Genomic DNA, 144,179 nt, shown 5'->3' with positions numbered 1-144,179 from the left:
GCGTCGTGTCTGGTGTCGGGGCTGGGGCGATTGAATGGCGGCGGCAGGGGAGCTGACATCTAACATGAAGGTTAAGTGACAGGCGGGGCACAATAAGGTCAGCATCGGCGTGTCACCCTTCCAGACCTCTCAGGAACAAGCGGCAGGAAAAGGCCCAGTCAACTGCTTACAGATGTGTCTGGACGCATGTTTCACTGACAAACACGAGGCAGGCGCCGCTCTCTGATGGTACCACTGGTCACTTCTAATCTGCATCTCGCAGGGCCAGAGAGCTGCAACACTCCAGTCAGAGCCGGTGTCTGTAATCACAGACACCCTAACACAACTGACTTTGGCCCTGGACAGAATTATTTTCACCAATCTCCTGATAGCTTACATATTTATTTATATAAGCGTTGTTGTACATGCAATGCGGCACTTTTAATTTCTGTCTTATTTTTGGCTGATATTTCCAGATTTTGTATGTAAATTGCAAATCCCGTCAAGAAAAGATGCTTTGCAGTACGTGCTCTTTTCAAAGCACCGCTGCATCTCTGACAGCTGTTTTTAATGGATTTTTACACCAGGAACCTGGAGCATGACAGAGCGAAGGCTAAAGAACAGACAGTTCTTCTCGCTTGATTCAGGCATTTCGTCAAGTTATACAATAAAAACAATATGTTGTAAGGACAATTCAGCTGCACCATTTCACTGGAAGGGACAAATACTTTTACTTAATGTGACTTAGACCTCCATAAAAATGATCCAGTAATATTCAATGTATATTTGTGTGACAAAAGGATACTTTTTTTTTACTTTTTTGTTACTTAAAGGCTTCTCGGAGCGTTAATATAGCAGCAGACAGCTGTGAACAATATAAAGATGCAGTGGAGTTATGTCTCCCTGTTTGTGTGTTGCAATCTGAGATTCTCTTGCTTTGCTCTGTGCTTTGATGACACAGCCAGACCGGCCTTTAAGCAACCTTCCTCACTTCAATAGATATGGTCTCAATTTTGTGTTAAGCACCTTTAAAGCCCCAGTCGGCAACATTTTTTTGATCATATTCACCGAAGCCGACACGATGCTCCGATAGAACAACATAAATCATCCAGTTTTAGAAAAAAAGCACACCTCTACGTGCACTTGCCTGTTTTTTTGCAAAGGTAGACAGAGCCCGGATCATCCTGTCCAATCAGCACGCAGGGCTGTGTTCGTGCACACAGAGCCCCTCCCCCCTCGGGTCGTACCACTATCACAGGGGGGAGGCGGAGGGAAGTAACAACAAGCTTCCAATTCCTCGGTTAAAAACCGAAACGAGGAGGTCCAAAACAACCAAGGAAAAGAAAACACCGGTGGAAAATAAGGAAAAAAAGAAAGATTGCGACGGTGCCCGTGATAAAACGAGTCAACATCGGACCCGAGTTTCAAAGGTGGCGTGATCTAAGGGATTTCAAAGGGCAGGAAGTCGAGGGGTGCTGGTCGTGGATGAGGAGCGTGAGAGTTCAAAATCTGACAGAGTGTGCTCGATCCGCCGAACTTGCCGACTGGGACTTTAAGTATTGTCTGCCAAAGGTACTTCTCTACTATTTCTCAAGAAAACAATTGGAGAACCTCTTCCATCAATCCGTAGACCAACATAATAGCTTCTCATAACAGTCATCTTCTCACTGGTGAGAAGTCCCTAGTTTTACCAGAATTGCTTTTAATTTGAGATTAGCAACCTTAAGCGCCCCTATAGTACTGGGCCTATGTGGTGTCAAGGTTCTGGTAAAACAATAAATAAATTCCTGAACTCAACCTCAGGAGACAGAAGCACTTGGCAATGAGACAAAAAGTAGACAGACATTGGGAATGATTGCATAACTTGAGTAGAAACCAACATGGCGGGAAGGCTAAATAAGCAAAAGTCACTAATGATCTCTCCGCTGGGTGATCACTTAATCGAAGGGAGACACCACACTGCTTGTGGCGGACTCACCGAGGGCATCTGGTGGACAGGTGGGACAACACACCTATCGGAACAAAACAGCACCGGGGGGGAGGCACATAGGAGCCAACCACAGACAACCTTGACACGTGGTATTAGGTCATTTGCTGCGTTATCACGCTCTGTCATTCCATACAGACAGGTCCTGGCTTTCAAGCGCGGCATCATCAAACCCGCTGCTATCCCCCTCAGATGTCTGCGAGGTGTCAGAGGAGGGCAGAGAAAAGGAGACAGGTCCTTTCCTTCCTGACAAAATGATGCAAGTGTTTGTGAAAGGGGGGGAGGGGGGGGAGAGCACAGTTCTGCTGCAGTTGCTGTCTCTGGTATGAACACACACACACACACTGTGACACACACAATAACACACACACAACAACAGTAGCCTAGAATGGTGAAAGCATTACATCGTGTATTGATGAACCCCCTGCGTACACACACAGCGCCTCCACCCCACCCCTTCTCGAGGCACTTTAGACAATGAAGACTTCAGACTGTAGGCAGCAACCTTGTCTTGAAAGGAGTAGCAGTGTAGGGGTGTGCTTGTGCCTGTGTGTGTGTGTGTGTGTGTGTGTGTGTGTGTGTGTGTGTGTGTGTGTGTGTGTGTGTGTGTGTGTGTGTGTGTGTGTGTGTGTGAGTGAAAAGACCCAAAGGTGATTCTTAAGATTGCCTGAGGAGGAAAAAAAAAATATCTGTCAATATTTTCTGTCCTCTGTCATCGTCTCATTTTTTCGCCCCCTCCAACGTTCCAAGTCTTGTTTTTGCCTGATTGTGTGCACCTATTGATTGACAACTGGCTCCAGAGCCACTCAGGCCTCTTAAAATACCAGGCCGGGGCTTCAGGTTTCAGGCCCCGGCCTCGGGCCCTGCCATTGTCTGCGTCTGGAAGGCTGGCTCCATTAGAGCCCAGCCCAGCCAGGTCCCATTCAGCCTGCCTGCTTTGTGTACCTCCACCTCAGCCGCCCGCCTGCTACCCACAGGGCCCCAGCTAGGTGGGGCCCGACAGGGTGTCAACACTGACAAGAACATGGCAGTTAGGAAGAGAGACAGGTAGACAGCACACAGGCCCAGGCGCCTATCGTGGCAGAAACTCTCAAGAGTCTTCCCTTTGTGATGCTGCGGCTCACTCATCTTTTGTCCCCCATGGTGTTGGCATTCTGATCTGCTTGTTACAGCTTCACAAGTTTCTGATGTGGGTTGTTTGCAGAGCGTACGATGGCTATCACTCCCAGTGTGTGAACGGCAGGAGCTCACGTTACCCTAATTTCCCACAAGACGACTGGGAATTTGGCAGATGCGACTGAACCTGTAGTTAGAAAGCGAATCAGTTTTCTTGCTAATTGAAATTCCGAACAATGTTTGTTTTTCTCGTCTCGACGACACACACATGCTTTTTATTTCGCACGAGTTGAACATGTCATCTCTTCCGTCTGTCCTACCTGACGTTTTAATCAGGCTGAGTTGTTGCAGTGCCACATCCCCTTAGCCAACGGTCTCATCCGGAGAATGCATGTAATGAAATTTGCCCTAAATCACGGACACCAGGCCGGAGGTCCACAAGGTTAAGAGGAGCGCAGGGTCAGGTCCCATATAACACTCCCTGGGCAGAATTAAAAGGGAAAGGCTTCCTTTGTCCAAGCTGCCCCGCAGGTCAAGGAGGTCAGGAGGTCAGTGTCAGGGGGAAGGCCCGGCTCCTCCACCCTCGAATGCTACAACCTCCCCCCCCCCCTAAAAAAAAACACCGATACCTCCCCAGAATTAGTATTGTTTTTGGCGGTCAGGGTTCAGCCGGGGCCACGCTGACATGATTCGGTGTGCCTTAATCGGGAGAAGAGGAAGTCCATTTCTCTGAATACACACACACGTCCGAGGTCAGAGGACAGCACAAGCACCTGTGACATTATGGTCAGTGACTGCGCGCGTTTGCGTATGAATGTGGATGACATAGGGACAAGAGGTTTTCGAGGAGCAAATTGGATTCACGTCAGACCTTCTGCTTATTGATAAAGATGACAGATGCTCGCATAGGCACGGCGGGCCAGATTCAGACGTTAACACAGTTAACTGCTATTTGCTCACAGTGCTATTATTCTAAATGGCATTATGGTGGGATGTGTGGCTGCAAGACATGCTGCTGCTGCTGCTGCTGGTGTGTGTGTGTGTGTGTGTGTGTGTGTGTGTGTGTGTGTGTGTGTGTGTGTGTGTGTGTGTGTGTGTGTGTACAAGTTTTAATGTCCGAACTAGGAGCTGCTGGTTTCAGTATTGAATGGGCATACAGAGCAAATGGAAACAGTGGCAGCTGATTGAGACAAATGGTGTTGAGGCCTGATGTCTCAACCGGGAGGGAGAAAGAGAGCAAAAGATGGACACACTCCGTGTAATGATATCACGCTTGATAAATGCCACATTAGTGCTTTTGTTGCGAGCAAGGGCATACTGAAACACACTTTAAATAGATAGCTTATAGAGTGCCGTAGAGTGGAATTCATTTGAAAAATGTTACGTATAAAACTTGCGCGCTCACTGATAGAAATCCTCAGACAAACAGCACGATCAGATAAAATAGTTTGGCGTCTGGTCTTGTGTCTTCGAGGCAGATCGAGAGATGTCTGACCATGTTTACGTGGAGTGACCCTCATTCTTCTCGTCCATCCCAAGGGCTCTCTCTCTCTCCGGCTCCCTCTTTGTGTCTCTGCCTCGCTCGCTCTTATCTGGCTGTCTGAGCTTGTTGACCCTACCTGCGTCGGTTAGTCATCCTCTCCAGGCGTCACTAAGGCAATTTCATGGATGACCATAAATCAGCCGACAGCCTCCGCTATCAGTGAGTGACACATTCAACATCTAAGCAAAGTTTAATGGTGAGCCATAAACATTTATGAGTATACCATTTGTGTGCATTTCTCTGCTCAAGTATCTCTTTGGACCTATATCAGGGCCTCCTTATCATGCACACGGTGTCACAGATACAGTGAGTGGAGACAAAACGGGCTATTTGCTCACCTGAATGCTTGGACCCGCGTAACCTGTTGGTTAAGATCAGCATATTTAGGATCAGGGAGAATTGATTCTTGTCTGTCTTTGTGATTGAATTGTGGAGCCGTTGCGGGTCGAAAAAGGCACTGATAAGGGAGCAGAAAGGTGTGAAGAAGCTGCTTGGAAAACAGAGACACGTGGACGCATTTGTTCTGAGTAAGAGAAATATAAAGCAATCACGGAAATCTATTTTTACAACACTCCCACTTTGTAAACACTGTAATCGGATAAGGGCCGAGTAAAAAAAAAAAGTGGAGTGGAGCGGACTCCCCCTCCCCTCACGGCTGTTATCCAGAACTGTCAGAGGCACTTCTTATTCTAATATGGTTGCTGACCAGCTTTAACAAAAGTTTAGTGAAAGAACAAATTTAATTGCACGTAACAGCATAACAAATATTTATTTCAAAAGGTCACATATAAATGCATAATGTCTCGTTTCATTTTCAGCATGTCTCCAAATATCAAATACAGTTCTAAAAAAAAAAAAAAAATCTAAAAACAAATTACATCAGCTCAAACTGATCCAAGAATAACAAATACAAGAATAACAAATGTCCAATTCATTACGAACGTTTGACAGAAGGCGGGGGCGAGCTAAAAACCTGCTGACAAACGTATCAACTTATTCACACCTCGGGCCAATGGACTGTCAGAGCAAAAGCTCCAAACTGATAGGACACTTGCTGTTGTGAGACACTGAGCTAATGGCTGATCTGAGAGCAGCAACCCCTGATTAACCTCGCCGTGTCTCTTCTTCCATTTCTCAAACCTGTTCAAACAACGACTGCGCATATGTCTTGTTGTTTTCCTTCGATTTTAATTAAATGCTATTATGGTATGTCTGTCTTTTGTGATTTATTTCCTTTCCCTATAGAGTGACGTTTCTTTTTTTTTCTTTACAGTGCAGTACACCGAATAGTATGCAATTACATTGATATGCTGCAATTTTATGTTATCACTAAGGAAAATATTTCCCTGTGCAGTTTAGTGGAGAACTTGATGGAGTTTTAGTGCATGGGGGGGGCAGGTGCGACTGCGTGGGTTTAATTAGAGCGTCAACACCACCACGCTGCACCGGCAAGCTGATAAGGAGAGCAGACAGATGACAGGAGGTGTGCAAGGCCGGTTGGAGACAGTCTTATCTCGAGGCGGAGAAAGACTGCAGCCGCCCTGGCTTCCTCACGCAACAGAGGGAGGGGTGGAGGAGGAAGATGGGGGAGAGGTTGCAATAGGCCAATTACCTGTGAGTCACCGGGCTCTTCTTCCCATGCTTCGCAAGATAGACGAGGCAAACTGGCACACGTCGTGTCGGTGTCAAAGGTTTAACTCAGTCACCTACGAGGTCTCAGTGCCACCTTGTGTTGTGGGAATGTCTCTTTATTGAGCTGATTGAGGATCAGCTTGAACACTCCGAAGTGTAAAGTCACCTTGAATTTAGCCCGCACACTGGCAACGAGGTGCCCCACCACTTTATACAAGGTTAAGAATAGAAACTGGATCAATGAGCTTGCCGCTCTCTTGGCGAGGAATACTTTGTATTAGAATTATACACATTTACAGAACTAATTACAGGTTTTCAGCCTAATATCAGAAGGATGGAAGGGTCACCCTGGGAGTTTAGGGTGGGGAATACGTGAAAAGAAAAAGGTGAGACAGATGTTCAATCTGGTTTTTATCTATCCTGGAAGAAAGGCATCGGATGAAGTGTGGTTGAATGGATGACCATCTATTTCTGTTTGTGTATGCTAACATTTATGAGGATATTAAGTCTGTGAGTGAGATGTCCATAAAAGAGGAAAAAAAAAATCCATATAGCGCCGCTGCTATTGCTGTGTGTGTGTGTGTGTGTGTTTGTGTGTGTGTGTATGTGTGTGTGAGACGCTCTGGCTCCTAGCTGTCTGCGCCTTGCTCCCCGCCGCTCACTGCACACCACATTATTTTTAACCCACTGCCTCCAAGAGGAAGCAGGAGAGGCTTGGGCCTCTGAAGTCCAGCACAATGAGGAATAAGCACACGCACGCACACACACACACACACACACACACACAGGCACACACGCACACACACACACATTCACCGAGTTGCACACGTGTGCTCAAGCACCTAGACGCACACACCGCCTTTTGTCATCTGCCGACAGACGCTGCTAAACACACACCGGTACCTGCACACACGCGCACACACACACACACACACACACACACACACACACACACACACACACACACACACACACACACACACACACACACACACACACAGGCATTTACACGTTTTTCCTTCAGCACCAGACATCCATCCATCTGCCTCGTCGCAGACACGCGACAGTACACTCTCAGGCGGACCTTACCTTGCGCCCCGCCCGTCTCCACTGTGGCGCTGGCTGTCCCTGTTGACCCAGATCTGGGAGGTCACCCTGGGTCAGCGGGCTGTAAATGAACTGATACTAATTACAGTAAACAGCGCCACATCAGAGGCGTGTGTTCCCCCGCATGTGTGTGTTTGTGGGGCACGAGAGCAGTGAAACTGGATGGGCTTAATTCACGGAAAAGGGAAGGTCCACACTTTAAGCCTCGAGCGGCAATCAAGAGTGTTTAATTGTTCATGTTGGTCTTCTTGGTTCGGGGCTGAGGCCTCGCATCTATTTTTTCCCCTCACTTCCTCCCCTGAACACTTAATCATCAGTGTAGTGATTGGTGTTTGGATTTGGGTGGCGGAGAGCTGAGGTACCGGTACGTTGGATATATAAACTGGATACAGTTTCAACGCCGCGGTCCGTCCGCGTGCACGTGTCACTTGCGGATGAGGTCAGCTGAAATATTTTTTTTTCCCGATGAAAGCCGTTAGCCGCAAGTTGATTTGGCCTGTGATTGCACGGCTCCTTCTCTTCTTCACGCACTTCGTCTCACATGACTCCACACTGTCTAATTGACTCCACTCTCTGTAACTCACCCAATCAAACGCTCCCATGATGCCTCGCTGGGAACACGACTGACTGACTGAGTGGAGCCGTGTAAGTATTTAACCTCCTGCAGGGGCGACGCACACACACACACACACACACACACACTTAAACGTACACACACATCCACCCAGTCACTCAGTCAAGGCAGAAAATCAGATTGACTCAACCTTTAAAGGCAGTGCCATTGAAATCAGATTACAGATGAGGGAGCCCACAATTTCCAGAGCACCGCATCCACCACAAACGCTTTAGCCTTGAAAACGTACACCTCTTCCTCTCTCTCTAGCACACACACACACACACACACACACACACACACACGCATAAATACACATTCACTTGAAGGGAAAAGTGATCAACGGGGAAAGTGATGGCTGGGGGAAAATTGAAGGTAATTAAGTCCAGCCCTCCTTGTCTGAATCGATGAGATGAGGGGTCGCAGGCCCATCTCACATTGCACTTTCCTGTTAGACCCTTTCCGACCCCCCCCCCCCCCCCCTTCTTTTCTACCTTTTCTATAAACTTCCACACACATGCATTTTGTTTGTGTGTCTATACACGGGCTCCTTAAGTGTGTCCATCATGGTTTGTATGACCATCATTCTAAGAATAGAGCGGATTACTCCTCCGCTCCTGCTTTACATGCGTTATTGTAGCAGCCCTCAGTTCTCTCCATGAGGGCTGATGTTGACATCCTGCTTCACAGCCTGTCCAGCCGCCACAGTGTGTAGCCAAACGCCCTGAAAGTGTCTGCCACATTGTTCTCCCACTTGAAAGTCAGCAAAGCTTTGTCAGCGTCCTCGAGTGTAGTCCTTTATCGTATTCACACGCTGCGCTGTATTTTTAGCCCATCCAAGTCCGTTCCCTTTGTTCCGGCAATTCTTGAGCAATCTTTCGGACCCCCCTCCACCTCCTCCTCCTCTCCGCCTCCTCCATTGTATTTATAGACAAAGGTGAAAAATGGCAGACCTGACGGAGAATTATGAAGGACCTTTCCCTTGATGAGGGTTTGGTCTGTCTGCGGAGAGGGGAGGAGGGGGGACTAGACAAGTCGTGTCAAAGCTGGGTCTGGCTCGACTGGAGATCTTGGATCCAAATATTGCACAATATGATATCAGATTGTTTCATTTAAAAATAATTCAGAATTACATCACTTTATAAATGCAAAAGTATGACATATAGTATCATATAAATATAATACATATACTTGCAGGGTTTTTCTTCTGTGCAAAGTATCACGGCAAAAGATTTATACATTAAATTCAATCTACAGAACCTGTAGTTTCAAGGGGAAAAAAATCAAAGACTGAAGCAGAAAATCTGTAGTCTAAGGTTCATCCACTGCAAAGTGTGCCTGCAATTCTACATCTAACACGAAATCTGATGAAAAGACATTGACATACATGGAACAATATTTCTTCAACAAGTAGTTAGCAGTCAGTAACTAGCATTACCCTCTGTCACAAAGTCAACACAACCTGCAGTTACTAAGCCGTCTAATGCTGAACATATGCTGAAAAAAAGGCTCCTTGTCTCTAGTTGCTTGTGTGATCACATGTTGAGCCCATCAGTTATATAGCCTATATACTATATATATATAAATATATACCTTACAAGTAGGCTACTACATTTTCTGCCAGCCCTGATGGAAGACATTTTTAGACTTTTTTTCAAGTGGGATGTGTTTTATATCACACTAACTGTAAAAGTGCATAAAAGATTTAGGAACTCTCATATTCACATCATTGCTGAGGCTTGATTTAAAGCATGTCCATGCATACATGTAGAGTGACAAAAAAAATGCCATTGTAAAAATGGCACCCAATGATGTGTCAAATCATTAAGGGGCCAATGGGGCTTGGCCTATGAACAGGTAGCCTGCCCAATTAGAGAATATGTATGTGCTGTTTGGAAGCCGTCACGGTATTTGTCCATGTGGACCTGACTGCACCGGTTTAATTCTTAGGTACATGGTCATGTGCGTGCATGAGTTTGGGTCTCAGAGTAACAGATACAGCCAGATACATTCCATAGAGAGCATTTTACTCCAGGCTTAATTAGTTTTTTTTCTTGTTAGCCATGGTCCTGACTTGAGCTAAAGAAAGAGAAGGGGGTGTGGAGTCGGGGAATGGGGGGGGGGGGGGGGAGTCAAGCCACTACTTCAACAATCTATGTTAAGGCGGCCGTGTTTCATTTCCTGGTGCCTGCCTTAGTTCCCTTTAAATAGCATTACCTGTTGAAGCCAGTTAAATCACCCACAGCATGATTAGAAGGCCACTGAGGACCCAGCGTCTGGGCAACAAAGCACGGACTAGCCTTTAATTCAATTTATCTTTATAAACATACACATCTGCCTCTGATTTACCACAAATTTTCGAGATGTCTTTTACTGCTTTGACAGGAAAGTTTGGGGCTCAATTTACCTTCAAACTGAAAAACACTCCTTCTTTCCCGAACCACCTATATCTGGATATTGATCATTTTTCTCATAATAAGGTCTGAGGCAGTGAGTGCTGCATAAAACAGTACATAAAATATAGCCCTAATGGTGCATTAATGACTAAGATCAAAAGACGGCCGTATTAGCTGGGATGATATAAATTTCCTGGGTCACTTCATGGTTAATGAGGATATATGTGTGCTGAATGTATCAGAGCAGATATAATCAAATATAATTGTGATGAATGAGTGCATATGTGATCTTTGTTAGTTCATGATATTTTGCAGAAAATCACATGAGCAATGGATTTTTACATCATCGTGGACAAAGGTTATTTCGAGCCAGGCTTTTTTCCTCCACATGCATGAACACAACACAACTAATAATATTTGAAATTCACACATATCTTTAAAATTGTCATTTGAAGGATTATCCAAATGTGAATTTCCTCTTTTGATGATTCCTTCTCTACAAAAAATAACAAACCCTTACAGATAAAGAGCATCAATGGAGCCTATATATAATTTATTATATAAATAATAGCTACATTCTGGCCTTGGTGCTCCTTTCAAACATCTTCCCCACATGGGATTGGTGAAGGTGAAAGCGGCAGATGGGCGCTGGAGGACATCAGCTGTGGCCCGTTAGCCGGGTCACCACGCTAGCCATTGTCACAAGCAGACTCAAGCCTCATGTCTACATTCCCAGGTCATGTTCTGGAAGTGCGGGGTCGTGCCCCTTCACCTCCACCCCTACCAACGAATTAGGAGCCAAACACGATGTAATTACACCCATTTGGCTATAGGGACCAGTCGCAGGGCTGCCAAGTGGTCTGCAGTCTCCTGTGTCTCCCCAGACAAGGGCTATGACCTACCTTTGTCAAGCACAGGCCTCTGAGGTCATTGGGTGATCAGCGGACATTTAGAGACACCAGCATCCGTTTATGTCATACAAATAGGATTTATTTACTTTCTGTATTCTGAAAATAAGTCTTGAGCATCGGCTAAAGATACATCATTAGGGGTGACATATTTGTGGCGTTTCCTGATACAACGCCACGTTTCACCAACGCATGGTGAGCCACAACAATGCCACAGATCATTAGGGTGTTATCGGTGGCTGCATCAAAGGATGGGCAGAGGGAGAAGTGTAACAAATCCTCGGTGCTTTGAGTATGATAAGTATCATTTATCACTGAGAGTGCTGCTGGCCCATTAACAACCAATGCTCCATTAGCACTATCTGCAAGGCTTTTATAATGCCTTGTCTGCCCACATCTTTACGTTTGTATGAGGAAATCATTAAACATTGTTTGTGTGTGACGGATGCAGCTTTTAGGCTATCTAACAGAGAGCCACGTTCTCTGGGGGTCCCGGTCGGAGCGATGGAAACTGTTGTAATTTTCACTCCTGACAACACTGAAATAAGTTTTGAAATCAGGCCAATTCCCTTTTTGCTTTACTTGCCGCAGGCCGGAGTCAGATGGTCCCTAACTGAGACTGAATCAGCCTGTCTGTGTGTCGCTTATGTATTGAAGAGGAGGAAATATACGGATACATATTATTCCTGATAATTCTGCCTAAACTTTGTCATCAAGATAGCTGTGCACAGAAACAACACCATAAGCAAGTTAATATCATCCTCTTTTCAAGTGAGCTACCTGAAGCCATAAAGACCCTCAGTCGTTCGTTATTTCGGTGGATGAGCCCTGTGCTCTGTAATCAGGTCCTGTCCGTGTCCTGAAGGAGTTGAATAGGTTTTAAAGGGAAGGGCTGAACAATAATTACCATCTGACCCCTGCTCTGGCTAATGGGGTAGCAGGGGGGTGGGCTTTATAAGTAATGGGTGAAGGCTGGGGATTAAGGACAGGGGAGGGGAGGCCTCTCGCCCAGATAGAAGATGAAGACAGTTATGTTTGTATGAACAGACACTGGAGTTCATTGTCCTCCACGCTTCCTGCATCCGCCCCCCCCCCCCTTTTCTCCTCTCCACCAACATAAAATGACCCCCATACTCAATCTGGTGAGGTATCTTCACCCACGAATATGTGCACACACACACACACACACACACACACAAATGGCCTTCTGAACATACACATACTCGCACACATCCTCTCCTCCTGATCAGATGACATCATTAACAATCATTACTGGGACACCAGGAAGTGCAGAGATCTCCGGCTCAGCGTCTGGCTGCACGGGATCAGGTTAGCCTGCTCGAGATGAGAGATTTGAAAAGAAAAGCACCCACCAAAGCTATTTTACCTTGGATCAGAGCAGAAGCCTCACAGGCAAGAGATATTCAGTCAGTTTCCGTGTGTGTGTCTACCAGGATTTCCTATATAGTCGTTAAAATTCTTCCCGAATGTTTAAAGAAAAAAAAAACGACCTTGTTTTTTGTGTGAAAATCAAAAACATGCCCAAAGCTGTTTGTTTCTGATGATTTCAAACATGCAAGAGAGCCATCCAGATGGCGCCTTGATCATATATTAAAGCATGTTTTTAGTATTACATAAGCATATAGTTTATATATATTATGTTTAGAGTTCCTCTGATGTTGAATATCTCGGAGTTGGGTGATCAGTGTTTTCTTATCCTGTCAATTTAAACTGGATACAGGGCTTTGTGGTTTCTGTGGCCAGGTTAGTGATTTGGGCTGGGGCTGGCGTTTGGTGTGTGCTGGAGCCACGGTTCCTCCGGAGTGAAAGGCCTTCCCTTCAAGCCCGGGGAAAGCTGACACGCCAGGCCTGGGTTAGTCAGTGACAGGCCCCTGGCAGGAAGTTTGTCTGAGTCCGCGGACGTCTCAGTAGCTGCTCTTGTATGACACTAACCACAGCTACCACAAGACAAGCAATACTGCTGTTTCTGTCGGAGGCTATGTTACTGTGATCCGACGCATGCAGACCTTTCTGTGGTGGGACAGGGGGGTGTATATTTGAATTTATGGCTGAGTGCATGCATGCATGCATATGTGCGTGCAATGCTGCAAACACATGTACATGCACGTGTGTGTGTGTGATTGAATCTTAGCCTGAGTGTGTGTGTGTGTGTGTGTGTGTGTGTATCAGGACTCGAAATGCTCCACGAGGGAGGAGAGAAGAGTGACCCCTACTGTTAAAGAAACTACACACCAGGTCCACACTGTGTGGGTCCAGGATAGCACCATACTGAGACCAACTACCCTAAAAATAATCTATTGAATTAAAGGTCATCATGATTTCAGATTTTTATGTATATATTTATACACACACATACTTGCAGTATTCATGTGTTATAACTGTGTGCACGTTGAATCCGTGTTCACAAAGGACACCGAATGTGGGTAGTCCTCCCTAGCCTTCACCTCAGACAACAATCATCAGTAAAAATCACAGCCAGAGGAGTTCTTTTATATGTTCCATCACCATCCACTTGAGCTTTCAGGGTTTTTTTTCCTCCATAGGGGCCATGATTGGAGCAGGGAGTGCTGGAAATCCTTTGAAAAGGGAAAACAAAAGTACCTCTCAAGAGACCGGACCTGGGCCTGACTCAACCTTTCACACAATCGCCGGCCGACAATACAACAAACCCTGCCCTCGCCAAACCCTACTATTGTACCGGAGCACGCCACAGCTGTGGAGAATCACATTTAGGTGTCAGAGGCAACAAATGTTTCTTTAATTGGAATAGTGGTATTAGCTCATGTTTCCTCCCCGTGCTTTATGAATCCCCTGTGCCTATTGTTTGGAAGTTCGCGTTGACGTCGCCTTGGCGGCCCCGGCTAATTGAGAGAGTGTGTGTTTGGACCAGGTTCAAGAGGAACTAACGTCTCTTGGTTGTGTGCGTGCATGTGTGTGTGTTGTTGTTTTTTTTTGTTGTTGTTATATCCAAGGTGGTTCCTGTGTGTAAGGCTACGTGCAGGATCCTGGCGCTGTGTCTGGCTTTGTGTCGTCTCAGTGACAGTAAGCGTTATGCATTTAGTCTATTCTAAATGAGCCTACGCACACTGTGACTCTGACCCTGAGCAAAGTCATTTAAGGAATCCCCCCTCCCCCTTTTCACCACTGTCACCTAATCTGATTTTCAGACAGATTAAATCAACAGTCAAACACAAACCGTGTTGTTTTGAGAAGAAAAAATGGATAAATAACCCGAGACAAGATTAAAAAGATTGCCATTTTCATATGCTTAATATCCAAAATAAATATTTGAGCTGATTCTTAATAAACAAACATATCACTGATCTTATCACTAAGCTTTGGGGAGTACAATCGTTTATTTGATTCACAATATGGAGGAAAAACAAAGAGTAGAGTTAAATATTCCTATAGGGACACAATTTATACATTCTTGCCAAATCTGACAAGAAATGTTTATTATTTGACTTGAGTTTAATGTCAGGAGCGATTGCCTATTGGCTTGATAAGTAACCGATTTTTTGCACTCTCCTGATCTTTCTGAATCTGAGGAGATACGATTACTGGTAATCTAGGGCATCAAAGACACACCAATCCTCTTCCTAATGTGGGATCTTAACACTGGATAAAGACAATTTGCCACAATCCAGGTCACAAGCACGGATAAGAGAGATTAAGAAAAGGAAGGACTCTTGATTTTACAACTTTCAATTATTCAGTAAATGCGTTACGTTAAAAGTTTCACATATAGAGAACATATAACCAAATATTATTCTGATATCCATCATTATAATATGAGATATATTGTTAAACCGGTATTAATGCAGGACATCATTCAATTAAGTTACACAGAAAGGGCTGTTTGAATTCCCCCAATATTCAGCCTAAATTTAAACACTTGTTTTGATATTAGGAGCCAGAAATAATATACACAGCAAAAACAACGTCGCTGTTGAAAACATTGTATCGTTTGATGAAGTTACTTGTCTTATTTAAAGGTATCAGACAAATCACATAATCCACATCCATATTTCCAGCAATGCAATTACAGCATGGCTCTTTAATCCAGTGTTGCAGATGAATAACAAATAATAAAAAAAAAAATCATCATCACAAGAAAATCAGTGTGTTTTTTCTCTCATCTTGAGAAGGAACAGGTGCTGCAGGCCAAGATTGGTGTCAGCCGGGGATTACAGCATGTGTCGCCGAGGGACTGCAAACGCAACTCTACAACTACTGTCATAGGGACCGAGATTACAAATGTGGATTAGGAGAAGAATAAGACGCAGATAGTGCTAAATTCATGAGATAATCTGTCAGCGTGCCTTGACGAAAATATTCCTTATGTGAAAACAGAATTAAGACGGCTTTGGGGGCGCGCGTGCACGAGGACCTTCCCGCATGTTAAGGTGTGTGTTGGGCGAGGAGCGGTTGGGATTATTGCAGAAGCAGATGCACTTGATGGCCGCGCTTGACGTGAATCCCTATTGTTAAATCACAATATCAAAAGAATGAGTGAAATATGCGTTTATGTAATAGCAGGGAATTAATCTTTGGATTTAACCTTTAGTCTGTGGTTCATAACCTACTAATTATTGATATAGATATGTGTGTGTTTGCTTGTCTCACACATTCTTTCGACTGTGAGCAGCTAGCATGAGGCTTGTTTGCCATAATGTGATCAGAGCACGGAGAGAGTGTGGACTGGGGAGTATGTGTGCATGCACTCAGAAGTGAGTGGTTTGGAGAGAATTCATTAGCGCGTAGACAGGTGGCTAGTATTACACTCCACTAGTGAAAGTCAGCAGCCCGAGCTGTCCTGTGCTCCCCGCTCTGTCTCTCGCCCTCTCTAATTCCCTCTCTCTCCGCGAGCAGTAAAGCTACACCGGCCTGGATGACATTTCCAAAGACAGCAGGCCACAGATTAGAAAATGGTCTGCACTGAAACAACAGCCTCTGATCTTTATCAAAGTTTAACATGCCCCCCCTCCTCTCTCTCTCTCTCTCTCTCTCTCTCTCTCTCTCTCTCTCTCTCTCTCTCTCTCTCTCTCTCTCTCTCCCCAACCTTGCTATCTATCCGTCTCCAAGGCCTGTCTCTCTTGGGAGCCAACTATAAGTACTCCATCAGGCAAACCGCATTAGTGTAATTTCGTCCCAGGAAATTAGCAGAGCAGAGCGGCGCCAATTAGAAGTCAATAGCTGGCTTTATTAATCGAGCTAGCCATCGCACTTGATTAGATTAAGCTGGGGCTGAGCTCTGTGTGTGTGTGCGTGTGTGTGTGTGCACGTGAGTGTCTTTGTGTGTTTATTCATCTGTGTTTATGGCTGTCAGTGTACTGCCTGTGCATCCTCGGCCCTGCGTGTGTGGCCTCATGCAGAGAGCGGCAGGTGCTGCTGACTTGCTGATCCTGTCTCATTGTGACTGTCTGCGGCTCTGTCACAGCTCACTAATATGTTGATATTGACCCTCTTCGACTGCCGGCTCTTAGAAGACACAGTGCAGAGGGGGGGTCGAAGCTGGAGGCATCACTTAATGCCTCACAGAAGCAAGCCAGCCAATCGGATGCATTTTTATCCGATATTTATCCCAACGTTATTGTATTAACTGCCCTAATCACATAGCAGCAATTAGCACATAAGTAGCATAATATCATACTATGACAGCGTAAACCAGAGCAAACACATGGACGTTGTCATAAAATAAAGTGGTTTCACGACTTGGCTCCGTCCTACATTCGTATCCGGGTCGGCGGTGTCTATGAGTCTGGTCTTGGGATGACGTGAGAAGCAGTTTACAGTTCTACAGATCAACATAGATCAGTGGATTTGACAGTTTAGGTCGCATTATTCACTGATACGCCACGAACAAACAGAAATATCTTGAAAATATGGATATATCCGGCTAGTATATCCTCTCGGTAGATCCTCTACATGCGGATTAAAGTGGGAATTTCCTGTATTATCACTGCCCCTGCCCATATGTGTAATCTCAAAATCTCAGGCCTTACTGACAATCCTTCACAAACTTGCCCTAATCCGTCTAGCATATCTGCTGGCTAACACCTGTTCCTGAAGGAGCACAGAGTGGAGGAGAGGCTGAAGAGAAAGGACGGGATGTGGGAAACTGCACATTATTGATATATTTCGTAAAAAAAAAGAAGAAAATAAGCATAAGCCTGCCGTGTCATTTTTTGCGCTCCGTGTCGGTTTTGAGTTGTACTTGTGTGTTTTTTTTCTGTCAGTCTGTTTACGTATCCGTCAGCCTTTTGTCAGTTTGCCACTTTCTCACTCACTCCTAAAATAACGCTTTACAATCCGCATCCTGGAAAAACACCGGACGAAAGCCGAGCGCTAAGCAAACACACTTCAGACGTGTGCGGTGCAGTAGCCTGTATACAAATGACACATTCAGGAATGGAACGGAAATATACATTAGAGGGAAAACGTTGTAATTTTCTTTTTAAAACACAAGTCTCTTTACGGAGGTGGGAGATCTAATCACAGTCCGCTGCTGCCGCTGAGTAGAGGGCTTCGGGGTGTTACATTTCCAGCTGAAAACACTTCGAAATCCAACGCCCCTGTGTGTCTTTAAAACCTGGATTTAGGGAACCGCAAACTGGTCAACACAACCACACCACAGAAACCCCACTCCCTGTACACACATACACATGCCCTCACACAGCAACACTGGCACCAGTATCACCACCAGCCAGAGCGGCGGTGGTGAAGCCAAAGATCAAGGCACGTTTCCAACGCAGCTGGCGCTCTTCGGTTAGAATTCATCTCAATCTGTGCTAAAAGAAGGTGAAATGCGTCTTACACCGACGCAGCCCGTCGCTCCATCCGGCTACAGATAATGCTAGCATAGCCGAGGCCCCAAAACAACATCAGGCTTCACTGGCCCAGAAAGGACAGCTCCCCCTGGGCCACGTCTGAGAGGCTGGTGGCTAAGTTGCTCTGACAGCTACATGCTTTAACAGATGCAGTTCCCGTCCAATGAAACGGCCTCTTTGGGAGCAGATAAGCTAAAAGGGTCGGTGTGGCTGTAGTCGCATGGGTTTGGGGGGCGTGCAAGATGTGATTGAGGCAAGCTAGTTGCTAACTGGAGCCTGTAGCTGCTGGACAGAGCTTGTCCGCTGTGATTGAGCTCATGAATATTATGGCCAGTGACCTCGGAGATAGTGTCACAGGGGGGGATGTGGGCAAAGAGAGGGATGCTTACCATTGTATCAGTGTATTGCTACTAAAGTATTGTGTATTGTTCCAGGGTATGAACTACCATGGTTTCAATTATTAACGTATTAAGTTGGGGCCATTACATTATTATTATCTCATCGCAACCACATCAAGCCCGTCTCTATAGCCTATCTCTTTTTGCTAAAATGGCCCAGTCAGTATAAATGCCTGCTGGACAACACATGCCAGGAGCTATAAACTCTCCTGCAACAGCAATCAATTGTGCATCATGCCAAGGTACTTTCTAAAGGGTGGCAGTCTTACACCCCACCTACGGATCGGCTTACGGGGCACTTCAATCCCAAATCTAATCACAGAGGCTACAATAGCTGTGAAGGGAAACAAAGCAAGAGGCATTTCATATTCATCTCCCTTGTGTCAGGTGGACTAAGTGCCAGCTGGACTGAAAGGGCTGGCAAGGATGCAGGTAATGTTGCTGACTGCAAAACAGTCTTGGGTTACCGAGCAAAACTAAAATCATCGATCAGCGCCGCCTCGGGGGAATTGTAACTGTTCCGTCTGAAGACATCGAATTTAAATGTTTCTGACAAGGGAAAGTGAAAGAATGCGAAAGGATTTTCAAAAAGGTCTGCGATGAATAATTGAAATGCTGAATCATTACAGGAGAGAAACAACCCTGAAAAGATTTTTTTTTTATATAAGTATACTCTAAAAGCTGCTAATAGAGCCAGCTGTGGAGGTTTATACTTTAAGTGTAAAATACAAATTGAATACATACAATTTAATAAAATCCTTCAACTATTTTTGATCGCTTTTAAGAAAATATTACAAGTTTTCCTCCCAAAATACTCAAATTATGGCAAAAATTCCCATTTGTGGCCTCTCATAAAAATCCCCCAATCCGACAAAGGGCCCATTCCTTACCCATCCCCAACAAACAGCACCATTCACGTTGGCTAAATCATGTGAAGCATTGCAGACGTGACCAGCTGCTAACCTCTTCTCAGCTCAAATGTGCCCCAGGAAAACAATGTGAATGAATAAAAGACCCGGCATAAACAAACACAGCCATAATCCGGGGCTTTTTAACACGATACTCAGAGTTGTTGATATTCCCGATTCTTTCCCTTTCATTTATGAGGCTCGACGAGGACATGTAAATATGAAAATCAAAGAGTGGAATCAGACAAAATAGGAATCTGTCAGTGGCGCTGACTGTTTAAAAGATCATGCAAACAAAAATGAGGAAAGCCAAAACTATTCCCGTGCTACTAAAACATTACAATCTGGAGGCTCGAGGCAGAGAAAAACTTTCTGGCGCTTTCATTAACTTTTCCTCTCTTGCCACCAAAAAAACTCTCCTTTCTTTTATTATTTTGAGAGCCGTTTGAGGGCCCCACACCCATGAGTGAGCGAGCGTGCGTGTGTGTGTTTCTGGGAGAAAAACACCACTTATTAGGTGTCACGTCGCGTTAGAAGCTGTGACCTGTCGGGGCTCGTTTCGCTACTTATCTGTCACCACGAGCCTGTTCAGTGTCTGCGGGTGGCTCGTGGAACGCTGCACCTCAATACACATATTTGCTGCTCATGCGAGACCCGAACAAACAGAGAGGTCGGCCATCAAGATGACCCTGATTGTCAAACGCCAGGAAAACAAAGACGTTTCTGGTAGCGTTTCTACCCCTCGGGCTCGATGGCCAGACAACTATTACCAGCCGAAGAGACGCAGAGACTTTGTGAGTTTAGCAAATTGTGCTAACTTCAGGAGCGTGTCAGTACAGTATGAGGTTTGCCTGTGAAGTAAAAAAAAAAAAAAGAAGTGGAGCCCACGTTCTGAAGCGTTGCCCCGGTGTTCACCGTTCTCCGAGCTATAAATCACGCCGGCGATGGGGCCTTGAGAAACTGGAATGTGAGAGCGTGACAGTGATGGAGGTGAGCTGCCAGACAGGGCGTCAGGTAGCTGCCACACAGAGTTGATCAGCTCCGTGACACACCGAGAGGCCCGGGCCCGTGACATGCTGTGCTGTCCAACAGGTTATGAAGGCAGGCGGGGATGGCGTTGGGGTGACAAGAACCAGGGGCTGTCAGGAGGGGAAAAAACACGAGGAAGAGATGTCTGGTCGCCGTGTCGACCGGCCGCCACCATCTTTGATTTTGCTCGACTGAGACAGCTGTGAATATGTTGTGTGCACGGCGCTGAAGGATGTGTGTGTGCTCTAATCTCAAGGATGAGGAGTCTCTGTGTGTGTGTGTAACCTTTAAAAATTGTTAGCAGACAGAAAAGTACATTTTTGCAAGACAGTAGCTTCGCTGTTCCGTCCTGACGGACAGACATGTTTCTTGTGAAGGGTTCTCATGATGTTGAGAAACTGAAAAAGATGCCTTTGTTTTGTGCCTTGCCATTCAAAGGAAGCATTCAGAGAGTTTGTTTTCAACATCACTAGGGGGTTACCATAAACCAGTGCAATTGAAAGAGAGTTACGGCACTCCCCGCTTTCGCCGCCAGGCGGTCACGTGGTTCGTTTAGCTCTTTTTAGTTCCCGGACAATCCGCCGCTGTCAGTCAGTTTGAATGGTTTCAGGCGGGACAGACAGCAGCGATTATATTTCTGGGGAATATTTACTCATAATGCACATTGGTTCTATTTTTTTGTCTGGGTAATGGCAGAGAGGTCATTTTAATCTGTATTTCTTTTGAATGTAATTTTGAACTGGGGACAGTTAGCATAACATTTACATAAACATGTACAACAAGTGAAAGTTAGATTCATCTTTATTGTCATTGCAGGGTGCAGGTAGTGACGCAATTAAATGCAGACGTGCAAAAAAGTAGAGTATGCTATATGCTATATACTGTATACTAGAGGTTTTTAAAGTGTGAGGAAAATGTGAGAAAACTTTCAGGAGAGGCTCAATGAACGGAAGTAAATTAATTATTTAGTTATTAAAAGAAGATCACATTGAATAGCCTATATCTATATGCTTTGGTTAGAAATAGAGTTCAGAGATACCATTTCCTCCCTTTACCCAGAATCAGGAACTTATAAATACCGTGGAACAGATATCTTTCTGTATTTGGTCCAGTCTGAAGTTATGTCAAACAGCAATATTGGGCTCGACACTGTTTGGGTTAAATTGTTGAGTGTCTATGGGATCCAATGACATAATCATGATCTCATCCACAAATTGAGCGAAACTAAGCAGTCTCAGACTGTGAAAACCCACAGTGTATACAGTATGAACAGTGTGTGATAAATATGCTAAGGTATATGACAAGTATGTTATGAAGTATGCAGGGCAGGTAAAAGAAGCTATAACTAAATATATATTGCAATAGTAAGAAATTATACACATGATTAGAATTAGAATACAAATCTGGTGTGTACACTATATATCAAATATGTCCAGTAAATTGCTATTTCACATATCTTAAATGGATTGTTTGAACAGAAACTGCAATTAATTTGAGCTACATAGGATGATTAATATCTGGTAAATGTAGCGAGCAAAGTGTTGCTTGTGTTAATTAATTTAAAATAAGAATCCAACTTTCATTAGCTGTTATCCTATGATAACTATCAAATAAACCTGGCTAATGTTTGATAACAGAGTTATGAAAGATCAGCTCAAGTCTTGCAATGGAGGATTCATCTTTGCACAAATTATTTTTTAAGGTGAGAATGGTAGTATTTATACTTTTCTGCATGTACATGTCTCTTCTGGTCTTCCATACTTCAAAAGCAATATTTTTTTAATTTAACATAATAAACAAACATATGAATATATGCAACACTCAAAATGTCATTTAGAAGAGGTCTGAAGCATGTGATATATAAGCTAATGTGCAAGGTATTAAGATGTATCCTGTGTTGTGTATTTGGGTATTCTTACAGAGTAAAAACAAATTAGTTTAAAGCCCATTTTTTTCCCTTTGATTCCGTCCCCAAAACATATCATGTTTGTGTTTCAAACCTGTTTCTGTCGGATAATTCACGGGCCAGGATGACTTTGCACATTCACACTGTCAAAAAGTCATGTTAGGCGTGATCCAGCTACCCCAGGCCTTCAACAAGACAACCCAATGCAATCCTTGGCGAAAGACAAGTGGTGTTATCAGGACCATCTGTTGGACATACTCCAGACACGGCAGAAGTAAAGTCATCAAGGGCCCTGATCGCAGCACCTTAGGGCCACGTTTAAGGCGCCGTTGGAACTCAAGGATGACAGCGGCCCATTCCTGACATGTTTTCTTTGAAGCATGCGCTGGCAAAGACCTGGCACAATTAATCTCAGAGGGATCAATACTGTACCGCGCAACCGCGCACAAAGAGACAATACACACTGAGATTTAGGGACAAAATCAGACAGAACACCACCCTCTCCCCCAGCTTTCATACTCTCGCATAAAAACCCATCCCTTGTTAAATCACAACCTGCTGTTGACTGGAAAGTTTAATGATAGCTGCAGGGGCCTTATGCATTAGTATCTGCTATTGGCAGCCATTCATTCCTCTCCTCGCTCTTTCCTCATCCTGTCTCTAAAGGATAAGGGTTGAAGTCGCGGTCAGGACCTCTAAGTGGGGCTGCCGTTCCTGTCTTTCCACCAATCACAAGACCTGCTTTCCAGAAGTGTTGGTGCAAGGTCAGATGACGTACAGCCGAGGCATGACAGTGCTCAGTGCCCACGCACACACACACACACACACACACACACACACACACACACACTGTGCTCTACATGATTGCTTATATTCAAGTAACAGCATCCTGTCATGTGCGTCACCGTATCATATTTCACATTCATCTACTCACTGACAGCTCCTAGTATCCAAACCCCAACACAAACACCAGTTCGGCAAATTAATCCACGAAACTGTCTCAATAATTTCATTGATTACTAAAACATGCAGGCAAGAAGTATTCAAGAGCGTTATTTAAGGACACTTGTGACACAGCCTGGTGTGTTTTTTATATTATTTCACTGTCCCTTGTTCCTATAAAGGCCTATAGCTCTCACACAAGGCTCTGTATACTGTAAGTCTCATCGTGTCATATCTGAACTGTTGTCTCCGTGTCAAACAGGCTGATGAATAGAAGAGGAGATGAACAGAGAAAAGGCTAGGGGGTAAATCAGTCTCCGGCAGAGTGCTCCGTGCAGCACAGGAGATCAATATTTACCGACACTCCCCTGCTTTAGACAGCATTCATGTCAGAATGAACAAACAGTCCTCGCTGCAAAGGTAACGTTCAGCCCACACACACTACACTCTCTCTCTTTCCTCACCCCCCCCCCTCCTTCTCCCCTCCACACAGAGACACTCTGCCCTGAGACAAAAGCATAGGTACGGGGTGACAAAAGGTGCCTGTGGAGTCACACACAGCAACCGCCGTCTACATTCAACCTGCAATTATCTCCTTGCAGACCTGATCCCGGCAGTTAAGTGTCTCGGGCTAAAAGCATGTGTACACAGAACGGGGCCGAAGAGCAAGGTGGTGCATGCCGTTTATCTGCAGGCTCCATCAGGCACCTGATGTACGGCCATCGGCGGGTCTGACAGGAAGCCACTCGCTCTGACCTCACGGGAGTTAAACCACATAATGCATGCTTACATGCTCACAAAAACAAACAAGATCAATACATGTTAAACTGCTAAATGTGTGTGTGAGTGTGTGTGGGTGGGGGGGTTCACAGCATGTTGTGATTTTGTATTAATCCCCTTATTTGATCGCTGCTTGCTCCTCGCTTGACCTGTATAAGATTTTGATTTGACGATTGATTCGCAGGAAGTTGGCAAAAATGGCTCCACAGTGTCCAGCCTTCTCTGTGCGTGAGCCAGGGGCCGGTCACTTTACCCTTCGCTAAAATGAGCAAAACCAGCTCTGGAGGGAAGGGTGAGAGAGGTAACATGAGCCAGTGTGAATGGACTCATTGTTGCTTCGGCTTAATTAGGCGTGACAAGCGAGGCGTGAACAGATTCCCATCATTAGGCTCTCTAAAAAGCCCATTAGAATCAATGGGCCACACTCCGGTCAGACTTTCTGTCTACCAGCCAGCCTGCCTCCTGCCCCTTTAGCAGGACGCTGGATACAGTTACAACCACCCAGCCACGGCTAACTCAAACAAGGCAATTCTATAGCTGTGGCCCTAACACCCGAGGTAATGCAATTGACGCCACATTCGAGGGAAACGCGGAGGCTGATGAGAGAGGTAGGTGTGTGTGTGTGTGTGTGTGTGTGTGTGTGTGTGTGTGTGTGTGTGTGTGTGTGTGTGTGTGTCTGTGTGTGTGTGTTTGGGGTAAAGTGTGTGGAGGTGTGTGCATATGTGTGTGGGAGAGAGAGAGAGAGGGAGAGAGAGAGTATGGATCCACAAGCATAAGCCAGAGAACCGTACCGGGCAACAGATCCCAGCAGCCAACGTGGCCGATAAACTGCAAGGATTAGCAGGCACTTCTGGAGCCCAAGTGGCCCTATCAATACAGGACCGGGCCCATTGATCTGTTGTCTGGACGGGTGCTGGGGCTAATTCCTGGACCTTGGCTCTGAGTGCTCCCCGCCAGGGAGGTGGGAGGAGGGCAGAGGTGGGGGAGAGACTGGCTGGCTACGAGTGGCGCCATCCACAGACCCTGCTGGATTTGAGGCTCAGTGTTGACCATATACCAACTCAACAGCCCCGTAACCACAGCACGGCTGAGTGGAGCTCATCACAAGGAAGCAACACACATCATTTTCTAAAAGTCACTATTTATTTATTTTCGATAAACATGCCATACATGCACATGTACATGCATTACAGTCAGGCAGCGCAATCCCATACAAAAGTTAAAGTTGAGGCGAAAGTAATGCCTATCTCAGATGAAGTCTGGGCCATAGAATGTGGGTTCCACACGTCATGTGATCTGCATTGTGTGCAATCAGAACAGCGATTTATGAATGAATACCTTTTTAGAGATGAATAATTTCCCTATTTGGGGTTTGTTTACTGAGAGTTGAAAGATAGGAGCTTTATCCTAAATGTCCCTAAACAGGTAATATGTTATCATACTTTAATTAGATTCCACCGTAAACAAATTGCTCATTCAAACATGTGTCAGTGTTTGGTATGGAAATTGCAGTGTGTTGACAAATGGAGCTTATCCAAAGTAGAGTAGCCCACATTAGCACCTCCATGTAATCCCTGTCTGTCAAAGCTAGAGCCAGTGGAGGAAGGGTGGAAAGACTTGAGGAAGGGATAATATGATAAGAATGGGGAGGTAGAAAAGGGTGAGGTAGCATACCTGTTGCAGAAAGGGAGAGTGTGAAAAAGGATGGATATTGGAAGGAAAGGGAAGTTATGGAATTTCTGAAAACAAGGAAAGAGAAAGAGTTATGCAAAAAGGCACATCATGCTGCCGCTGATATCGTCGTTCATAAATCTGTGAGCCAAGTAAAACTGTTAGAGGTGAACTTTAGGAAAAGAAACAGCGGACGGATGCATGATGTGCGTGGAAAACGAGAAAGGGAGAAGAGGAAGGAGGAGACGGGGAGAAGAATGAACGATAGACGGGCTTAAAGCGGAGCCGAAACTGCATTTCAAGAGTATCTAGCTTCCGTGCTGTGGCATATTTCTGAGTGAAACAGGATCGGCGAGTGGGATGAACGTTGGGAGGAATGTGATTTGATGGTTGAAAAGATTAGCTGCCGACCTTCTCCGTCTCTGTGCAGTGCCGAAGTTGCAGATTGATTGATTGACGGATGGATTTCATGATATTGTTGGTTGAAGTTGGTTGGTCCTGGCTAAGCACGCGTCATATTTTGTTTCCCAGGAAGAAAAACGTATTGGATTTTTCTATATAAATACGCGGAAATTGAAACTGAGCACAGTCATTCAAATCTAATGAGGGATGTCATGAAACACTTGGAAGTAGAGAAAATGTAATTCTCCCTGAAAAACAGGAAGAGAACTTTTAATTTTATTGACTATTTTGACAGCATCACATTTGCAGATAAGAGGATCCTTGGACGAGGGGAACAAAGTCCTGAGGCATCCATCACCTTCAAAAATTGTATTTATAATATAATTATTTATTAATTCTTCCCTTTATTATCTTGATATATATAGTAAATATTATCTAATATTATTGTTGTACTCTGTCTGTACATGTGTGCGTTTAAATATAAGCAAGACTCTGCATGTAATGTGAGTTAAGTTCAAATCCATAAAAAACATACTTTGTCATTTCATTTGGCATGTATTGTTAAATAGGTTTAAAATATGACCGGTGATGTGACCTAAAAGGGTGAAAGCTCAACTTCAATACTTCATACAAGCACCTACTGCTGAATATTTAATGGCATAACTGTCCGACTGGCTGCCTGTCTGTTGAGGAGCGTGGCATCCTGTACGGCACCCTGAGCCACTGGAGCACTCCCACATACGAGGATGGATTGTATTGATTAATACCCACAACACAGAGATTTTGAACACGTGCATGAACAGAAGTAAAGGGGAGTTTTATAAACGGACAAGATGACAACGTGCTCTTTGTCTCCACACATCTGCAGCTGGTTGGACAGACGATCAAAAACGATTTGACTCTTGAATGACGGATTCAGCATCTGACAAAGAAGACTAAAGCCTTGATACAAAACCATTACGCACGAATTAGGCACAATATTGGAAAGGCACTGTGAGACTGAACTTAGGCACAGTGCCTTTGGCTAAAGGCTAATAAAACCATGGTCACAATTGCAATGTTAACATCCTGATACATCTTAGTTTAGCATTTTAGCATGCTACTTTGCCACTTAGTACAGCTGAGGCTGATGGAATTGTCCTTAATTCTGCAAGTATTTAGTCATAAATTATTGGACAAATTAAAATTCTGACCTGATGATGGCACTAGATTAACGGTTAAATGGTTGCCAAGGTCCATCCGATGGTTGTCAAGAGGAATCAGGCGATACTCAAAGTCTGTAAGATTCATCCTCTGGGGACCATGACTCTGTACAAACTGTCATAACCCATTAAATAGTTGTAAAGTGATTTCTGGACAAAACATTGTGATTTGTTCATAAACATAATTAAAAAATTAAAAAATAACTATTAAAAAAATAACCATTAATATCTCAAAAATGGTACAGGCCATTGATACTTTAACAAATAAGTCTGAGAATTTATACTGTCATATGGACCTGTAATTGCTAAAGATTTGTTCCTAATGTGGAAAGGAAACACAAGGGAAACATCTGTATTAGGCCTGACTAATATATATTTCCTCATTAGTAGAACTGAGTGCTATAAAGCACTACATATACCTCAAATACATTTTGTTGAAATATTTATTCAGCACAGAGAAAGACAATTAACGGCGAATGCTTTCTTGACGCATGATGCCTTATGTGTTGCTGTGAGTTGTGATATCTTTACCGATATTTACAGAATAAACAAGGAAATCATTGGTAACACGTGACGAGTGAATTTGAAAGTAAAATTCTTGAAGTATGTCAACAGGTGGGGGCTGTGATATAGAGTCTTAAATATACCGCTGAATGTTCCTATATGAATAGCCTATAGTCAGAAGTTAAGTATGTGTTCTCCTCCTATTTCAGCCCCCATTCCTCCTTGTCACCACTTTCCCTCATTTCCCCCGCTCTGCCCTTACTGGGTCATCTCCGTCTCTCCATCGACTCTCATCTTTCAGTAGAACCATCTCCCAAAAATCAACTCAAAAATAACGTTTCACCTCAAAATTCCTTCCAGAGACGTCCGTTACCTCCCAGCCGCCCTTCAGAGAGAAAAGCCATTCATATTTGATTCATGTCTGAGCAGAAATGGCAGTAATGTCTCCTGTAATCGTGAGAGTGTAATCAGGCAGGCTTTTGATGGGCTAACGGTCGGACGCCCGCTCCACTACTGTGTCAAGAGGGATATTATATTTGGCAGCTGTGTCACATTTTTCTAAAAAGCTTTTCTTTGATTTCCAGACAAAAAGCTCTTGAGATTCTTCTGACTTTTAGATCAATTTTCTTTTGTTTCCCTACTTTTTTGTCAGAGAAGACAAAGGCCCAGTCTTTTTGAAAAAGGGGGTTTCCTATAGTCTTGAAAATGTTTGTTTTTATATACAGGATGTATTTTCTTGGGATGAGAATAAATGAAAATAATTTTTTTGAGGATGTATTTTATAAGGAAGAAGCATAATTTATATATTCATGTGGATGTGGATATTTAAACATATTCAGACAAGCATGCATAAAATAATAGTTTGCAGACCTATTTTGGGTTCATGGTGAGGTGTGTCCGGGTTGTTTAAATGATAAATTTAAACTGTTCAAATGAATCTTTGTCATTTTTTCTAATTTTTGATTCCTTCTCAGTCTATATTTCCAGATTTTCACTGAAAATAATGTGGAAAAAAAGTGCGCCTATAATGCCCTACACTCTATAGAAGTGAAATGAAAGAATCATTGAATTGGGTCAACAAAGTTGTAATGCCTAAAATACAGAAAGTAGCAGCTTCACGCCACATGTACAGACTGCTGCATTGACGCCCTTTTTTCCCACTATTTATTACCATTTTTATTGCCTAACATTTAGTGGGTTTCTTGTTACTTTACCCTCCCTTGGCCTAGCTGCGCTGGATTGAGCCATACCTTAGTTTGTCTCACGCGACTGCATATTATCCAAAAGGAAACATTCTTACAGGTGAACATCTGCGATGACTGGAGGGGGGGAAAGGAGGAGGGAGAAGAAAAACGCTGAAATGGCTTTAATGTGTCATGTAATGGCGACAAGTGTGAGATCAAGCGGCTTTTTGATGGGCTAACTGTTGAAGTGCTCTCCACTCACATGTCAGGAGTGATATTACATTTGGCAGCCTTGTCACGTTTTCGCGTAAAAGCTTTTCTCTGATTTGCCGACAAAAAGGTGCTCTTGAGATCCCGACGACATTTACCCCCCATTTCCTTTTCCCCTCCTCTGTTCGGGGAGGGGAGCCTTCGCAGCATTCACCCAGAGCAAATCTTCAGACATCAACCTGCATTGATCTGGGAAAGCGGATCAATGGTAAATCCATGAGAATTCCCTCTTTCCTTCTATAGGCGTCATCTTCCTTTGGGCCAAACCCATCCAGAAGAATGGCCAAGAACTGCGCTGGGATGAGCTGATTCTACAGATTGTTCCTCCATGAGGCCCTTGGCACGATGTCCCGGGCACACATGTGTGCATTTGGCTGTTCACGCACATGTGTACGTTTTCGGTTGCACGCTGGTTGCAGTGTGTCAGGGGCCCGGGATCCTCCTAATCAGGGCTGACACCATACCAGAGGCCCCCTCGTGCTACCCCTCACTAATTTCAACCTCACCAGCAACCTCTCTCCGCTATCCCTCCACCAGGCTGACAGGGGCCAGACCGTGGCTCCAATCAATCCAACGCTGATGGCAAATAGCTTCCAGAGCTGTGCCAAGCCTATTATTTCCCACCCAGAACCCGGCGCAGGCTCAGGTGAAATTAGGCGAGCTGAACAAGAAGGACGGGGGTCATCCTGGGGCTGACATATTTTACAACCAAACACTTTAACACACACACACACACACACACACACACACATCAGAGCAATCACCCGAGCATTCGCTAGGATTCTGACAGCATAAGTGCAGTCCTAACCGTGCACGTTAATGCTATCGTATGTATTTAGATTTACACAGGAGAAGGAAGTGAGGGCTCTGGCCTAAACAAACTCAGGATGCCAGGGAGTGTGGGTCTTAAAGCACACTTCCTCAAGGGATCAGGTGACTTCTGATGAGCGCTGGTTATAGTCTTGGATATCCTCCCCAAGTGCATCCACATTGCCCAGATAATCACGCGGGGAAGTCGACCAAGACTCCGAGGGAACTATTACGTCAGTTTTCTGTTATTAATATCAGTAAATTGACGTAGAAATGTGGTTACATTTTCTTGGCCACAAGTGATGGATTAAACATCGCAGGAATGTCGTATGAAGTGACACAGTGAGATCAGTCATCGTCGGGACACGTGACCGGCTCTGCTCAGAAACTTTTAGCTTCCGAAATTCGAAAGACCCCAGAGCCAAAACCGTGCGATGATTGACTATTCTGTGTTGAGGCTTCTGTTTTTTTTACAGCATCCGTCAAAAAAAAAACGTTCAGACACACCGCGTGCCTGTGAGCAACACTCGGATTGACCCTGCTGTGTCTTTTTTCCCTAAATCATCATCTCAAAAGCTGCTCCCATGTCAGAATAGAATGACATGTTTACACAAAGAGAGAATGAACTTGTTTTTAAGCTGCTTGTATGCCCCCCCCCCCCCCCCCCCCCCTCCTCCGCAGGCCCACGATTCCAAACAGGTTTTATGTTCTCCTGCGAGCCACTCTGCTGTCTCTTCGTTCCTTCTTCCTGCTCGTTGAAGATGATGCTGATAAAGAATTATGCTTTGTTGGTTTTAGTTGGAAGTGAGAACATATTTCACGGTGTTAAGGTCATAAGGCAAGTTGAATTCTATGTGGCGAGGGGAGGAAATATGAGCCTTTTAAAACTCTTTAAGTGATTCCTTCACTGTCTCGGCCTCGGGGCGAGGTTGGACTTGTTTCAACACAGCCAAACCCAACGAGGCCCGGAGCTATACATAGACAGGCACTGATTTGTTAAGGGGTTGTTGGGGCAACATATGGTCACAAACCGAAGGAGGGCATGAAATCATCGTGGGCTCGAATGGTGGGAGATCAAACGACGATCAAGAGACTCTACGGAGTCTTTTCGTTGGCACCTTCTCCTCTTTTCATAATATTGTGAAGCACAAACATGGTAACGCATCGCATTTACGATTCTCTTCTGGTATCTCGCTCATGCTCACACACCTACAGTCGCCCGATCGTATCCGGGGTACGAGCACTGCCCATGTGGCTTCGTCTACAGATGTTGGCTTCCGAGTACAGGATGATCTGTACCAGAATCGGCTGAATGCTCCTCTGTCTTTCGCCACCAATGCAGAGTTCATTTTAGGGACACGACCTTCCGAGTGATAAACCACCACTATTATCACACTAAGGAAGGAGGGAGGAGGGAGGGGGGGGATAGAAACACGTCTGGGAAAGCAAAGTCGGGGCTTTTTTATGCCGCAGCAGTCAGACTCTCACAAAAAAAAACTGCTTCTGATTGGCCGGATTAGTCGAAAGACAAGAAAATTATCCAGGGACATGATAAAGGCCGAATAAATGATGCAGTGTGTGTGCGTGCAGAATCCCTTGTGCCCATCTTGGCGCCCCTCCAGTTCAACTCAGCTGAGTTCTCGGACAAGTAGGAGATAATTGCTCCAGTGATCACTGTATGAGAGAGATTTAGTGTTGCTAAGAACCAACAAACGTCAAAACAACCCCCGGATCCTTACAACCCGTCAGTTGTTCCTGCTCTGCTCTCAACTGAGGGCCTTGTGGTCAGCTCATTAAGGCTTTCACACATGTGATTATACAATATGCTGTATGTATGAGTGTTTCGGGGCCATGCGAGGGAATCTTTTTTTTTTTCTTCTGAGTATGAGAAGTACAATCGCTCTCTCTGTTGCTCTCTTTTCCCTGCCGTCTCCTGCTCTGCTCTCTGTCTCCTTCACCTCATCACCTCTCAGTGTCTCACCACTCGGAGGGAAGGAAGCCACGGAGAGCATCGCAGCCTGATTTGTTTAACGTACCGACTCCTTCCACGCAGTGTGTGCGTGTGTGTGTGTGTGTGTGTGTGTGTGTGTTTGTGCACATGTGGGAGACAATGAATCAGTCAGAGGAGAAAAGAGAAGAGACATGAGACTAGATGTCTTTAATAGCACAGTGTTATTTGACAGGAGGTCCGGGTGAAGAGGCGTAAAGGCTGGATGAGGTCCACATAAGACATATTGCGAGCACACAAACACACACACACACACACACACACTCATCCCTGGAGTGTGCCCCTCCTTGTCAGCCAAGTGTTGCTACGCTTTGATCTTGACACAGCGGGTCAAACCCGAGCCCCCATCTCTTTCGCTCTTTTTTTTTTTTTTTTGTCTCCCTTACACTTTCTCTTTCTCTCGCTCACTCGCTCTCTCTCTCCCGGCTCTGTCTCCCTCCCTGCAGCCGTCTGGATGGCTGGCCCGACAGCCTTGGGGTGTTTAGGTTCTGGAGGGATCCCAATTTCCTCTTCTAATCATGACATCATCCTGCCTCAATAGGTTAAAGATGTGGCCAGGATATTCCCTGCTTCCTTGTTCTGCAGCCTCCCATAAAATTACACACATTTCACATTGCCAGCCGTGCCAATATGAGTCTCTGAAAAAAAAAAAAAAAAAAAAAAAAAACCCAGCAGGAGCTGGTACAAACGTCGGAAGGAAAGCATGCAAATGTTTGGAGGGATTGAAATCATGCGTAGCTGTATGTGAACATATTTGTGCATTTTTTGTTAATGATGCGGAGTGCATTGCGTTTCAGCGCGAGCCCACATCCAGGTCACGCGGTAATCCAATAGTGCCGTTCATCAGTAGTTTGGAGATTGTGTCCAAGGGTCGGACTTGATTAAAGGCTAAGGCTGATTGGAGGTGAAGAGTAGCCGTGGCCCGCCTGGCCTGTCAATAGCTGTTAGCGTCACCTCCGCCAGCTCGACCAATCACACGGAGAGTGGCTCATCTGGCCCGCTCTCTGCTGAACCGTGAACTCTTCTCTTCTCTTCTCTTCTCTTCTCTTCTCTTCTCTTCTCTTCTCTCCTTCTTCTCTTCTCTTCTCTCCTTCTTCTCTTCGCTACAACACTTTACTGCATTAAGTGAGTAATGACAGAAGCCAAGATTACAATCAAACTCTCCACTTCCTGCCAGGCCGACAGCTGTGTTCAGCCATCAGCTACATAATGAAACAATGTTGCTGGAACAATTCAGGTCAATATCTGCATCGCCATCGGGGGTGTGGCTCTAGTCGCAGCAGTTGTTCAAACTGACGTAAAACTTTTGGAAAAACTACTTTATGTCTGTCTCAAAGTTTGTAGCAAAAATATAACTTAATTTTATTTTTTTTGTAACGTGATATAGAAGATAGCAAAGCATAGGTCAGTAAAAGTTTTACAGATGTTATAGCAGTGAAAGAGTCGGTCGTAAAAAAGAAGTTACGTAAGGAATTCACAAGACCCCAAATGCTCTTTGTATGCGTTTATGGCCTTTACCTGCCTTCCAATGAAGGATCAATACAGCTCTTATGATAACTATTATCAGACAAATCTGTCTGTACTGCAGCTTTGGACTCCCCTATGACTAAAAATGCGCATGTTTTACACACTTTATTAGATTCTTGGCATTCGTATGCTTTTAAATGCAAATACAGAATCTATTCATGCAAACAAACAGACCCAGACTTTTGACCAGAGGGTCAGTGGTATGAATAATGTTATTATTAAAAAGGAACTGCTGTTAGGGAAGGTAAAGTGAATGTTATTCCTTATCTAAACAAACCTCAAACTGCTGCCCCCACTGTACTTTTATATTTCTCTTGCACCAGCCAGTCCAAAAAAGGTACTGTTGTGTCTTTGCCAACTCTTACAAGCTGCAAAACGTTGAAATGAAAGTTTATGACAGTGTCTCTGCCACCTGCTGCTGTTTGATTGTCAGCTCATAGAAAGTCAACGTCATACCTGCTGCCTCAAATGCCCCGAGCACGGCATTAATCCAAGTTTCCATGCCTCAACTGTATGCAAAAAAAATGGAGCAGCAGCAGGTGTTTTCTATGGTGCGCTGCCATACAAAACACCTGCATTGACGCAACATATCCTCAACGGCTCATATGATATCTTACGTAAGTTATTTCCCATTTTTTGTGTGTTCTTCTAAGAATGCCAGGGAACACATGCCATCAGTGCACATGCGTAAGCCCCTGCAATACAATGTTTTTTCAGCAAAACAAGGTGGTTAGGTTCAGGAAAATACTGTGGTTTGGATTAGAATAAGTAAGTTTGTATGTAAAATACATGTGTTATTAAATATAATGTTAAGCCCGTAGCGTTGACTTGTGGTTTTTACTAGTGCTGTCAATCGATTAACAAAATTAACCAATTAATCGCTTTCTTTCTTCTTAAGAATAAAGTATGTTATAATGGATATTTAAATGTAAAATGATGGAATTTATGTAGAATTAACACAAAGGAAGTTTTTTAATTCAAATACTTTTGTTAAATAGCAGCTTTTTTTTAACTTTAAGTACAGATTCTCTCATGTGATCTACAGATTTCCAAAGAAAAACAAATTACATATTTCATAATTAACGCGCGTTAATTTTGACAGCACTAGTTTTTACACAAGACATGAACGGCGGTCTGTTGGGTGAAAGTCCTGTGTTCGACCCAGCAATGTGGGCAGCACGGTGGTATAGGGGGGTCGGGAACCGGGGGTTCGATTCCGAGTTCTGTGTGGATTATGCATGTTCTCCCCATTTCAGCCTTTTTCCGTGTACTTCGACTTCCTCCCAGTCCAAAGACATGCAAAAAGTAAAAAGCTAACATTATACTGTAAACAAATGAAAATAAATTAACCATGGACACGTGAGTGTGAGCAAACACAATGAGGCTGTATTCATGGACTAGCTGGCGCAATTACATTTTGTCATCATTCACCTTTCTAAAGACACGTAAATGCTTCAAAATTCACAAGTAGTAGAAGTAGAAGTATTTTATATCCTAGAACAAAACATTAAAATGTCTTATGCGTGTGTTAACCATAGACCGTATTTCAGGTATTTAACAAAAAACCTATTAAAAAAACCCAATGACTTCAAGGCGAGGGAACAGGAAGTGCAAAAATGCTGACTCATTTCTTGGTTTTAGGTCTAATTCACGAATAACTGTAATAGTATAACAGTTGACCTAAATTGCTATGAATGTGTTCTGTAATGGGCGGTATGCATCAACCAAGTATAAAGAAAATATGTGCTGACTAATTTCACATCTGCTTTACAATATTGTTAGAAGTCAATCCTAAATCTCCTATTTACTATGATATTTTACTCTTTTGTGGTTTTGTCCACTTTATCCAAGTTTATGCTGACTTTATCCCTGTAAACCTATAGTGGCTCTGTTGAGGTTCTCTGGTTTCAATGGGAACTCCACCCAGATTTCAATGAAATGAAGGGGGCGAATGTCTGGGAGCTGCTGACACAGTAGTCTACCCCCCCGGTTGCCGTTTTGGTATGAATCAAAAGAGTGCTGGGATTTGGCGTCACATTTCAATTCTATATCAAATTAAAGAGAATAAACAGCAGCTTGTCTCCTCACTGCAGCTGCAAACCACGCTGTCTTCATACGAAGCAGTGAAGGCTGCCTGTGCCCTCTAACTAACCATCCAATGGAATGGCTCCATTCTTGTCACCATTCCCATCCACCTGTTACTGCATCAGCTAATCACAAGGTCCCATGGGCTCGACTTAGGGAAAAGGTTCATTCCGCTCCCCTACTCTGGAAACACGAGCCCTGAATTTTAATTCCACAGAGGGAGGCTTTCAACCCCAAAGCGGGCCAAAAAGGATCTACAGCTCTTAAACTGATTTCAAGCTCTGAGGACGACCCCACCATCCTTGCCAGCCCTCAACACTTCCACTTGCCACTGGCGTATCACGCCCGACTGTTCAGTGTATATATCTATATACATATATACGGTGATTGGTAAATCATAGAGCATTCAAATTGCAACAAAATGCAAGCTGGCCACTAACAGAAAAACAGAAAGAGAGTATTGTTCAGAGGGTATTTATCATAGCCTATCAGTTCCATTGGAGCTGATTTCAACGTCCTCAAATTGAATTCAATGACATTACTCTTCATTAGTGCTTTAGTGTACATGGTTTCATTCGGCGATTTATCATTTACACTTTGCGTTGTAATTTTCCTTGTTATTGTTATATCTCTTCACGGGACATAATTCAATATTTCAATTGGCTGTGGAGATTTGCAGCCAAGGCTCTCAAAAAATATACATGCACTTTTATTTACATAGTAGCAATAAAGATGACCACATTGCCGCCATTATCCATAACGTTAATCTAATTAGTTTGGCTCCAGTGGTGACCGCTGTGTGAGTGCTGCACTTGAATGACTTAATTATTTGTCAGTATTGTTTTAAATTAACACCTGTTAGATTTATAACTGTGAAAATCAGCCACCTGGAAAGGTTGAGAGGAAACTGAAGCTCGGGACAGGTTTGAAGATGCCCGCAGAAAGCCTTTCCGTGGACGGTAAGCATTGTCACGTTTAGTAGGCCAGCCAGCCAGCACACAGCCAGAGTGTGTTTTACATTAGGGAATAAGAGTGTGATACTGTGCTTGAACCTGGCAAGTAGTAACCTTTATGGTGGTATGGGAGGCGGTTGAAGTCAAACTCACACAGCCGTTTTTCATTTTTTTTTTTTTTTTACTTTTTCATCTTTCAGTCGAGCTCGGCCTCTGGAGAGGACGTTTTTCTCACCGTTGCGATGGAGTTAAACCTCTACCGCCTGACATTCGTGAAGGAGACATTATACTGTGGGTTCCAAGAAAAAAACATTCCAGTCCAACAAACAACATACCTCGCATTTGATGAGCGGTTAGCATGTGTACTCACACGCTTACGAGCGTATCTCCTCTTTTATTTGCAAAATGAGAAAGGTGGGAGAGGTGGGGAATTGGATTCCTCCGACCCTGCTGTTCCTAGTCAGTGTGGCTGTAGACAGCTGGGCGCCCACTACAGTTAAGATCAGAGGCCTTGATAACCTGGGTCCTGATTTATGGAGAGCAAGCGGCCTCTGCAATCACCTAATGAGGTAGAGAACGCAGAGTGTTTACATGTTTATTAGATAGCCAGAACCAGCTGGGGACACTATTTTCCTCCACCTCTCTTTCTCCCTCTCTCTTTCTTTCTCAGCTTTCAAAATGATCTCTCCATCTATCTATCTATCCATCTATCCATCTATCTATCTATCCATCTATCCATCTATCCATCTATCCATCTATCCATCTATCTATCTATCTATCTATCTAGCAAAAAGTGATCAAATTGATCAATAAATTGACTCACCCTGTAGTCAAAGAAACGTTCACCTGTTCCTTTTGCACCTCAAAGCAATGTGCATATCAAAATATAAGTGTTATAAAACCAGAGCATATGGGATATTATTTCTGTGTATTTGCATGTCATTAGAAATGTATGTCTGTGGTAAAAACCAAAAGTATGCCTTTGCGAAGTGTTTGCAGGCAAAAAAATGTTATGAAAAACATACTACTACCAAACAATGAGTGTTTCATGATATTTTTATGATACACTGTATAATGACTTTTTATGACTTTGTGGAAAAATAAAGATATTTTATGACATTTCTATTACTTTGTCTTGACCTTGACATTTTTGATGAATTTCGTTTTATACTTGGTTATGGCATACCATACCGTGCAATTATGTATGGCTAAACCATGCTATTTTATGATATTTAATGGTATTTGTATTACCTTTTTGCTATGCTATATTATGTCATTTTTGTGATATTTTTATGACATACTACATTGTGACTTTTTAGGACTTGCTTTTTTGTTTTGCGATGCTATACAATGAATTTTTATGACATCATTAAAATATACTTCAAAGGCATAGTAGCCTATAATATGCCATGAAAATCATAGGACAGTATGTTATAAATTACAACAAATGTTACAGCCAGAACAAAACAAAAGTCATCAAAATGTCATAGTATAGTATATGATATACTAATGATGTCAAAGTTTGGTATATGATTAAAAAAAAGATTTTATAGTATGGCAAAACAAAGGAATCATAAAATGTTATGAAAGAGTATAGAATGCCAAACATAATATCATTGTATAATAATAAAAACAATGGATATGGTATAGTATGGTAATAAAATGTCATAATAAAAAGCATTAGAACAACATAATAGTATGGCATAAAAATGAATACAATATTGTGCCAAAATAAGACATAGTATAAATGTCATTAAATGGCGATTGTATGATATGTTATTTAAAAAAATTAAATAATAAAGAATGTCTTAAACATGGCATGACACAAAAAAAGTCATAACATGTCATAAATAGTCATAGTAAAATATGCATACAAAATGTTGTGATACCGTACATTATAAAAATGGAATAGAATAGTGCAATGAAATAAAAAGAAATCATAACATGGTGCATAATAAAAGTAAAATAAAAAAGTATAAAAGTATAAAAAATATAGTATACAATAAAAATGTGTAATAAATGATTTCCTAAAATATCATTAAGTATCATAGTATAGCATGTCAACCACAATATCATAGGATAGTATGTCATAAAAAGTCACACTATAGTAGCCTATATTATAAAATGTCAGTGTATGGCATAAAAATGTATATAAAAATATCATGTTATAATATGCCATAAAAGAGTCATGATATAGTATGTTATAAAACATCGTATGCATGCCAAAAATGATATAGTATGACATAAAAATCTGATTGTAAAATATGCCACAACAAGTCTTAGTATAGTATACCATACAAAAATATATGTTAAAGGCCATAGCCATAAAAATGTCACAAAATTTTCATAGTATAGTATGCCATAAACATTTAATAGTAGAGTGTGCCATAAGACTATCATACAAAATCCATTGCATAGTATAGTATGCCAAAAAAGGTAATAATATGGCATGTCACAAAAATGCATATTATTGTATGTCTGTCATGCATCATACTTTAGTATGGGGTTCTTTGAGAACTGCTGTTGTAGTAATTGTAGTTATCCTCATTATAGTTGCTGTTGTTGTTGTAGTATAAGAAGACGAGCATGTGTGAATGTGCTGAACATTCTTATGTCTTCTTTTTAACCAGATAGAGTTAATGACCAAAACAGATGATGACAGGGTTTCTTCACTTCATCCCACATCTTCTTCTGCATGAACTCCGAGGTCTTAATGACCCCGTGTCGGCTCGGCCCCCAGAATATGATGCCACAGTCGGGCAAAACTGAGATTTATTCTTCTCAGTCACAATGTAAGGGCAGAAGTCCAGTTTGTTGTTCACTGGTTAAAATAAAACTATGAAAACATGCAATTTATCCTCTGAATGACAACTTGCATTTGTTGTTACCACTGGACCGATATATCTGTATCTATATACAAATAAGTGACAAATAAATGCTATATTACTGTAAGTTGCTGGATTGGTCCAAAATAAAGTCAAGTCAACTGAATAACATTTTAATTCATCCAGCAAGCTCAACTTCTAATTGAAGCTTTAGTTCACTTTGAAGTTCTCTGATTGGTTGTTTCTGAAAGCAATGCTCTCTGGGACTTGTAGTTGGCTCCTACATTAATTTATTTAACTTTCAAAAGAAAAGGTGTCTGATCTTATGTAACTCTCAGAGTTTTGTTTTCATCTAAGTGAACAAAGTCTATAAACTACCCTTTTCAACTGAAAAACAACAAAATAAATCTGATTTAAATAAAAACTGAAATCTTTTTCTTTTTTGAGTGTAACTGTTCCTTTTATTTCATGTCATAAGACTCCTGTTGTGATCCATTGCTCATATGAATAAAACATATAAAGAAGAATTGGACATCTGTATTTTTGTATGATTGAATTGAAAGTTCTTTCATCAAGCAAATTCTGAAAAAGATATTAACATTATATTGCATTCATATGAGCTGACGCTTTTATCATATAATAGTCAACAATATCAAAACAACACACAAATGGGAAGAATCACTAACTTAACTGAAATATGGTAAACTTCTAGCAATGGCTATGATAATGAACTTTATATGTATTGCACAGTTTCTGAACAAGGTTACAAAGTGCTTTTCAGAAGAAAAAAACAGCTGTTTTGGATAAAATAACAATAAAATAAAATGCACACTTCAGTCTGATCTCAGAAGGTAGAGCATACCACAGTCTGGAGGCTCTTACAATAGAAAGGGAAAGTAAAAGTAAAAGGATGAAAGTCGTCCCTCTGCCTAGCTAGTTGATCTTCTTGGCTTCTGGATTACAGTTTGGAAGTCTTGAGTTTGGCATTTTGCCTGTTGTCATCTTGTAACAGAAGTGCCCATATTTGGGCTGCGGAGGAGCGACGGGTGGACCTGACAAATACAAGCAGCAAAGCAGCAACCTTTCTGGATCTGGCTCCATCTGGATTCTGGTGTGAAGCTTCATAATTCAAGGTAAACTTCATCATTTGATTAATCACCTAAACAAACCATATTTGAGGAAGGTATAGAAAATAAAATATATCAACATAACCATGTATAAAGTCAGTGAAGTAACTTATTATCACACAACCAGGGAAAAAAACTATGAACATTAGCGACAAACATTAGCCATTTACTGCAAACAGCTTTTGTATTTAGATAAATATGTTCCTTAAACTCTACATAAAATGTGAGTATTGTGTTTATTATGTGCAAATATAATGTAATGTGTACAAATACACATTACTGTATGTCCATGGTAAAAGCAAAGGTATGTCTTTGTGAAACATGTATGTTTCTTGTTACAAACATAACAAAGACATACCTTTGCTATTGCAATTATGCAGTTATGTGTATTTGAACTTCATTACTGAGTGATCCAAATAAACTAGCAGTGAACTGTAAACTGGGCGATGCAGCTTTAACAGTCTGCACGCGCTCCTGCTAATGGCAATCACTTTTTGGCAGATGATAACCTTTTGGCACGACAGAGACAGCTGTTCCTGTTGAGTTACAGACGCAATAATTATTTCCCCCAAAAAATTTCATGAATGTGTTGAGTGAAAAGGCACAGTGGTGGACTGTGAAAAACCATGTAAAAAACAGCAATTCACCGACGCCAATTTCTATGCTAACTTGAAGGCGTTTGTGAAGTGATATCGGTTTTCCAACATAATCTCACTGTGAATATTTGTAACGTTACATTAGCTAACTTACTACAGATTGTGTCTGAAGACATCGCTCACATTCTTCTTTTGATAAGAGTGTCTTCTGTAGAGTGTTGGACATTGCTAACGTAACGTTTCTGCTGCACGACCGGCTGGCTGTTTGAATTAGTTTGAAGGACACCATGAGAGGAGAGGGGAGGGGAGGGGATGCATGCAGTTTCTTTTTACGGTCCAAAATGTTCCAAAGTGGAGGGGTCCTACACTGCCTTCTGGAACAATGTGTGTGTGTGTGTGTGTGTGTGTGTGTGTGTGTGTGTGTGTGTGTGTGTGTGTGTGTGTGTTGGGAGGGTGGTCTTGTCTCCTGTGGCCCCTGTTGGAGAGCATCTGTGCCGCGGTTCTGATCCTAATTTACTTTTTATTATATAACACTGATCCAGAAAACAAGAAATATCAACTGATGCCGAAATTGCAGGTGGAAAACTCCCCTTTTTATACTCTTACCAGTAAATAGTGGAAAATTAATAGAGATACACCCTCCTTTTATCCCCAGCAGACCCTATTGTCTGCTTCCACAACCTGATTGCACTGTGTACTTTTCAAAGTACACAGAGTACTGTACTGTGTGCCATTCCCGTTACAGAAGGTCATAGAAGGTGTCCTCAGTAGGGGCTCGTCTACCTCGGTGCCTTTTCTCAGTTTCAGCAGACTGGAACTTAAATGGCACCGCAGCTTCTTAGCTTCATCCACTTCTACAGTTTATAACCACAAACAAACAACATACAGTATCTTGACCTATCCTATGCTGGTAATTCAGTTGTAGTCTTGGCTACAGTGATAAATGACTGAATAACACGTGTATGCACACACACACACACACACACACACACACACACACACACACACACACACAGACAAAAGCACAAAGCGATACACTCAGCATCTCTGGAATCCTTCAGCACCTGGAAAAAAACTCTTTGCTGTCCAAAAAAAGTTAATGCACAACAGGCTGCCTCTCTCTCTCTCTCTCTCTCTCTCTCTCTCTCTCTCTCTCTCTCTCTCTCTCTCTCTCTCTCTCTCTCTCTCTCTCTCTCTCTCTCTCGCAACCTCTCTTTCTCCATTTGGCCTTGTAAAACCTTTGCAAATCAACTCCACTTTCCATCAGGGTTTTGTAATGGTTGTTTTTGTTAGAGGAACACTGGTTCGGAGGCCTTTCGGAGCCTGTCTTTCAACTTTACAAAAGTCTTTGCGGCTGCTTGGTTCTTGTTATCCTCCGCTGTGTGCTGGTGGTGAGCACATTGTGTCAGAATCCCTGCTCTTCTAAACAAGGTTTATAGCTCTTCTGACTGTTCTTGAGAGATGGCTGACCTCACCTGCAAAAGTAAGTTCCTTGCTGCTTCGGCTTTTGTCAAACCAGAACTTGTTGTCGGGTTTCTCTGGACATGCTGCAGGAAGAAAGCACCAGCTCAAAGATGCACAAAGATACACACCTTGCACAAGCATGGGCACATGTATAGTTGGGTGGGCTCGAATCGTGAACCGTCGACCGATATCCAAGCAGAACAGCTGAATTCCTTTTCATGAACATGCTTTAAACAGCAACAGATTTTACACACCTACAGGTTTTACACAGCTAAAGCAACACTCTAGTGCTGCAGGAGCCTGATCGCAAGAGTCTGTCATCCCAAATTCTATCTCCCCTTCTCCTCCTTCGCCCTCAGTTGCCGACCGGCCGGCGCTCCAAACCTGCCCCCACCCCAACAAATCACTCATTTTCATACAATTACCTCCCGCTCCCTTCCTGCGCATGGCTGGGCGCAAGTGTCGCCCGTCTGCCTGCCATTGTGTGCTAATTTTAGTCCCATTATTTGCTGTAACAAATGTGCAATGGGCAGAGTCACTTTCACATTAATAGTTTGCACCCAGAGGGGAAGTCTTCCCCCTCATCATGGATCAAAGGTCTCCTCTATTGTATCTGACTTCCTGTTTCCCGTTTTAGCCACTGTGTGTTGTTTTTTCTCACTCTCTCAACCTGGGCTGAACCTACATGAGCAATTCGGGGCTTCAAAATTGGACACTGCTGTGAGTGACAAGCATGAGGAGGTGCCCTATGACCCTCTCGGTGATTGCGGGGGAGAGACGACAGGTGATTTGTGGAACCGTGGGGCGAGATGAGAGGAGATGCGTGAAGTAAAAGCTCACGCTCTTGATATCGTGTGTCCACAGTTGTGAGGCGAAATCTGGATTCCATTGTTGCAATGTCAGCAGAGGTGTCCGAATTTGATAAAATGCCTCATCACCTTACTGCGGTTTAACTCCCACAGATGGTAAATGATGGAGTGTGAGCAGCTGAGATTACCGTGACCTCGGTCTTCAAAAAGTAAGAGTTATCCAGAGCAGAATGGGCAGTTGTGCGCTCGGATAATCTCACCCCCGTCGTGATACGAAGGCAGTGCCACGCGAAAAAAAAATATTTTTTTTGCTTTTATCTATATCACCTCCAGCAAGTCACCAGGATGAATGACTGATGCAGTGCACAGGAACAGGAAGCTGTACAGTGTAGCACCCTGGGAAGACCCTCGTGTCACGTAGCTAAACAAATCACATCTCGCCATTGTGCTGTGAACAACTGACCCAACACATGTCTGCTATGAATCACATGGACACGTTTGTAGTGGAGATAAAAGGCAATAAATAACGAGGCAGGAAAAGGTCAACACTGGTGCAGGAGTCACAGGGAGAGACGCTTAGATGTAAAAGGGTAATTCCAGTTTATGCGTAATAACAGGACAGGACGTGAAATATAGGTGTAGACATATAGGCATATAAGTTTTAACCAAAGTTTTAGATCTATCTAGACCTATCTGCATTCAACAAGGTCTCAAACCTTCACACTTACAGTAACAAGACAACTTCTTTGTGATTTGTTCACGGCATGCTCCTTTTTTTGGTCTGATGAGTTAGTACGTATAGATACTGCAAGCATGACTAATGGATGGTATCAAGAAGGCCTCGGCTCTTCCAAGGACCCACGAGTGGTTTATCCTCTCAAAGAAGCCCCGTAATGAATGGAAACGGATGCACACACTCTGCAAACATGTTTTTTAACACGCGGCCACCACCAGATGTGTTCTGCACAACACACAGCAGAGCGGCCGTGCTTTCTGATTTAGTCCTAAACAAAACTCAGAATGAGAGCGGGACTGAGAAGCCTGAACGTGGCTCAGTGAGGAGGCACTTCTGCGAGCCCAGTGATCATGTAATTAGGGCCACACAGAAGGTGAAAGGATCACTGATTGCTGAGGGGGGTGACCTCTTGGGTGGATGGGGGATGGAGGGATATAGTAGCCGCAGCCAGCTCTACGGCTATGGGAGTGTGTCATCCTCCGCCATATGACGTGTCCATGTTAATGCAGAATGTCCCCCGTGGGACGGCAAAGGGACGGAGCCCTGCAGTCTTACAGAATGAGCAGTTTGCTCATGATGCCTCAGGTCAGATATTCTCCTCGCAGCAGTCGAGGCTGATGATCACAGAAAACATTTAGACTGTAGACCAGTGGAGATGTAAAGAACATTACAAAACAAAGAAATATGAATTGATATAATTAGCGTTACATTAAAGGTCTGAAAGTAGCAAATAAATGTTTGTCATCATCATTTTCATGAACCCTATTGCTTTAAATGATTTAAACCATTTCCTGTGCCTGCTCCAGTACGTATGAAGGGAGCAAAGGTGCATGAGCAAATAGTGATGGTATATATATCTCTTCAGGACAACACAGGCCAGTTCTTTGAAACAGATGTAAATTGCTTGGGCACATGTTGTTTTTAGGATGTTTCCACGCCTTCGTCATGCCATGAGAACTATGAATGAACTTGGTAGAAAATACAATACACTACATACCATGAAATAAGTGAAAATACAAAATTGGCTTGGAACATGAAACAAAGGGGCTTTTACAGGTTCTACAAAATACCTCGTTGGCCACTTGCCATGAAAAGAGGTTCTTGAGTCCATGAAAGTCCATCGAAAGTCCCTCTGACTGTCTGCTTTGGCTTCAGACGTCATAACTTTCAATATAACTTTGAATAGCATACAGCAGAGGCCTGTGCAAGACATCCGCTTCTCCGCTTATGTTGGATTGTATACAGTCCCTCAACAAATCGTCGTAGTTGTGCCGCATACGGAGAACATTAGTTCCGGGACAGACCATTCAACAGAAACAATGGACTAATGCACTGTTGTCTACAACCCTGTTATACATTGTGTATACACTGTAGGAGAAATCAGTTCAGTCAAATCCGATTATAATTTAAATGTTACATCCCATCAATTATTTATTGCATGAGCTTATATTATATTATCAATTATGCATCATGAAAATATTCATGCACCAGCACTCACACTATCACCAAATCCCTCGTTAACTCAGAATGTGTGATTTTCTTTTGAATAAAGATCCAGTAAAATGAATGTGACCTATGCATGTGACTTGATAGCCCTTAAGTGCTTTGTGAATAGGCCTCTCACGGTAAACCCGATGTAGCATGTGGTTTTACCTTAAGTGCGGTATATGGCAAGGAGCTTCGGCTTTCGCACCGTGCCATCTCCACTAGGGGGAGCTTCTACAACCCTGGCGAGCTTCCATCCATTTCCCATTAGCTGTGATTAAAGTTGTAATTATTGCCAAGCCGATCCACCCTGTTTCACTTATTGCTCTGAGATACGACCATGCACCAATCCTTTGAAACTCTCATCCAAAAATGTTGTGTAGCTCGTATTGCATGACCTCGCCAATGGGAAATAATCCTTCACATTGAGTTTGTGGACAGTGTCTTTGCTTGAAAGGTTTGTCTTCATTGACACTTTGGTTTCTTGCTTCCCACACATGCGCCTGCATTGAGGTTACGGGATTACAAGCAGGATATTTCTCCTTTGAGAGGAAGTCCCTGAAGGACTTCCCAATTATGACTGGTTGTCCAAAAGATTTTTCCAAATACTGCCAGGCTGAGTTGCATGTCGCTGTGGTCCCTTGAAGAAATAATCCTTCAACTGCTTTCTTTGCAGTGCCACCTATGGACTTTCTTAGGTAATACAGATTGTCACATTGACCAAATCAGAACTGTTCTTTTCGGGAGCTCGGAGAGTGATCAGAGATTGAGGAATGACTGACTGACCCTTCGGTGTTAAGGCCCCCACACACCGCCCAGACGTCCAACTGCCTTATCCGACCACTCTCCGCCCACTCTGTTGCCTCTCGTCTGACCCGTTCGGCAGAAAAGTTGCGTTGTACACACCGCTTCGACGTGCTTCCGACAACACAGCAGCGTGTACGTTCTGCGCTTGCGCGAGATGCAATAAGCCTCCTTAACAGCGGGTGGCGCTAGTCTCGTGCCAGTACTCCAAAACAGGAAAACAGGAAATGACGGAACGGAGTGCACACACAGTCTTGGTTCAGTATTCGTTCGACTCGAGAAGACCTCTTCCGTCTCTTGCTCCACGTAGCCATTGCTTCGATAAATGTGCAGAAATAACCAAAAGTGCGATGCAACGACGAAGTAAAATCTGTACTCTGCGCCATCTCTGTTTATGTGGTTTGTTGTTTACCATCGTCACTTCCGCCCCGCCCACACACCGCCATTGGATACTCTGATTCGCTAGCCCACCGCCAATCAGAGTATCCAATGGCTCAGACGTCCAACAGCCCACCTCCTCAGACTTCGTATGCTCAGTCTGATCAGACAACGTCCGCGCGGCTCCGAAAGCTTCCGACGCAGCTGTACACACCAAACATATGTGTTCCCGACCTCGTCCGAGCCTCTCCAAACGCTTCAGACGTCCAACGGTTGGGCCGGTGTGTTCCTGCCTTTAGGGTTCAGGTTCTTTCACTTCTTCATAGCCTTTGCACTTATTCTGCAGGGGTGCCAATGGCTTATACTATAAATGTTGACTACTTTATCGATTAGTTGATTAATCTAACCAATTCATTTTCCTAAAAAAAAAAGACTTTTTAATCAAGTTTTAGTTTGTCAGACTGTAGGCTTTGTCATTTTTAAATATAGCACAATAAATAATGAAATGCAGTTTTCCCTGGATAAAAAAGGTCAAAATATGCCTCCCACACTCTTAAGGTGCATTTACACCAAAAGCGACATGAATGAAATTGCATATAAAGTCAAAGTAAAGACGTAAATTTGTGCTGGACGGCTTGGGTGGTGTGAAAGCGGCACGCAAATGTCGCAGCGCGAATGTGTCTCAGCGCGAATGACGCAAATGAGGTGTTTATGGAGCAGCTACAGTGTTAGCATAGCTTACCTCCGATTCGAACACCATTCAGAAAAGAAGTGTTTTAAAAGTTGTTTGCTTGTCTTCTTGCAGACAGACCTACCAAATTGTGAATTCAGACTTTTTCAAATTATCCTCATTATGTAGTTACAAAATTGTTTTTGATTTGGGCTTATACCATTGTAGTAAACCAGCCGATGTGTGGCTTGCTAGTCACAGTGAATATAGCTCAGTGAAATTACCATTTGATTACCCAGCGTATCTGGGACCACAACATGCACGAAGCAGCCACAATTAACACAAATGATCCTGCTAGTCAAACTCAAGCGAGTAACAAATATTCACTTTTTGTGTGAATGAACATTTCCAGTACACTTACACCTGTTAGTCATCAAAATCCACAGATGATTTTGCATTTTTCGACAAGGCGGTATAAATTGTCAGAACACAGCGGCTGTGTCACTGCAGCCAATCACCAACTGAGAACCCTCAGGTCACCTTTGCTGCTGCTGTGACTTGATTTTCAACATTATAGTAGGTTACATAGCTTAAAGTAATGAAAATACAACATCGGCGTGAAAATGACACAAATGGATTTGAACAACTAGTTAGATGAAAATACCTTGTTGGCCACAAAAGTGCTCCTGAATCCATGGAAGGCCCACAATGCACCATTGGCGACAACGCTTCTACCTGTTTTACATTCCTGCATGAGACAAATCAGTTTAATCACATCAGATTTCAATTTTAACTTTTCATCAGATGAATTATTTATTTATTCAATCTATTTTGCACCATGAACACATTTATGCAACAGCAATTAAAATGATTTAAAACAACTAAACTGTATAATGGAGGCTTAGTTAAAAAATATGTCAAATAGTCACAACAGCTTGAACATGACATAATAATAATAATTCACACGTTTTCTCACCAAATTAAATCAAATATCTTAAATGACATAATAAGCTGCGTATCTTAATAAGCTAAATTGAATCTGACTGAACCTGAATTTCCTGGACCCGTTCATGCTCTATAGTTGTCCGTGCGCTGGTCACTGCCTGTTTCTTCAGACTCGGTGCCAAAGCCAGCATGTCGTTCGCTGTTACCCCCACATGATAAGTTGTTACAGCCACACTGGGCTTTTAGCCTGGAACGAGCACAAATTGACTTTATCCTCTTTTGTAAAGTTCAGGGGTCTGACAGACGGACGGGCACACACAGATGGGGAAGAATATCTCTGTGCGTCTGTAGGCTATGTCAAGGAGTCATGAGGCATTTCGTGGGGCACGTTTGGAGAGTTGAGTGGGGTTGAGGGGCAGTGGGGGAGTGCTCTGCGGAATGGAGCAGACTGAAGGGGAGGGGGGGGGCAAGGTCACTGTGCCTTCAGGCAGGTGGGGGTGGGCTCAGGAGTTAATTGGTAGTTTGGGGTTTGATGGTGAACGGCGCTGACAAGTCTGTGTGGCCAGACCCAGTGAGCCCTGCTTCATATTCACTGTGTCGTAGGGTATCGCGGCAACTGTCACAGCTCGACAAGCCGGGGAGATAGAAATAGAGAGAGAGAGAGAGAGAGAGAGAGAGAGAGAGACAGAGAGAGATCAGGAAACAGGAACATCTTCCTTCTTACCATATGCTACTGAATGTGTCCATCGCTGGCACTTGATTTATATCATAAGTATGAACTATTCACTTGCCTGGTGAGAAGGGGGGAGCTGCGACTGTTTCATAGCTAGTTATGGTAAGTGGGAGAAGGGGGGAGGGGGAGAGCCGGGGCCAGAACGAGAATCCATGGAAGCATGACGCTGGGGTGACTCAGTGAAGCCCTTGTCCTAATTGTGGCCCAGGGAAACTATTGTAGCCGGGGTGCAGGTCACCCCGGGCCCCAAGAAGGTTACACTGGCCCTCTTAAACCTGTTGTTGCCTGGCGCTCACATAAAAATTACACCTCGTAAATATGTACAGCTAGGGAGTGTGTGAGGCAGGACGGGGTCAGTTACTTTTCTGAACCCTGCCCTTTAAACTCGCAGTCACCTTGGTCCTCTTGCCGACTGCCTGTTAGGTTGTTCTCTCGCAGCCTGCGTGGCAGAACGGGAGGCGAGCGGCTGTGTATTTACCGGCTTGTCTTTTTTTTTGCTCGTTTTTTTTGGCACCTCGTGTTGCTCTTTGGCTGAATTATGTCGTGCATATCGGCTTCCTGTGCTTTGATGTGTTTCTGTACTAAGCAAAAACTCACAGCTATTCATTTTGTCCAATTCTCTCTCATACATTCTTATGGCGCAAAAATACAGCGATGCCTCTGATACTCTTCATATTGTCACATCGGTGAATTTACTCCAGTTGTGATGCTGTTCTAACAAATACGTGCAAAGTTATTAATTAAATTGCCAGCGATTATAAACTACTTTAATTATGTCCTACAAGTCAGTATTCCTGAGGCAATACAAATATTCAAGGATACTGTCCAAGTCAAGCAACAGGACAGCATCAGTTGTGTCAGCAAAAGGCCCAGAAGCGACATTTGTTTACCTTCAACGGACAAAGACCTCTAGTGGTCATTGTAATTTATTTATTTATTTATTTGTTTATTTCGGGCATGTCCGTTAAATCATCATCACACATCTTTGTTCACATAGTAAAATACACAATTACTGTAGATGACTTATCTGTTGGGAGCACAGGAGGAGGTTGAGGTGGATCGGTCTAAAATGTGGAACATTGCCACAGGAGACAGCTGTTTCTTTCCTATTTCCTACCGTCAGTCAACTTTGGGGTTTTTCTTAACCACATTTCATCCTGAACCCATAATCAAGTTGTTATTATCATAACCATAATGACGAAGGTCGTTAATTAAGTTGTAATTTTAACCTGACCCAAGATTTTCATTATCTTTTTGATGTTTGTAACCCTAACCGTGCTGATATATTCTTCAGGTGAATAAGATATATTGTGGTTTTTTTTGTTGTTTCTACATGCCACCATTACCAGACCATCACCCACAACATCTGTTCATCTGTGTAAATTATTGCAGGCAGCTTAAGCTTTCTGGTTTTCCTATTTTGCAATGCGTCCTGTCTGGTCTTCAGGCGTATATCGATCTGTTGTAGCAGGAATGTTTGGACCACATTCAGCCCGAGTGCAACTTCCAACTAACAGCAGCTCTTTGTGGTTTTGTCATGAGTGACGACTCTGCACCGTCAGTGTAATTACACTGACGACCAAAGTAGACAACAGTCGTTAATTACGCTGTTTTCGTACTCGTCATATGATGGGGTTCAGATGTGATTTACAGTGTTGCGAAATGAAAGTCTTTGTACAAAAGCGTGATTTACTGTAACTACAGTGCTATGATTTTTTATTGGATACGTTAGAAATGCGTTGCATGCAAACGATTAAGAGAATCCCCCCCCCCCCCCCCCCCCCCCTCCAAAAAACATGACAGGATTATGATGACTCAACAGCTTCTCACACATTTCCTTCCAACTATATTTGATGTTCCTGGATGATATTCAAGATCAATGTTATGGTCAGGTAAGGGGAAATCAGACGGCTGTCCATGAAGTTTCCTGTAGTTAAGGGACCGACTACTGTATGACCAGAACCGGCCTGTTTCTGTATTAAAGGTTAGTAATCAGGATATCAAAACCTTTCTCAGTCTGATATTGTTTTAGAACATATTTATCCAGCATGAGCTTAATTACTCTCTCTCTCTCTCTCTCTCTCTCTCTCTCTCTCTCTCTCTCTCTCTCTCTCTCTCCCTCTCCCCTCCCCCCCCCCCCCCCCCTCTCTCTCCTTTCTCTGCCAATTTTCCCCTTCTTTGGTTCCCAGGGACCTATGTGGGAACAATAGATGCACAATTAACGTGGGCCAGGCACGGGAGAGCAAGCGTTTGATGTTCCTGTTGAGTGGCCTCCTTGCTGAGGGTAGGAAAGCAATGTTTGGCTGCGCTCGGCCTGCGCTGTGTGTTTACCTTCTTTTTGAAGCATATTAGCTCCCAGATTATTAATTCAGGCCATAAATAAGCTGATGGCAGCTGCAATATGCCAGAAATAATGTTTACAAAGCCAAGGCCGTCATTATCTTCCCGAGGCCTAAAGTAGGAAGACGAGGAGTTGTGTGTGGGGGGGGGGGGGGAGAAAAATATGCTTTTAGCCTCCTTTATGCTCACGCTTATTCTGCTCTTCTTCACTCATTTCCTATGTGTTGCTTCCTCTCTCCTTTGGTCTGACGGGTAACATATAGTCGTGCTGATACCCGACTAATGATAACAGTAGCAATGGAAATGAACCAAACTATTTCCTGGTTATCAGTCAAATAGATCTGTTTGACTGTGTTGCCAGACCTCATAATAACAGTGTTGTGACATCACAGAGATCAGACTGATTAATGACATTGAGGGCACCAATAGGAGGTGACGGACCGATCCGTGTGGCGTCAAAGACAACAGTCTACCTGTTGCACAAACACAAGAGATAATTGTTGATTTTAGGAAGTCCCAAACTGTTCAGCTTCACCAGTTTGTTCTGCTCTGTACTGGCCAATAATTATGTCACGTTGGACGGATTCTCCATCAGGGTGAGAAAAAGCAATATTTATAGCTGCCAGTGTTGCCGTAGAAACCACGCCAACACCGGGAGAGCATGCAAGGTTCTGGTAGGAAACCCATGAAATTTTGGCAATAAGTGCAACCACTGAGCACTAGTGTACAAAATCAGTCACTGTCTGTAAAAATAAGAGATACAACATGACAAAGAGATTAACAGTGTTACTGTTATCCCCCTAATAAAAACTAATATTAAAAAGAAAGAAAGTGTATTCCCATTTTATTTTGGATAATAACCTACTTGCCTTCTACCTGTCCTCAGCTTCCCTCAGCAGACTCCGTCTCTAGCGGCCATTCCTAACAATGCGAAGGTGCAATTTGGGCCCCACAGACAACACAATACCTATACATTATGTGTGTGTATAATAATAATCACAAAGACACACACAGACACACACAAACTAGCACCGAATACACAAATCAAGAAACAGACATACACCATGTCGGCTACATTCAACACGGTGGAAGGTGCTTTAAAAATACAGCAAGGTCTGTGTCTTTGATCAGCGGGACGACTGATGGAGGCTGGCGAAGGTTTTTTCATGAAAGATGTGAAGAGAAGACCAGCGGTGTGTCACATAAAAGATGCTTTCTTTGTTGGGGAAAAAGATGGGAGGGAGTGAAAGCTGAAGTGTGAAGTAATAAGGACGGTGTTGAATCTTGTCGGGCAAAGTGACCGTGAATCCGCATTGAAGCTCACACACACACACACACACACACACACACACACACACACACACACACACACACACACACACACACACACAGGACAGCTATTTTTTTTCCAATCCAGAAGTTCAACAAAGCTATACTGCCGAGAAGACATTGCAGGGAGGTCAGAGGTCAATTATCCAAAGCGTAGGACTGGCGACCAAGACGACTTTTCTTTTCCAAACCCTAAACAGATGCGATGAGTTCCTCGAGCTTAACCGTGAACCGTTAGCCGTGCGTCATCAGAGGCAGATAGAATATAAAAAACGTTGCTAGATACAACACTTCAGTTTGCAGATTCAGGATATGAATTAAAAACTGTGATCCGAATCATAAAGAGCCCCTATAAAACATTTGGATACTAATGTCATCGTTGAGCTTGGTGGCTGCAGCGAGATACGGTCTCCATTGTTCACCCAGAAATCCGCTTCACGATATTAAACAGCAATGACAAAGAGGAGAGGGATTCATTTGAAATATATGATTTTGGGGAAAAAAAGAAAAAAAACCTCACCAAAGCACACAAAGAGTGGAATTTCATGGGTTGACATTGAAGGAGTTTTTTTCTCCCCTCTTTCTTTTCTTCTTCTGTGGTCCGTGTCTTTAAGTGTGTCTAAGACTTTCCATTTGCCTGTCACTTAAGATCTGCTTCTTATCTTCTAAGAACTCATCTACTCCGCTTGACAGCTAATGGAAGTGGTGCGGAGGTGTGGCACTAAGATGGCATATAGGCCGGGTGGCCATAATGTCAGCATGGAGGAATACCTCCCAGTGATGGCTCTCAGTATCACGGGGATGTCAGGGTGCTGAAAAACAACGTTATATATAACTGCATGGAGTGACAACTGTACAGAGGTTTAGTTCCTCAAGAAGGTTTTCTTACTTATGTCCGTATATTATGAAGCTAAAGTATGAGCAGAGGTTCGAGTGATAAATCTCATGTGCTCCTGTGAAACAAACAAACTCAACGAGCATGTTTCTGATAGGACGACACAACGGGGTCACAGCAGAGTGGTGAAACGTATCGGCGGTGCCTAAACAAATTGCCAAGGTGGAAAAACTTCAATGTACTCTGCATAGGATTTAATGAAACGGAGACTACTCATGGAATTGCTGCCAGCTGCAGAGCACCATTTGCAGCTGAGAGAGAGCGAGCGAGAGAGAGAGACAGAGAGAGAGAGAGGGGGAGAGGGGGAGAGAGAGAGAGAGAGAGAGAGGATAAATCAGAAGTCAAATGCCAATACGCCATCGGCCAATTCTCTCAACCTGATGAAACACAAGAATAATCAGATTTGCAGACGCTTTTTGGGAGTTGGAGTTCTGGGGGAGTGGGAGTGTTGGGTGATGATATGAGCAGAACAGACAGAACAAGGAGTGCTTTTTTCCTGACTGATTGACAGTCCTAAACAAGGCTGTTCTCTTGAGGCGGTGGGGGTGGCAGGCTTTTTTTTTAAGGGGAAGGGGAGGATAAAATGTTCTTTGTGGAAGGCTGAGGATGCTTTGGTTTGATCTGCAGGTCAGATGAGGGGAGAGAAATCGAGAAGCTGACAGATGAATTAGCCTCGTGGATAATGTTTGTTTGCTTTCTGTCCACAAGTTCAACTGAATGTGTCGTTTGTGCACTTTTACATACATGCAGGATTCCAGTTATTACCACAGGGGGGGTAAACGTGTGTTATTCTGCGTTGCCTGTTGCAGGTATTTCATCACCTTGTTCAGTTAACAGAAGAAAACACAAGAACACGAGACACCTCGGCCGTGGTTACATTTCTTTACTCCTATCGCACACCTGCTGTCACTCGGTCAGCCGTCGACCGTTTGCATTCTACAATGACACGGGTTTATCTGCAAGAGACTTAATGAAACGTGAGATTCCTCCTGAACGAGATACGTCGTCGTCCGAGACGTGATTCACCCATCAAAGGCAGAGCATGTTTGGACAGGAGAGTTTGTTGCACCAGTCATAATATTCTCCGAATGCAATAAAGCCATTCAAATAAATGAAATCTGATATGATGAACTAACATATATTTTCTAGCTCAAACAAAAAACAGCAGTAAAAAACAAAACAAAAGCCAACTCACAGAAAGGTTTGAGCTGTATACAGAGGGTTATGTATATCATATACTTGTTGTATGCAATTGTATCTCCATAATATCAGATATTATCATCGTTCTACCAAACATTCTAGTATTTGCAGGAATAAACTGGTTTAGCTGCTCAGTTTCACTGGCAGGAACAAGACCTGTGGTAAAAAAAAATACATTAATCTACATTTACAAAATGAATAATGATTTTTCTACATGAAGTGTCTGCACATGCATGACTTTGTACAAATCAAACATCTGTCCTTTACTCATGAACTTTAGTACACAGTGCCAAAATAGTTTCCCACTTTTCTCCAAAATAATTATTTCCAATAAAACATTTAAAACCTGGCCCACCTCTGGGTATTACGAGTTTATTTGTTCAAAACCATCATATATTTTATGGGTTCATTATAAATTACAGGCTATTCTTGACCACGTGAGGACATCAAGGCTCCAACTTTTGTTTTTATTGTTCTGAAATATGAATACTCTTTATTATTTTTCTTGTTGCAAATCATTTCTTTTTTTGCTGAAGTTGAGGGGAAGCCGGTGACACCTCTCGTCTTCTAGCTCCTCACTGTGATTGTTACACTTGTGATTGGCCTTCTGTTATTTTTGCTGGAAACGAGCCCCCGTTTAAAGCTCTGACGATGTCAAACTGTGGAGGGGGGCTTTGCAGATGATGTTTGTGTGACTCTTACTGATCCATAGTGTTCGCCTCTGGTAGGGAGAGGGGGGAGGGGGATGGGAGGGAGGGAGGGAGAGGGCGGGGGACAGCAGGCTACTGTAAAGTGGAAAACACCGGAGTTACCCAAAAAAAAGGGACGTCAGTGTGCTGGGATGATTTCCTTGTCTTTCGCTGTAGATGTGTGTGAGGACCGTGCAGTCCGTCTGCTAGCAGCGCACACACACACACACACCTCCGTGTCGCGGCAGAGAGACAGCAGGCCCCAAGCCGACAGAGTAAGAACCTTTAAACTGACCCACGACCACCACAACAGGCGCGTGCTCCTTGTGTCTCTTTTAATACTTTTAAAAATATTTATCAAAAATAACTTATGCAATTGCTCAGAGTATTCGGAAGTTGTTGTTGCATGCATACGAGGGCAAACGGGCCGAGATCTTTGTTGTTTTGTTTCGTTTGTGACGCGTTATTCACTAACAATTCAATTTTAAACGCATTCCAAAATACGACAAATGCATTTTATATTTAGAGCATTTTTGAACTGCACGTGCGGCTTGTAATAATGGTAACACAACGTTTTTGTTCACACACAATTTCAAGTGAAAACAATTCAAGACAACGACATTTACATATACTTTTCCTAATTATGTTATGGCAAAAATGTTGCATGTAAAGGAAGTTCAGTGCTGAATATAAACAATATATTCAAATTAAAATCAAATGAGAATGCATTAACGGCGTTTTTCTTAATTATCTATTTAGATTTTACTTTATATCTCGTATACGTACATTTAGTTTAATTTTAGTTTGTTTACAATAATTAATATTATAATATATATTATTATTATTTTATTTTTTTATTATACAGTATCCTGTCAAAATATGAGTGCCATGTGTCCTGCAGTTCCCTAGCGCCATGCAGTGGCGGGGAAATATTTTCAATAACGTTTCCTTTTGACCGCTACGCTGCCAGAACCAGGAGCGCGAGCTCACTTTGAGATCCTTTTAAAGAAGCTGAGCACGGGTCCATGTTTAAGTCCAGCGATAACTCAAAAATATGAATCCATCCAATTCTATAGCACACACGTTTATATATATTGTAGCCTATATACTGGAATATAATTGTACAATTCTGAAATTTAGCTCTTATCCTTCGACTTTAAATGAGATATTGTCAAAAGCGGAAATAAACTTTTGTTTGAGCAAACTTTGATGTCAAGAATCAAAAGCGTTTTAGCACAAAATCCGTTTGAGGAGGAAAAGCCTAACAGCCTAATTGGGTCTATCAAGTAGCCTAAAATTGATACAATAACATCCCCTTGCGCGGTTCAAAGAATGCCCAAAGAAAACTGTGACACACTTTTTTTCTTTCTTTTTTTTTTTTTGGTCTAATGACCCCTGCAATTTTCTTCCAGCCGGACTCATTTGCCGACGAGGGGAGGAAATATTACATGGGACCATGTGAGGATGGTTTTTCTTCTGCTCGCTCCTGAGGAGAGTTTGAAAACACGTCAGGCCTAATTAGCACTTCAGACATCACACACGAGTCCAGGGGTTGGTCCAGTCTGACGACATAATATTATGATCAATGGGAAATAAATCCGTTATTAACACTGAACCATTTCTGAACACGATGTCTAATGTCGTCTATTTTAGTGTTTTTTCCTTTGTTTCACTTTATCTTGGTTTACAAAGTACATTTTGAATTGTTGTTGAATAACTTTTAGTAGCTTAGGCTATATTTGAAATATTACAATGTCTACTTCTTAAAATTATTTCAATATATTTTGAATCGTGTTTAAAAAGTTTAACGTGGTAAAAACAAGATTATAAAATAAGGGAATTACGTTGAATTAAATATTTAAAGAGACACCATCGCTTTTTATTTCTGCCTTAATGGAAGATATTTTCACACGTTTCCACGTTTTTGTTTTACTTATAATAATAATTATTTCACAACACAAATTTAGCCCACATTAGAACCATCCTCAAAGTGATTTTTGATATTAGCCTATTGATCAAAATGAATCTCAAGTGAAACTCTTTTAAAAGCAAGTCTGATGCCTGTATTCAAATGTTTTCTGATTTATATGGAGGCAGATTTAATATCAATAATTCTCAATATTTCAAGACGTCGTTGCCAGCCCTATATCTGCTTAGACTAAGTAAATCCACGAGTTCGGCACTACTTTGCACTTCTTGTTCACCTCCACACAAAATTACATAAGAAAAAATGGAATATGGCCGTGCTTCATGGCCATTTCAATCACATTACATCAGTGATGATACTAGTATCATAGCAATCATTTACCCCAGTTGCCTATTAATCACCTTCCATTAGTGTCTTTTACTGGGCTTTCAGAGGGCCTCCGGTCCGTGTTTCATGATGAATGAGTCATCAAGCCAACCGCAAAAAAAAAAAAAAAAAAAAAACATACAATAACTAACTGCCTTTTGTCTCCGTGTGTCACTCCGGCCTACTTTCTCACGTGGGTCCTGGACGCAGGCATCGATTCAAATATGTTCTCCCACCATCGGGATTGGACACGGGACGGTGTCCCGCGGGACCCCGATGGTTGGTGGTGGGCAGAGGGGGAAAGGAAATAAGGGAAGGGAGACTCATGCTCAACACTTTAAAAAAAAAAAAGAAAAGAAAAGAAAAAAGAGGAGGGTTCTCCATCTTGCTTTGTCAGGGGGCCTGCTGACATGGGGAAACATCTGCTGCGTAGAAATAGAGACTGATGACTCAAATTATATGCTGTCAGAGGGTCTGCCAGTTTAGATGGGGAATGTAATGCCGGAGAATATGGATAGACCGCATCCGTTCGACCCCGCGGCCCCCAAAAAAGGTACGGGCTCGAAAACACGCAACCTGTAACCTTTCCTCGTTCATAAGCTGGTAAAAAAACATATATAATATATATCTGGCAACATCGGGGTGTTCGTGCGTAATGGTGAATGTTCAGAGGAGAAACGTGATCCACACGTGTCAAAGTGTAGCTCACCTCGCGCGTTCGCCGGGACGACCACCACAACACACAAATCAGGGGGGCTTGTTTGTTGTCTGTCTCCAATAATCAGCCTCTCTGCCATCTGATCGGTCTCTGACTGCTCGCGCGCTCCTCGTTCCGTCGGTCCACTTCACTGAAAATGGGATTTTTTAAACATTTTTTATTTCATTTCATTTTTTTTTAGGGGGGCACGTTTCACCTCTTGGTTTCCTCTACAACAGCAGCTCGCCGATGCTTTTATGATTATGAGCAAATTAGAAGCAGAGACCAGGATTGTCAGAAACTGGTGGAGCGGCCAAGCGGTGATCGCTGCTGCCTTTTTTCTCGTATTGATACACGGAGCCAATAAAGCCCTGCTTTAAAAAAAAAAAAAAAATAGGGTGGGTGGTTGTCATTCCTATTGTAATCATAATGTCCGCGCGCTCCGTGGCACGAGGACGCACGCCGGGGACGGCCAGTCACTTGTTACGCTCATCAAGGCAGACAGGCAGCAGCAGCAGCGTTGGGCCTGCGAAGGTTTCATCACGTTTCTCCGCCATAATAGTGTTGATTTACATGCAATTGTGGCTCCTCCGTAGCAATAACAAAAGGGGAACTGGGAGGCAAGAGGCGAGGGCAACGTGCGCTTATGTTCTCCGTTTCAGTCATGCCAGCGAGGTGATTTATCTCCCACAAGAGGCAGATCGAGACAATATGCAAGGGGAGCAAGCAAATGGATGATTATTATGTGTTCCCCACTCCCCCATCTCTCTGATGCCCACAGGGCCGCTGCGATTCTGGCCCATGCTCCAATGTGACTTGAGTGGACTAGCTGAGCTAAGACACAATTTTCAGTAGATTGCAAAGTAAGTGCCTCTGGCAAGACCTTTTTATTTATATGGCTCATGACTTTCTCTGCCTCCCTCGCTCTCTACCATTGGGGAGAAAGAGAGCAAGAAGGGGAGAGAGAGAGTTTTTCCTAGCTGTTATTGATTGGGTTTTAAAGGATGGAAACCACTAAGGGATGCAGGTCGAAAAAACAAATATTAATAGTGAAAGCAGTTTGCACGTCTTAAGAAGAAAGTGTACGGTTGGTGTGGTGTTTATATCAGCATAATGACAAGTGCAAACTTGTCATTATGCTGATTTTAATGATGCTGAAACTGTTATTATATGCACAGCCAAAGGACATGTGAGGATACATTCTTATCCTCTAACATATTCATATTGACTCTTTTTCCAGAAATGAAATTAAAAATTTCAAGAGGTGAGGGAAAAAAGGTGTCGACAAACAGAATTCTATCTCTTTCGTTTTGTCTTTTGTTTGACCGTCGCTGAGTTTTTCATGAGGACACTGACCTAAATTGCATTTGGATGCATTTGTGTGTGTTTGTCCCAAAACACTCGGGGGTCAGGAGTTTTATTTCTACACACACACACTTTCGGCTTGAATTATGGCGTATTGTCTCCATTATATTTCATAAATGCTGCTCTCATAACCATCATCTCCTGTACCTACTTCAGTGTGTGCCCACGTCTTAGTGCCGTCAGCGTGTGTGTCTCCTAAATACCTCCTTATGACATTGTGCATTCAAAGATTATTAATTAATTTTAATGGCTGCCAAGTCCATTAAAATGAGAGTGGGCAAAGTGGTCAAATGAATGTTACACTGAAGCTACACTCATAAGTAGCATGTGAACTATAACAATATGCAAATGGTTCATCTGTTGACTAACAACTCTCCCTTGTGGGCAGGGAGGACATTGCATGAGTTGGAAAAAGTGAAGGTTGAAAATCACCTTCACTATATTATCGTTCAAACAGCTTGCCTTCTCTCCAGCTCAGCTTTTCCTTTTTTTTTTAAATTAATTTTCATTCACAAAACTGCTATTTCTCCTTTATATCTTCCCCCGTGTGCGTAATGTAATTCAGACACAGTAAGGCCGACCTCAGCAGGATTTTGTCACAAAGTACAAACACAGCATCACGACATATTGATTTAATGTGTTTTTTCCAAGACGTTCCCTATTGAGATGTGAATGCAGATAGTGAGCACTTTACTGGGGCAGAGGTGGGAAAAAAGCTGTGTGAACATCTGTAAAACACACCATGAGAAGATCAGTGAACATTACGCAATTATACTTTTGTACTTTATGAAATAACGATTAAAAGCAATTATAAGCTGTGAAACAAGCACAAACATTGGGACAATAGGCTGTTGCTTGACAAAACACTGCAGTCGCTAGGCAACAAGCAGGAGTGTATAATTACCTGCGTGAGTGGCCATCAGCGTGCGCCGCATTGAAATACACCGTAATTCAGTCATAGGTGTGCCGTTGGTAGGTGTTTTTACAACCACAAACATGTCTCGGCCAATCACAGGGGCCGACAGGAACCTCCTCTCAACAAACAGGCCAAGTAATTAATGCAATAATGCAACAATGAGCCTGGAGAGGCTGTGTTTTACATCCCAGAGGCGTTGATAGGCCTCATCACGATGCCAAAGCGGGGCTTGAAGTGTGCGATGGCTTATTGGTTTTAAGAATCAGAGACACGCTCACACTTTCGTATTAAAAACATCTGATGAAAGCCTAAATAGTAAGCCTGGGAAGAGATTTTCTTACAGCATACGTCGGTTTCCTGTCTTAAATATTAGGGCTGCTAATGATGATCAATGATGAGCCGCTGTTACAAGCACACAGTTGAGCGTCTACTACTTCAAACAGACTTATGTGGAAAATATGACTAAGCCAACTCACACGGCTAAACATGCTGAAGCCACACCCACCCGTTGTTGTTCCCCTGCCATCTAAGGACAAGCTTACTGCTCAATTAGTTTGAATATAGTAATCAATATCTGAGAGACAACCACCACTTTGTTTCAAAGGGTGAACAGTCCACACCTGCACGGCGTCTGTGCCTCAAGAGTAATTGTGAAGGTCACCGCAAAAATATTTAAGTACTGCCTCCTCAGCAGAAGGATGTACCGCACAAATCATCTTGCGGTGAGCAAAACTGAATTTTAAAACTGAAATTTCCTACTAACTAGACACAATATAACGTCTACAGAAGATGGTTCCTCTTTGACCAAACATTCCAAAGTAGGACTACGTAAAATTTTCCCATATTTAAGTTGTTATTGCCCATTAGCGGAGGCACACATTTATTAAATACGATAATGACATGGTGAAGAATCTGCAGGGAGCTGCTCTGTGTGAAACAAAAGGAAAAGTGAATTCACAACAGAGTCAAATGGGTCCAACTGCTATGTGACAGGGATATTATTAGACGGCTGAGTTAATCCGGCACACGTTAGACTCCTTGTTGCATACCTGTGTTGCCGATTTCAATTCAATAACCCATTCATAAATAATGAGTATGAAGCGCGTGTTTTCCTACATTGAGAAATATAGTCCTTTGGTTTTTCTTCCAGGTCTGCGTTCCCCACTCAGCCCTCCTGGACTGCTTGTGGCATTACAGTCATCAAGGGGATTAATGTCCTTCAAACTTTTATATCCGACATAAATGACAGATTTTTTCTCTCTCCCGTGTTTCTTGATGTGTGGACGAGAGGGCCCGCGTGGGGACGGCTTTGAAGTGCAGAGCTTTTATCGTCCTCTATTTACATTGGCTAAAGTGTTAAGTGGCGTTCTTGTTTGGCTTGAAGGATGTAATACCCTGCAACGAGAGATTTACAGGAAGGGGAATCGCAAAAACTCTGCGGGCTCCTCTCGGCGGGCCCCCTTCTAACAAAAACTATTTATGCAAATGCCGGGGCCGCGGATGGAAAGTACTCCCAGACAAAATCGGATGTTTCCGAACAGGCTGCCGTGCTGAGTTGGCAGATGTTCTGTCGTTTCAGCGGGGACCCTTTAAACAAAAAGCTGTTGATGGCTCTCAGCGTTGAGTGTGAGCCGCGCCGAGAGCTGCATTTCCTTGGAGCCATCTGGAAGATGGCGGAGGATTTGTTTGACTGGAGCTGGCCTCGCACGGAGCACTGGGAAAGTGAGGGCACCGATTGAAACAATAATGACCTAATAATAGCAACTGGATGCTGTATTGATCCGAGGGATGAAGAGATGTTGATATTTGTACATTTTCATAAAAACAGAAAGTTGGACCAAATTGAAGATGGGGAGATGAGTGTGTTTTTGAAGGGCCTCAATCCAAGATTCACCCATTAATGCAATTTATCCTCAGTAAGTAGTTTTTTTCCCGGAACATATCTGTTGGGTTTTATGCTTTCCCCCTTATTGGAGCTGTGGGGAAAAAAATCTATAGGCGACCAAGATATAGTCCGCCCATTAAACAGCACTAATAATGGAGTAGTTATATTTGGGAGTACACAGTTTTAATTGCATGGGTGTCAATGTATTATTTCCCAAGCGGTGTGTACCTAAGGATGCAGTCATGTGGAGCACGGCTGGAATAACTGTCGTTTTATGCAGGAACAATAAAAGAAGTGCAGGTTTATCACAACGATCTATGCAAACTTGAAGATTCAACTACAAAACTTAATGTCATCACCATAAAGAGCATGTTAGCAAAAAATAATGAGTCCTTAAAAAAAAAAGAACACGCTTAAAAAATAGAATAAAACATTAACACGCAAAAAAAAACCTGTAACTTTGCCAAAGGAAATGGAAAGCTTGCGGTGCAAATATAATGTTTATATCCATTTCATATGAGATGATTATGTCGAGTCGAGCAGTTAAACCTTCTGACTCACACCCCGCAGACACCTCCCAACCCAGTTTGCATAGTTCTCCGTGTGGTTGCTGCATGCATCTGCCCCAATGACCCATTTAGCATTCCAGACCTGGGGAGAAAGCGATTAAACAAACTAGTCGCATTTGAAGTCACATCAAAACTTCACGTTAGACGGCGATGACCCTGACCTGAACCACCCACGGCCTCGGCATGGCTCTGAACCCTCACTGACCTGGCTGGCATATCAGGGGTCAGGCAGACAGAGGACCTACCACGTCGCCCCCCCAACCCCCCCCCCCCCCTATATGACCGCTGGCATGACAGACGCCAGACAGTGTGTGCTGTATGTCCCTTTCCCTTTCTCTTTGAAGTGCAGCAGAATTAGCAGCGCTCACCACCATCAACAGAGCGGTGTGAAGCTACAGCCCCCAGCTGCCTCCACTTCAGAGGGAGAGGGCACGTCAAAACAGCACACGGCTCGGCACTGCCAGAGTCACGCCTGCAAGAGGAGCGCTCTCACGGGTCGTCAGGAGCGGCAGAACGGGCTTCTGTTCTGGGGCCGAGCAGACACGGTCACTTCTGTACCGCATTTTAATGACTGTTTCTGTGTTTTGTGAAGTAACTGAAGAATTCCTAACGATCAGGAACGACACCACTCCCTCCTACACTGGGTATATTTTTGCAGATTACTTTAAATTGCTGACATTTTTGTTAAAAATAAACAGAAATGCTAAAAAGGCTTCACATCCCAATCCCAATTTAGTGCTCCTCATCTTTTAAAAAAAATATATATCTTATTTTTACATTTTGGACATCATAAATCTTTTTTTTTTTACCATTTTGAATATGAATGTTTTGAAGCTTCTTCTCCACCTGTTTGTATTAATTGTGTTTACTTTATGTCATATATTGTACATTCTTTAAATAAAGGAAGGGAAATAATTCGTAATGATTAGCCATTTTCAATTCCAATGTTGTTTTTGTTTCTCTGGACCTTACGTTGCTTTAGATTCTGCTGTTTTATGCATCTATTTCACTCTTGTATCAGCTCTACAAACACAATTGTGACTTACAGTATTTCCTGTAAACTAAAGCTGTGGGCATTATCCTGTAGAGTCTGTGTATCTGGTATAGTATAGTATAGTATAATACATTTCCTTTACATGTCACTATTCAGTTTATTTTTTATTATGTTTCACAACAATAAGACGGAATTTTAGTGTTAAGTCAACCTTTTCACTGCCTTAAGAGGGCTTTTTTTTTTATTAACAACCTTGTCGTCTCGCACTGTGCACTCTTGGGGGGGATGGGGGGGGGGGGGCATAAATAAAACGTCATTGACTTCTAATTGTGTTTGCACTAATGCTACGTCAAGCCAGACGCTGGCCCTCTTTTGTCCAGTCTGTAGTCCATTTGGCTGCAGGAATGCACTTGGCAAGCAAGATAACAGGTGAATGGCCATGGCCTAATAGGCCATCTGTGGAAAACACATTGCAGTCAATTTAGAGTCCACTGCCTCCAGTTGTGACGCCCATTAGACAGCACCACCACCACAAGTGACTCTTCAGCGACCCGCTCCTTTTCATTCACGGTGTCCTCGAGCTGCCCAGTCCCCCAAAGGCCGCCTCATTTTCTTGTGCACTAGGCTTTTTCCAGGTTCAATTAAAATGCAGTTTTCCACTCAAGGATTTTACGTGACCCTGATGGTCGATTCCAACTTCCTTCTCTGCCTCTTCATCTCCGTTGTCCTCACATGTTCCAACCACGCCACACGAACGCAGCGGCGCTCCTACTTTCCCTCAAGAGGACGCCCTTTAGAATGAATACAAACGCACAGAACATTTAGTCCATAACATTTCTTTGGCAAGTGCATTAATGCATTTCATATGTAGGATATGTATATTTACAATACCCAACCCTTTAACACACACACACACACACACACACACACACACACACACACACACACACACACACACACACACACACACACACACACACACACACACACACACACACACACACACACACACACACACAGGCGGTTGACTCTCCTATATTTGAGGTTGTCCCTAATTGAACTAATTTCTAAATCGTGCGACAGACATGCCAGCGAGCCTACGGCATGACGTGTGTGAAGTCTGACTTCAAACGCGCCGCTGCGGCGTGGAGTTCCCAGCAGCCTTCAGTCCTGGTGGTGGCTTCATTTTGAATACAGTGCAACACTAATGTGGCACTCCTTGTTTTGTTTTGCGTCACATTACCACTTTCCTCAGTTTGTTGCCTTTTTGTTTTTGTTTTTAAACCTATGGCACCTGACAGGTGTTTGCACGAGTGAACCGGACCGATCCAATCAAACTAGACGGTCTTGTTGAACAGGACGGCTGGGTGATACAGTAGTCACTCAACACTTTCATTCACTGTTTTCATTAGCTTCAAAGAGTCAGTTGCTTTCCTTCAAAGTTCAGGGTATCATCACATCTTTACATTGGGTATTATTTACGATGGCAGAAGCAGTGCTTATTGTTGCGGCGAAGCCTCCGATGTAATCTCTCTGGATGTTGTGATATGGAAGAAGACGCATGAAAACAATGATTCACACCTCTCGACAGCGCCGTGCAATGCAGGGCTTATCTCCCTCTTCACGTGGCTTGTTAGATTAACATCTCACCTGCTGCACACTGGATTCACAGCATTTCATCTGCGTACTGTCATGCGCCAACATTTACTGTTTCTGAAAAGAGATAATTGCTCACAACTCAATATAAATACTCAACTTTCATCTGATTGTTGTGTCTGTCTCTGTGTGTGTTTCCTTTAATATAATGTACTTTGTGAGTTGATTATCAGCAGTGGAGGACGAAGTATTCAGATCTTTTCCTTAAGTAATAGTAGCAATACCTTACTGTACAAATACTCGTTTACAGGTAGAGGCCCTGAAATAACAATGTAAAAGTACAGAAGTATTGTCAGCAATCAAACTAATGATAGTTTCCCTCAGATCTATAGGAATGCATCATATTTCATAAGATCATTTTAAGGGAGAGTGCTGCAGTAAAAAAAGTGTATTTGTACTTTAGTGCATTGCTTGAGAAAATATATTTTGTTTCATTTCACCATTGATTTTCAGACTTGGATTACATAAATGAAATAATAATAAAGCAGTGTTTTGGATTAAAATAGAACAGCGAGCACAACATCATTTTCAAGAGTTTTAATAATTTACTAAAAAAGAGTGTAAAAGTAACAGATCTCTCCCACTAAAGCGGGTCTGTTTGATATTCAAAGTGATGACAGATGTAACTTTGTTTTTTTTTTTTGTGTTTTTTTTTGCAAACTTGCCCTCGTCTGTACATTTGCGTACACTTACTTGGCAATTCAACCTCTCGGCTGTAATTAAATGAGTTTTTGTACTGTATACTGTATATCAAAAAAGCTCACAGCAAAAAAATACTTTGATATGAATCACTTGAAAGTAAACCAACCAGCATGAAATGTACAGCTTTAAGAAAGTTCCAGAAAAAACACGGCTGAAAAGTGTATATACAAACATGCTAGGAATCTAACAAAGAGCAGACGGAGTGAAGCTGAAGAGACAGGCCTTTCTAATGGTTTGCTTGACATCATTTAGGAGAGCCAATGAAATAAAGCATTGTTCTTAAATATTTCATAACCTTGCAATGTTCAAATACCACGGTCTTCTATTGCCTATTCAAGTTTTTTTTAGCAGAAGAGGAACACTTTATAAATATAGAGTATACTGTATCTCCTGCATCAATTCGTTTAATTTAAACTCATTAAATAAAAAGGTAAAATGTTCAGTATCTGTAGAAAGTAAAAAAAGAAGAAGAAGATAAATGTTCATACGGTGTCCACTTCTAAAGAGACGGTTGTGTCCATCGTCCTCATCATTAAGTGCCTGCTTGGAAGAGGTAATATATATTTATGTATATACACATATATATTTATTTATATATATATATGTATATAAATCAAATTCTATGACATGATATAATTTGTATAAATATGGCATCTTTACAATTGCAATAAAATGACAATTTTAATTTTGGATCCCAAGACAATTAACAGTCTATTTGGGAAAAAAAGGCCTTGTTTTAAGTTTCTCATTTTCTTGTTTTAAATATTAAAAAATAAGTCTCAATTCTTTGCAAATGTATGTCTTACATTATAAACAACACTTCTGTCTTGACTGGTTAAACGTGTTCCGTTGTGTTCATATCTACAACACTTTGGAAGGTGAGGAAAAAAAGTGCCATTATCAAATACTCCCCTCCGGAGTAACTGAGGGCCGTTTGCCCCCTTTCAGAGTAAAAGCACGTCTCACTGACTGACTGCAAGTCCCGAGAAGCTCAACAGTGCAGTTCTATACAAAAAAAAAAATGGAAAAGCATTATTGATGGAACGAAGCCATGTGTTTTGTGTTGCCATGCCACTTTGCTGGTTGTCCTACACGGAGTTGTGTGGCCCTGCACGGGTGTCCCATTTTCACAGGTGAAGGTGGAAATGGAATCGTAAAAAGCGTCTCTGTAAATGTCAGATGCTTCTTCAAATGCCACTGAGAGGTGTAGCCCCGGGTGGGATATAATGCTATTTCCACCAAGGAGAAAGTTACCGCTGTGATATGTCAGTAAAACGGGGGCAGAGTCGGATAGATCCATCTGTCGTCTCCTCGGAAAGCACCATGAACTGACACAGGACCAGTCGCGAAGGTACACACTGTACCGGGCTTGCAGGGGCTGTCGTGGTTAAGGAGTCGCGTTATTGTTCGGAGCGCTTCACTCTTCTTATTAATTACATTCCAGGCATGGGAGAGTTTGACTTGCCCTGTCCTTTATTTAGCCATTAAATCCATGTCCACCCCGAAACAACAGAAGAGCTCTGGTGCTCTCTGGTGCCCAGAGGGAGGAAGCGTAGGCACAGAGGAAATGAAGGTAACCGTCGGCCCCCTAGAGTCGTCTCTGATGTCCCCCACGCAGCTAAAGCATGTTCAGGATGGCGTTGTACATTTGGACGAGTACAGCCAGGTGGACCGGCAGGCAGGACTGGCGGTCTTGGGTGGCGGGCGTACACGTCAGCCAGGAGAGAGCGTTGTACTGCTCCAACACAAACCTGCGTTTGGAAAAATAAGACAACTTCAGCTCATTTTTTTTACCTTTGAAAAAAAATATTTGAATTGTTATTTTCTAAGCGTTAATTAAGTTAATCCACCTTGTTTGCCTATGTCATACAAGTATGCAATAAAACTCTCAATATTGATTTGAATATTTTTTTTGAAGGTTCTCTTTTTAAGGTTCTCTCCCTCGGGTTCCCCCTCAGGTTGTTGGCTCTGTCAGCACTGCTGCTGATTTGACTGTTAACGCTGAGGATCGTTGGGAGACAATCAAAGCACCTTTATGTGCCAGTTAAAAATCAAACACAATTGTGTAGCTTACAGCGACACATGAATAAATAATAGATTTTAACATGATAAAGGAGCAACTTAAACACACAAACCTGAGCACACATTGCAATGAAAAGAAAATAATTTGAAAAAAACATTGGTTAATAATAGTAATTATTTGAAGGCTTCAGTCCGTTTTTCTTACTCACCCTCCAGGATCTGCTTTCTATACAGCAGATGATAAAGAAACGCTACGGGTCAACATGTGTTATGTATTTTACCTGAGCACGTCAGAGGTGGTCTTTGAGTCTAAGGGGTGAGGGGTCCTCTTGGTCTTGTCTGACACCAGCTCATCTGCTTGGGCTATTGAGATGTGGTGGTGGAGGGAAGCCTGGAGTAAAGGAACAAAGGGCACGCTGTCAAAAGTACTCCTCGCTATACTGGATAGAGAAGTTATGTGCATCTTTCATATGGAATCACGGGATTATGAGTATTTCTGCACAAATTCCTGTTTTCAGTACCTTGAGGAAGAGTGGACACTGGCTCTCAGCCTGCGGGCAGGACGCCCAGAACCAATGAGGAAGTCCATTTGCTTGTGCAGTGGAGACGTAGTAGCCCAGAGCCAGCGGCTGCTGCTTCAGCTCCTCTGGTGGACTGTCCCTGGACAGCAAGCGCTCCCCCTGGTTCTATGCACACACAGGAGAAGGCCCAGGTTCTCAAGGTTCTTTTATATATTCATCCACATCAATACAATTCTCAGCCTTTGCTCCGGCATGAGTGTGTTTTTTCATGGTTATGCATGAAAGCATTAAAAAAAGCAAAGACAAAACTGATTTTTATGTCATATTAAAAAAGGGGATCTCTGTTATAGCCATATGAGATCGGCTTATTATTTGGTTTCCCGTGTTTGGAGCTGTGCTTAAAACACAAAATTACTTCATATCAAGTAATAGCATGAAATTCTTGCAGGTCAAAAATAGTATAATACAGTATAGTTTAAGTTACACATGCAGATCCACCATTTAAGGAGGATAATTATTGATTTTAACGCACACATATTTTATTTGCTGATATTTATTTTTTCCTATTGAGTCAAGTTCATTTTTTTGGACTTGACTTTGAACACGTTTGCATATTTTTCCCCGGAGGTTGATAATGACACACACAGCTCGCATAATTATGCAAAACGGTTACTTTACCCTATAACATATTATTGTACAGCTACACGCTGTTCCCACAGTTTGTCAGCCCTGAATGAAATGTTCTGTAATATAGGTTGTCAACATGTCTCGTCTCCTGTGCCTCCGAGACAAATTCCTATGCATCTATTATACTTGGCAAAACTATAATTCTGATTCTGGTTTGATAACGTCAAGGAGTTGATTGTCAGTCAGCGAGGACGGCAGGAAACGAGCTCCCATGTTTCAAAGTACAAAATCAAATCCGAACCTGAAGAGGTATGCATTATAGTTTCCAATAAAACATTTCTGTAATAAACACTTGTACATAGCAATCAAAATCCTTATTGTATTGTATATGATCTCCTCTGTAGGCCATATAGGACAACAGTTGATTAAGTATTTAGTTGAATAGGTATTTCTAGGTCGCCCAGCTACTTATATTTGGAAGTATATATATATATATATATATATATATATATATATATTATTTTCTTAATTTTTTTTAAGTAACTTAATCAGAGGAGTATAAAAAAAACATGTCCAGGTAGTAATGTGTGAATAAAGCACCATGCTTTTTGCCCTACGGGTGTCCTTTGCTGCTCCCCTCTTTCCCATGGCGACTCACCTTGGTGTGCTGGAAATGTGACCCCATTCCCATCCCAGACGGAGAGCCCGGCGAGGGCACGGGAGAGGTGTTGGGGGACGGGTGGAGGTTTCCTGTGATCAGCATCATGTCGTGGCCAATGTCGTTCTCCAGTTCATCAGGAAAGGGCAGATCGAACATGTCGTCTGAGGGGGAAAAACAAGAAAAGACACGGGGTCAGCACAGCACATTCATTTTAAATGTGCTAACCAATAATGGCACATCTCCAGTTGGGGATAATTTCCAATCAACACAAATAATATTCAAACAAAGGGGCACGTCTTTGTTCAATCTTTTGCACGAGCCATTTGGGACTAAATCTAGAGATGTTTCAGCACAAAGACGCCATCTGTTGGTCCAAAATGATACATCTAAACCATGTTTGAACAAGAGTTTGGTTGTATCCATATCCCAATACACAATAAGCCATCTCTTAACTTCAGCGAGACTGTTGTCCTGCCTGTCCTTACCGTTATTGTCCTCGGTAGGGTAGGAGCTGGGGGCCAGCTGGGTGGTGGCGGACGTTGGGAAGACTAGGATGTGTGTACAGGAAGCATCCTGAGGTGTGTTCAGCTGCGAGGTCTGCAGGTTCAGAGCAGTGCTGCGGCCAAACACCGAGCCCATGGTGACGGCATCTAGACACACAGAGACACACAGCACAGGACACTTGACTACGTACACTAGGCCTGGCAAAAAAATATGTTTAAATCGTCTACATATATAAAAGCATAATTTTTTATTTCATGCTGTAGCTCATTTACTGTTTTTCTTATCGGCACAAATGTCAATTTTTCAGTAACCTAAAGAAATAGTAAATATTATGTTCACCATAACCATAAACATCCCCATTCATTATGTCACAGTATCTCAAAGTGGGCCGGCTACTAACCAGGCATGATCACAAAGGAGCCCTGCGGCTCCATGGCTACCAGACAGGCACTGAGGATACTGGGGGAGTCGGCGGCGGAGATCCCACACATACGACAAGCCTCCTTCAGCTGGCGCCCTATTGAATGGAGGGAATGCTCCCCGAGGAGGGAGCTCCAGTCTGGGTGAGAGAGAGAGAGGGGCAAGAGGATATTTAGAGATACGAAGAGTTTCCAAATGAACATTGACTCATTTATATTTGTCTGTAGATGCATTCTGGGAAACCTTCAACACAGTCCAGTTCCTTCTGAACTCACCTTTCAGCTCCCCGTGCCCGAGCCTGCCTAATCGACCAATTACAATCCTCCATGGCAGTGAGGTCATCTGGATGATGCCAATACACCATTCCCACAACTTCTGTAAGCCCATCTTCCTGGCCGAAACCTTGGGACGTCGTGCTCTGAATTAATAAAAAGAAAAATATACGTTTATACGAGCTTTATCTCACACACAAAAAAAAAGCAGAATGATTAAAAATGGAAAACTGTGTACAGAATTAGGATCATTAACCGCGTTTCCTCACCTGTTGGGTACATCAATGTTGATGATGCTGGTCTCCAGGAGCTCCCCCTGCTGGTCGGTGCAGGACACCAGAATCCAGCGCTGGTCGTGTGATAGGCAGTATCCAACAAAGAGCACGTTGTATTTGGCGGGGATCTCAGCCCATATCTCGCCCTGTTCCGGCTGCTTGGGTCGCATCGGGCCGAGGATGAAGGGGGGCGTGTACAGCTGCAGTGGGCTGGGGTGCTGGAGGAGGAAAAGACGATTAATATAGGCATGTGCAAGTATATTACTCTACACAAGCTGCTCAATTTTTCAAGCTTACATCTGGACCCTTAAGGACAGAACTGACAGTGGACACGGGACCGAAGCCAGTCAGGGACTTGATGTGCGTTTGTTGGGGCAGCAGACGTCTGCACTGGGAGTAACAGGAGAACGACAGGGAACGCAGATGCTGCAGGTAGAAATGGCTCTCACCGCTGGTCGGCTGGAGGAGGTACTGGCACGGCACCACCTAAGTAAGACACGTTGAAATGTAAAGAAACCAGCATGATCACAAGAGTAAGAGTGAACTCTGTCTACATCTGTCTGGTGTCTAACCTACCTGGAGCACCAGCGCTGGTCTCATCGTCTCAGGCAAAGTCTGCAGCATCTCCGTGTAGCAGCGAAGTAGCCCTAGTAGCCAAATGCTACTGGCCTCCACTTCATTACCCTCCTCTTCCTCCCCCCCATCGTTTCTCGCTCCACCTGAGCTCAGAAAAGCATCCACTATGTAAATGACAATAGCTGGTGGGTTGGCGAGGCTGTCCGTTGAGTCGGGCTCAGTGGGGATGCCGATCCTGGCCTGCTCGGCGGTGCTGAAAGAGAGGACGGGAAGAAAGAATGTATGCTTGAATTCGTTTGGAACAGAACTTGAGTTGAATTAATGTCCTTAATAACGGGGCTCTTACAGTTCAGGGTTCTCTGCTGGTGTGTTGGCTGGTGGTGTGGCACTGGAAGGCCCTTTAGCGTCACCGGGTGCTCCCTGGCTCGCCTCCCCCGTCGGGTTTGAGGTTGTCGGAGTCGAAGCGTTTCCTGAACTAACGGCTCCGGGGGCTTGTTCAGCACCAGGGCCCCAAGCCTGAGGCTGCCCCGAAGAGGCAGGATGGGCCGAGGGTGTGGGGTTTAAGGGAGGCTGGACTTTGGGAGGCAGCAGAAGACTGCTATCCAAAGGCAGGGCTGACAGCTGGGGACCTGCAAGAAGGGGCAGAAAACAGATTTTTAAAATATAGACAAGAGCCCAATAGAAGTGCCTATATGATTAGTCCATTCAAATAGTCCCACCAAGCTGCTGCTTGCAGGCGTAAGCGTAGAGTTTGAGTTTGCTGAGGTTGTCAGTGTGCTGCTGTCCAGTCCAGGGTCCAGTCACCCACTGGTCCACGTCCAGCTCCTCCAGCTTTTCTGGCTCCACTTCTTCCCCCACGCGCACCAGGCCGTCCCTGGACACCTGGGCCAGAGGACGGTGCTTCCCGAGGCGGCACGTCTGGAAGCGGAGTTGAGGTTCCCATTCATTATCTCATTACAAACGCTTATCTCACCTTTTATTACAACATGTGATGTAGTTCTGCAACGTGTCCAATCTCTTACCTCGTAAACAGCACTGAGCTCCTGGAAGAAGGCCCGGGCTGCAGCCAACAGAGAGGGGCTATTGGGACACAGCACCACATAGGCCACATCCCGCTGGCCCCCGTAAGGCTCCAGCAGCAACTTCTCCCAGAAAGGTAACGCCAAGGGGGACAATGCCATGAAGTCCCTCTCCCGGTCGTAGCCCAGTAACACTGTAGGGATAGGCAGGGGCTCTGGTGACTCCTCCGAACCTGAGACAAATAGAAATAGAAACATTTTTAGTGAACTACAGTCTAATGACTACCTTTCTTTGCATTCCACACTACATCTTTAGAGATAAAAACAATAAAAACAAACGTATAGACCCACCGTAGGAGCCTCTCCCAGCCATCTTGTGGAACTGCTGCCAGGTTAGTGGACCCTGAACATGCTGGATGTTTTCCCAAGTCCGTCCCGATCTCTTCTTCTGGATTGCGTCCTGCAGGAAAGGCTGCAGGGACAGCAGCATACGGACCATGTCCTGGGACGACAGCATGTTCATGTCCACCACTGTGGAGAGACAAAAGTAACGTGATTTTATACAAAAAACAAAGAAATAACTGCACGTAACACACATTAATACGACCTTCAGATACAGAAAGACAGCTAGACATACATAGAAATAATATATTAGCTCTAAAGTAGGCCTTTATTCACGGGAATTGATCACACCCAAGGATGCTTTGTTATTTGTTTCAAACCTTTCCTTACCGTTTGTGTGCGGCCAGGAGTGAAGAGCTGTACTTCTGACAACAGCCGGATCTACTTTCCCTCCTGTGTGGTTGTCCACGTACTGCAACCCCTGCTCCAAAGCGTTGTAACAGTCCACGCAGGCATCACTCCCGTCTGCCCACTGCTTTTCAGACATCCAGCTTTGGAGCAGCGCCCCCTTGCGGCCGTGGCAGGAACAGCTGAGGGGGAGATGCAGCGATGCCAGGGAGGAAATGGGCTGAGAGCAGTGCTCCTGCAGAAGGATCATGACCAACGGAGAGGCGGGGGCCGCGTCCTGCGGACGCTTGGCCCGGGGGTCGCCCATAGTCGGGTCCCGCCGGCAAAGAGCCAGCCTCCTCTCGGCTGCACGGCCGACCTCAGAAGTCCGCCCATAAATATCCAGCTCATCCTCCAGGAAGAGGCCTGTGCCGTGGGCCAGCCGCCGGTTCACAATGGCACTGAAGCCACACATACAGCGGTACTGATCTTCACACGTGGAATCGGGGATGTACACCCCCACATCCGCTCCTTTGACATTCATATTGCAGGCACAGATACAGCAGCTGTCAAAGTTGCGATCCTTGAAGACGTTGAGGACGGAGTCTGAGAGCAGGAGCATGGCGTACAGGCTGTGGGCCTCGGGCAGGGAGGGTCCCTGACGAGCCAGGGGGTCTACGGAGCTGAGGGGCAGGCTGGTGGAGGGCGTGGAGGCCGGCGAGCTGAGCTCAGTACCATCCTGCTTCACCGAACCCTGCCCGGAGCTCGCGGCGTTTATACCTCGCGGCGTACGAGGGGTTCGCGGAGTCGGCACGGAGAAGCGGGGAGTGGCGGGGGATGGGAGGATGCCGCCGGTGGTGCCCACGGAGGCGGTGGTGCCGCTCATCTGGCCGTACTCCTGGTCCGTGAGGGTGTTGACACTGGGCATGTTTCTGGAAACCACACACATGGAAGGAAGTTAAAACTCATTCAGAGAGAGTAAAAAGATCCTTCAACCAACGGCACTCTTTCTAGGGAGGAAGACGCTAACTTCACAAACCAAATACTCCAACACAACATTGTTCTTAGATAAAACATCATTTTATGGACACTTCTTGGTGACAAAAGCTGACTACTCACGTGTATCCGTCTCGGATGAAACTGTTGTTCTGGGGAAGCATGACTGGGAAATGCTCCATTTTGGGCATGAGGGCCCACGACGGCCGATAGTAGCATTGGTCGGGGAACTTAAGTTGTGGTAGAGTTTGGCTGGGCAGGCAGGAGAGTGGGGCGAACATGGAGGAGCCTATTTGTGGCTGCAGGAGATATGAGCGGAAAATATAAGTTCATTATTCAGCAGCATAGACAAAAAAAGTATATCATCTGGTGATCATTTTCCCTGGAATTACAAAATGTGGTAGGCATATGTAAATACACTCAGTGGTTCTAGGTAACAGACCATTTTGCTTATATATTCAAGGTAATTTTAATAAACTAAAGTCACTGAAATGGCCTTTAAGGATACAATATATGATGTATTTTAATGGTTCTCAGATACTGTTATACTTGTCAGTAGTATAAAATCCTGGTCTGGTTTTGTATTTCCTGTCAGGGTGCTTAAAATATTCTGTGTTCAAATCATAAACCGGTGAAATAAAGGAGCCCGACATGTTCCAAAGAGATATTCATCACATCCACAACAACATTTATAGACTCTTCAAGTGTCCAATTTTGGTAATCATGTGCCCGCTCTGGCATCTCTACATTTTATGGCCAGGTAATCACAATTAAATCTTTTATTCCTGTTAGCTCGAGCAAGTCTGGCAAGTCTGGCAAGTCCCCCGCCTCCCATTTACAAGGTGATATTTCCTGCACCAACCGGGGCTGAATGCATGTTGACTGTATACCACATCACACCCTATAAACGATATAAGCGCCGGTCCAATAGGATGAGATTCTACGACATCTGGAGCAAAAGAAAAGAACCACGCGGTTGTCATTAATTTACTTAGATCCAATCAATTTGAACACTAAGCCGATCCTTTCGATCCTGTTTGCGTGTTTTATGTATCGAGCACTGACGCTAACAATACTTGTTGTTTGTGTTGACAAGCAGATGCAGCTAATAGTGGCCACTAATGTGCATTCCACTATAATTAGCATTTCCCAGCTGCGGTCTGTACAAATGTCTGTCTCACAACACAGAGATAGATAATTAGTGAGCTCCAGGTATCAGTGAGCCTGGCCAGCTGCTCAGCCCTTATACTGTCTTCCCCTTGATGAGAGTTTTAAAAAGGATGAAAGTCATTTATGAAAGTCATTTACGAGGCCGAGTCCCTATTCTCATTCTTTAGTGTAATTTCCTCAGTTCACACTTAAAACGCGTGACGCACAAAGCTAACATCTTGCTATGTGTTAACCGGGGATCGGTTCCGCCTCCTCACCTTGATGTCCTCCTGCCTGGGACTGGCCACGCCCTCCTCGATCTCCATCCTGTACTCGGTGAAGTGGGCGGAGGCTAAGGGCAGCAGATGGTCGGCCACTCCGCTGGGCGCCGGGGGCTCCTGGCTCGGGGTGTCGCGGTACGTCATGATGGGAGAGAAGGCCGGGTGCTGCTCTAAAGACGGCGGCGTGGGAAACATCCTCTGGAGGTCTGCTACTGCTGGAAGGAGGGAGATGGAGGACACAGAGATAATGGGGCTATGCGTAAAAAAAACTGGAGTCAGATAGAAACCTATTTCACTAATTACTCTGTGAAGTGACTCACTTGATGGATAAGGAACGGCCACTCTGCCTTCTTTCCCCGGAGGACGATCCTCTGTCGAGACGGGCAGCTTGGTTGAGTGCTGGATGGGGTAAACAGTCTACAAATTATTACACAGAAGATTAGAGGATCAGTTTGAATTAAAACAATATGTTCAGCTTCAAATTCCTGAAGCATAAAATATAAGGGATGAGAGAATTAGACATCAGCGTCTGCATTTCCACTAAACCTGCCAATTAGAGGATGTTAGAACTGCCGATTAGACAGACAGTACATCTTACAAGCGGTTTGTTAAGGGCCAAAATAAATGTGTGCCAGAATAAAGTACGTTAACCACGACGCCTCACCCCCAGCTCTTCCTCGTCTTCATCAAATATGTTGTCCAGATCGGAGATGTTGACCACCAGATCCTTTTCTCTGGTGAGAGACGGGTTGGCTTTGGCAGCTGCGTCGTCCTGACCCGATTCATCTGGAGCAACAACACAAACACCTTTAGCTCCAACACATGAATAACTGCACTCGGCATGCTGTGGAATGTGTACATGATGTTGAATGTGGCGGCGGCGGCGGCAATGTCCCACCGGATTTTGGAGCCGAGTTGAATATGGACATAGCGTCTTTCCCATCAGGCACTGCTCCGTTGCTGGTGATTTCGTCTCCCTGGTGAATGAATGAGAAGAAAGTAAGTCCAGCTGTAGGTTTTCTGAATCGTAACCATCACCTATATGTTTCTAAACTGTGTCCTACCTTGGCCTTCTTGCTGGGTTCTCGTCCTTGACCCTTTAACCTCTTGGAGGAGGAGAACGTGTACTCGATGTCTCCCTCCTTGAAGTCGTAGGGATCGTCCCCGGGTTCCCGCAGGGCCTCCACGCCCGGCTGCTGAAACAGGCCCAACGTGTGGATGTGGTCCCTCACCCTCTCCTCGGAGATCTTAAATCTCTTGTGAGTCTGTGTGTATAGTCTGGAGGAGACAAGAGGGAGAGACAAAGGCAATCAAATTGAGTGTAGGCGTAGTTAATTCTTTCTGTCTTTCTGGCTTTATTTGCAGCCCCCATATCTTATCTCATCTCTCATAAATAACTCTTATCTCGTTAATGCTTTCATTGGATGTGTCACACACAGTAGCTGGAGCGCTACCTGACAACGGCGTTTAATCCTGCGGTTTTTATTGCCAATGCTTGCACTGTCCAAAATCTCCAGAGGCCTAGAATCATTGAATCTGTATTCTTAACAACTACTAAGATTTTTAGGAAACACTGCTGTGGCGTCTCTCTCCTACCTCTTTAGTAGAGCTCCCTCAGTGGCCGTCTCTGTCTTCACTTCCTCTAATTTATCAGTGGGGAGTTCACAGGTTCTGTAGTCAGTCTTATCGGTCCTGGGAGTCCTGAATCCTCTCCACCAGCCGGCCTCGTTCTCCCTCTGCCTCAGCAGAGCCGTGTACAGAGCCGTCTCGCTGCTCATCAACCCCAGCCCCGAAGCCCCATCCTGACATATGGGCATATCCACAGGCCCGTCCAGGACCTCGGGGTCCTGCACTCGGGGGTGGGGGCTGAGTGTGGGCGGAAGCGGAGACATCGGGGAATGGAGAAGGGACTCGGGGCCTTTCCTGCCGTTGGAGAGGGGTTTGGGATACTTGCAGCTTGGCATAGCAGCCAGAGGCTCCAAGGACGGCTCCAGAGACACGAGACCGCCGAGCGGCGGCCCTCCTTGCGAGTCCTGTTCCAGAGGGGTCTCCTGTGTGACGGACAGACGGTGGTGGAAGGGGATCATGGCTGGCCTCTTGGACTGTTTGTCAGCCTTGTCTGTCTTGTCACTTGTCTTGTGTTTGGGCAGCGAGGGAGGGTATAATGACGGGCCGGAGGACTGAGCGGGGTTGGCACTACTCTGGGGGTTGGCAGTCGACGTGGTGGTTAGATTCAACTTCTGCTGCTTCAACCTACGACAACAGCAAGGTGGAGATTAAAAAAGACACTTAGAATCGCATTAATTACAGTATTTTACTAGCATTTAAATGTAGTATTTTGTGGTTGCTTTTTGTCTGCATATTACAAAAATTCCCTAAACTAAATCACAATTGGAGAATCCATTTAGCAAGAAGATTTTAATAGAAATATGTCTTTTGCAATACACATGAACACATTGCTCAGATAGTGCACGTATGAATATGATGCTGATGTTGAACAGCTCGGGTGCAGCTCTGTGGTACCTGGAGCAGCTGCACGAAGCTCTCGCTCCCAGATCATTGAAGTCCCACGTGGCGACTCCATTTGGCACTTCCTTCTTAGGCGTCGCGTCGGTTGGCGGATTAGATCTGCGGGGAACAAGCGGATCCGTGAGGCCGCCGGCTCAACTGCATCGCTGCACTTTCGTCACGATCACACAACGGAGGAAACAACACCGGGCGACGGTTTGAACTTACATGTGGTGCGGCTGGCTGAGATAGCACTCCCTCCAGGCCTGGTGGACCACCTGACAGGTGAGCTTCTTCCCAGAATGCTTCGGGCTGATGCTGGCGACCCCCATGGTGCTTTCGGGCGTGGGGACGCTGGAGACGGAGGTCACAAAGCCGCTGTCCGCTGGAAAATACGAAGGGTGGAACGGATGTGGATTTTAAATAATGAGATGTAATAATGTTGCATGTAACGCCTCGCAGGAAGGTGCGTCTGCGTGTGTTTTACCCGAGCAGGGCTGCTGCGGCGACGACGGCGGCGTGAGCGGCACGCTGCAGTGGTTGGGCTCCCTGCTGAGGCCCTGAGCTGTGAGAACAGGTGGAGACTGCTCCACCGGTAGGTCCCCCTGGGCTATCAGCGCTAAAGCAGCTGGGTAGGTCATCCTCACTCCACCTGAGGAGAGGAAAAACATTATTCACCGTTATGAAACATTAGCACCACTTTATTTAGGAAGCATCTTTTTTTTAAACACACGTTGCAACGTGCTTTACAGTAACATGAGTTAAGACAAATTAATAGCACATACAAGACACTGTCAAATTATAATACATTTAAAAAAGCAAGCTGAGGGCCATTTTTATGCAGTCAGTAATGAACAGCAATTTTTTTTAATTATTTTTACTATGTAAGACCCCATACAAGAATGATTGTGCCTTCACACTCATCCTATCCTTCATTAATATCTCGCTAAAGAAAAGGATATTTATACACTATATGAAATCTACTTGTTCCTTACCCATGAATGTAATCACACACTTTCACTGCTCATATAAAACATATCATCTTAAATCCCTTCCCACCACGGTTTCAGGCAGAAAGACTAGACAGATGTAAAAGCCACTGGTTTCCAGAGGAGTTTTGATTATAATCAGGTCAGAGCGACGCTGTGGGATCAGGCTGATTAGACCGAGCTGTTAGAGGAACTCCCCTGGGCTTTTTGCCTCGACTTCCCTATCTTTCCTGCTCCCTCCTCCCCTTCAAGTCATTTCCCCTTTTCCACCCTGAGATGTGATAAAAGACTGAGGATCACTGGAGCCAAAGTGTACTTCAATAGCACCCTCGGCTCAAACTACTGGGAGTCCACACGGGGGCGGAGGGTTCGGCACCCTCTTAAATCCAACAGAAGTGTTTCCGTACCTACGATGACCTCCACTGCCGCGTGACAGTTGCGATCATAGGCCTGGCTCGCTTCTTCTTTCTCCTTTTCTCCACTTCCCTCTTTCTGCGGCAGCACCACGGGGTAGAAGTAGCTCCACTCCTCCACCAGCTTCCGTGCCGCCGGGTCGCTCATCTTGTAGGCCTGACCGGTCAGGGTGCCGCTCAGACCGTACGGACTCAGGATCACTGCAGGAGCAGGAACGGATAGGGAGAAGGGAAGGCATGGTGTTACTACCTTCACTTTGCTGTATTCAGTTATATCGCACAGCAAAGACAAACACTGTAAGTGCAACAAGTTTACAGAAATAAACTCATTATAATCTCATTTTATTTAATCATATGATCGGCAGTATTTCCATTTTATACCAATAAGAAATACAAGATGAGCTGATAAAATCTCCATGAAATCAGGAGCTTAACTACCGTTTAGCTGGAATGACAAAGTACCTCTACTTAAGTTCTGAACTTACTGTTAACATATTGAAGTGCTTTATATTTCTACACGCAACACTTAAGAGGGAAATGTTGTACTTTTACTCAACTACATGTATCTTTAGTCAGTGATTACCATGTACAACTATAACAGTTAATACATCATTTATGCTCATTAATACATCAGTATCATAGCAAACAATTATTTCATTATCGATTGCTTTTTCTTTTGATACATTAAGTATGAAGAAAGAATAAAATGTGGTTGTGATCCATTTCTACTTGATAATTGCATATCAGGCTTTGTTTTGCTGTATTGGACATGTTCACCAGTAACACAAAACCTTTCTTCATTGCAGTGCATGCTAACTGAACATTTTCTCCTGTGTGCATTAATCCATAGGGGGGAAATTCAAACAACGGCTATGTGGTTTTACCTTGTACGGGTGTGATGGAGGTCTGGGCGAGGCAGATGTGGTGCTCAGTGACGTGGTAGGCAGGCTGGTGCTGGGCGATCTCCACACTGGTGCACACGTTGCTCTCCCCGTGGAGGAAGAAGGAGAAGGAGCACGATAGGTGTTCACTGGGGAGGAGAGGGTTCAGGGATGTGAGACCACAGATAGGGAGAAAGAGCACAGGAATGCGGCGGTGCGTATCTCCTGTTGTGCTGCGAAGGGAAGATTTTTCACACCGCGAACAATCGGATTAATTGGCAATATGAGTTTGCGCTGTGAAGTACAATCTCTTTGTCCGATTTAATTACATTTACCTCCACGACTGTTAACGTAATTGAACTGGGATTTCAATTGAATCAGAATCACATTTAATTATGTTAAACATGAGATGAACCCATGAATCCCATCTATTGGAAAACAAATGGCGGACGTGGACCTGCCAGTCTTTCGGGCGGCGGCGTGACAGACGATGGCCGCTTTTCTCCCGAGCAGCAATTTGGAGAACGACATTCAGAATGTGTCTTTGCAAAAAAAAAAAAAAAAAAAAAACCTAGCTGAGCTCTGCCTACATTGATCATCTTCATCATTTCCCACACTGGCTCCTTATTGCAGGTATAAATCCTCATTTGCTTATGACTGATTGTGGCGACTACATGTTTACATATGCAGCGCTCCCCTTATTACGCAGCCCAGGCATAGTTCATCATGCATTGCTCCTATTTTTTTAATCACAGAGGAGTAATTGTTGGGGCCTTATTGCAATCTGCATACCAGTGGGCGGGCTGGACATCATTAACTACCAAGACAGCTTCACTGATGTATATTTTTAATCTATAAAGCTTCTTACCGCCTTGGTTTATATATATCAGACTGACAATAAAGTCAGCAGGTACTGTTATCTCCTTGTGATTACCCTGCTGCCTATGCAATATCTCCTTTGCCCCGAGGGAGCCGGACCTCCATTTGAGCCGTAATGGATCATCAAATTCAATAAAACGTCCAGTTCCACACAGTCACTCATGGCCAGAACTAAGCACCCTCTCAAGGGAGCCAGATATCTCGCGGCGTTGACCGCGGCGGCCTCCAGATGGCGCCGAGCGCACCCAGAAAGAGAGGGAGAAGAGGCCCGATTCCTCTGCTTTCATGAACATTCCTGATGCTCCCGGAGAAAAACACACCCTTCGAAACAGGTGGTTCGAACACAGCGATGCACAATCACGGGAGAGCAGAGCCGACGCACACAGGAGTCTGTCATCTCGCCATTCACATCTGTACGACGCACGATGTCGCCGTCCTGCAGCCCGGTCCTCGGTGCATCATTGCACATATGAGGAGTTATATATAGCTGCAGGGAAACAGCTGCAAGCCAACAGCACCACCAGTCCAGCTACATGACATGCACAGACAGCCCTGATTCACATGTAGTATCTAACCGGTGTATTTAAAATCATAAAGCCACATTCTCTAATAATAGGAAGTCATTTACCTTAAAAAGATATGTTTAAGGTCACGGGGTCTTGATGGATTCTATGTATTTCACTATGTTACACTGTCTCTTCTGGCTGCGCTGCACAGCTTTAATCAGGCTACAAAATAACTGAAGCATCCATTAGAATGTATTTCCCTCTTGTGTTGATCCTGCTGTTTATATTGTTATTATATATTTTTATGAGTGTGTGTGCACTGATCGGGACTGATGTGTGTTAGGAAAAGCACGACTCCCTAAAGACCCCTCGTAAAAACAGCTGCTCTGGACAAAAAGCGGGGAATCACTGTTGGAAATCACCTGTTCTCATTCAGCGGTCGGCGTATCGGCGTCTCTCGTTGGCATCAGACGGCGATCCAGACAAATTAGTGGCTGAATACTTTTGATATTCCAGATGGAATCGCTGTGTGCCGATAAAGAAACGTTCACCACGGCGCTCTCAATTTAATCTACCTGCCAGATTACAACCGACGAAGACTCCTGAAGAAAACATGAATATTGTGCACGGAGGGAAAAGTTCAGTTTACACAATTCTAACTGATAAACCATACAAGCAATCTGTGTAACCACTAACTAATGTGCAACGATTATGACTTAAGATATATTATAGCTGCGATAAAGTTGCAATTAAATGTGATTCAGGGAAAAGCAGATCTACAACAGCAGCATCAAACCGTCGGCTGACGCAGCGGAGAGATTGATGCTCCCTGTCCTTTTACAAAGGGCATTTTTCTGCACAGTAAGCGGGTGCGAGTGTGCGGACACACTGGGCTCCTCGCGTCCTCGGGGGACAAGCGTGCGCTGGCGTATGTGCGTGTGCCTGTGAGTGTGTGTGTTTGTGTTGTGAGGACAGTGGACTGAGATGTGAGGCAGCTGTGTGTGCTGGGCTGCATGAGTACAGGTATTAATAAATGAAGAGGAGTGATGGCTGAGACTCGCCTCAGGGCTGACAGTACTGGAGAGATATAGAGAGAGGAGACAGAGGGAGGGAGGGAGGGAGGGGTGAGAAAAAGAAGTGAGAGTGAGAGGAGGAAGAGCAGGGTAGAAGGAAGGACGATGAGAGTAGAAGATGGAGATGGAGACAGAGCGAGCGGCGCTGGAGGTGGAGCAATCAGGGAAATGCATGAACGAGAGAGACGGAGGGGGGGAGGGGGTCGAAGGACGGAGAGGAAATGAGGAGGACAAGGAGAGAGAGACGTGGTGTAAAATGAGGAGTGAGAGCAAAACGAGTGTGGGAGAAAGAGGAGGAGGTGAATAATTCAGTGCAACGCACTACAATTGCTGCACACATATCGATGAGATCAGAGTTTTAATGGGCGGCTACTGAGCACAATTTTATAGCGAAATCAATCAGGGAATGGTAGAGATGGGCGAACACGCACACACTCACTGTCTGGGTGTGTGTCTGTTTAATTTGGCTTCATATGTGTCCAAGCTTGAACGCCAGCATTAATAGCAAAAATGGAATAAAGGCTACGATGTGTGTGTGCATGTCAGGACGACGACACACGCGCCAGCATGAAAAGACACGTCGTCACACGAACACGGTCGCTTCAACCGGCGTCCAAACAAGCGTGTGATGCTTGTTTGGACGCCAGTTAAAGCGACTGTGTTGGGTTCATGTGACGACGTGTCTTTTCACCTCACCGCGGCGCCACCAGCCAGCCAGTCAGCAGGGGAGCTGGGTAATGTACGACATGCATCATGAAAGTGACGCGCACGCATCTGTGTGCAATCACACGCACACTAACTAGCAATAGTTATCTCGGCTGTGGGGGGACGCTCTCGTGTTTAACCCAGTTGGATAAAAATAATAAAACAAGATTAAAAAAGGCTTCTTTTTTTTTTTTTTCCTAGAGGCGTCTAAAGCCCATGATGTGATAACTGTGTTTAGACACCATTAACAGTCATATGCACTAAGCAGGCATGATAGCATTGCCTTCGATCCTCTCAAATCTGTGGGATTTATCTCCTTAATCTGCACTTTAAATGCTCTGTCTGAGTTCTCTCCATCCTCTAACCCTTCCTACACATTCTGCACGCATCTCCTGGAAACGCAGGAGTGTCAACACTGCTCTGGTGCACCGATGGGAGAGGATGTGTTTACCCCGTTGTAAACTCTTGGTGAGCGGCGTGTACACACATGCTCAAAAAGGTCCTTTCCACTGCAAGCGGCACGACGAGTATATTCCACACAAACATCTCCAACCGAACCAGCAAACAACTCTCGGGCTAATGCAGGCGCGCGCATACGTTCCCGCACGCACGCCGGTATTAGCACGAGAATAAGGGGGGATGCAGTCGGCGTGATGTATTATTCAGCGGCTCCCAGGGTGGTTTTAGCCAGTGTTGCTATCGCAATTTTGGTGCTCAAACACGACTCCGACTATGTATATGGATTCACAATGAAAAAGGTGCTCAAGGACACAAACTGTGCGCACTCATCGGCCTCTCTGTGGGCGCAAGAAGCACGGAAAGGAATATCACTCGCAAGTTGAAATATGATTTTTTTTTGTCCGTTTCGAAAAACAGCAGAAAAATAATACTGGAATACTAGCTGGCTTTTACCTTCTTATCTTTGGTCCTAATTAAAAAAGAGGAAAAGGATCTGCCGGTAGGCTGTTGCTGTGATGTATCACCATCCTCCCTATTGATCTGAGTGTCTTTTTTTTTCTTCTTCCTTCTCTCTCTCCCCCCGACCCCAGTGGTTTCACCTGCTAATATTAGAAATCTGGGGGATAGCATCACATGTTCTCTGCCTTCCGTCTGCAGGGAGACGTAGAACAACACTATTCAAAGGAGAAAATGCAAATATTGCAGTAAATGTAAATATTTAACAAGGGTGAATGAAAAGGTGCCACTCCTGAACTCTTATCTTAAAAGCACAAAAGAAACAACACTAACATTGCACTGAAATAAACATGATATGACATCAGATACCGTCTCATTCCTGTGTAGTACATTAAAATATTCAATGGCTTAAGTGCATGTAGTCAATCTTTAATGTTTGCAAAAGTACAACAAACAGGATGCCTTCCCATTAATGGTGCTACTAAAAAATATTTACTGGCTGGAGAAAAATTAATTCAGGTTTCCTCTTTTCCAAATCCTGATGCTCTAAATTCAAACCCTTTAAGGTGCATTAGAGCTGTTTTTCACTCCTGGTCTTTATAAGCCAGTCAGAGTCCACCAGTCCACCGTTCATTCAGTCAGTAACTCACTTAACCTTATCTATCCGTCTGCCAGTCAGGCCAAAAGCATCCATCTATCAGTCAGCCACTCGCTGGGGCATTTCTTTGTCAGTTACCTTTGTAAGCAGTCAAATAACCAGCTGCCTCCCAAGTCAACCAGTAAGAAAATCTCAAATCAGAAAAAAAACATTGTTGATCTTCCACCAGTCACCCACTAACTCCTTTACATATTTATGCTCATATTCTTTTATCGGTGGTAAAAGTCTTAAAGGCCTCACATTTTAATTATTTTACATCCATCACACTATTATTAATGTACTGTAGCAGCATGTTGCACACAGCATGGTTCGGTTTGGAAGAAGCACGTGACTTTCTTTCTGTCGGCAACTGGGAGGGTTTTTAAGCCCCTGAAAGCACCGGGGAAAAGCAATTTGCAATTTTTAATTGTGCAAACAAATAAAATCAAAACAATCTGTATGAGGTGGGATGAGAAACTAATGTTTATTTATGTACATTTTTATTCATATTTTTCATTTCTGGAGATTCCTTGACCATGACCTTGTGATGTGGCCCAACACCAAATGTTTGTTGTCTAGGAGATGGGTAATTTCTCAATGTCATTGGTCTCTGGGGAGGGGAGGGGAGGGGAGGAGAGGGGAGGAGAGGGGAGGAGAGGAGGCTTATTCTCCCAGGTCAGGTAAGGATTTCTGTGATTTTGTTTTTTTCTTTTAAGTAGTTGAAATAAGCAGAGCAACTTGTTTCATGCTCTAGCACCAGAGGACAGCTCTATTACACTGTAAAATATGAACATTATTTATGCATGAGAATATGGCTATTAATGCGAATGAAAGCACCTAGATTAACAAATACACTGTGTAGTGTACTTGGCATGCATAGAATTGACTGAACTAATGAGAGAGACAGTCTCTTATACATCCATTCATCCGTCTATAGCAATGATTAATTTACGACCCCCCATCCCTCTCTGATCCCCACCTCCCACCACACACACACACACACACACGAACACACACACACACACACACACACACACACACACACACACACACACACACACACACACACACACACACACACACACACACACACACACACACACACACACATACACACACACACACACACACACACACGCCTCCTCCCAGCTCTTCCTCTCTCGCGCCTCTCCTCTCACACTCGCTCTGCATCCCTGCAACTCTCTCTCTCTCTCGCTCCCCTCAGCGTCTGATGCAATCCGTTACCAACCCAGCGCTTTCCTCCCATTCAGACACAAAGAGAGCATGAGTGTTGTGCTGAGAGAGGAGGAGGGGGGAGGAGGGGGGAGGCGGGGGGAGGAGGGGTGGTGTCCTGGATGTGCCAATCCTCGCCGTGCCCCGGAGACACACGGGAGATAAACACCAGATAAGCTTGACAAAAGGTGGCGGCGCCAAGGCACAGGAGTTGGCACGGGTAAGGGGTGCAACGGCACGGATGTGAGCACCAAAGCGCCCCCTGTTGGGGATGAAAGGCACAGCGTGGGAGTGAAGACGAGACAAAGGAGCTGGTTACCGCTGACGCAGGAGGTCAGTGCATGCCTAACTGAGCAATGTTCCCTCGTGGCATGAAAACACTGACGGCCGGGGGTCTGCAGGGGTCCTCGGGGTTCACACACTGTCAACTGTGGGGCAACGCTGCTATTCTGGGAACAAGGGGGGGGATGGTGTGTGGGGGCATTTAGGACAGTACGTGTGTTGGAAGCAAGCAGTGGAGACATGTGGAAAGGAGAGATGCCACGGTTCCCTTGCACAATGTGATACAGGCAACACGCCCGCGCATGAAACAGCACCGCAGACATCTACGTGAGATTTGTGTTTGTTTGTGCGCCGCCGTGTGCTCAGGAACGCTTTTCTCTCTTCCTCCCCTTCTCCCTCTCCGTCTCTCCTTCCAGGATGTTCAATAATTTACAGGCAGAACAAGTCAGGATTGGCTCAGCAGGGGGCGTACCAGCTGACAACATATTCATATAGAGCTGTCAAAACCGAGAGGAATTACATGATGCCAGGCACGCACAGAAATCTCTGCACTCAAAACACTGAGGGGGAATTTCAGAAAGAGAATCTCAACCTTTGTTTGTCACCTTCCAACACTCATGCGATTGACTGATGAGGGACTTTCTAACCTAACCTTTATATATTTTTTCCTCTTTTCTCTTCCGGTCTGAATCTGATTGTGAAATATAATAATAGACCAAATCTGTATGTCACAACCGCTAAAAAAATGATTTGTGATAAAAGACGTGGGGGCGTTCACCTCGTGTGACCTGTGAGGGTGAAGGGATACAATGTGAGTGGTTTGGTTTCCATGCAAAGAAAATCACATCCTTCCTCCTGTCATCACACCATCCGGTGTGCCCTCATGCATCTGCATATCTACGCTAATTTATTCAGCTTTTCTACTACTTTAATTCATCACCTGCATGTGCAATGTGTTCTACAGAGGGTGCACTTTCACAGTCACGTCAGGCTTCCTCCCAGTGTTCCTCCAAGCGACCCATGTGACGGCGCTCTCTCGGCGGTGCACCACACTGAGGGACTTCCACGCGCTCTACAACAACTAACCCCCGAGTTTAGCTGCAGTTGCTCTTGTGTCAGCAACTTTGCGGAGCGAGAGTTTCGGTTGCACCTCTTCAAATTGCATTTGAATGACAATGCAATTTTTTTTACAGCTTCCCAGTTTAAAAAAAAATAATATAAAATAAGGACAGGTGCCTGGAAGCGACATTCTAACAGATGTCTTAAATGAGCAATTTGACAGCTAAGTGGTTTGCCACTGGAACGCTTAGCATTTCAGCGCGCTACGTGGGAAAGAAGGAATGTCGCATCCTCGCCAGCACGAGAAGCTGAAGTGGGCTGAAGCAACAAGCTGAGCGACTGTCATCACCCCCACCCATCTTCTTTTTTTGTTTCAGTCTGTCCATCACACACACACACACACACACACACGGAGAGAGAGAAAGCTGTGAGAGCTGGACTCAGCTCAGCTTTCACCCCTCACCACCGTTCACTGTCCTGGTTTTTAATGGACTCACAGCACGAGTCGGCCGCGGGAACATCAAGGAGGAGCCGACAAATACCGAATCACACGAGAGACACTCGCCTCGCTGAGTCTCACACAGACTAACATAGGTGTGGGAGAAGTCCAGCGGTGTTAATCTGAATGAGAGGATCTTCTTACCTGTTGCCCAAAGACTTTTCTTCCAGTTCATGCGGCTTGAAGAACCACTTCCCGATCCTCACAAAGCCCTTATCCATCAAACATCTGCAGCGGTGAAGAAGAAGAAACAGAGGAGCCGACGGAGGAGAGAAAGAAAGTTATTCATTAGAAAGGGAAGAAGAGAGCCGGGGAAATGCTTTACCATCTTGTATAATGCACTTCCGCACATGAATCATGCAACAAGTAGTATTCAGGGGAGGTTTTGTTTTAATGCTTCTTGTGGTGTAGAATGTCCTTACATCACGGTACTGTTTCTGGATGACAGCTTCCACAGGTATCAGACCTTCTGGCCTTACTGTACACAGACCTCATCGTTTCGCTTTAATGTCAGCTCTTTGCCTGTTAGACCTATTTTATGACTTACTATTAGGGCTGTCAAAGTTAACGCGTTAATAACGCGTTAACGCAACATCCTCTTAACGCCGTTTATTTTTTTAACGCGCGATTAACGCTCGGTATTTAAAAAAAAAAAAAACGTGCATTGTATGATTTATGGCCGTCGGTGGCACCTGTAGTCTTGATCCAGAGAGAAGGTGCCTGTCCACAGGCAGCGGTGTTTCCCCGCGTCCCATTCATTGTCGAGTGAAAAGCCGTGCAATGCATTCTGGTAGCGTTGCGGCGAATGTCGAGAGACGGCGCGCGAGTTGGCCGCTCCTCATTTGCCTAAAGTTGAAGTCGAATCTACTTTATGCTAATCAGAGGCGCCAGGCTCGACTCGCCGCCTCGGGAACGCTCGCGAACGCTCGCAAAAAGTTGTTGTTTAAAGGAGAGCGCCTGTCAATCATCCTCTAGTGGCAGCCCACCAAGCGTGCAATACTGGGAAGCGGCGCGTCCACACGCGTTTAAAATCGATTTGTGAACGGCAAATTCACCTTCAAAAGACTGCCGGATGGTTCAGTCGATAAGACCAAAGTCATCTGCGCGTACTGTGGGTATGAAATGAGCTACCATAGAAGTACGTCCAGTCTGAGATATCACTTGCAAGCCAATGCACTTATATCCTAACTGTACTTATCTCCTGTTACACTATCTCCTGTGACATGTTCACTTTAATTGTTTGTGATATATTCTTATAACCCTGTTTTGATCCCATGTTTTGGTAAGGGGATATTTGAAGTGTTAAATAAACATTTTCATAAATCAAGAATATTTGCCCTTATGTTGTTAAAAGTATTAAGAATATGAAAAAAATACATTAAGGTACATTTAGAAGAAGAAAAAAAAATGTGCCAAAAAATGCGATTAATTTGCGATTAATCGCGAGTTAACTATGGACAAAATGCGATTAATCGCGATTAAAAAAATCAATCTTTTGACAGCCCTACTTACTATATATATAAACTGCAGCGGGGACCGTCCCTCAGCCACATCTGAGCGATGTTTGAGGTGCAGCGTTTTAAGTGCGCAGGAATGGGAAAGGTAATCTTGGCACTAATCTTGCTTTCCCCCCCAAAGCGGAGTGCACTTTTACGCAAACCATTTTCTTTTACGTCAGATCAAAATGTTATCACATCAAACAGTTCAGTCGTCGTTGCTCCCTATTTGGCTATCCCCCCGCCATCTGCACACTCCTTCGCCTCGTGTCAGCCTCCTTTCAGAGACAAGAAGAAAAACCGCGGCGCTCTCAGAACTTTGACTCCTCTCTGTGTGCAGGTGCCAGTGAATTCCCCTCTGGATCCTCTGACCCGGGTCAAGGAATTACAAACTGGTTTTATGGACTCCTCTTCACTCAGCCGGGCTGAGCCATCCAAAGCTTTTAGCCTCCAGCTCTACCATCTTTGGTGCAGTCTTATCGACTCCGATTCATTTTAGGGCAACATTAAGGAAGAAACGGTATTTAAAGTGGACTGGTTGCATCATGGCAAGGGCTTAATAAAGTGTGTTGACCCAATAAAATGTTTCGGCCGTCACAACAAGCCGCGAACACAATGCTGATATATCATCGCCATATAATGCATCAGGAGTTTCCTCTCCTTAGGGCTCTGCTTTGGTTTCCACCACCTCCTGAGGGAAATATATTAACCGTTCGGCCGCTAAACGGTCCGTTTGCCGTTCGCCTGCTAGTCGCTGACTCCGATGGCGACGCGGTGTGGAAAGGAAGCAGATGAGAGCAGTAAAACTGAACTAAAACAGTCGAGTTGTGAGCCGTAAAACCAAAATCAGGGGCTGAACAACACTGACGGACTCGGCTGAGCAGAGGGGGAACTGCACAGTTTGGAGATAATCCTCTGTGAAATTCAACATTGTGTATAAAAACATTCATAAGAGCAGCTTTGAAGAGAAATATGGGATATTATATTATAATATTGGGAGCATGTGTGTCTATAGCCTGTCGCTATAAAAATCAAAAAAGTAGGAAGTTTAGTCTTTGTCCATGTAGCATAAACATTTGTCTTCTACCCTTGTTTAATTGGAATATTTATAGGTTTGCTTTATGCGTAATTGTGTGTTTAAGACCTAATTAAACTGTATCTTCATTCTTAATAACGGAGATAATTAAAATAATAATAATAATAATAATAAGAGTCGGTGGCAGAGGTCAACGTTGTCTGTGTGGTACGGCAGCGATCGTGGAAGTGAACCACCCTGTGTTGAAATAGTGAGCTATAAAAGGAGTTAGCTTCAAGGTAATAGGAAGGTTAATTCAACCTGCCCCCTATGATGATCACTGATGCTTAACTTAATAGAGAGCAAATATGTGCTGCTTCATTTAACAGATGGCTCTGACTCAGAAAGGAGAGCTTTGGGTACTTGAGCAAGTGATTCAGCGCTCAGATTATAATTTCATTAAGGTGAAGCTGCTGGGAGAAACACTCCAACTGTCTGTCAATACGACACAAAGTTCCTTTGTTTGGGGATTTTTTTTTTGTATTTTTTTTTTGCATATCGTTCAAGAGGTCGTTCCTGTTGATTTAAATTATTTCTGGTTCATCAATTTCAATTATTGATATTGAAGTGTTGAATACTTATGTTTATTATACTATATATAAAGTACAAAACAATATAACTTTTAACTTCTAATGTATGCAAAAGAGTGCTGAATAAAGGTGACTTATTCTTAATGATAATATTGTGCATGTGGGTCACGTTGTACACTCATGCTCTCTAAATCCAACCATCATTGCACTAAAAACCACACCCTACGTTCCGTTATTGTAATTTAATTAAATCAATAAAAAGACATTTCTATGCATCTGGTAAAAATAGTTAGTTTTACTTTCCTACTTAGCACATATATTAACACTATAGCACTAAAGGGTTTCTGTAATCCTATTATGCAGCTGTATGCAGACATTTTAAGTGTTTATTAATGTACAATATTTGTCATGTTTGGGATAATTTCAACTGTGTTTTCTCATATTGTCCCTCAGCATCTGTTTGCATCCAGCCCCCAGCCATGAGTGCTGAACAGGAGGACGAGGCTTTTTTTTAATCAAATTGCAAAACTTCAGAATCCTGCAAAGCTACGTACTTCAGACACTATGTGTCACAGTCTATGTTGCCAGTTATGCAACATGTTTTCATGTCATGCACGCTGTTCAGCAGCGGACGGCGTGCTCCTTTACCTTTCCAGCAGGTTGTGTATGGCCTTGAACAGGAGGGTCCGGCACTCGTAGGACAGCCCGCATTCCCAGAGTCCCTCCTCCGCCACTGCAACAGAAGGAGAGAAGAATCCACCAATTACAAATCTTGTTATTTCACTCGTCTCGATAATAAAAGAACGCTGTGATATATTTTTTCATCGATGGCAAAACATCTGCAAGCGCCAGCTTGAGGATAATAAACAACACATGATTCAGCGTTTAACTGCATGTGTTTATAGCCCGCTCTGTCAAAACATGCTGCATGTGCTGATGAGAAAGCCTGCGCATCATATTAGAAATTACACAGAAGATGAAGTTGCCTCTCTGTGTGTGCATGTGTGTGTGTTTGTGTGTGTTTGTGTGTACAGAGGGTGCTCGGCTGTACAGCTGTCAGGTTGGCTGCCCAGTCAAACCCCATGCAGTTGTCAGCAGCAGTTAGCTGCAGTGTGAGTGTGGCTGGATGTGTGCATGCTGACACACATGCTTGCATGCTCAGGTTTGTTCATGCACGCATAGTTTTAACTCAACCCTCTTCTCTTTTTCTTTTTTCTTTTTCTGCAAAATCTCAGCAGCTGAAGACGAAACGTGGTCAAATCAGCTCCGGAGATGTCAGCGGCCAGTTCACACGTGTCAAATGTGTTGTGAACAACGGAGCGCCCTTTAACCCCCCCCCTCCTTCCACACACACACACACACACACACACACACACACACACACACACACACACACACACACACACACACACACACACACACACACACACACACACACACACACACACACACACACACACACACACACACACACACACACACGCACACACGGAGCGGCCGGTCAGCAGTGTTTCTCTTTGTTCTTTGCCTTATACCTGCAGGGCTCCTGGAAGAACTGGAGGATTGTGGGTGGGTGATGTGTTTGCTTATAGGGTGGTGGCAAACAAACCAAGCATCACAGAAATACACAAGAAAAAAAAAAAGAAAAAAAGCAATGAGAGACAGAGGCTGAGGGGGATGGCCTGGGGGATGGGTGGCATGAACCCCAGTAGAGCTTTTCTCTTTTCCTCCTCTTTCCTTTCTCTAATTTTGTGTGTGCATGTAGTTGTGTTTATTTCTTTCTCCTTCTCTGTTGCTTTGTTGATATTTCCCTCCTGTTTTTTTCCCCTCTCTCCTTCTTCTTCTTCATACCAGAGTGAATGAAATTTCCTTACTCGCCAGAATTACCCTGTAACCATGGAAACGCTGGCGGTGAGAACATGGCGCCCTGGCATTCAATTTCAACACTGGTCCCTCCCGCCCCTCACCCTCCTCCTTCTCCTCCTTCCTCTGTTCTATTGCTTGCAACACTCCCCCCCTCCTCCACCACCCCCCCCCCCCCCCCCCCCCCCACACACACCCACCCTCATTTACTCCTGCTTCAGGGCTCAGACAGGAAGCTCGCTCTAGCCAGCTCCTCTACAGAAGAGAAAGATAGAGCGAGCACCACGAGCAGAATGCCAAGTCTCCAGCAAATCCAGCTCATTAGCTCTCACTGTCTCTATATCTCCCTCTCTTCAAAAATCACCCAACTTTTCCCTTCTTCCCCCACTCTGCCGATCCTGCACATCCCATCTTCATCCCCTCCCGTCACGACCGGCTCCATGGCAGCCTCTCGACCCCCCGTAACCCCAAAACTGTCGGTGGCGCCTAAAACCACGGGTCCTCCCCAACAATCCCACCCGTAAGTCACCAAAACTGAGCTGCACGCCTCAGAGACGGAACTTCCCCACATTTGCTCCCCTAAGTCCTGCATGCGATTGTGCAGCTCCTAACAGAGCAGGTACAATGTGTTTTACAAATCCCAACAGAGGTAGCGGCACATGCTTAGATGCCGGAGGAAAACATGCAATCCACATTAGACGCCCCGCTTTATAGTGTAGCTGTCAAGGAGCCAGCTCACTGCGCCACATCAACACAAGGTGCGACAAACGAGGTCAGGCATCCACGCGAGCACACACACACGGATATTATAAATAGAGAAACAGGAGTGTGAAATAGAACAATGATCTGATACATGTTCTGTGGCGTTCGGCACAAAACACCACGTACCGTCATTTCATCAACAGTCAGTCGGTGACCACCGTGTTTGGAGTTTTTACTGCCAGTTAATCAGAGGAGGAACACAGATGGCCCGAGGGAAAAGTGCGCTGTAGACACTAAATGCACAGCTAAGTGCAACAGGGCTTTAAAGCAACATGATCCATCATTCATCACAGCCTGAGCTACAGGGAACTGCATCATGCTTGAAAGATCTTAAAAGGAACTGGATGTAATCAGCCTCAATTAGATTAAACTGAAAGCTCATCATTTTTCTTTTTTATACTGATTTTCACTGATAAAAAGCCAGTTTCTTCTTTAAAAAAAAGCAGATCCATAAAAAAAACAAAAATCCAAATAATATATATAATTTAAGCCAAGAGTAATGAGTGATAAAGTAAAGAAAACATTTGGAGAAAACACTAAATTGACTGAATGATAATGCACCTGACTCATGTTAAGTATGTAAAAACACATTATTATTATCCAATTTTCACCCTCCCTTTTAATAATTGATTTCTCTTACAGATTTTCACAAAAACACACTCTAATAAATGTACTGAATGTTTAAAATGATGAGCCCTAATTAAACTGTAAAATCTCTAATGTGCACTAATTTCACATTTTTATTATACAAAATGAACGATACTTAAAATAACCCCTGCAGATAAACAAAAAAATTCAGGCTGATGTGGCACAAAAAGAAACCTGCAAGTGTACGTACAGATGAGTACGGTCTCTGGGTTTACTTTATTGTTTTGCATGTGCAACGTGCATGAATGTTTCCTCAGATCTACGAACACGTCCGTGTGAGAGCAGCATCGGGCATTAGCGCTGTCAGAACCATTGTGTGGATCTGAATGCACGTATGTGAGAGCTGGTTCCCAAAGTGCTTTAGTGCACAGGAGGCCCTGGCCCGACTTTGCATGTGTGAGTGCTGCATATATGTGTGTGTACAAATGCATGTTTATATCACCCAACCTTCCTCCCCCCCGTCCCCGTGCCTCGATGCTCTTAACTGCCGCGCCGCCCCGAACACAAACAAGCAGTGATGGAACTGGGTCGCCACTACCGCTCGCTAGATTTCCACCTCTTTCTCTCTCATCCCATCTTTCCATCTCTCTCTCACTTTTGTCCAACTCCCCCCCCCCCCCCCCCGACTGTGCCGGTCTCACACCACTAGAGGGAGTGACCGCTCATAGCGGCGTGCTGACAAACACAAAGATGGTATTGATCTGAGAGGGAGAGACGGCGGGAGTCGAGGTGAGACAACACTGTCTTGAACACGATGACCCCTCTTCACACATTTCCTTCCTCTCTCTCTCCTCTCTCTCTCTCTCTCCCTCCCTCCCTCGTTCATTCATTTGTCTCGGATCAATAGCACCAGCGGTATTGGCGCCTGGCGGTGTCTCTGCAGTGTGCCGGCTATGAGCTCTCACTGGGCGACGTTTGTGTGAGCAACACTGTGTGTACGTGTGTGCGATTTCACACAAAACCCCACTGCCACTTTACTAATTAGCTACACTGCTGTATGTCTGAGCAGAGGTCGGCCTCTCTCTGTGTGTGTGTGTGTGTGTGTGTGTGTGTGTGTGTGTGTGTGTGTGTGTGTGTGTGTGGCAACCTGTCTTATGCTTATGTGTTTTTACTAATAGGATTGAGACAGAAAGATGACAAGGTTGCACAGATGGACAATGAGGGAAACAGAGACGGAGAATGAGAGAGACAGGGAGAGAGAGAGAGAGAGAGAGAGAGAGGGATAAAGATGATTATGATCATGAGTCCGCCGAGTGCTAATTTAATTTTGCGATAATTATCAGAACATTATCTTGAGATCATATCTCCCAAAATTAACTAAAAGTTTGAAAAATGATCAGGTAAAAAGCCAATGATAATAATTCACACGATCAGATTTTAAAATGCAATGCGAGTGCCGTGAGAGAAAACGCCGGCTCGTGAGGGACGCACAAGTCTGCAAATGTGTCAGCCGTCCTGTAAAGTTCACGCCGCATTTTTGTTGCAGCACCCCGAGGTGCTGGATGAAGTCTCAAGATGTCACCAAAGCAAATTAGACGGTCATAAAAGCCGGCTGTCTTGAAAACAGAGAGCGGGCCTGTGAGCTTTAGATCGGCTTTAGACCGTTACAACTCGGCGATCTCGGATCTTTCCTATCTTTCTACTCGCCACATAAAGAGGAAATTCCCGCCGAGTGTCTGGGGTTCGAGTTCCATCAGAAAAACAAAAAGCAAAGTGTGCAGGGAGACCCAAGAAGCCCACAGGATATTACTTTGCAGTTCGCTGTCTGTTTGTGCTGGCTGTTAACATGGCAATAATATGCTGTATCACCCTGGCACGAGGCCAGCTGAGCAGCACGGCCCTCAATACTAACCAGTATATATCCTTAATTCACAAATGTAGAGACGGTGAACAAAAACATGTTGACAGTACGGCCCGTTTTCCACTGCAGGAAGTTTGGCCAGAAATCAGGATGTGAGGAGAACCTCTATTATTCAGGGACTTTGCCCCATTTCCACTTGACAAGTCTGCTTCCAATTTGGCTTCTTTGGCCGTAGTTCTGGTTTGAAATGTGGCAGGGAAACGTCGGGATGTTGCTCTTTGCATATCTTTGTAGTTCAGGAGCCGTCTCCGTCTACAAATGGATCCCACACGAGCAAAGGTGGTGGTTTGAGGGCAGAAACAAGGCGAGCACCCCGACTCGAGCTCCGTATGACTAGTTACACGGTTACGAAATAAAAAGGGATTTTTCCTCATGCTAGACACAACTGTTTATTATATTCTGGGGGGTGAAGCGAGGCCTCATTCCTCTATAATTACAACCATAACTGGATCAACATCTGCATAAAGAAAAACACGTTTCGTCCTCAGACATACATTTCCATGGAAGCCTCTGTCCAGACATTCGTCACTCTAATTCCTTGAACGATTATTAGATCAAAAGTAGCTTTTACTTAAAGCTATGCTGTTTGTTTTGGATTATTTCTCGACATCAATTCGAGACAAAATTTGTTCTGTAACAGCAGTGAGTTCTGAGTTTGTAAACAGTAACTTTTTCTGGTTACTGTTATTAAGATGTTAGATGGAAAAAATAACCTGTAAAGCTATCGCGTTTCTGCGTTACATTGTTGAGAACTTTGTTACTGCTCCTGTGTTTTTTCTGTTTTCAGTCACCTGGGCATCTGAGGTGAACGAACGAGTTCCAGGATCAGGTGAGGTCACTTTCACATCGAGCGGCGTCCGACACCAGCAGCATCAGGACACGGGATCTGGCTGTGCCTTATCCGTGGGTATGTAAATACAACCCTGCAGCATCGGCCACGCTGTTTAAATTGTACATGCTGACATACTCACATGTCAGCATGCTCAACCGCATCGGTGCGGTGTCTCCACTGCATCACTGCATGCTTTCCTTGCACAGATGTCATAAACATGTGATCAAGGAGGCTGTTAATATGCTTGCAGACATTATGTAGGGGACGTATTTCCTTTACCTCCGTCTCTCCTCATCTCAGACTGTGGTCTCGTGCCCTAGTGACACCGTTTCCTAAACTCCTCAGTGACACCCTGCCACTCGACGCGGCGGGCTCTCTGCCACGACTCAAAACACGCCGCCGCCGCCACTTTGCAAACAGCCGTAAACAGGAAACTGTGAGGGCTCTAGAATGAAACCGATGACAAATCTTCACAACCTTCACAACTGGAAGCACGACGACTCGCTGCGCCTTCGATTAGGCGCCGATGAGATTTACGACTACTGGTTGAAGTCGTGAATGTTGGCAGCCTGCGTATCAAGTTAGTCCTCCTTCAGGTTCAGGCATGCCAAACCTAAACATTAACGGCCCTCTGATCGCGTCATCTCGCCTGATAATGGCAATCATATTAGAGGAAAGAGGGTGCCAAAACGCGAGGAGATGCACAATCGCATGGAGTACATACATGGCAGATAGGTTGAATGCACACACGGCGGGCACTGAGACCCAGAAAGCCCGGAGAGACGGACAGAATGAGGAGCAGTGACAGCGTGGAGGTGGAGGAGGAGGAGGAGGAGGAGGAGAGAGTGAAGCGATGAGGGGAAAGTCTGGAATCAATTAGGTGACTGAGCTAGAGTTGCTCGCATAGTTGTGGGAGTGAGTCAGGCAGAGAGGCAGGAGAAGGGACCGGGGTGTGAATGCTGGTGCCATGAGCGCATGGATTCACAAAAAAACACAGGCACGCAAAAGCAACAGGCATACGCCCGCTCATTGAGTATTCGTTGACATTTTTTCCATGAGAGTATTGTTCTGAATGTTTCTGATGGTCTCTGCCCCCCCCCCCCCCCCCCCTCTCACACACACACACACACCATGACAGCACCACTCAGACCAGAGGAGTCGAGTTGCAGTCAGAAAAGCCCCACCTCTCCTGAGCTGAGGTCAAAGTGGAGGGTGAGAGCGGGTGGCCGGCAGCGACCCAGGTCAACACAGCGGCTCCTCATATTCCCTCACACAACTTCCCCTCGTTACTTCTTTGCACACTGGATTCGCAGCACTTAGTTTTTTAACTCCCACGTATCATTATGTACAGAATGCATAAGTCACGACTTCAAGTTACACAGATTGGTGGTTTCCTCACATGGTGTTCCGCTACAGCGCTGACCTATAAGGTGAATATTAAGAGCTGCTGGTACAGGACAGAGAGATGCAACACAATGTGGATGTTACTTGATGTGCGTCTGCTGCTGGTGTCAAATAGCAACGGGAGACGGAAAAGAAAGTAGACACAAAGAGACAGAGAGACGGGGGTATAGAGTGACGAGGTGTGATTCTCTGAGGAGTGAGCCTCTCCGCGTGCAAACAGGAATCTATTTCACAGACAAAGCTGCACATTTCACACACTCGAGAGGCGATCATCGTGGGCATGCAGGAAATAATTGAAGCAGCAAAGAATGACGAGTCAGTGAATGCATCGTGTTAACATGAGAAAAACACCGACTGCTTACAGCTCAAATGTTTTCCTCGAGCCAACAAGACAAGGCAGAGGACGTCACTGCAGGCTTGTGTTCAAATTCAATATGTGGTGTTCCACTTTCTTAGAGATTAAACACTTGCGTCTGTATATATCCACGTTTGTCAGCTTTTCATTTATTTTTAATTTGGTAAACAGACATGACACGAAAGCTCCCTTCATTTATTTAGCATCTCGCCACTCGGTCCAGGGCCCGATTTGGAGTGATACTGTGCGTGATTCATTAGTGGGAGCATGTTGACAGTGTCATTAATAATTCACGGGATATTTACTGTATTAATGCAGAGGCGGTGGTGTAATTAGGGGGACTGGAGAGGATCTAGCCGGGGCCACAATACCAATATCACGGGCTAAATGAGAGTGCTCTTTAATCTAACCTCCTTTAAAATGCATGTGTGTGTGTGTGTGTGTGTGTGTGTGTGTGTGTGTGTGTGTTTGGAGGTTAGGGTACATGGAGAGAGGGATACAAGTGGATGGTGAGTGTGAAAGAGAAGCAGAAGCAGGAATAGAAAGAAAGTAGAACAAAAATAGAACAAAGACGGAAGAAAAGAGGTCTGAAAAGTCAGAAAAGGTATTGAAATAAAATGGGCTCTGTATGATGCTGACAGGGAAAAAGTGTGTGTGTGTGTGTGTGTGTGTGTGTGTGTGTGTGTGTGTGTGTGTGTGTGTGTGTGTGTGTGTGTGTGTGTGTGTTGGTCTCTCACCAACCCTGATAATCAAAACTGAGACAACTGTGCACAGAAAAGCCAACTAAACCCTACACCCTAAACTTTACATAATTTGATACTTAGCTCATTCCACACACACACACACACACACACACACACACACACACACACACACACACACACACACACACACACACACACACACACACACACACACACACACACACACACACACACACACACACACACACACACACACACACACAGGGATGGATGGATGCTACGTGCCAAGTGTTTTCCCACAAGTCACTGGGAACTAAATACATGAATGGGACTCTGGGCCATTTTGCACACGTCATCGTGAACACATTTTGTCTCTGCGGTCTCACATAATCACAATTGGCCTCTTGGATTTCAGAGTTAAATGTAAAAATAAATAACACACAACGGGAAAAGGAAAGGAGCAAAACTCTGTAATCTTCAGTTTCTCTGCTGAACCAGACAAAGTAAGAACCACATATTCCTCTTTGACATGCAAGTGTCTGGACATCAAAGGTCGTGGTTTTTATTCTGTTGACCATGTCTTTAACCAATAATATAATTATTAGTCGAGTGTATTATTATTATTATTACATTGTGAATTCCTTCCTTTCCCACACTGTGAGTTTTATGGCTCTGCACATGGATTTATCATTGTGTCCTGAATTTGCTTCCACTGTTTCCCAAATGGAATGAATCCTGTTTGTAAGACTAGACAGGAAGTAACAGCAACTGTTTATTTCTGTTTGCATATCTGAATGTGGAGGAAGCTTGTTATTAATGTAAGCAGATGTTTCGGAGCGCCGGCGGTGGACTGTGTGACGTATCCCCGGCTCCATTTACACCTGGACTTTATTCTTTTGCCTGGGAACTTGTAGGAGCTGAGCTCCTCTTCACATTTACATAGGAACTGCAAGAAATGTGTGAAATCGAAATATCTCAATATGGTTTATGTCATTACGCCGACGGGTTAAAGGCACCCGACTGCTGACTGGGCACAAACACAGGATGCTCCTCACACCGACATGACAGGAGGGAATGGAAACATGCACCCGTTCACATTCCCGTTTGCCAATTTCTCAGAAATGTGTTTGAATAGTTGCTGTAAATTTGAATAGAAACTTGGCAGACGACCCATTAAGCGCAACACAAAGTCACGTGGGAGCATTCGGTAATGCAAAACATCCGTCTCCCTTTAGATGCTGACGAAGACAAGCCGGAGCGTCGAAGAGGGACGCAGAGTTAAATATGAGGATGAAGACACACACTCACACACACACACACACAGGTGCTCAGGCTGCACACAAAAGGAACTGACACTAATTCATAAAACTACGCCGCTAGAAAATATTTAATACCATCAAAAGGAAATACACCTTCTCTTTTAGTCTCACTTTTGCTTTTTATAAGCCGTTTTATCTTCTAACTATAACACCGACCCGATACTGAACTCTGCCCATGCCTGTTCACACCGAGGTCGGCTTGCATCATTTTCTCCGGCGGCCGAAGCATCTGAAGCATCCGAAGCACCGGGTTATTTATGAAAGATCAAAATAAACGTGTTCGACACATCGTGTGTGTGAAGTGGGAGACTGGAGAGTGACTGCAACTAAGAGTGGCTTTTTGTTTGTTGCCTGGAGTGCGTGACGCCTGTTCGGGACCTTGATATGCCGAGTGTCGTTCAGGTGGAGTGAAGGGATGCGTCCGTGAGTTCCCCATTCACTCAGCTGTCATAATAACGTGTCAAGTGCCTTGAAGCGCTACGCTTAAAGAAGAAATTGTATGCATAATAGCAAAATATTCGGAATAATCTAAGCATAACATCATGTTTAAAATTGACAGAGAAACACAATTCATATTAATGAAGAAATAATCTGGTGCGCGAAAATAAAATAACAAGCGTTTTTACTAACGCACATTAAAACGAAACACCAGCAGATTAAAATATAAGAGCGCGATACGCCGTTAATCACTTTTTGCTCAGGCGGCGGAGCCACGGCGGAGTGAAAAGGGCCCATTTCTGTGATGTTGACCCTCATGTTAAGCCACAGATACTTGAGCACCTCATTAGAAGTGAATGGGCCTCGAGGTGGGAGGCAGGGCAGCTATTGAGAGGCTTAGCGGGACTCCACCGGGCTTCCTAACTGCCACTAGAGGGGAGAGGAGGGAGGGAGAGACAGAGAGAGAGAGAGAGATTGACAGCAATCCTCTCTCTCTCAAGGAGGAGAGCGAGATGAAGAGCTCTCCTCTCTTTCCAGACTGCAGTTCATTCATGGCCGTGTCCTTTTCTGGTCCCTGGTATATACTTATATACTATAGTACGCTTATTTATAAGGAAGGTGAAGAAATTGAAAGAAAATGAATTGACAACATGCTGCATGTTGTGGTCATAATTAAAACCGGCCATAGTTGAGAGTCTGGCTTTACTGCTAAGTCGTGTCTTGTTGTACGAACATAATGTTCCACGCGATGTGATGTAATGACGTAATGAGCACATCCGATGCGTGAGAATGTATTGGTCGTTCAGTTTCATCCACATCGTCTTTCCTACTTGACCACACTTTGTTTGTTTGTATAATTTCTGTACATAATTATGTTTGTGTGATTTATGTTTTACCTGGCATTGTGTCTGAATATGTGTCTTATCCAAAAGAGAAAAATAAAACAAAGTCGTTTCTACAGCGTTGTGTGGGAATCTCGCATCAAACTCTGCTTTTGGCCCCACAAGGTCTCATTATCTGGGTTTTTATGACTAAATTCCCCCGACTTCTCTGCCACTTGGGCTGAAAATGTGGTTATAGTGTATTAAGGATGAACGGATACTGACGATGAAAGAACAGCCCGTCATAAAAATAAGAGCGATTTTAATCTCAACTCATAAAAAACACGGACTGCACTGAATAATCCAAACAGCTACAACTTCACGTTGTTCCCCTAGTCAACAATATAGACCGAACAAAACAAAGAACATCTGTTTCTTATTGGAAAACAAAATATGACGCATGCATCAGCAAGTACCAACCAATGACATCCATCCATCAATCAATCTGCAACACAGAGACGGTTACTAGCTAATCTTTTCAACCATCAAATCAAATTCCTCCTCCAGGCGTTATGTCCCGCCTCCTGTCCCGTCTCACTGGGAAATACGTCGCCATAGATACTCTGAAGACGGATACTCTGGAAATGCCGTTTCAGCTCGACCTTAAGTACAGTCTATTAATTTAAGTGTGCTGAGCACATTTCTGTTAGGAAAAGCAACATTACAACATTTCTGTGTAGAGGCTTTTACTGGGAAAGGGAATACATTTTCATAATTGTTAATTGTTTGAACAAACAGCTCCCTGCGGGAGAATAGCTGGCTATCGAGGACACATTGATTGTGCGGGCACTGCAGCACAAAATCAGCATTTCTATACTGCTGATAAAAACGCCGGGGGAGAAAATCAATTTGGCCGTTGTAGTCACTTGACGCCGGCTGAGAGGCCTCACAAACTGCAGATATCAAAGGCAGCTGGCTCGTCTTCAAAACGGAGGATGGAGGGAAACAACAACAGCATTCATTCCATGTAATCCTCAATGCTTTATTTAAAAATATACATATATATATATAGCTTCGTTTTTTTGAGTCATCTTTGGTGTTAAACCAATTTCGCTTTAGTCTCCTCATCACAATACGTTTGTCCTGAGGCAAAATCTTACAGTCGGACTGAAATAATATGTGCAGGAGTGCAACCCAGCTATACAAACAAGAACACGTTGTGCTGTTTCTTCTTGTTTATTTAGCACAAAGTAGATTTTCTTTTTAAATATTTTTTTTGACGTGCACTTTAACTGCTATATTATTCAAAAACTGCACACTTAAAGGTTCTCTATACAATATTCAGAGCATTAAAGTAGCAGCGACTAATATTTGGTATATAGTCGTATCTACCTGAGCAGAGAATGAAGTTGCTCTCTGTGTGTGTTGTAATCCGAGCGTAATTCTCTGTGTTGTTGACATAGCGGTGCTTTTCAGTGCACGTTAGTGCGTGTGATTGTGCTCTGCACTGCTCTCATGCGGAATGTTACGGCTGAACAGCGTTGTCGCGGAAACGTAGTGCCCACCCTCCGGTAAAAAACGTTAGCTCTGCCAGCACTGTGGCCATCGCTTGCACCGTTAGCTGCTAGCCACCGGCTCAGCATTAAACAAGTCAATTTTATTTGTGTAGCCTGGATATGCAAAAAAAAAAATTGCCAACATACAGTATGACACCTGCTGTCCTGAGAAACCTTGATTCTGACACATTATATAGCAGACGCATGAATACTGTCAGTGTGCTTTTAGGTTTTTATTCCACATAGATGATTGTGGGTTGATGAATATATAAAAGTGATTTGCACACGGAATGTAAATGTGGAACAGAAGTGTACGGCCTGAGGCAACATCAATATCAGCCCACGATCTATACGCCATCTCAAACACTAATCTTGCATGCATGCAGACGTATCAAAGTCAGAGCTGAGCGGACTCCGGTGTGCAGCACGTTTTCACGTCCACATCTTCCCCAGAAGAGGTCGAGAAACACGACTCCTATTCTTTTTGCTTCAACATGAAGCAGCAAAGTGAAGAAAAGTGCATAAGCCGTGTGTTTTTGTAGGCATTTTCATAAACCTGCATTTTATAATAGCACCAAGTTGTTGATCTTCTTCAACACTGAATGGAAATGTCATACTCTCCCTCCCTCCCACCATCTCACACTTTGCCCCACCCCTCAACTTTTTCACTATTTTCACCACACTTACTCCAGTTCCCTTCACTACCTAATTCCCCCACGGCCGCTCTGCTTTCTCCGTCTACGTCTTCTACACTCCTACTCTCTCTCTCCCTCCATTTCTTTCTGTCTCTCTAAGACACACACAAAGCTCTCATTCTTTCAGTTTGTGGCTTTTCTTTCAAAACCGAAAGCTTGCGAAGGGAAAAAAACCTACACCCCCACCTCTTTCGGTGCAGCTGGGAAACTTCAACCTCTCTCTCTCTCTCTCTCTCTCTAAGGGTCAGGAGGTCACAGGCCACCACGCCCTGACAACCCACGAGGGGTGGAGAGAAGAAGAGGAGGCGGGAAGGAAATCAGAGATTCCGCCGTCTTTGCCCCACAAATTTACAGACAAGTAAACATGACATGAGGCAATTTTTCCCCTCGGCTCTCGGTCTGCTTCCTTCATTCCTTGTTCCCTAGCTCACTTTCCCTCCTCTCCTCCATGTGTCCAGGAAAAGTTGAGAGAAAAAGTCCCCTCCCCCCTCCCCCGCCAACCAGCTGACTTTTTTTCTTCTTTGGAAGTACATCTATGACCGCATACTGTGCATGTGTCCGTCCAGCCAGAAGAGCCCAAGAACAGACTGAACCTTTCTAACGAATTTGAGATGTGAGAGATGTGAACTGAAGGTGTGATTTTCAAAAGAAGTTGGGGTTATTTTTGCTGGCAGGATGGCGAATAAGAAAAGAAAAAAAAAAAGTAACATGCAGAACAACAAACTAACTGCATATTTAACTGCCCAAAGAGAAATCGCAGATGTTCTCCTCTCCCTCCAAACAAACCACTTTTTTTTCCTTCTTTTTGAAGCATGAATTCCCGTCATACACACACTCCCCTCCCTTTCTCCCTCTCACTACATGTATCTCTCCCTTGTCCTCCCCCTCCCTCTTCTTCTTCTTCTTCTTACCGCCCCTCCTCCCCTCTTTTTTCTTGTTCATGTTTTCTTTTCTTTTTTTTCCCCTCGCTATCATGGAATCGCCGCTTTCCAAATGTGACTCACTTTTTCACCGGCCAAAGCCAGACAGGAAAAAAGAGTCAAAAAGCTTGTGTCGTCTCTGCCTTTCTGCCTCTGTGTGTCCCTCTCAGTAGGTGAGGCAGCATTCCTCCAGGGGGCTCTTACAACCTCCATAGGTCTCCCTCTTTCAGCGAGGTTGTTCACTATTGAGACATGTGTCAGCTGGGCGACCTAGTTCCCTGATTCAAGAGAAAATTGGGGGCCTAATTATTCATTCCCTCTGTTTGAGTTGTGCTTCTGTGAGCCGTTCCTAAGACAAACCCTGGAGGAATAAAGAGAAGGAGGAGGCCCTTGATTGGCAACCGTACACCCCCCTCTACCACCACCACCTTTTATTTGCCAAGGAACTGAGCGTGCTCGCAGACATTCGCCACCCTAACATCAGAGAGCAACCCCGAAAACAAGGGAGGAGAGGGGGAAAAAATAAATCACAACAAAGCCTGAAAAGAGGAGGAGCAGCAGGAGGAAGGGGAGGATGTAGAGAGGGCTGGAAAAGGCGGGCGTCAGAGGAAAGACTGAATGCCAAGTAAAACATGTTGACACAGAACAAGGGGCTGCAGAGTCATTTAAGAGGGGGCTGGAGTTTTTTCTTAAATTAAAATCAGATTAACAAAAGGAAGCTCTTCCAACAATCCTCTATTTAAATAGTGCCATCAAGATTTCAGGAGTCAATAAAGGATCAAATCTCAGTTAAATCTTTCTATTGCATCAATGCAAAATGTTAGTGGTGATTAAAATCTGTAAAAACGTTCCTGTTCTCAACAATGAATATTTCTCTTTGAGTCCCTGTGAAAAATACTTCCACATTCACACCAGTGTCTTTCACTTTCGCTGACTCTTTTCTGTCACTTCCTGCCTGCTGTATATGTTTTCACCCTAGTTGACCCACGGGGACCATGTCTTGTTAATCTTTAACGCCTTTCATCCAATTCCCATTCACGGGTTTACGACTACAAGTCATAATCTTAAAAGGCATCCTTACAAAAACCTGCGTGTGAAGAAATTACCACTTTCACCCACATTGTCAGGTCAGAAACACACTTCGCCGCCTGCTCACCGGCACCTGCTCTGTCTGACGCCATGTCACATGCATCCTGGGAGGATCGCTTCAACGTGTTTGCACACCGCTCGTCATTTCTGCCGCGCATGCAGGGATCACATTAATGCAATGCCATGCATGGAGAGCATGCTGTAAAGCTTTTGGAGCAATCTCACTTAGATCTTCTTCTTCTTCACTTGTAATTAGTACGGTGTGAGTATAATGATATCAGTAATAGTCGCGAGGAAGGCGGGGTGGAGACAAAAGAAGAGCCAAGTGGGGGGGGGGGGGGGGGGGGGGGGATAACAAAGAGGAGTAAAGGGGAGAGGCGAGGGATCGTAAAACACATCATAACTCCCAAACTACTTCCCACATCTTACATTTCTAGATATTACGATAGCCCCGAGCGCGTGTCAGCCCCAGCACAACCGCAAAGGTTATCTTTCACAGTCGCACACTGTGAAATCTAACCTTAAAGATCAGCTGCTCGCTGCCTTAATCAAAATAATCAGTTGGTTACCGCTGGCGGCAGGAAGAGTCGGCACATTAGGATCACCAGTCTGAGTCCCGGCTGCGCTAATCAGGGAGGTGAAACGGACACTGGCCTCCATTCACTTAACGGCCGCCGCCGAGATGCACTTCAGCGAAAAAACACTTAATCCGCCGCCGATTCAAGGAGGGCCATAAGTAGAATGTAGATATGATGGCGCTTTAAGGTGGAAACATCTAGGAGGAGATTGCTATGAATTGCAGCACATTAAAGGAATAGCTGGACATTGTGCAAACATATTGTAGCGTCACTTAGTAGGAAACTTTATTAGCGGGCGACACACGGGCTACTGTGGGCCGTAGCCAACGGCAAAACAGCAGAAACCTGTTTAGGTCAACTTCGCTCCCCCTGAACAACAGGAACGGCAGCAAACATCCTCTCTAACCTTCTGCCAATCAGACACACAGATCCCTGTCATATGTAGTCGACAGCTGACTGACAGGCTGCACAGCACCTCAGCACAAAACATGTTCACTGACATCCTGGAAATCTCAGTAACCACAAAAATACCACAGCGGAGCTCATTCTTATTTACAGTTCAATTCTATTACTAAATTACCCCCCAAAGCCAGTGTGGCATTTCCATGCGGCAATATCTTGTAACTTATCATTCAACGTGTGACCAATATATCTGGTAAAGGCAGCCTGCTGGCCCAACATATAGGTCTGGCTTCGTTTGTTTAATCTGCACTAAAACCTCGGTGAAATCACGTCCCGCGGGGGGGTTGTGTGCCGCACAGTTTCTTGACATGGTGCAGGGACTTCCTGGAGTTTTGTCAACGCTGCGAGGTTGCCAGGCAACCAGCAGAGACAAGAAATAGCTCAGCACTTAACTCCCCCGTAAATGGCGTTTACACTTCAGTATGTGCCTTTTACAAAATGTCAAACTGTTCCTTTAATAAGAGAGAGTGTTTAAGGATTTAATTGGAGAGAATGTAAATGTTTAAATGTCCGTCTTTGAATTAAATCCTCCATCATATCTGGTTTAGTTCCAAATGAAAGTAAACTGGTTAAAAAAAAAAATTGTCTTTTGAAGTTGACATCTGCTGCGTCTCTTTCTTTTGTAATGCTGAATAATAACATTCCTTTCTCAGTGACTGTCGGAGTCAAACCTCTTTTAAACAGTGTCAGTTGCCCATAATTAGAACAAATCACACACTTCTCTGGCGCAAACAACAAACACTTTCTCAGTAAAACACATGAACCACTCCTCGTGTCATGACTCATGAACGCATTCTGCTCGTGTACCACGGCGGCGTTCAGGAGTCCTGAATGAAACTTCAAGCTACGTGCTCCAGGTGGGAAAAAATGCAAATGAAACAACAACGTCTGGGTTTCGATGCAGCTCTAAATAATAAAAGAGCCCTTAGAATAAACGGGATGCGAGCAGGAACAATTACGCACGGCGCATCACTAACCGAGCATCCTCGCCGGCGGCTCCGTGGCGGTAATAACCTCAATCTAACCTGTATCTCTGAAGCAGGTGGCAAGTGGTGGAGAGGGTTTGTCTCCACAGGCCAGATTATGAGTTCACAGCCAGACGTGGACAGATGGAGGCAGAGGTTAGCCCTCCTTCCTGCGCTCGGCTACACATACACACATTTGGCAACTATTTTTTTTTTTTTTTCCACAGGACAATTACCTTGCGACCTCTGCCAGCTCACTCACTCACACACTCACACACACACACAGCCAATTACGGACACACGCAGGATGATAACAGTCACAGTGAAGCCACACACACACACACACACAGAAACCTGTCATGGTGTGTACATACACATTTCGCAACCCCTCCAGTGCCACAAAAATATGGCAAGCAGCTCTGCTTATGAAGGGCACAGCAGCTGCAGCTTTCTAAACCAGCAGACAGACAGACCGAGATGCTCCTCCACATATTTGGCACAGTTATTTGTTTGTTTGTTTTTTTTCTGTTTAAACCCAGAGCCTGAAGTCAAGTCCAATTCACTCCCGCTCTGTTCCGTTAATTCCATTATCTCTGATTATTTTTCTCATAAGCGCCACCGCTCTAATCCACTTGTTGGTCACAGTATCGCCATTGCGCCAGCCAACCGCTGAGCTCATAATGGATACGCACAGCGCAGGTTTTTAATTCGGGCCCTATCTCGCTCGCTCTCGTTATGACTGGTGACTGTGATGAGAGCAGACATACACGGAATGATGCTGAAAGTCATTTTAGAGTGAGATAATGGCAAAAAAAGTGTTTTACAGGTGAGTGATTGGGTGGTTTATTCATAGACGTGGCGTCGCTGTAAATCATCTCTGCTGCCTTGCATCCCTGTGCTTCTTAGTAGGTTTTTTTTTTAGGTTCTTGAATTAAATATGCACATAATTTCTGTGAGACAGTGTGGTTAAGACTCCTGCCTCTGGAACAATATTCACCCCCAGCTAGGATTGATGCCAGTCACAGTCTTTTTTTCTGCTGGATTCCCCCTACTTTGTATTCCTTTCAGGTTCACTACAGTTTCAAGAAAGAAAAGGAAAAACTCAGGGTGTTGGAAGGCCGACTCTGAGAAAACAGAGAGATATTTCCATTGGAAGCCATAATCTGACACACATATTCCTTAAATACCATGAAATATAACACTCATTCAGTGTGACTTGGGTCTGATGCACAAGATTAATTTTTCAGCAAGCTCAGATTAAATTATACTGATCATAAGGCATGGATAAACACAGCGCGGCGTTGTGTGAACGAGCCCTCTAACGCTCCTTCCTGCTCCTGCATTCACCTTGACCACATGCTGTTACGGTGGCACACAAGAGCACCGCCTACGGTGTTATCAAAGTCATCGGCGTGGAGAGTCGAGCGTATTTGTGGGCCTTACAAGCAAAAACTGACATTTCCATTTAAGTGAGCTAGCTGGCGCTTTTCGTTCACGGTAATTTCTGTTTAGTGTAACAGAGTCTCTTTCATCTGAACGTCACCAACCCATTGCGAGAGTCGATGTAGGGTTCAATGCCTGCACAGCACATGCAACACATATTACTGAGTCCTTATCTATTATAAAGAGCATCTGCATCTTTTTTTTTTCAACCAATTTTTGGACACTGGGGAACTGAAAACAATCCAAAAAAACACATATTATATTGAGCATCTAGCCATATTTTACTTAATACGCCTTCAATATTAATAATTTCCAGAAAGCATCCAAGAAGGACTGGACTAAGCAAGGGGTTTATTAAAACTGGACAGCTTTGTCAGCAAGTTAGGACTCAGACGTGACTCAGATGTAGGTTCTGAAGGCCGAGTTACGGAGACGAGGTGATGACTCAAGCTCATCTAACTTAGGTGGGAAAGTCATTCCTCCACAGGGAGGAAAGGAGACAGCAAAGGCCACTGCAGGGCGGTAAATAATTGGACAATTGTACCAGAACAGAGCGAGTGGACAGAAGTCTAGGTCACGACCTGAAAGTCAGTATGTACAGCAGGAGCAATGTGACAGGAGATATGTAGGGACACTAGGACGAGTCTGGCTGCAGCTGGTGGAGATGCAGGAATAGAAATTCTATAATGTGGTTGTGGAGTCTCAGTCTCTGAATTAGGTTCAGATCCTGGCTGTTAACACACAGCGGTTTGTCCTTTAAGTCGCTGCAGTGTTGTCAGTATTGACGGGGAGATCTTGCAACGGTTTTGCCAAAGAAGAAAAAGCAGCACAGTCTTGTCAAGGTTGGTGGACAAGCGATCCGACAGGGAGCCAAGAAAAACACTGCTCGGCCGATATGAAACCTCGGCCCTCATGTGTCGCACTCCCAGCTGTCAGAGGATAGGAAGTCAGAGGTAGAGGTGATGCTGGTCTCAAAGCAGCAAGAAAAACCGTTGTGATGTGAAGCCAGAGCCAAAGACTGGAGTTGAGAAAGAGATGAGGCAGAGGCCCAGGAGTGAACCTTGGGGAACTCCAGTGGAGTTGATGAGCCCTGAAAACAGGGCCCCTCTCTGCAGTCTAAGTTCAATGATTTGGAAAAAATTGCTTTTACACAATACCAGCACACCTCAACAGTTTACACTTACGTGTCCAATAGAGACAGAAGACACCACAAAGTAAAAATCAATGCTGCGGTCGGTAGCTCGCATGAATTTCACAACATTTTGTCCTAATTGTTCGTCTTTTCATCTTCATTACAGAGCATTTTGACATATGACAGAATACAGTCATCAACATCGGGAAAAGGAAGCATGGGGCAGCCAGACCTGCCGGACGCTACCAAACATGGAGTCAACTGCCCCAGGAAGAGAGGCTTGAGAGCCAGGACAGAAGCTAAGCTAACCCAGCTGGGCCCTAAGGCTACTCCACTACCCACATCCTAGCTAATGTCCGGTCGGAGAAAAATCAAGGCTAACCCAGCAATTGGTGGTTGTGACCGTTCTGTACACTGTGTGATCTGGTAGTCAAAAAAATGCTCTCACCACTGTCATCGAATTCCAGTTGGTACCACTTCTAAACTACAAACAAACAAAATCAAACGCCACACTGTTTAAAAGGTGATACATTTTATCTGTACTTTGATGTCTAAGTGAGATATCATTTGTGCTCGTCTTTGATGTGTGGCCGACTCTGTCTGAATACAGCCAACATTGTTTTAGTTGTTAGTCTCTCAGATCAGAAATACCTTCATTTTAACCAGCTTCATGCTCCATTGACGTCATACAAGTTTAAATGTGCCATTTAAAACCTTCTGAATAGCCCATTTTCATTGTCGTTTCTTTTAATGGCAGACATTGTCATAGCAGGAAAAGCATTAATGATGTTTATTAATGCCTGACCTTTAGTATAAGACGTGTTAGCTAGTGTTTATTTCCATAGAACAAAGTAATCGGTAATGTTATTGGTCACACTTGTGCTTTTCCTGTGATGACAAGTCAAAATATCCACCTTGACGTCCACCTCCTTTGACAAGCCAATAATTAATTTACGCCGTTCATACAGGACAGCCGTCAAAGAATGGTGACAAATGACAAACTGAGTAAAATGTTGTGGTTTGAGTGCGGCCGATACCGTCAATACGTACATAAAAGCAGCTGCCATGTCGGGAGATAAAAACCAAAATGCTTGTGACGCTTTTGCCGGATAATCACAGAACAGAACAGATGTACATTAAACCATTGTGCGTGTGTGTATGTGAATATTTGTCTGCGCCCGTGTGCATTTATATTTATGACTCATGTCCAAAATATGTCACTTTGTCTCCGCCTGCAACATGCTGACGACTCGACACATTAATTCACATTAATTCTGTTTCCTCTCCAACTGTAACAAACACACACACACACACGCACACACACACACACACACGCCAACATACCAAAAGACAATATGGGAGAGCGCTGGAGTACAGTGAGAGAGGAGCAGAGAGGTAATACTAGATCATAGCTGCTCACACTGCTGGCACGATCTCAAAAGGCATGATTTATTTAGACGCGAGCAGTTTTTACACTCCAGTCACACTGGAAGATTCATGGCTCCTCCATCTCCACAGCCACCGTAATCATAAGGTTTTTGTATTTGATTTGGTTTTGGGTTATTTTCTCTCCTTCCAGCAGCGTTTGGCGATAGTTACATGATATGGCAAATATAATATAGAAAAATAATATTACCATGTTTGCATGAATAATAACCAACAAAACATATCTCTGCATCCCATGTCATTTGATTGGACCACTAAAAAGTGGACAGGCTTATGTTGCGCAGTGGCACGGAGCTCCCATGGATGTATAGATTTTATGTATAGATGTATAGACATTTTGAACTTTCATTGGGATCAATAAAGTATCTATCTATCTATCTATCTATCTATCTATCTATCTATCTATCTATCTATCTATCTATCTATCTACGCATGCATGGAGGCAGCACACAAGTGTCTTCTTGTGTTTCTGTTTCCTGTCAGCAGGTCAATGTGTCCTCTCAGTTTGGACTCAGATTATTTCTAACTCAACTGGTCACATCTCTCTGCCAGATGAACTCACTTACTCCTAATCCCACCTGTAGGAGCGCAGCCTGTGTGTAAATGTGAGACGCCTCTCGGTTTCACAGTTTATATTATTTATATCTGCCTAATAGCCGATACTAGAAACTAATTAATGCACTGCATTTCATTTAAAAAGCACAAGCAACACTTTTGTGTCAATTTGTTTAGTCCGACGAGTTTTGACACTTTTAATGTGTGCAATGATTATCAAGCAATTAAAGTAGTTCCTTGTTTAGCTGGACTTGATTTTAAAATTGTAGAGTCTGCATTTTCTCTTCTTATTGTGTAAAAGATCTGAAGCAACATCCTCTTTTTTCATCAATACATGGGAAACCATCTGAAATCCCCCCCATTCGCTGCTCTGCTAGCAACACAACACTTTTGAAAATTTGCACATTTTTACTATTTTCTCTATGACTCAAAACATGCTGAATATTCACACTGAATGTGCCTGACAGCTTCATCCAGTCAAATGTGTGTAAATCAGCATGTCTGAATGGATGGGGAAGAAGTAAAAAACAGATCTGACATATTATATAAGTGTTCATTTGATACAAGTAGCTTCTTGGTTTGATTTGACCAACAATGAAAGCAAAAATGATTCTGATCATATTGAAGAAGTTTAAAAGAGAAAATGAAAGTGTCATTTAATGCTTTACATTGTGATTATTCTACTGTTGTATTTAACATTCTGAATATGAATGTAACTTCCCAAAGAGGAACCAGTGGTGGGAGAAGTATTCAGTAAAATGATCAACACAACAGTGTAAAAAACACAATGACAAGTTAAAATCTTTAAGATCTTAATCTGAAAAGTAACTATAGCTGTTAGATAAAAAGCTACTACTACTTCCCTCAGAACTGTAGTAGAAATATGACATTGCATAAACTGTAAATATATGTAAATACAGTACTTAAGTAAATGTCTCTCTACTTCAGTCCCCATGAGCCGAGTGAATCTGAGTACCCTGATACCACTTGAACTGGACCATTAGTCCCGATGGCAGAAAAATAATTGCGCAAATATTATTGTAATGTGCAAACAATTTTCCACGTTATTCAACCAGATTGTAGCTGCAATATCGCACGTCTGCTTTTATATACAGCGTCGAGGGTTACTCCGCTCAACAGATTTTAGATTTGATTTTTCGTGTAACAACCACAGGGAGAATTATAAACGAGGAGCAGACAAGCGCAGGTCAGAGAGACGAGAGGAAGAAGTCAAGGCAACAGGAACACAACATTCTCACAGTGGATAGAAATGCAGGTGTGCAGCTCTTTAAAACACTGATATTCCCTGTGTTACAACTGATTCTTGTTTGGCAGAAATCCAGCTTTAATTAACAATTATCAGCTCCTTCCAACACCCCAAGTGCTATTTTCAGTGCTTAATGGGGACTGTACAGGGAAACCTCTGAGATTATACATGAGAAGTAAAGAAGTCCTATTATCATAATTGTACGCAGCTTGCTTGTGTGTGTGTGTGTGTGTGTGTGTGTGTGTGTGTGTGTGTGTGTGTGTGTGTGTGTGTGTGTGTGTGTGTGTGTGTGTGTGTGTGTGTAAGTAATCAATTCAGTTTCAGTTTTTCAATTCTCCTCGTCAAGAGGCCCTCCACACTAGCATCACTAGAGCAGCCCACTATAACGTTAAATTGGTGGTAATAGCCTTTAAATTCAAAGACTGGATGGCTCATTTGTATTTTCTCATTTGTATTTTCAGAATTGATTTATTGATTTATTGTTTAAGCCATTTTCAAACTATTGCTCCTCCCAGCTTCTCAGTGGGGAATATGCTGCTTTGTCACATAGGAGAACTGACGATCTGAAAAACTAAAAACATCCGAATGACGTCAACTCGAGGAGATTGCGGTGGACGTTTTCTTTTTATACATTCCATTATATGATTCGTCGATAAACGATGGCAAATTCTGACTAAAAACATAAGAAATCCAAAAGCAGAAGTGACTCAGGGCTACTAAAGTCAGAGCAATCACATTAGATGGTTTCTTCTTTTAAACTCTAAACACACACACACACACACACACACACACTCACACACACACACACACACACACACAAACCTCAGTCAGTCTAAGACTTGACTTTGATTAACTTGCTGTGCAAATGTATTAAATTGTGCATTAGCAGAGTAAATCTCCAGTCTACACAGTTATAAAACAAACAGCGAAGAAATCCTTACGCTTTTGACACTTCTTCAATACTAAGTAATCAATAACTGTAGAATATAATTACATCGGCAAAGATGATTAACTTTATTAGACCCCGGCGTGCTGCTCAAAGGGAGACGGGATGTAACATACTTGCTATGCGGCTTCTTGTAAGACATGTTCTGCTCCGGGTGCTGAATTCCTGCCACTCAAACAAACACTGACTTTGTTGTGTGTTTTTTTTTGTGATCGCTATCATCCTCCGTGGTTCTTTTTGAGATCAGCGAGCGCTACAAAATAAAAATAGAGTCACAGGACGTTTTCGCTGTAAGGCGATCATCGGAGTCTGGATGTTTGGCAGTTTGGGGTGAGCGAGGAAACGCGTTATCCGAGCACCTGTGAGCGATGCAAACCCAAACTCCATTGAAATGTACACCGTGTCTCTCTCTGTTACACATCCTGGCACAGTCTGAGTCGCCGGCTCTCCCCAACAGCAGTAAGAACATATGTCAAATATATACCGCAGTGCCTACGAGGCCTTTTTCACATCAACTCAGCTTTAAGGAGGTAACTGAGAAAGTGAAATTCTCCCCCAGCGCGTCAACCTCTCTGTCCCGTATTCCTGCTTTTTTTTTCCCTCCTCCTGACTGTTGTTCTGCTAAACCAAACCCAATATAATCCTGTTTCCCCCTCTCGCTGTCTTCCAGGGGCTTAGTCGATACGTTAGCCTTCCACGCACGTGCGCGGTGAGATAATGAAAATGTTTCCATAAATAGGGTACAATAGTGCTGACAGTAGCACTCTCTCAAGTGAGATATCTCAGTGTAATTTTCACCAACGCACACACACACACAGTAAATACTGGCGAGAAAAATCCCATCCTATTGCTGCGTGCTTCATCATAGTGATAGTCCTGAAGCAGCACATAAACACTCGAGCTGCAAAGCAAACACAATTGGGACGTGCGCTATACGAGGGCCGGATCGGTGCACCCTACACATCTTAAACAAACAGCAGGAGGCTTAAATGTGCAGCAGACTAAACAGCAAGAATCTACATAACACTGAAGCCTGCTCCGTGTTCGACAACGCAGCCCCCGTGTAACAACAGGCACTTTTACTGTGAAACTGGAATTTATTTTAACACTCGCACAACTGGAATCCGTGTCATACATCTGCACACATTCTGCTGCTTCCCAGCCGGTTTTACATACAATCCGCTACAAACTGCAGGATGACTGCGTTCCATGTAATCACCCTTCCAGTCTGTATAATCCGATGCAAGATAATAAAAAGGCAACCGTTAAACTAAACAGTCCGCACAAGCCTCCGACCTACACTTTGAGAGCGTGAACAGCAGAAGCGAAAGTGAAAACGACGGAGACGGAGAGAAGAGAGAAGCCGTTTCGTTTCCTTTCTCACCTTCCAGCTCATGATGAATGACATCGGCGAGGTTGGGCTCCTCGCCCCACCAGAAGATCCACAGCTCCTTGGCATCGGGCTTGATTTTGCGGCGCCACACGCACAGCAGGTTGGCCTGCACGCAGCGCATGAAGCTGCGCAGGACCGGGTCGTCCTGGGCCGGGGCCGAGATCACGGGTCCGTACTCCCCGCTGCCACGGAAGCTGTAGCAACGCCATTTAATGCCCGTCAACTCGGCCTGCGGGGGGGAGGAGAGGGAGAGAGACATGGTTAAAGCTGCGAACGGTGTATTTAATAATCTTAACATATAATACAGTAATGATTATTATGTGCAGTGATTCATTATTCAGTCCAACTAAATGTAAGTGCTGGAATGTTTTAAATAGATTATTTAAAAATAAGAAACATTCTTAATATTCTCTCATTCAAGCTTCTCAAATGCACTGTGTTTCACTTTTATATCATTAATTATTGAATAGCTTTAGTTTTGTAATTTTGCTCTAATATTTGATGTCTTCATCCTGTTTTTTTTTCTCATTTTTCAAACCAAATCATTGATTTACTGGATGCAACCATAAATGTCATATGTATAATTGTATATCAATTCATTATTGTTCATCAAGCAGCCCGTTTTTAATTTGTTATCTAACATTTATCTACCATTCAATAGATCGTAGAACAAAACCACCATTATGCAGAAATCCATAACGCGACAGCAGCCTTATTAGTGTGGTGTTAACCTTGAGGAATTGTACTTTGGTGCACATAGATTTCTTCCACGTGAAAGAGAGCATCAGATAATGCTGATGCGATCAATAACCCGCACAGACGCCGTCCAATTATGTTATATTGTCGCCGGCTGCCTGATTACGCGGCCGTGATCCTTGTGTAAACGCTTCGGCTTGTCTCAACGTCTCCCCGTTGTGTTATTCTAACCTTATTTAGCCGATACCTGCACTGGCTGCTGTAAAGAAACGATGCAGCGCAGTGAGACATGAGGACGCAGGGCGACGGGTGTTTATGAAAGAGCCAAACTTCTACTTCCATCATTTTAAATGTTTCATACGCATGCAAACAAGCAAACAAAGTCAGTAACTCCCACAATGCCCGTGTGTGTGTGTTGGAAACTCTTTTTTTTTTTCTCCCGTGTTTGTTTGTGTCCTCATGTTTGTATTTCTGCATGAATGAGTCGAGTGCACAAAAGGCATTGTTGAACAGGACAGTGATTTGGCAGGCAGGTGGGGAATCTCTCGGCGGCCTCCTCGTCTGCCTTGTTTTGGCACGATGGCTCGGAGGGGGGGGGGGGCGTCCGAGACATCCGAGGCCAGCTGAGAGAGAGAAAAAGTACTGACCCGTTTTAACACGGGGGACAGGTAGAAAGGAGCAGCTCGGAGATGATTCAAGTGTCTTTGGGAGGCCGGGTGAGGGAGCGAGGAAGCGTATGCGTGAGCCGGGTCACTGGGGTTTGCATTGGAATCAAGAATCCAGTCAAAACCATGTTTTTGAGGAAGTCCCCGCTCGTACTAAAAACAAACGCGTCGTATATGCGAGTGCACAGCGAGGTACATGTGACCCCTAGGAACATCCCGGCTGCCGAACGCGCCCCCATAATTACAAGCACGTCGCCCCTGTAATGACAGTGTGTGTAATGGGAGATATAAACATTGGCGCTGTGATAAGCCCGAGCCCTAAAATTAGCCATGACAAGGTCAAGGATGCTGTTTCTCCCAAAGCAAAGAGGAAGACATCTGCTCGCGCTGCCTTGTCACTCCCAGTCAATGTCAAAAAGTTTCTCTGCTGTCTGACACAGCTGTCCGCCGCTACTGAATGGGGAGCGGAGGAGAGGAGAAGTGAAATGTCAACAACAAAAAAGTGTATTTGCAATAAAAGGCAAGTCTACAGCCATGTTAGCAGCTCAGCTAACACAGCATGCTGACATGCTTCTGTGTAGAATGTTGACAACGTTTAGCATCTTAGTTCAACACGTTTTCTAATTAGTGCTGAACCTCATGTCATTCATGTTGCAGGTATTTAGTAGATGATGGCGCTATAATGGGATCACAACTACAATCCATCACGTTCATGTCATCCCGGTGACATCCATCTAATAACTGTCAAGACAGTTTCAAACGAAGCCAAAATTTGCACGACAGAAAAAAAAGCCACTATAGCATTCATTGCATACAGTGAATTTCTGTCACATCTCACAGCAACACTGTTGTAGTTATTTAAATCCAGACCAAAGGGGCTGACCCGCCAACCTACAGACGTCCATTTTTGTTAAACAAATAAGCCAAGAATAAGTAAGCCAGAGATCTTCAGTAGGGGGTCCGCAGAGTTACTGCAGGGGGTCCACCAAATAATTTGATCCTAATCTTTTCAAAAAATACACATTAACCTGAATACAACCTATAATAAGCATGAATCTTGTTGTGAAATTGTAGAAATGCCAATATAGAATTAAAATTTAAATATATGAATCTGTCAACAAGTATTTGAATGGCTTAGCACTGTATACATACATCATTATAAATTACTGTTATACATGGCACTATAGGCTGCACTTCACGTTATTATTGGCCCAGTTTAATGAGCAACACAATTTTATACAATATGTAATAGTCGTGTCACTATAAGCCAAGGGGTCCTTGGCCTGAAAAACGTTGGAGACCTCTGCTGTAAGCTAATATTTTTGTTTAAAAGGTGCTCAACTGCTGGACTATTATGTCTCCCACTCTTAAGTGCACGTCTCAAACAGACAGATTTACGGGGAGAAACTGATATTAATCTCCTCATGTCGAACTGCACGGTGAAGGTCAAAGATTCAAGCGCAGCGACAATAAGTAAAACACATTTTCCGTGGCTTTAAGGCAAAATCTGTTCACTTTCCAGTGCAGGAATATAGCTTGAGGTCATAATAACAAGTTGTACTTCCAGATGAAGTACCTTAGTTAATGGCCAGAGGCTGCACGGAGTCTTTCAAACGCAGGTGCACTAACCCAACACCCTGCTGAACTCCAGTGGAGGATTAGGACTGTGGCACAGTTGCAGGAAAAGGAGCAGGGCTGCATTTACATGCAGCCTGGCACACACACACACATACCTGCGCACACACACACACACACACACACACACACACACACACACACACACACACACACACACACACACACACACACACACACACAGCAGCTGTGATGATGCCCAGACCTGAAGCGCTCGGAGGCACTGACAGATTTCCGGCTGATATCCAGTTATTTGTCAGTGATGACGGCTGAGATCTGCATCTGCATCCGCACCAATGGAGGTCGCCGACTCACAGCGATACCAGTGGTTTAAAAAAAAAAAACCCCGGCTGAAGCGTGCCCGGCTATTATCTCGGCAAATCAGAGTCAGACAAATAAATACAACTCTTGTTTTATAGCTTTCATTGTTGATATAATAAGGTTGGTGTCCAAGTGTCCACTAATCACATAATTATCTGGACCAAGCATGGACCTAATAAGTGGTGTTTTAGATGGGAACTGCAGCAAAAACATCTGTGATGGACAACTGGGATTTTACTCTCAGTAATCTGAGCAACATGAACTTGACAGAACTGTATTTTCTTGTCATGAGCTGCTGGTGATGATTATGCGTTTGGTGCGACTCCATACATGCGTTTGTGAAGAAAGCCGACGGGGAGCAAACACGGACCCAAAGCAGCAAAAAATTCCTTGGCCATCCATGAAAAGCACCAAAGAGCAAATAAACGATTATTCTACGCGGAAGTCTCCGTCTCTTTTAAAAACTACCGCGGGGCGAAGAAGTCGAAGGGGTCAAGGGAAAAAAAAAAAGACGGGGCGCATTTCACTCCGCTGTCAATAAAGCCGGCCGCTCCTCCGAGCTCCCCGTTCTGTTGGTTAGCTGGTTTAATTTCTGATTGAGAGCAGGGGCCGAAAACAAGAGCTTTTTTTTCCTCCCATTGCTAAGACCGACCAAAGCTCTGACCTCGCTCTCACCTCTATTATCTTTCTCGTCTCCATTCTCCCTCTCATCTCTCAGCACTCGCCCTCCGTCACGGACGTCTATTGAACCGCTGACACCCAGGAGGATCTGAGGTTCTCCCTCGCTCCCTCCTTTGTGTTATTCCTCTCTTTATGTCTTTTTGTCTGGTAAACAGAGGCAATAGAACAGCCGACCTTATCTTTCCTGAATATTTCCTGTGTGTTAGCACAGAGGAGCGGGAAGATTGTGCTCTATCTGTAGTATTCTATTAAACACTCCCCCCCCTTTTCAGTTTCTGCCAGTGAGGCAGAATTACTTTACACGGTTTTGTCATCTTTGAAGACTGATTTCAAAATCGGAACTTAAAACCAGAGAGTCCGGAATATCTAAGGTGAACAGAGCCTGCTCAGAAAAAAAAACATAATCCGTATCCCAACCAGAGGTCAGCCTCGGTGCACCAGACATGTGCTTGTAATCAAGGGGAAATATGAAGTCAGAACTTTAATCTTTGGCATACATAGCTCAAACTGAAAGCGCTGGATGAACCACGTGACTTCCACAGAAAAAGAGAATTAAAGGTTTGTCTGAACCACAGACACATACGACGTGATATACTGTGTTCTGCGTACCGGAGGAAGCCGCCGCTACTTAGATAGCAACGCCGAGAGGAAAACACACTTGACATGCACTTCTCACAAAAAAAAAAAAAAAAAAACTTCCAGGACCTTTTGAGCGAACCTCTTAAAACGTCCCAACATGCAGCTGAATGTATATTTGTGTTGGACTTTTTCCACACAGACGAGGCTTCGCAGCTGCCTGGGACAGAGGCCGCATGCAATGACAGCATATTTAAACACGCTTCCTTTCACTTGCATGAAAAAGTACTTTTAATAATACTTCAATATGCATGTGAAGCTTACTTACAGTGGAAACTTTAATAAATGATGTTTGAGCTTCATTAACGAGACTTTTCTATCAGAACTGTAGCTGATGTGAAAGTTTTTTTCCGTCCAAGTGGAGTCTAGTGCTCCATCAAAGCTGTCAGAGATCATCTTAGAGAGATGCCACTTCTTTAGGCATCGCACAACAGCGTAAGAGCCTCGCAGTCTGATAGGCTGACAAAGGAGGCACTTTAGGCAATTGAGAGACGGCACGTATCAGCAGTTTTACCTACTCTGGCACAAGTGAAACACTTATTCTGTTAGAGTGGCATAGCTATCTCATCAACGTCAAATCAGTTTAGACGCTTGACAGGCTGCCAATATTTGGGGCGGGTCCGGGTCACTTGTCATGCCAGCCGCGAGTCCTTCGATAAGACTCGCGGGCTTTATCAGACGAATACAACGCCATCCGTCTCTCTTTCATTCAACGTCAAAGAGCTGGGGTTCGGGCGGATTATTTCTAACTGTGGAAGAATTGACCCAACACAACTTATCCGTCGCTTCAGCAGAAACGCGTTTATTTAAAGTTACACTCCTTAAGATATTCATGACATCAAACCCGTCTTTTGGATTGACATTCTAGGTTTGCATCTCTATATTGCGGTTTTCACTGTTCGTGGTGGAGTCGTCCATTTCCGCGCTAGATTCAATTTGCCTATCTACACACAAGAAACAATAGAGCATACGTAATCAGGCTTTACCTCCTGTAATTTCATCTCTCTCTTGATATCGGCCTCACTCTTTACTGCTCATTCTCTCTCTCTCTCCAAGGGCAGCTTTTATTTTGAAGCCGTTGCAGGAAATGAAAGGGTTAGTGTTGACCACAGAACATCCAGACAATGGCCATTTTTAACAGATCCATTTTTAATAACCAGACCACATGAAACCAGCCGTAGAGAAAATGACATCGTGAAATCGTGGATGCAAAAGAGCAAAGAGGTTTTGTTTGGCTGCACTGGGAACAGTTACAACTGTTGTATTCCTGACAAAGCAGCTGCTTGGAGAGTGTTTTTCTGCGATATTAAACAACCATCAACCAGGAGTGAAATCTTAAGGATTACAGCTTTAATGAAAGCATTTTTCTTGAACACATCGGAGCGGATATGTTGAAGCAGGTCAATGTGAAAAACAACAACGAACAAAGACACTGAAGGTGGTTCTGCTGCTAAGTCAGCAGTGAGAAGTCACCAGCTAGAAGAGCCGGTGGCAGGAATCAGAACAGGCAACGACTCCCCCTTCATCAATTAACCCACTGATATCAAATTAACCCACAAGGAGTCGCGCTCCCCCTCTGGCATTTTGCACCACAAATGAAGAGCGATGCACATTACTGCACTTGTCAGGGAGCGGGAGCGACACAAAAGCACCAAACAGGTGTAGGGAAAAGGCCTCTGGGGCTGCAGACACTACACACATGCTTTTTTTTTTCCCTCTGCCTTCCACCTTTACGAGTCCCAACAAACCGAGGGGCAGTCATTTGATCTGTGTTCTGCTGTAGCATCCAGCCCTGGGAGGTGAGCGAGCCAAGCGACCTAATTAGAGCAGCGAGAGTCCCCGGGGCTGAGTGACGGATAGACCTGCCAATCACGCTGCAGAAAGCCTCCATCAAGCCGCGACTTCTCACCTGACACAAAGAGAGGGCGGGAGGACGGCGGCGGCGGAGGGCCAATGAGGACAGCGAGACGTCGCGTCCGGGGCACTGCAGCATCTGAAAGGGACCGACGAGATCCCCCCCCAGCCACTCGGCAAATAAATCAACACAGAGCTGTAGCGTCAGGGTGCTTTTAGAGCGTTGCGGGACAGGCTAAAGCAGTGGCCCTGCTTAGCCTAAATTATTAACGTGCAAATAAATAAACCAGTCTCTGCTTCACTGGTGTCTCTGGTGTAACTTAATTAACCGTGACAAGCCACTGGGAGGGAGAGGTGAGCAGAAAGACGGGGACAAAGACGGAAAAACTGATGATCACGAAGAAGGAAAAACAAGACAGAGAGCAAAAGTATTTATTATTTTTTTTAAACAGTTGCTAGGCAACATACAACATCTATAGGAATTCAGCAAGGTATTACATTTTTGGAGACTTCTGTCTCCAGGGTTACAGTGGGAATATAATATTTCAATCTCCAGTATAAAAATCACAAAGGAGTGCACTGTAAGTCTGTGCATGTCGTCTCCGCAGAGCACAGCCACACCTCCGTCCGTCCCCTTGCAGCTGGAATTTATAAGCTCGAATGTGGCTGAAGATATTATCGAGCATGTCGCGCATGAGTCAGGAAAGTCCTGGGATTACCAGAAGCAAGACATGAACATTGCAGTGTAGGATTACCACGCCGGGTTTCTTCGGCGAGAGAACGAGAGGATCCAACGCAGTAATTGTACAATTAGCACTGCATGGAGGCTTCTGAAATGCCTACAAGTAGTTAATAGTCCAATTGTTCCCAAAATTGGGCAAATGGCATATTAGCAGTATGAAAAAAAATATGTAATTTGGCTTGTAATTTCCAGCATTGATTTTTTTTTATATTTTCCACGGGGATGCCATTTTCAGATCAAATGACAGCCTCGTATGAATCAGCATGACTTCTCCTTGTTTCATTACACGCCAGATAAACAAAATATGAAGCAGGAAAAAACAGGAAAGCAGCCATACCCCCGTGTGTGTGTGAGTGTGTGTGTGTGTGTGTGTGTGTGTGTGTGTGTGTGTGTGTGTGTGTGTGTGTGTGTGTGTGGGGGGGGTGCAGGACATAAGGGCTAAACTTCAGTGTAGGTCACACCTTAACAGGTTGCAACCTGCAACTCACCTGGCTGCGTCTGTAATCTGTTTGTTTACTACATGGGAGTGGAAGTCCCACTGCACTTCTGCTAACACACACACACACACACACACACACACACACACACACACACACACAGAGTCATATATTATCACTCGAGTCCTCCTGTCCATTCACTCAGTGCAACAGATAAAACAGTACCATGGCATGTCCGTATCACTGCCAACGCCACCCTGCCTAAACACTTAGCCCCGCGGCTCGGCGCTCACTCAGTCATGCTTGGTAAACACTCCATCAAACCCTTTGTGTCTCAATTTCATACTGCAAAGTCCATTTATTCTGTGTGGCAAAGCCAGGACGAAAATTGAGCTGTGCGAATTTCCATTAGCATCTGAAAAATCATGGGTGTCTGCCTAATTCAAGATGAAAGAGAGCCCCGTTTTGGCAGCAGAGGGAGAATCAATGCACCACAAACGGCTGTGAATCAACAGTCTGCACATAATGTGTTTGTTCTCATCAAGTACCCGTCTGATTGGTCGCAGATAATCTCTCAATGGAACATGAACACATGATAATTAGAATTTGCAACGGCGCGGCAGCCAACATGAATGTTTTTTCGCTCTCCCTTGTTTCGCAGCTCTAAAAAGACACCCTTTAACCTAAGTGTGCTTTAACTGCGATTGAATCCCAGCCAACCATGATATTGGCAAAGCTGTCTGGCTTGCAGAAAATATTTGCCCAGTTACAAGCAGGTCAGTATCTCCCTTCTAAAAGAAAATTCTCTTTGTCAAGGTGTCTGCAGTCAGGTGAAGAGATTGCAAACAGATCACGTGATGGAGCAGCAGCAGCAGCAGCAGCAGCAGCAGCAACAGCATCGAAAACAAGTTTTATCTGTTTCTGGAATTTATTTACCAAAAGGACAAAGCGGCCTCAGTCGGGTTCAGACCAGAGGCAGCGTAGCTGCAGCAGCACACATCCAAACTGTAATAGCTCGGAGGAAAGTGGGGTTAATCTGTAGGGGAGGAACGCCGGCGTGTAGGAAAGTAAGTGTGTCTCGCTGCAGGAGACAGAACAACTACATTCAGCAGCGTTGGACAAATATTTACTTACTATATAAGAACAATTCTGATGTAACTGTTCAACAACTTCATTACATCATTCCCAGTTACTTTCCTTTGCATACTGCACACAAACAAGTGAAATATTGTATTTATTGTAGGAGTTGTGATCTCTCTTATTCCGATTGCCAGAAAAAATTGGGAACAAATTCTCCTGAAAACTGGTTGAAATGACTCAACTACTAAATACATCCTTTTAATGTGAGTTTTCTTTGCAGCACAAAACAATATAAACAGTCATCCCCCAAAGTTATACATAGAGGTTACAATTAGCTCCACCTCAACCACCTACTAAAACGCTGCTTACAAACTAATGCAGCTGTCTTGTACATATAAAAGGGGATCATTCTGCATAATGAGTACTTTGATATCAAAGTACACTGCGATCACTTTTACTTAAGTCAGTAAAACCGACCGTGACGTGGTTCAAATCGATCGATCGCCAGCTAACTAGCTGACTCTCCAGCAATCACGAGCACTTCCTTGGCAGCGGCCACTGCCCATTCCTCCCAGTCCTCCGGTCCCACTCAGCCTTCTGTCGCCCTGCACGCATGCAGGAACACCAGCGGGCGCTAAGAATAGAACACAGCTGGCCCTGCAGGGCTTACATATTTCACACTCGAGCCACCGTGCTCCAAAATACTCCTGCCCATCCCGTCCCATTTCCAGCTCCGGGACCAGCGGTGGTTCCCTCCCTCCTTGCCCTGCCTTTGAACCGCTCTCCACCTCTGTGGCAGGAGCCCCGACAAGCCTGCCGCTCCGACGGGACCCACCGCTGCACTCTGGGAGAATTTGATAGACACGAGCGAGCGATCCTTGTTATCAAATCATTTTTTGTTCTGGCAGCGGACTACGTGTGTGTGTGACAGAACGCCATGTTCACACGGGTGGGCCCCGTCGCCGGGTTCAAAGCCTACGGCGACGACAAGAGATCCCCACTGCAGTGACAGGGGCAGATTAGTGGGCGGCGTCACAAACGGTCTCCAGGTGAATCCAACGCTGGTTGTCAGAATTGCAAACAAGCGCAGCCAAAAGCACAGGTTGGGCGTAGGGGGGGTGGACTGTTCCGCGAGAAGCAACCAGATGGAGCTGCTCCGTAGGGCAGGAGACCGGGGGGGATGCTGGAAACCTGGACTCATCCTCTCCTTGTGCGAGAGGAGGCTGGCGTGGCTTCAATGTCATCCGTAGATGTCTCAATATGAACATCACATCCACCGCTGCAGCTGCCGATAACAGCCGGTGGACTGGTTTCTATCTAAAGGACCCGGGAGGGTTTTGCTGGGAAAATCCAAAAGGATGTGACATTTGTGCCTTGCATCTCTTTAGCTTCCCTTCAGCACCAGCAGTGTGTTGCTAACATAGCGACACACTGGCTTGAGTGGATAACGCCGACTAGTTCATCCAGACTCCCAACCAACATCAGATCCATGTAGCTTAGCATAGTTACAGCTAGCTAGCAGGAAGGTACTCTACATCCTGGAACCAATGGTCTAAATAATAACATTAGATAGAAATATTAGGTCCCTATTTCGTGGTCTTTTAACCTTTTTTTGTCAAAGTATGTTTTTTGGGAGAATTATTGACAATTACCATAGGATATCAGCATTTGGAGTGGTGTCACACATGTCTCAGATTTTCCAAGAAGAAAAATGTACTTGTTCCAATTTCATCACAGATATAAATGGGAAGCCAGTGTGCTTGTTGTGTTTACAGCACACCAGAATTACATGTCGCTTACCATTTTTTTTTTTGGTCGGGCACTAGTTTATTATTTAAAAACATCTTTTGATAAGTGATTTCTCAAAGCAAGATGCTTGAATCACATTGTTTTGATATCAGTACCAACATTCGGCTCAATCGACTCCACCTTGAGCGATTCGTTGGCCCGGCAGACGGTGAAACGCGCTCCGTCCAACCCCCGCCTCTTTCTCATCCCTGAGCATCATCGCATCATCCGCCGCCATTAATAACGAGGAAATGCAAACAGGCCGTGTTATAAAAAGGCTCCGTCCCAGATTACCTGCTTCTTCTTACAAGGCACGGCCGCTCACCTGCCATAAATCAAGACGCTGCCTTTAATGTTATTCTCCCAGCCTCATCTCTTAGCGCGCCGCCTCCACGCCAGCCAGTAGCATCATTATTATACGTGCGAGGTCTCTATTGGAATACAGTTTGGCTAATGAGCACCTCCGTTGATCACATTAGACCTCCACTTGAGGACACTTAATTACCAGTTTGGAGGGGACGGAGGAAGTCCTTTAATTAAGGGTGCTGCTGCGTTCGAACGCATGTTTGCACAAGGCTGCGTCCCAAATAAAGGAGATGAAACACGCGCGGGCGTGGGTGGAAGATGCAGCTTGTGCATGTGTGTTGCGTTTGCGATACATATGTTCACGCGCCTTGTTTCCCCTCCTTTCCGTGTTGGCGAATGCATCCATGTGTGTGTGTGAGTGTGTTTGTCTGTGTGCATAATGTGATGGGTGTTTGAAGTTTGTCTCCCGAGTCTAGATGGTTTCCAGTGTTTACAATACACACACACACACATGCACACACACACACTGAGGTTTCCTGCGTCGTGAGGCTCTCGACTGTCTCCCTGCATTTCATATTCAGGCTGAGACTCTGGTGTCGGCCTCCAAAGAACCGGCCCAGTCCACAGAAAAAATGACTGTTTCTCCTCTCCCTCTCTCTCATTACGTTCCTCCCTCTTTAATTTTCTCCCTTGCTCTGTCTCACTCTCACCGTTCCTCTCTCTCGAATAGGCTGAGGCTAGCAGTCAGGAAATGCACATCAGTCATAATACTTTCCTAAAATGAAAACAGATTCCTGCTGCAGTCTCGCTCGCTCTTTCGGGCTGAAAACATTCCTCTGTTCCTCCTCTCGTCCTCCACCCTTCTTCCCCTCCTTCTGTCCCAGCCTGGACTCAGCACACCAGCTCGGATCTTTTTCTCCCACTTACAAGGTTCCTTTTCCTTTTCCTTTTCCACAGACGGACTATGGCCAGCAACACAAGACAGTTGTTTTTCAGGTCGTGGACAGGCAAACTCAAGTATGTGACACCGGCCTCGCAAAGAGCACATGGTGGTAATCCGCTGCGTCTCCATAAAGTCCCACAGTATGAGCACTTACACTTTCTTTTAAAAAAAGAAGGTACTTTTTATTGATGCGGGCTGCAATAACAGCTGGTAAACCCGACGTACGAGGTTAGTGTATGTCGGAATGCCGTTCAACAGGCTGCCAGACAAGCGGGCTCGATGGTTCGCCACGAGACCTTTATGTAAGCAGATCGCCACAAGTGAGGAAATATCTCACCTCATAGCTCGCACTCTCGTCATCTGTGGAACTCTAAATATGCGTCTAATAAATAGTATCATTTGGTTTATTTTAACTCTATGAAATCACATTTTCCTACAAACAAAAATGACATTCTCTCATTGCTGAAAGAGCCAAAACAAAACACAATTACAATAACAGAGAAAAGCCTGTTTTCTTGACCAAAGATTTCCAATTATTAATAGATCGACCAGTCAATTAATCAAGTAATTGTTTTCCGCATAAAACCAAGTAATTAGTTGTCAAATGCACGCAGGAAATCACAACTGAGCAATTATGCATATACGATAAATATGTTTCCGCGTCGTCTTGTGCCGGATCAATACTCGCACCTGATTCCAGCGATATCGACAGCACTTCAGCCTCCACTCCTTCGGCTCGCCGAACACAAACGTCTCGTTTTTCCAGATCAGGATGCGATCTGCATCCCTCCGTCTGTCTCTTTGTCTCAGTCGCATCCTCTAACCAGGACACTCGGTGTCTCATTAGTGCTTTGTTCGGGACCTGGACTTCACCGCAGGAGCCCTGCCAGTGAGCAACCACTGTGGCACTAGCCAGTCATAAATATTCTCAACGAGCCAGCTGATGGATGGTCTCTTTCTCCCTGGGTTTGAAAGGGATGTTCACGGGGGTCAGCACCATGGCCAACAACGCCGCGGCGGAGTGAATGAAAGCTTGTTCCACGAGGGAATAACCTCAACCGGGCTGCTGACAGACGTAATTCGCCGCCGTCGACGGTTACATGGCAGGTGGACAGAATTTAAAACGTCTGATGCCGGAGCCCTGTTGCATTTATTTACGCAGCAGTGTTCAGAAATTCAAACGAGATGCCTTTGAATAGCTTAAGATGCTATCTCGCATCTCTGTCTCTCTCTCTCTCCGTTTACAGCCAGAAAAGCCACTGAAACATAAGCGAAGGAAGAACTGACAGTGCTTTGTTTGAAATGCTGGAGATTTCCGTAAGCTGTGTGATGATTACAACGTTTCCTTCCCTCTTCTCTATCCATCCAAACAAAAACAAGGGAAACCCACACCATGCAACATGTGCTTCTTCAGCTTCCGTCTAACCCGTGTGGTGTAACGGGGGTCGGACGCCGCCGCCGCCGGTGGACAACCTGCATGATCACCTAAAAAGCCCTCAGGACCTCTGTGCTGTTGTGGTTCTCAGCAGCCCGTGCCCGTCTTGCTGCATGCCTTTCCACTTGGCCGCCTGTTGTAGTGGGACAGTTAACTCGCCGATCGCAGGACGGAAACTGTGAAAACACACCGTTGGCTCACAAAAACCAGAGGCTACTGCAAGAAAAATGATACGGCCTGTGGAGTCCAAAAACACCCTTTTTTCCAGATAAAGTGAGTGTGAAAGTGGCGATTCCGCTGTGTGTTTGATACATGCTGCTGTCTGTCAAAATCTTATTAACCTTCCCTTCTCCGGGAGACGTTATCGACACATCAAGTTTTTATCCAAAAAAAATGTTGCTCAATTCAGACAATATTATCTTTAATATTCCCCATGTATAATAAGCCATTTATATAGATCTGCACAAGGAGATGAGAAATCCTCTTGTTTTTTATTCTCTGGCTTTAGACATATTTAAGAGAGGCAGCAGTTCACCTTCTTTCCAAGTTAGTTGCTTGGCAATGCAACAGAGTTCCAGTGAAATGATTATTTAAAAGGGGGGGGGGGGATAGGCCAGAGCACACTGTGCTCTTAATGGAGAGAAAAATGAGTGTTGATATGTTGTTCATCTGCCAAACACATGCCAAGGAAAAATGCAAACACATGCCAAAACAAGTAGTGGCTTTGTTTTAGTAACATTTGATAATGTATCATTTCAAACCTTGTGAGATATGCCTTTTTTTTTTTTTTGTTAAATGTTGATTTTAGCCTCTGGGCTGAGATGTCTTATCATCACAGGCTTAGAGGTAAAATACGGTGCTTATTCTCGGACCATTAACCCGCGTTAATGATTACCTAATAACAGCCTCAACTATTGGTTCACCTTTGCACAGCAGACACACATTTACGCGTGCCTCCCACGGTCTTATGACTTGTCAATCACAACCGACTCGCGTGTCTGTGACGGGCATGCCTCGCGGACGTCATACTGTACCAGAGAGAAGATGTTGGAGTGGCAGTCCTCAAGGCTTGCCCCGTTAGCCACCCAATTCGCCGTTGTAGTCATAATCGTCCGCCGTTGGGGTCGTCAGCGCTGGGCATGTCGAAATCCTACATCGGTAGAAGCACCGAGCAGGGCTGACAAATCCGGTTCCCGTGCGAGTCTGCCTCCAAAAAAAAAAAATAATAATAATAACCGAGCAGGCTTATTATAAGCTCACGAGAGGTCCAGAGAATGGACTCGGGATGGCAGAGGAATGGGCGTATTCAGGGGGGAGAGAAAAAAGGAGACGTTGTAATGTAAATCCAAAGCGTGCGCGGGGATCAAAACATTGTTGCAAACCGGGTCAGGCGGTTCCAAATGTGATCGCTGTCAAAAGGCGGAGAGCGCGGAGACGTATCCATTTCAATCCACGCACGGGAGGGAGGTCAGCCTGTTTCCACGGCAGTCTTTCCGCGGAGAGTTTTCATCGTTAAATGAGCATAATCCATGGGGAAGCGACTCCTTTTTTTTTCTTCTTCTTCCGCGCCGTCCAACAGCACCCACCACCCACCCACCCCCCCAGACAAAAATGCGAAATTAACAGTCAAAACTTCCTTTTAAAAAAAAATATCACGCTCTGCAAAAAAAAAAAAAAAACACCAAACAATCGGGCTAAGTTAAAGCCGAGCCATTACGCGCAGGATACGCGGTTCCGTCTGCTCCGCGAGCTGATGCACCACTTGTGATAGTTTTTCGAGAATTGCGCGAGCAGCTATTTATAGCCTCCTTTCTCACCGCGACCGTTCCTCGCACAATGCGAGCCCAGTGTGCCCTCGCGCAAACGGGGCGCCGCGAGCTGGAAGGGTTTTTTTTTTTAATCCCTCTGTTGCTCTTCAGTTAAACGGACCAGGGGTCGAGAAAAAAAGCCCTCCTCCTCCCCCCCACCGGAGCTCCTCCGTGGCGGGGCGGACAAAGTGGAGCGGGTTCCCCGGTCACCTCGAACCATGAGTCCGAGCGTTCACACGAGAACAAACTACACTCTCGTACTCCGCCAGCAGGAAAACGACGAGCCGAGGGTTGAAAAAATCCTTCCTTCCTTTCAGTTTTATATCATTACGAAACGTCCTCTCGCGACCACAGCAGTCTCAGTCTTGCACACACACAAAAAAACATCAGATTTTTTTTTCTCTAAATGCACATTTAAAGCCAAAGTGACAGACGTTGCGCGGCGCCGATCAGTGTCGTAAAGAATGTTGCATGCCGCAGATCTTTTCTTTATAAAAAAAAAAAAAAAAACACCGCGACATTTAACAGCGAATCCTCCTCCTTCTCCTCCTCGTCGGGAAATGACCCGACTGTTGAATTAAATCCGCAAACATGCGCGCGGGTTTCCTCCTCGCTCGTTGTTGATCTCTCGTGTTGTTATATCGGTAAAGAAGTGTGCGCGTAACCCGAGCATGTCATCCTCCTCCTCGCCCTCGGTGTCTGTTTGCTTTACGCCAAGCGCCGCTGTAGCTTCTTTTTTTTTTTTTTTTTTTTTTTTCTTGTCCAGCCCACCACACATTGTAATGTAATGGCGGTCGGAAGCGTACTACCGAGACTCGCCTTCCTATTTGGCCAAGTTTGTGCTCACGTGATCAAAGTCTGGGATTACAGTACTGTTTATTATCTTTGATATGGATGCATATTATATATTTATATAGATCCGCGCTGACAGCCCGCAGTCCCTTTATGACTAGGTCACCCTTTGTTGGTAGAGTATCTTGTCTGTAAGAAAGATGATTTTACATGTTTTTGTTTTTTGTAGATTTTTTTTTTTTTTTCATCATCTGTGATGCATCGGTTACATAATGTAACTGTGTTCTCACAGAGGATGTGACAGAATAGAGGTCAGGATGACTTACTGAGCTCACGCTGTGTTTCATAAGAGGCATCTGTGTAGGTTAGTCTCACACAATCCTCAACATTATAACACTATTAGGCTGTTTGTAACACACACACACACACACACACATATATATATATATATATATATATATATATATATATATATATATATATCATAGATCATATTTTGAATAATATTCAAATCAGGCATTGATTTAACAAAGTTACCCATGGTTACTTCCAGGGGTTGAGGTCCATATTTTAGGAATACCGAGGTCACGGTGAGGTGAGGTCGGTCTGCCCGCTGACACAAAGAGAAAGCCTTGTTTTCTTCATATCATATTTGTCAGATTAGCTGTTCAGTTTCATTGAAATCTTGATTTTTTATGTGCAGTATAGATGTGAAAATTAACACAATGCACATTGAATTGCCAGCCGAAGCTGCAGTTCCTCTCGGCTCCACTAAGCATTGCGGTGCTTTTCAGCTCATTGTTTTTGTTTCACGGTCGGTCTTCACTTCTTAAATAGTTTTTATTGTTGCCATTTTCAACTAAAAAAAGCTTTAAAATCCAAACAGTAGACAAACAAAATTAGCGATTAAACACAGTAGAGCATTGTAGCAGCTTAAAATGCCAGATATTTTTGTCATGAGTTGGTTGAGACCAAAAACAGAGCTAAAAGGAGACTGAATATTGGACTTCTGTCCATCGAGTGGCCAGAAACATGACTCCAAATGAATGCTGAATGCTGCATCACATTATGAGGTGAAACTATTTTCTAATGCAGATTTAAATGGAGCAGGTCTTTCGAGGAAAATCCTCCTCTAAAAGAAAACTCATCTAACTAAAGCCTAACTCACCTTGAACCATGTCTCTAGTTTGTTCTTTCCAATAATGTATTAGGAAATTACAGGCTATATAATTATTCCCCAAAATAACATTCTGGTGGAGAAATACTGATCTATTTCTTCATACATTCTGCTGCCTTAAAAGTAAAGATGTACTGAGTGTACAAATACTCCACCGCGAGGTCGCTTAGCCCCCCCAAAACTCTCCGAAATAATCCTGGAGACTCGCTGATAGTATCCTCTATAGTAGCTCTGCGGCTGATTATATCATCACTTCCTACTATCCAGCCGTGTGATGCATTGTTATATTTAGGTAGACACATTGTTGGAGGTTTTGTTTACACTATCTATAAAAGCCTCTGTTCTCCGAGATTGCAGGTGGTACCCTTTGAGGCTGAAGAACAAAAGATTATTATTAATATAGCTGCAGTTTCCTGAGGTAGAATTAAGCGGCCATCCAGGAGGCAGTGCATCAAATATTTGTGTTATTATAAATAATTGATTTCTATCATAAATATGTGCTTTATGCTTGGATTCTCTTCATGTTTTGACTTCTGGATTTGCTAGTTTCTGGTTGTATTTGACCAAAAAGGGGATTTTTTTACTGAACAGACGGCTTAATCTCAAATATAACATGAGTCATGAATAAACAGGAAAACAAATAGTTAATTAGCCACAGACCTTTGCACGTGCATCTCCTGAGGTCTTTAAAAAGATCAGATACGTCGTTTATTCAGTCAATAAGCTTTTTATTGCTCAATCACATTGTCCCTCGCAGACAAATATCACATTGAACCGAATGGGCTTTTGTATTTGCAGTCACAGAAGTGTAATGATTTTATTTCTAACAACAGTTATCCTATTATCAGCCTCTCATCGCCGGGATTTATTTTGCATGTCGGTGTGACTGCATGAAGTCTCAGCTGAGACTAGGTTTAAATTAGTTTGAAGCATTACATCACAAGAGACGTTTCTCTTCCACTAGAGCACTGGTGTTTGACTGAGCAGCTCCTACTTAAACACAAGAGCCTCGGCCGTCAGGCAAATACATGACACAGGGTTTTTATTTTCATGTTGCAGCATCGGGAGCTTTAGCATTTTCAGAGAGGCAACATTTAAACATCAACCCACCATCGTGTGACGTGTTTACACGGATGTCTTGTGGCAGCAGTTTGATTTGTGCTTCATAATTTATAGCCCGCCCGGGCTGAATTTCTACATGGAGGAGATGTCACCTCTAAGTGTAAAGCTATTTATAGACAGCTGTGTGTCCTTTTTGATGTCTCTAGAAAAGATCATCACAGGCCCGCTGATGTACCCAATCCATTTTGATATAAGCACAATTGTGACATTAATCACTTCATACAGCTTTATGTATTTGAGGAAACAGCTTGCAGCTGGTACACGTTGCCACGGCGAGCCTTTAGTCCGGTGATTCCTCTTCTATGTGAAGAGCAGGGGGAGGAAGATATGAATCAGATGGATGAGCGAGGGCTTAGCCTGGCAGTTATTGATCCCTTTGCTCCAGGAATGATCCAGAACTCATTTGGAGACCCCCCCCCCACCCTTTTGTTCAATACATCCTTAAAGGCTTTCAAAAGACTAACATACGCAGTTTGGCACACTCGGTGTGGAGCTGATAGGATGAGATGCTATCAGTTTGAATAAATCTATTTCAATACGCCACATATTTCCCCTCATCAAGCCCCCACTGACTCGATCCGTGCGCGAGGAGAAAAGCTGCATCACGGTGCTGATTAAAGATAATGTGTTTGTCTAGGCAGTGTGTTTAGTCTTGTTTGGGATGGAGGGGATGAGCATTTGTGTGTGCGTGTCTAATATGTGTGGCTCAGTTAAAGTACGTGGGGATTTTTCATTTAGTCTCCTGTCACATAAACTAACACAGTGCAGTAAACGATGAACATATGAATGTATTTAGATGTGTATTCCAGTCTTTTTGCAACACATAAAATCTGATTTATGGTTATAATAGTTCTCCTGTAAATGTCTCTTTGTCCTTTAAAAACACATTTATTGAATAAAGCTGACTAACACTGTCTGAAGATTTTTGTATTTTTTTAAAGGCTCTGAAAACTGTATTACAAATCTAAAATTGGTATCTATAATATTAAATACTCACGTTTAAAGCAACAATAGAAGCTTAATTTGGGAAAACATCTTAAGTGCTTAATCAGAATCTATAGTGGAGATTTACAGATCACATTAAAACAGGTTGCCGCACATAAACGAGTTCTTATGTAGATATTTTCACCCCGTAACTCCTAACAACGGCAACGCTAGCTTGCTAATAAATTACCCATTTTGAGTCAAGAGTGAAAGACACGCCAGACCTGATGCTGAATTAATATGATAGAAATGTAAACTGATTATAAATTACATTTCACAGAAAGAACACAATACCTCAACTTACAAAATGTTACATCAATAACTAAATGACCAAATAACATTGGTTAGGTTAGCATAATTACATATTTCAATCGTAATCATTATTATTATCATTGTGCTATTTGGTTTTAAAATATATGTTACAGTTTATGATGCTGCAGTGACTTCCTGCTGACACAGTTGATTGCCTTTGACGTCACACGTGACATCACTCTTTTGAGTCCCGCCCACTTGAAACTGGTGTGAAGTGAACAGAAGACTAGAAAAACCGAACCCAAAGAATTAGAATGTAGTGTGTTCCTCCCATCGCTCGTAGCAAGAACCCAATGGTTTTCATGGCATTTAATACGTTCCAAAAACAGGTCATGGTGGCGAACACAACTTCAACATGTTTTTCTGCATGTTTTGCATACAGCTAACTGTTGGAGTGCTCATTATTAATTTAGAACGAGCGCATTGCACGGACATCCAGAGGGTATTTATCGTTCACACCCAGAGAGGAATGTGTTTCTTTTACGAACAAGCAGCGGCCTCGCAGTATCTTCATTAGTGATTGATGGATCACCGTGCACTAAGTTAACACACACCTAGCAGCAAATTCTCTCCATAAAATCAGACCAGAGTTTCTCTCTCTCTGTCCCTCTCTCTCTCTCTCTCTCTCTCTCTCTCTCTCTCTCTCTCTCTCTCTCTCTCTCTCTCTCTCTCTCTCTCTCTCCACGGCTCCAATACCTCTCTGGCATTTCCTGGAGCGCGGAGCGTCTGGCTGGGAAGAATAGATGGTGTGCATTATAATGAACATGGGCTGACACCGCCTCATCTATCATTCCACCCGGCAAAATTATAGCAGTGCCAGGGAGAGAGAGAGAGAGAGAGGGAGAGAGAGACAGAGAGGGAGAGAGACTTTAAATCATTGGACATCTATAGGTGTAACTCTTCTTAGACTGTCATCCGCTCATTGTTGTGGTTTTCTGTCCACTGTCCACTCCACTTGTGATTTTGCTCTCCGAAGGAGGCTGTCGAACCGTTTGTCTGCCTGTCAGCTGACTGTATATCCATTGTAACTCTCTAAATGTATGTTACCTTGACTATTCTCCTCTCTTGCTCTACTTATACACCTGCTTTGGTTTTAATACCTTCTTGTCATGTTACCGGGTCACTAGCAGATTATTCTCATTATCAAACGGTCCATTGATTCTTTTTTCACGATTAGTCTATAAAATGGCAAGACATTGTGAAAATGGTCCCAGGTGATATATTTTATCAGAGCAACACTTTACAACCCAAAAGGTGTTCAATTTACAACAATATAAAACAGAGTAAAGCAGTAAATCCTGACATTTAGGAAGCAGGAAGCAGCTTGTGTGTTTTGCCATGCTCGTGGCTCTATCAATGTCAGTTTGTTGGTCTAGACAACTATTAGATGGATTGCCATGCAATTTTGTAATGACACTCATTTTCCCCAGAGGATAAATCCTAATAACTTTGAGCAGCCACTCACTTGTCTTCTAGTGTCACCGACAAGTTGGAAAATTTAGTTTTTATTGAAATATCTCATACTTGATAGATTGGCACAGCATTTTGTACACACATTCATGGTCCCCAGGGGATGGATCCCACTCACTTCTCCCATAGCACCACAGTGAGGTTGCCATTTTTCTGTTTTTTATGTGAATACCTTGGATGAATTGTAAAATGTGGTAGTCATGGTCTCCAGAGGATGACTTTTATCCACTGATCTTATATTGTACTGCATGTCAACATTTAATTTTGCCTCATGCTTTTGGTTTATGACCTAATACCTGCTACACTAATGACGTTCCCATCAGCCTCAGCTGTACCATGTGTTCAGAGGTAATTAGCTAATGTTAGCATGCTAACATGCTCGGCTAAAATGATGACATATTTTGATCTATTTCTTTTGGCCTGTCCTGCCCTTTGATGATAGATGTTACTTCCCTCGGTACTCTGCTACTAATGACTGCAGCCTACTGTCCGTCTGTCGGCGAGAGGATGCACTCCAGTGACCATGATCCCCTCTCCCCTGTGAGCCGCTGCAGCCGGTATAATTCATCCCCATACTTCATTCACACGTCCAGAAATCAACAACACTGAGCACTCGTACTGTTTGGGCTTTTTTAATTAGTCCGGTTATATCAAAGGACACACTGGAGGTGACGGTGTGTGTGTGCGTGTGTGTGTGTGTGCGTGTTCATCTGTGATCTCCAATGATTCACTCAAGCACTGTGAAGACTGTTGTAATGGTGTTTCCGCAGCATATTGATTTCACGATGAGCAGACGATGTCTTTGTTAGATTACTCGAGAGAAGGGAAATTAGATGTTATCTCATAACATCAGAAGATGAGGGGGGGGGGGGGGTCATATAGGCTAGTATGTTATCTGATTTTGAAATTATGTCAGGCTATCAAACCGCCACACAGATGACATGCGTGATGCAAGCCTCCTCTCACGTCTGCGGACCAGGATGATTACCGCAGAAATACTGTAACTAAATCAAGTGCGAGACGGGGAAACAAAATATAGATTTTAATTTAAATTGCAAATAGCGGCTTACAGTTATGCAGAGTGGGAGATAGCCTGAAGGTTAGAGCAAGGCCTTTAATCCCCTGCTGCCCCAGTAAACCACCTCTGTGGCCAACGATGGAAACCTGGTCATATTGCAAATTTTCAAGTGGGAAGAATATAGCACCGAGCCGCGGCGTGCTGCGCTTTCATGTAGAAATATTACCACAGATAGTGTGCTTTCAGTGACCGGCCAGGCGTTTCCACTTGGCTGCACCCTCTGATGCCACCTGAACAGAATTCAGTAGGAGCCTTCAAGCTCCTCATACATTATGTATTGCTGAAGGTCTGCTCAGTTTTCATGTTCATCTAATTCATTTCACAAAGAGAGAGAAGGGAGAGGGAGAGAGAGATAGAGAGCACTCTGCCAGCATACACAGCTCACAGCCTACAGTATATCACGCTGTCAAATCAGGAATCACCACTTCATTACTGACAGTCTCTTTGTTGAAACAAGCGCCTTTATTAAGTCAATACATATTGATCCGCATGTATCAGAATTATTCCCGGTGTCACTCTGTCAACGTAAAGACGCAGGTCGTTTAAGTTGTATTGGTTTTATTTGACTTATTTCTGCATGTCGTGCAGATTGTTATATGATTGGATCCTGCATTTTTAGCTTAAATGTTGTATTTATCGTCAATTACAATACCAATAATGTGCTAATGTGCCCCCTCCCCCCCCCCCCCCCCCCCCCCCACCCTCCAGAGTGACGAACTTGATAAAATGATCGCAACAGCATCATCCAGCAGGATTCTCCACGCTCTTTGTCTTCGCGTTCCGGAGACAGAAATGGATATTTATTGGTTTAATGCTCAGTGACACGGCACTGGCCTTGCCCTTCATTTTTTATGTGGCTATGCCTTATTCCTTTTGTGGCGTGATTTGATGTGCCGTGATTGTCTTTTGTTTCTCTTTTGCTCACAGCACAAAATCATTCATGAAAATCAATCCAAACATAGCCCGCTCTTCTGTTTCTCAAAACGTAGCCTTCCGCTGACCTCAATAAATCGACCAGTGAGCGTTAAACATTTCAGTTAGTGCCCTTAAAGTGGCCTTTCCACAAACATAGTCTTTCACTAAAGGGGGCACTGGGAGCCGAGTGTGTGTCAAAGAGAGGAGAGAGAGAGAGAGAGAGAGAGAGAGAGAGAGAGAGAGAGAGAGAGAGAGAGAGAGAGCAGGAGCATTACATCAACCACCTTTAGCTAATGAATATATTTCATTTCTATTTTTTTTTTCTGGTAAAGTTGTTTGCTTATAGCATGCATTTTTTATTATTCGTGTCTGGTTCAGGGTTAGTTCAGTTCATCCCTCTGCAACCATGCTGGGATAGGTCCTGGGGGCTGGAACCTGTCCCAGCATGCACTGGGCCAGATGCCTCTCCATTCCCCAGTACACCATTGTAACCCATTGCCTGCTTTTCTTCCGGCCAAGGACCTCTGAACCCGATGCCACATTGGTCTAGTGGCACGGCTTTACCAGCCCTCTCCACCGTCCTCTGCTCTCAGGCAGCAGATAGCATCTTATCCCAATTTGTAATCCACACGTAGCACTAAAGCAGCGAAGAAATCAGAGCTCTGTTTTCTCTATTAACCCACCTATTAGCACCTGTTCCCTCAGAATGACAGGTGCCTTTGAAGGGGCAGCTGTTTGAGAGGAACAATGGAGGCTGAACACTCAGAGCCAAGAAGGATAGGATGCCCACTTCTTGGCTCTGAGTCAAGGAGGGGGGGGGCAACGGGTTCTGTGTCTTAGGCAATAAAGGAAACAGACAAGTCCACTGCCAACGCCGGATTACATTTTATGTTTGTTAATATAAAATGTTGAGCAGCATGTAAGCTTTACATGAAACCTGACGTTAGCTAGGATCAAAACATTCATTTTCCTAAAGTCTGGAAATCCAAACAAGGCAAATGAAACGAGAGTTCGGTGAGAAGCCGAGCTCCTCCGCTTTGTGCTTATATGGACCTCCCAGTTAAAGCAAGAAAAGAGGATTACAACTGCATACTTTTTGAGCAGCTCCTCTATATTTGACATGTATAAAAAGGATTTTTCGTTTCTTTTTATTGGCCTCGTCACGCTGTTCATTACCAATAATGCAAATAAACCAAAAAACGCAGTTACTTTCATTAAACAGTGGTTAAATATACAAATGTTTTTTAATTATTCTAATGACATTATGCTTCGTAATATAATCACAGGTCCAGTGTGTGAACGCGGTTTAGGGATTTTGCATGCAAACTTAAATGAATTCTGCAAACTGTAAATTAATTAAAGCAAGAGTGACACATTTGTTTGCATGACTTGTTTTTCATGCGTCTGGGTGTATGGATGTCAGCGTGGGGGTGGAAGCAATTGAAAGGCTGGCAAATTCCTGGAAAAAAAAAAGAGAAGAAAACGTGTTGAAATGAGTGAGAAGGAACGAGGGAGGTCTTTTGGCCACTTGTGGCCTTCGCAAACCCAGGCACAAATCATAGAGGCACATGGCAATCTGAGTGACAGATGAACAATGCCCCTATTTTGCAGCCCCCCTGCAAACAGGCCCATCCATCACGGGAGGGGAGATTAATTCAATTCATCAGCTTTTTGTCTCCTCGGGCCCCCTAATGCCACCTGATATCGCTCAAGGGGGACTTATAAATGTTTGTGGATTTGATTTGAGCCCACTCGCTTGACACCGAATTAAAACATTACTCTTTACTCTTAGCAGGACACCGGTTTTGCCAACAGGCTGCCTGCCGAACCTGCCATAACTCTGATGAAGATGAATACTTCTGCGGAGGAAAACGCTCGCCAAAGGCAGCAAACAACAACAAACTGGAGTTTGTAGAAGTAAGAGCAGCCTCGGCTTCTCAGAAATCATTTTAATGAAAAAGCTGAATCACTGAGGGTTAAACTTGGATTTAAATATCAGGCACAGGAGATACAGATGCAGCTTTACGCCTACACAACACCGTCAGAAACCACACACGCGATGAGTCGTCACTTTGTTCAACAAGTTTGGGCACTTTTAGCTGTTGCCCCACAAAAGAATGTAGCTTCTACATAACATGCAGCAGAAATATTAATGATGCAGCGATTGGCCAGATAGTCTTTAGACTAGATTCAACTTTGTCATTGCTCATGTCACAAGTACAAAGCAACGAAATGCAGTCTGCATCAAACCAGAAGAGCATAAGCAGTAATAAATAACATGATACAGTATAAACAGAGTGCCAAATATATATGAATGATATATAAAAATATAGTATGTTTCAGGTATGTATGTGTGTAGGCCCAACAGGTTATGAACAGGCTATAGCTACGACTGTTACTACAATATGTACAGTTGTGGAAATAGTATTTAATAGCATGTACAGAATAGTTTCATACAGTAGTGCAATGACGGTGTGAAAGGGATCCAAAGTGATCTTTAACATCTTGTTTAAAGTTGCACAAATGCCCTAAAGCCTCATTGTAGTATAGTATACTGATTATAGTGAAATAGAGGTGAATGGGGTGTATAGTCAAGATGACACAAACACAGTGATGACCTCTAGTGGCCATTACAGTAACTTAATTTTCAAGGTTTAAACGTGTAAAAGGCATTTAGAGCTGCCCTCTCCAAAGTTGATGAACACATACTGTGTGAAGCTACAGATATTAGACAGTCATTATGATTAGAAGCTTTGGCTTAACCACCAAGAGCGTCGCATCAGTAAATGTGCATGTCACTGGTGCTTCCTTGGATACCCAGACCAACAAATACCAGTCCTGCCCAGGTCCACATGCCTGAACGGATCTAGGCCACAACTGAAACAAGTCATGATACGTCATGCCGTGTATTTTGCAGACAAAGAAGAAGTAATTCAAACGTTCGATTCTCCAGATTTTGATACACTTCCTTGTCAGGGATCATTTGCAGTAAAGACAACAAGCTGCAGTGAAGAAAGAAAAATAAAGATTTGCTTTGCCTTTGAGAATAGTCTCTCCACAAAGTTTATTTTTTTAAGCATAATCCACCTTCTGAGGCTGGTAGTTAATCCTGCCTCCTCTCCAGACACACATGTAATAGGCCACGCTCAGACAGCCCACTACCGACACCAGCAGGACGGCCACCACCAGGACGATTTTCCACACTGCCGCCTCTTCCCCATCATCAGCCGGATCTAAAATCACAAAAATCACTGAATGTAGTCTGGCAGTTTGAACAAACAAGGACTCTGGATTAGAAATGTC

At 44.1% G+C, this 144,179-nt stretch overlaps 2 protein-coding genes across 5 annotated transcripts in view; both read right to left on the bottom strand.

Annotated features, from left to right (window-relative positions):
• Positions 1-66,633: 66,633 nt before the first annotated feature.
• LOC311030020 (mediator of RNA polymerase II transcription subunit 13-like) lies at positions 66,634-132,784 on the bottom strand. 4 transcript variants are annotated; one of them, XM_084035505.1, is made up of 31 exons: positions 132,253-132,784; positions 117,991-118,228; positions 93,194-93,278; positions 89,589-89,672; positions 81,660-81,805; positions 80,770-80,976; positions 79,861-80,025; positions 79,602-79,758; positions 79,389-79,493; positions 78,462-79,118; positions 77,930-78,143; positions 77,764-77,842; positions 77,530-77,651; positions 77,186-77,282; positions 76,863-77,080; positions 75,559-75,734; positions 74,443-75,371; positions 74,062-74,241; positions 73,714-73,943; positions 73,411-73,609; positions 73,038-73,320; positions 72,692-72,944; positions 72,413-72,601; positions 72,110-72,333; positions 71,844-71,986; positions 71,549-71,707; positions 71,130-71,294; positions 70,642-70,805; positions 69,357-69,521; positions 69,117-69,226; positions 66,634-68,564 (listed from the first exon to the last, which is right to left on the bottom strand). In XM_084035505.1, exons 1-31 carry the CDS (start codon positions 132,322-132,324, stop codon positions 68,432-68,434), a joined length of 6,348 nt encoding a protein of 2,115 aa, XP_083891631.1. In that variant the 5' UTR covers positions 132,325-132,784; the 3' UTR covers positions 66,634-68,431. The 4 variants fall into 4 exon arrangements, with proteins under 4 accessions (XP_083891631.1, XP_083891632.1, XP_083891633.1 ...); XM_084035506.1 differs by having other exon boundaries at positions 76,863-77,077; XM_084035507.1 differs by having other exon boundaries at positions 77,186-77,264.
• An 11,124-nt stretch (positions 132,785-143,908) lies between these two features.
• The window catches only part of LOC311029982 (uncharacterized protein), a 681-nt gene continuing 410 nt past the window's right edge, over positions 143,909-144,179 (bottom strand). Inside the window, exon 3 of the mRNA XM_084035418.1 lies at positions 143,909-144,109. Within this exon, the coding sequence (XP_083891544.1) occupies positions 143,949-144,109 (161 nt within the window). The 3' untranslated portion in view covers positions 143,909-143,948. The remainder of the gene's footprint in view (positions 144,110-144,179) is intronic.

This window comes from Eutrigla gurnardus (genome assembly GCF_963514095.1).
Source record: "Eutrigla gurnardus genome assembly, chromosome: 19".
Taxonomy (NCBI): Eukaryota; Metazoa; Chordata; class Actinopteri; order Perciformes; family Triglidae; genus Eutrigla; species Eutrigla gurnardus.
The sequence above is the reverse complement of the archived record's forward strand: the minus strand, read 5'-3'. Positions and strand labels throughout refer to the sequence as shown.

Excerpts from the sequence above, each read along its gene's own strand:
- LOC311030020 (XM_084035505.1), bottom strand. The coding sequence starts at position 132,324 with ATGACTACAACGGCGAATTGGGTGGCTAACGGGGCAAGCCTTGAGGAC. Across the intron at positions 118,229-132,252 it reads ACTCCAACATCTTCTCTCTG|GCCGAGTTGACGGGCATTAA; the intron begins GTACAGTATGAC and ends TCCCCCCCGCAG. Across the intron at positions 79,119-79,388 it reads GCTTCGTGCAGCTGCTCCAG|GTTGAAGCAGCAGAAGTTGA; the intron begins GTACCACAGAGC and ends CTGTTGTCGTAG.